We start from the raw sequence: 144,179 nt of genomic DNA, 5'->3' as shown, positions 1-144,179 counted from the left end.
TCACACAAATACTCTCAGATTTAAATAATTAGAATACTATCAGTTGCCTAGCTAACATAATAAAAATCACAATTTTACCTAAATTAATTTACCAAATCCAAAGAAGTCTTATTTCCACTTTTTTTGTTTTAATTTTGTTTGTTTGTTTGGCTCCTCCCCTTCTTTACCTTCCCCTCTCCTCTGCTCTCCTCTCTATCCTGGGAGCTCTACTCATGGCCAAAAGTTACCATTTTTCCTTTGGGTTTACTGGCTAGATTTCTTGCTCAAAGAGCAAGTCTTAAGCTCAATTCACTCTGGATCTCATAAGTTGGAAACAGGTCCCTGTTCACCCAGCACAGAGTGAATGTAAATACTAATAAGTTACTGTTTTTCTTTTACCCAGGAACTCTGAAGGTCTTCCCCTCACAGTTCAATTTTTTTTAAAAGGGGCCATCCCTTCAGCAACTACTTAATGTGGTCTATTTATTGAAATGGTGCATCTTATACAAAGTGAGAATATGATAAGACCTTAGCCTAAAATTGCAAGGGTCTCACATTGTATTCTGGTTCATCCCCAGTCATCCTGATGAATATCAGGTCACTTGACCCATGTGGTTCTGCAGGAGAAAGTGAGGCTGGTGACCTTGCACAGCCTTCCCTCGCTGAAATCAAAGTCAACTGTAAGTCAAGTCATCATAATGATGTCATGGTCCTCTTCAAGAATGGAGGACAGGGGCGGAGCCAAGATGGCGGAGTGAAAGCAACGACTCACCTAATCTCCTGGAAAAACTCCTCTGGATATCTCTGGGGGGAGAATCTGACCAGACTTTGGAGGTGTAGAATCCAGTGGGTGACGGACTTTGACGGATTCGGAGCCCAGGCTGGACCGGAGGGTCCACGGGAGGGATCTGTTCCACGGGGGTAAGACCCCGGCACACAGCGCAGCGCGGTCGGCGCGGCAGGGCGGAGGGGACCAGAGGAGCCCGAGAGTGGCGGGCGAGACCAGCGGAGCAGGAGATAAGCCAGGCCGAGCCGGTGAGAGCCGCTGAGTGCCAGACATCAGCACAGCAGCCCTTGAAATCTTCAGCCTGAAGACGGACTTCAGTGGGTCACTACTTGAACTTCCAGGAACTGGGATGGCAGAGTGATCAGTAAGTGCTCTCTCCTCCCCCCTGATGACCGTGAGGGAACCATAAAATTCTTCCCCAGATTAATCCTGGATCAGCGGGAACAGCAGAAGGGGGCGGGTGGTCTCATAACACCAGAGGCTGGAAAGGTGGCAAAGGGGGATTCTTCCTACAGTAGCGGAGACGGCTGGAGGGACAGACGACCCAGGGCAGAGAAAATTCGCACTGAGACCCAGGCAAGCCTCAGAGCCGGGAGACGAGCCCCAGGAGGGGCGGGAACACGCGTTAGCTTCTAGGCGTGCCCCAGCCCTCCAGGGGAAAAGGGAAGACAATAGGGAAGCTGGGATCACCATCCCCTGACCTTGCCTTTGCCTCAAGTCAGCTGAGGAGATATCCTGAGACCAGACCACACCTCCCACACACCTAACAAGCTAACCCCAGGGTTGATCAGGGAAACAAAAAACAAAAGCCTGCTTTTAGCCTAGACACACATCAGCTCAACTTAAAGATCTGTACCTTCTGACTGAAAGAACCAAAAGCTACAACACTCAGCCAACATCATGAATCAGAAAAAGCAGACGAAAAGTGAAAAAACCATAGAATCTTTCTATGGGGATAAGGACCAAAACACAAACACCAAAGAGGTTAGAGCTGAGACTGTACTTCCATCTGAAACCTCAGATGGGACTATGAATTTCTCGCAAGCACAACTAGATTACCTGGAATGTCTGAAGAAGGATATAAAAGAAAAACTGGCCAATGATTTTAAAACTATAAAAAAAGAATTCACTGATGAGAACATCACCCTGAAAAAGAAAATTGAAGAAATGGAAAAGGAAGTTCAAAAATTAACTAGAGAGAATAATTCCCTAAAAGGAGAGCTAATCAAATGGAAAAGGAAACCCAAAACCTAATTGGGAAAATTGATCAGATGGAAAAGGAAACCCGAAACCTAACTGGGAAAATTGGTCGAATGGAAAAAGAAGTACAAAAATTAAATGGAGAAAATAGCTCCTTAAAGGGAAAAATTGGTCAGATGGAAAAGGAGATGGAAAAGCTAACTGAAGAAAACACTACGATGAAGATTAGAATTGGGCAAGTAGAAACTAATGACTCAATGAGGCAACAAGAATCAGTCAAACAAAATCTAAAGAATGAAAAGATAGAAGAAAATGTAAAATATTTAATTGGAAAAACAACTGACCTGGAAAATAGATCCAGGAGAGAAAATCTAAGAATTATTGGCCTGCCAGAAACCCATGATGAAGAAAAGAGTCTGGACAATATCTTCCAGGAAATCATCAAGGAAAACTGTCCAGAAGTACTAGACTCAGAGGGAAAAATAGTCATCGAAAGAATCCACCGTTCCCCTCCCGAAAGGGATCCCAAACTCAAAACCCCAAGAAATATAGTTGCCAAATTCCAGAGCTATCAAGTGAAGGAGAAAATACTACAAGCAGCCAGAAAGAAACAATTCAAATATCAAGGACACACAGTCAGGATCACACAGGACCTTGCAGCTTCTACATTAAAAGATCGAAAGAATTGGAACCCAATATTCCGTAAGGCAAAGGAGATGGGACTTCAAACAAGGATCAACTACCCAACAAAGTTCAGCATAACATTTCAGGCAAGGAGAAAGTCATTCAACGAAATAAGGGATTTCCAGAGCTTCCTGACCAAAACACCAGAACTCAATAGACAATTTGATCTTCAAATGCAGGTCTCCAGAGAATCATAAAAAGGTAAACAGAGGGGAAAAAACAAAAACAAAAACTTGCTACTCAATTAGGGCAAAGTGTTTACCTCCCTATAAGGGAAGATGATACCTGTTAATCTTGAGAACTGTGCAGCTATTATGAAAAAAGGGTTATATGTAGAGGGAACGGGCATAAAGTAAATGATGTCATGTCAAAAATATGATTTAAGTATGAGAAGGGAATGTAATAGGAGGTGTGGAAAGGGGGAAGCAGAAAATGGCAAATTATATCACAGGAAGAAGTACAAAACTATAGTAGAGGGAAGGAGGGGAGGGAGATGAGCATTGTTTGAGAGGTACTCTCATCTGATTTGTTCAAAGGAGGGAACAATAATCTTAAGTAGATAAGCCTAACTAGCTCTATAGGTAGTAGGAGGGGAAGGGGGAAGAAAGGGGAGGGTGGCTAAAAGGGAGGAAAGAAGCAATAAGAGTAAAGGGGACTAAAAGGGAGGGGGGTCAAAAGAAGGAGGGGAAGGCTGCAGGAGGAGGGGGAGAAAAGTGAATACTATTGAGGAGGGGAAGGGAGACGGGAGAGCTAAAAGCACAAATGGTGGGAAAGAGGTTGGAGGGAAATACACAGATTGTAATCATAACTGTGAATGTGAATGGAATGAACTCTCCCATAAAACGGAGACGGATAGCAGAATGGATTAAAAGCCATAATCCAACAATATGCTGCTTACAAGAAACACATTTGAAATGGGGGGATACACATAGGATAAAGGTCAAAGGATGGAGCAGAATATATTGTGCTTCAGCTCATGTAAGAAAGGCAGGAGTAGCAATCCTAATCTTAGACAAAGCAAAAGCAGAAATAGATCTAATCAAAAGGGATAAGGATGGAAACTATATCCTGCTAAAAGGCACCACAGACAATGAAGCAATATCATTACTAAACATGTATGCTCTAAGTGGTATAGCATCCAGATTCTTAGAGGAGAGGTTGGGGGAGTTGAAGGAAGAAATTGATAGCAAAACTATACTAGTGGGGGACCTCAACCTCCCCCTCTCTGAACTCGATAAATCCAACCTCAAAATAAACAAGAAAGAGGTTAAGGAGGTAAATAAAACTCTGGATAAGGTAGATATGATAGATCTTTGGAGAAAATTAAATGGGAATAGAAAGGAATATACTTTTTTCTCAGCGGTACATGGAACATTTACAAAAATTGACCATGTACTAGGACATAAAAATGTCACAATCCAGTGCAGAAAGGTAGAGATAATCAATGCATCCTTTTCAGATCATAATGCATTAAAAATTACATGTAATAAAAGGCCATGGAAAGAGAAACCAAAAATCAATTGGAAACTAAATAATCTAATTCTAAAGAAGGGTTGGGTTAAAGAAGAAATCATAGAAACAATCAACAATTTCATTCAAGAGAATGACAATAGTGAGACAACATACCAAAACTTATGGGACACTGCAAAAGCAGTTATTAGGGGAAGTTTTATATCTTTGAATGCTTACATAAATAAAATAGAGAAAGAGGAGATCAATGACTTAGGCTTGCAGTTGAAAAAGCTAGAAAAAGAACAAATTGAAAATCCCCAAGTAAATACCAAATTAGAAATACTGAAAACCAAAGGAGAGATCAATAAAATTGAAATTAAGAAAACTATTGAATTAATAAATAAAACCAATAGTTGGTTTTATGAAAATCTAATAAAATTGATAAACCTTTGGTCAATCTGATTAAAAAAAGAAAGAAGAAAACCAAATTACTAATATTAAAAATGAAAGGGGTGAACTCACCTCCAATGAGGAGGAAATTAAAACAATAATTAGAAACTACTTTGCCCAACTTTATGCCCACAAATTCGATAATCTAAATGAGATGGATGAATATTTTAAAAAATACAAATTGCCCAGATTAACAGAAGAGGAAGTTGAATACTTAAACAACCCCATCTCAGAAAAAGAAATTGAACAAGCCATCAATGAACTCCCTAGGAAAAAATCTCCAGGGCCAGATGGATTCACAAGTGAATTCTATCAAACATTTAAAGAACAGTTAATTCCAATACTACATACACTATTCTTGAAAATTGGGGAAGAAGGAGTCCTCCCAAATTCTTTCTATGATACAAATATGGTTTTGATACCCAAACCAGGAAGAGACAAAACAGAGAAAGAAAATTATAGACCAATTTCCCTAATGAATATAGATGCAAAAATTTTAAATAAGATGCTAGGAAAACGAATACAGCATCTTATCACGAGACTAATACATTATGATCAGGTAGGATTCATACCAGGACTACAGGGCTGGTTCAATATTAGGAAAACTATTAGCATTATCGATCACATCAACAACAAAGCTAACAAAAACCACATGATTATCTCAATAGATGCAGAAAAAGCTTTTGACAAAATACAACATCCATTCCTACTAAAAACATTGGAGAATGTAGGAATAAAGGGAACTTTCCATAAAATAATAAGCAGTATCTATCTAAAACCTTCAGCAAGCATTATATGCAATGGGGATAAGCTAGATGCATTCCCAATAAGATCAGGGGTGAAACAAGGTTGTCCATTATCACCACTATTATTTAATATGGTACTAGAAATGTTAGCTGTAGCAATTAGACAAGATAAAGATATACAAGGAATTAAAATAGCCAAAGAAGAAACTAAGTTATCACTCTTTGCAGATGATATGATGATTTACCTAGAGAATCCCAGAGATTCAAGTAAAAAATTACTAGAACTAATAAACAACTTTGGCAAAGTTGCAGGGTACAAAATAAACCCACACAAATCTTCTGCATTCCTATATATTAGCAACAAAGTCCAACAGCAAGAGATAGAAAGAGAAATCCCATTTAAAGTTAGGGTAGACAGTATAAAATACTTAGGAGTCTACCTGCCAAAACAAACCCAGGGATTATATGAACACAATTACAAGATACTTTTTGCACAAATAAAGTCAGATTTAAGTAAGTGGAAAAACAGTAGTTGCTCATGGGTAGGCCGTGCTAATATAATAAAAATGACAATTCTACCCAAATTAATATACTTATTTAGTGCCATACCAATTAAACTATCAGACAATTACTTTCTAGAGCTGGACAAAATAATATCAAAATTCATTTGGAAAAACAAAAGGTCCAGAATATCAAAGGGACTAATGAAAAGAAATGTTTGGGAAGGTGGCCTAGCGCTACCATACCTCAAACTGTACTATAAAGCAGCAATTATCAAAACCACTTGGTATTGGCTAAGAAACAGAGAGGTAGACAAGTGGAATAGACTTGGCACTCAAGATGCAGTAGGCAAGGAATATAGCAACCTTCTGTTTGATAAACCCAAGGACCCCAGCTTCTGGGATAAGAACTCATTGTTTGACAAAAATTGCTGGGAAAACTGGATAACAGTGTGGTGGAAATTAGGCATAGACCCATACCTGACACCGTACACAAGAATAAAGTCCAAATGGTACATGATTTAGGTATAAAGATTGATACCATAAATAAACTGGAGAAGCAAGGAATAGTGTATTTATCAGATCTATGGAGAAGGGAAGAATTCTTTACTAAAGGAGAGATAGAATGCATTATGAAATGCAAAATGGATAACTTTGATTACATTAAACTGAGAAGTTTTTGCACAACCAAACCCAATGCAACCAAAATCCGGAGGGATGTAGTAAATTGGGAAAGAATTTTTACAGCTAAGCTCGGGGATAAAGGCCTCATTTCTAGAATATATAGAGAACTGATCCAAATGTATAATCATACAAGTCATTCCCCAATTGATAAATGGTCAAAGGATATGAACAGGCAATTTTCAGAGGAAGAAATTAAAGCTATCTACAATCATATGAAAAAATGCTCTAAATCACTATTGGTTAGAGAGATGCAAATCAAAACAACTCTGAGGTACCACATCACACCTATAAGATTGGCAAACATGACAGAACAAGAAAATGATAAATGCTGGAGAGGATGTGGGAAAGTTGGAACACTAATTCATTGTTGGTGGAGCTGCGAGCGCATCCAACTATTCTGGAGAGCAATTTGGAACTATGCCCAAAGGGCTACAAAAATGTGCATACCCTTTGACCCAGCAATATTGCTACTAGGACTATATCCCCAAGAGATCATAAAAATGGGAAAGGGTCCCACATGTACAAAAATATTTATAGCAGCATTCTATGTAGTTGCCAAAAACTGGAAGTCAAGGGGATGTCCATCAATTGGGGAATGGCTGAATAAATTATGGTATATGAATGTAATGGAGTACTATTGTGCCATAAGAAATGATGAACAAGAAGACTTCAGAGAGGACTGGAAGGACTTATATGACCTGATGCTGAGTGAAAGGAGCAAAACCAGGAGAACTTTATGCACAGCAACAACCACAGTGTGTGAGAGTTTTTTCTGGTAGACTTAGATTTTTGTAATAACACAAGAACTTCTTACCAAAAAAAACAAATCCCAATGGAGGATCTCAAGGCAAAATGCCTGCCACACTCAGAGAGAGAAATATGGAAGTCACTCACATATTGTAGCAGATCATGTTTGTGTATGTGTATGTGTTTGTGTATCATGTTCTGATTTGTTATACGATTTCTTTCATTTATCTTAGTCTGACTACATAGCAAGACTATAGTGAAAATATACTCAATAGGAAAGTATATGTAGAATCTATACAGAATTGTATGCAGTCGTGGGGAGGGAGGGGGGTAGTGGGGAGTAGGTGGGGAGGGATAAAATCACAATTGTATGGCAGTGATTGTTAAACATTACAAAATAAAAAAAAAAGAATGGAGGACAAACACAACAACAACTATTTTGCTTGGTGATCTCATCAGTTATAGAGATCTAATTGTTATTTCTAGGCTGATGATTCTCAGATCCAACTCTTCAGTTATGCAGTCCTTGCCTCTCTTAACCTACAATGTCACATATTCATTTGCCTATTGGGCATCTCCAATAGGGTGTAGCATAGACATCTTAAACTCAGTATGTACAAAACTGAACTTATTAGTTTTCCCCAAGACCTCTGCTATCTCTAATTTTCCTGGTAGGTAAAGGGCACTGTCATTCTTCCAGTCACCTAAACGGAAAACCTCAGTGGCATCTTCATCTTCTCCTTCTCGTTTACTTTCCCCATATCTAATCAGTTGTCCAAGTTCATTTGTTTCCACCTTCACAATATCTGTCTTACATTTCCTCATCTCATCTTTGACACTGCTGCCATCCTGGTATGGATCTTCATCACCTCATCTCTGAACTATTACTATGATTTTCTTTTTGTTCTACTTTTCTCAAATGTCTCCCCACTTCATTCTGTTTTCTACTCAGTTGTCATGTTGGTCTTTTTGAAGCATAGGTACATAGAAGCATCGCTCTCTTACTCAATAAATACAAGTGACTCCCTATCATTTCCAGGATCAAATATAAAACCATTTGTTTGGCATTCTAAACATTCGAGAAGCTTCCCCCATCCCATTTTCCTGTTTTCTTGCATCTTGCTTCCCTCCACCCCCTGCCCCTGATACTCTGAAATCCAGTAACCTTGGCCTCATTTCTGTCCGTTGTATAAGAGTCTCAATTTTACAACTCCAGGAACTTTCAGTGTTTTTCCTCCATACCTGGAAATCTTTCCCTCTCTGCCTCTTTCTACTAGCTTCCTTCAACTCACAATTAAAATCCAATCATCTACAAAAGGCCTTTTCAGATTACCTTAATGATGATACCCTCCATTTGTTGATTATCTCCACATATTAATTCCATCTATCTATCTATCTATCTATCTATCTATCTATCTATCTATCTATCTATCTATCATCTATCTTTTTTTTTGTACATAGCTGCTTTCATGTTATCTCTTCCACTACACTATGAATTGTTTGATAGCAAGGATTGTTGGGTTTTTTTTTTCCTGTCTTTATACTTCTAGCTCTTAGCACAGGTTTGACACATTGTAGGGGCTTAATAAATGCTTGTTGACACATTGACTTGTTGATTGTATGACTTTACATAGACACGTGTGTACGTATTTATTTGTGTATATATATATGTATATATATATACACAAATATACACGTACATATGTATGTGTACATATCTATATATCCATATATACATATAGGCCATAGTGGATAACATTTTGGATGTGTTAAGAAAATCTGGGTTCAGATCCTTCATCTAAGTAGCTAAGTGACCATGGGTAAGTCATCAGTTTAGCTGAATGAGATAGATAAATTAAACTGCTTTTCTATTATCAGAGCAAGAACTCAAACACAGTGCTGTTATCTCAAAAGATAGCTGCTAGCCCAAAGATGTTCCTACCAAATTTTACTACTTCACTATTCCTTGTTCCTTCCCTCTACTTGATGGAAATACAGAAAAGAATTTTAGAAGAGTATACTTAAAATAAGAACTTGCCAAAAATGGAGTTTACTACTCCAGGACCTCCACTGAATCTCTTCCAGTACTGGATGGATGACTGTTTTTCCAGCTAATGTAATGAGGATTCCATTTAGTGACCTGGAGTAGACTACATATATGGTTGTTGTCCTTTGACTTCAAAGAGGACCAAAATGACATCACCATGATAAAATGAAATCTCAGTGTGTCCAACTGTGGATGATCAGACCAAAATGAGCTCAGAAGGCTCTACCACAGGTTGGACACTGATAGTCTGTATGAATTTTGGGGGTTGATATCCCACATTTTTGCATCCTGTGTTTACTTTGTGCTGTGTCAATTCTGCTTTGCTCAAAGAGCTCAGCACCCTTTCTGTTATGGGCAAGCCCTGCTGAGCAGTCCTGTGCCAGTGTCACCCATGTTTCACAGTCAAATCCAAAGTTCTTGAGAGAGACCTTGATAGTGTCCTTGTATCACTTCTTCTGGTCACCATGTGATTGCCTGCCCCAAGCAAGTTCTCCATACAATAGTCTTTTTTTTTGGCATTAGGACAACATGGCCAGCCCATCAGAGGGGCACTTTCTGAAGCATAGTTTGAATACCTGGCAGTTCAGCTTGACCAAGGACTTCAGTGTCTGATAATTTATTCTGCCAAGTGATCCTCAGAATCTTCCTAAGACAGTTCAAATGAAAGTGATTCAGTTTCCTGGCATGGTGTTGGCAGACTGTCCGTGTTTCACAAGTATATAATAAGAAAGACAGCACAACGGCTCTGTAGACCTTCAATTTGGTAGTCAGTGTAATACCTCTTCTCTCCCAAACATTTCTTTGGAGCCTCCCAAACACTGAGCTTGCTCTGGTAATGCATGCTTCAACCTCATTGTCAAAGTGTACATCCCTGGAAAGTACACTACCAAGGTAAGTGAACTTACCCACAGCTTTCAAAACTTCTCCATTTGTTGTAATTGATGGTTCCACATATGGATGGTGTGGTGGTGGCTGATGGAGCACCTATGTTTTCTTAGTGTTAATTATTAGGCCAAAATTAACACAGACATCAGAGAATTGATCCATACTTTGTTACATCTCAACTTCAGAGGCTGCACTGAGTGCACAATCACCTACAAACAGAAAATCATGCACCAATACTCCCTCCACTTTGGTTGTGAGTTGTAGCCTTTTCAAATTGAAGAACTTACCATCAGTACAGTAGTTGACCCTGATGCCATGTTTATCCTCATTGAAAGCATTTGTCAACATGTCTGAAAACATCATGCTAAAAAGCTTGGGAGCAAGCTTACAGCCCTGTTTCACTCCATTCATGACTGGGAAGACACAAGAACATTATCCATTATCCAGAACCTAGGCAAACATGCCATCATGAAATTGATGTACAATATTGACGGACTTCTCTGGGCAACCAAATTTTGACATAATTTTCCATAAATTCTCACATCAAAGGCCTTGGTAAGATATACAAATGTTGTGTACAGACCTCTGTTCTGCTCCTGGCATTTCTTCTGGAGTTGTTGGGCAGTAAATACCATATCAACTATTCCTTGGCCCTTTCAGAAGCTACACTGGTTCCCAGGTATATGATCATCTTCCACGTGAAGGATCAGCCTATTAAAGAAGACACTAGCAAGAATTTTGACAGCAATGATTGAGAGATCCCCCATTATTCTCTCAAGACAATCTTTTCCCAAAGACTTCCTCTGGCAGACTATACATATACATATATATGTATATGTATGTATGTATGTATAAATATATATACATATATATAGTATGTGTACATGTATGTGTGTGTGTGTATATATATATATATATATATACACACACATATATGCCAGCATATATGTGTGTATATATATATATATATATATATATATATATATATATATATATATATATATATATACACACATATATGCCAGCATGTCTTCAAAATCATAAATGAAAAGGAGGGAAAAGTGTATGTGAGAATAAAGGTAAAACTACAATCTTGAAATATTTTTATTTACACAAATAGACTACGATTCACTGCTTTGATTTTTTCTTGTTTTTCTTGAGTTGTTTTGGTGATGATTGATTCTTAGTGACCTTATTTGGGGTTTCCTTGGCAAATCTGGAACTTCAGGCCCTGTGTTCTCTCCATTCCACCACTTAATTGTTTTAGATGCTACAAAAGGTGACTGAATGACATTCCATTTTCTTTAAAAAATCAGTTCATTTAGATATCCATTGATTGGTTTAGTCACACTAAAATCATGTATTAAAGGCTTTTTATGAACCAAGAACTGTATTAAGTTCTAGGCATACAAATACAAAAGCATAAGAGAAATTGCCTTCAAGAAGTTTACAATCTAGCCTGGATAGTTAATATGTATATTTACAGGTGTTGACAAAAATAGATATAAGATAATTTGGGAGGAAGGTGCTAGTAACTAGGGAGAACAGGAAAGCCTTCATGAAGAAAGACACAACTGATTTTGCCCATAAAGAAAACTAGGGATTTTATCATACAGAGGTTAGGAAAAAAGGCATTGTGGGCATGAAAGGGGACAAGTTCCAAGACATGGAGACTGAATGATCTGTATGAGGGATAGTAAGAATGACAGTATCTTGTTACATTATGTCACATGGAATCTAATACATAATGATTTATAGAATGATTCAATCACCATTACCTCTAGGATGAAATATAATTACTCTTACCTGGCATGTAAAACCTTTCAAAATCTGGCCCCAACCTAATTTTCTGGCATTACACTATACTAATTCCTTCCACACATTCTATAATATTGCCAAATTCACATCTGATCCAAGAAACAATAATGATTAAATCATTCTTTCAATCATTAAAGTATGTATTAAACACCAAATTGCACAAAATTATCTTAGCTTCTAGGAGTGATAATTGGATAAAGAAGACATTCTCCTGCTCTCTAAGAGCTTTAGTTTAGTAGGGGAAAATGATAAGAAAAGCATGTATAAGAAACACATAGGAAGGAACTTCAGTAACCATCTAGTTCAACTCATTACTGAAAAAAGAATCCCTTCTACAATATCTCCAATAATTGTTCAAGAACAGTACAAGAAAAGAATATGTCATAGTGGCAGAGCAAAAGGGATGAAGAAAAAGCCGGGACTCACTTGAGCTCTTCCTAAGTTTCCTCCAAACTTTCAAAATAATATCTCAAAAGAAATTCTGGAACAGCAGACCCAACAAAAGGACAGAGTAAAACATTTTTCCAGCCCAAGACAACTTAGAAGGTCATTAGGAAAGGTCTGCTGTAGCAGGGTAAAAGTGGAACACATTCCAGTGAAGGCCTTAGACAAGGCTCCAGTAAAGCAGGACAGGCCTTGGGGGTGACTGAATCAGAAGATGCAGTGTCTACTTCCAAAACTTTCAGTTCACAGATGGTAAGGGGGTTGGGCAACTGGTCAGAAGGAGAGTACAGGGGTACCTTTGCTGACACTGTTGCATTGGCCACACTCAGATCCATGTCACGGTCCTGGGTAGCAGTCCCTGGGTGAGAAGGTATACTAGCATACCAGAGTTTGCTGCTGCAGGGGAACTGGGATGCTCTTCACAGAACTGAAGCAAATAAAAAAAAAGAAAGAAAGCTTGTGGTTACTCACAGGTAAGAGCACAGGCCAGGAGAGTACTAATCACACATCTTCTTAGATCATACCATCTTTGAGGAATTGAAAACTCATAGAACCTTAGCACTATCTGGGAAAACAGCTGGAAAAAGCCCTGAAGCTTGAGAAACTGCACACTTCACCCCAAAATCAGAACCCCACTTTAGCATGGAATTAAAAGTCTAGAAATAGGTTGGGAAAATGAGCAAACAGAAAATTTCTGACTGTAGGAAGTTATTATGGTACTAAGGAAGGTCAAAACACACACTCAGAAAAAGACAACAAAGTCAAAACTTCTACCTCCAAAGTTTCAAAGAAAAATATGAATCAGTGTCAGGCCACGGAAAACTTAAAAAAGGATTTTAAAAATCTGAAAGAGAGAGGTAGAAGAAAATTGGGGAAGAGAAATAAGAGTGTTGCAAGATAATCATGAAACTGAAGAAAAGATCTTAAAAATAGAATTGGTCAAATGGAAAAGAGGATACAAAACCTCCCTAAAGAAAATAATTCCTTTAAAATTGAAAATGGGCAAGTGGAAGCTATGAGACATCAAAACAATAAAACAAAATCAAAAAAAGTGAAAAACTAGAAGAGAAAGTGAAGTATCTCATTTGAAAAATTCCTGACCTGTAAAACAGACCCAGGAAAGATAATTTAAGAATTATTGGACTACCTTAAAGTCATGATAAAAGAAAAGAGCCTAGACATCATCTTTCAAGAAATTATCCAGGAAAATTGCCATGATATTATAGAGCCAGAGGATAAAACAGAAATTAAAAGATTCCACCAATCACCTCCTGAAAAAGATGCCACAGTGAAAACATCCAGACATATTATGACCACATTCCAGAGCTTCCAGGTAAAGAGAAAATGTTGCAATGAAAGAAGTCAAATATCATTGAGCCACAGTCAGAATAATACAAGATTCAACAGTATCAACATTCAAGGATTGGAAGTCTTGGAATATGACATTCTGGAAAGCAAAAAAGTGAGTATTACAACCAAGAATCACCTACAAAACAAAACTGAATTTAATCTTTCATGGAAAAAAATGGATATTCAATGAAGTACAAAACTTTCAAGCATTCCTCATGAAAAGCCAGAGCTGAATAGAAATTCTGGCTTTCGAATACAAAACTCAGGAGAAGCATAAAAAGAACAGAAAAGGTAAATCATAAGGTACTCAATATGGTCAAAATGTTTACATTCCTGCATAGTTAAATGGTACATGTAATTCCTAAAATCTTTCTCCCTACTACAGCAGTTAGAAGTAGTATATACAGATAGAGGACTTGGGTGTGAGTGGAATGTGGTAGAATAATTATTTAAAAGATTTAACTAAAGAGTGAGAGAGAAATACACTAGGCAGGGGAAGGGGAAAGGATAGGAAAAATTATAGAATGGGATAAGATAAATTATCTCCCATCAAAGAAGCACAAAAGAGCTTTTATACTGAGGGGAAGATGGAGGCAAGTGGGTGAGGGAGTAATCCTCACTCATTAGAATTGGCTCAAAGAGGGAATAACATGCACACCCAGCTTGACATAGAAATCCATATCACTCTACATAAAAGTAGAAAGTGAAGGGGATAAGAGGAGGGTGTAGGTGATAGAAGGAAGGGAGGATTCAGGGAGGTTAAAGACAGAAGGAAAACACTTTAAAGGATGGACAAGATGAAAGAAGAGAGAAAGTAGGATAAATGGGGAAAAATATGGTAGAGGAAAATATGCAATTAGTTATTGTAACTGTGAAAAAACTTTTAGTAAGTTTCTCTGATACAGACTTCATTTCTCAAAAATATAGAGAAGTGAATGAAATTTATGAAAATAGGAGCCATTCCTCTATTACTAAATAGTCAAAAGATATGAACAAGGAGTTTTTAAATAACAAAGTTGTCTATAATCATATGAAAAAAATGCTTTAAATCACTGTTGATTAAAGAATTGTAGATTAAAACAACTCTGAGCTATCACCCCACAACTATCAGACTGGTTAATGTAGCAGAAAAGGAAAATGAGAGAAGTTGGAGCAGATGTGGGAAAACTGAGGCACTAATGCACTGTTGTGCAGTTGTATATCGATCTCATTATTCTGTAGAGCAACCCTTTGACCAGGCAATACCACTACTAAGTCTGTATCACAAAGAGATAAAAAAGAAAAGAACCTATGTGCATATTTTTTTTTAATAGCTGCTCTTTTAATGGTCACAAAGAATTGGAAATTGAGAGGATGACCATTAATTGGGAAATTGCTGAATAAGTTATTGTTTATGATTGTGATGGAATACTGCCATGCTATAAGAAATGACAAGCAAGCAGAACCTGGGGAACATTGTACACAGAAACAGCAATATTGCATAATTGTCAACAGTGAATGAGAGCTATTCTTAACACTATAATGATGTAAGACAGTTCTGAAGAACTAGTGATGAAAAATACTATCCATTTTCATTGAAAGAAATGATGGAGCCTGAAGGCAAATCAACGCATACTTTGTTCTTTATTTCTTTTTGTGTCTGTGTTTTATTTCATAACATGACTATGTGCAAATGTTTTGCATGACTGCCCATGTCTAACCTATTTCAAATTGCCTTCTCAATGAGGAGAGGGTGGGTAAGAGAGAGAGGGAAGGAGAGAATTTGCAATTTAAAATAAAAAAAATGAACGTTAAAAATTGATTTTACATGCAAGTGGGGAAAATTAAAACATTAAATCATTTAAAAATAGTAAAAGAAAAGTAATCATACCAGTTATAACTAATCCCCAAAGGATTCACGGCTTTGTCCATAAATTTTGCAATTCCTGAGAATCTATAATAGTTATGTACTCTAATACTCTTTGTTCATCTCCCTGTCTTGCTCCCACTGCCATTCTTATGAAATATTCCCTAGGTCCCCAAAATTGAGATGAAACACTCCTCCAAGGGTAATGATCCTTTACCTTATAGTACTATGCCAGATTTATTTATAAAAACAGTGGATGTGCACCTAGGGCAGTGACTTTTCATTCAGTATCTATCAGATTTCATGTCTTAGGATTCCAGTTCCCTAATCAGTTGATCTAATCCTATCACTTTATCTCTTTCTGGAATAATATCTCAAAAAAAGAGTATCACCAGATTCTGCTTTTCATTCCCTCTTGAAGGATATTGGCTGAACTCTTGTAGCACCAACACAATATTCAAAGCACCTACAGCAGCCATGAATATGCTGGCACAGTTCTGAATCATGAAATACAATGAACTCTCCACATAGAAGACAGAAATAAAACATTTATTTAGACACCAGAAAGCTAAGTCCCAACACCAGAAAGCCAAATGTATCATAATAACAAAGGAACCTATATACAATAACAATGCAGCAGGCAATACTATCACCAGACCTTCCTTCAATTAGGTTTCCCACAAACCAGCTCCCTTAAACAAATTACAAACAGGCTCCCTTATACAAAATCACAAATAAGTTCTCCCACTCATGATAGTTGTTGCCTTTCCCAGCTCTGATTACTCTCTGAATAACTTCCTCCCAGCTAAGATATAACACCACCTCTTTCTGTTCCACCTGACTTTAATTGTGTGATTCAGGCTTCCAAGTGACTTAACTAGGTTGCATGAGGCTATTAATGGATGGGAAAGATCTTCCCACTAAGAAGCAAAATTACATTAACAATAAGCAAAAAGGCATTATCAGTACAATCCTAAATTCCACCATCTATACCATTTCCTTGCCTTTCTCTGTATCCTTTTCATCTTGAAGCTGATTGATAAAGTTGATATCACAAAGAGGTCATCTGCTAAATTGGTAGACTGTTTCCATGAAGTAAGTACCTCTCATCTTCCAGGAAGTGGCAAAGTCATAAAGTGGCATTATAGGGGATTTGAGAATAATGTAAATATATTTTTCCCAGTCAATGCTCAAGCCATGGCTTCAGTACTGAACTTCCTGAGTGAGAGATAGTCAACTTACCATGAGGCAAACCACACTAGTACTCATGCAGAAAAAGATGAGTTGTGCAAGAATTGGAGTGGGGATAGTGGTGCCAAGTATAGTTCAACCATGGGTATAGTTGTGATAGCTATCGTGCAGAGAGTTTGACATTTAATTGCAAATGGATTTGGGATTGACAACACACTGAAAAAAAGGACTACAGTGCTGTGACTCTGGGCTTGGCAATCCAGAGGTGATGTCATATGTGAGAAAGACCACAAATGGAGAGGAAGTTTAGGCATAGTAATGATTTTGGGAAAGAGGGATACTCTTCTCTTAAATATTGCCCTAGGACAAAAATTCATTTGTCCCATGCATCAAGGCCCTTATTGGTGGATATTGAGTTTAGTAAAGCCATCACTGGTATTAATATGGGTGACTATAAGAGTTACTGACGTACCTGAGAAAGTCTGGAAAGAGCTGATATCAACTTGTCATGATATGGCAGGGGTGATGTCTTGGAGAAGGCTCCTCAGTAGGATGTGAACAGGAGTCAGTAGACCTAACACACTCAGCTTCAACAAGTAGTGGTCTGGACCTCATCTTTTGTCCCTGACCTCCCCTGTCCTTGGACTCATTTCCAATCAAATTAAAGGGGCACTCGTTAGAACTGCTCATTTAGCTTGAGTTTCTTTTTTGTCTCAAACATAACTTTCTAATACAATAACATTTTGAAAAATATCTTTTAAATAATACATAAAATATAAGTAAAACTGCAAAAGAGTGCAATGGCTTTAGAAAGTGAAACTTCCTTATGATGATTTTAGAAATAAATTATAAAGTTTACTTCTGCATCCAAGTTATCTCCTGAACAAAAAATACTAGAGAAGATAGAACCTCTTACATTGTCTGTGTGATTTCCAAATAATATTACTTATGAGAGAGGTGGAGGTTATGAAAAGTAACATTTGAGAATTACTGTGCTTAATGTACATGTATTGACCAACTAGGCTATGATTTCTTTGCGGAGAAGTAGGGTTGAGATTCCCAGTGTTTTCATCCTTCTCCAAGCAGCTGTGCCTATGTTATTTACATAAAATAGAGGAGCATTGTAGAAAATGGTCAAAAACAGTTTCTTTACCAGAATTTCACTCAGATTCTTTTTTTCAATTTGAGGAAGGCAAACTCTAGAAATAATTGTGGTAGTCAATGAATGCAATAAGAAATTAACATCAAAATTGACTTGTCATTATATCAGATGAAAACTGAACTGTGGGAATGAGTGAAGGTAGAAGAGGAGTGTTAAAACAACAACAACAAATTTGATCTCAGACTAGACAGCTGCCTCACTTCTGTGAACAACCTAGTTAAGAACTTCACGGCCATGGTCTAAAATTGATGACTAAAGAGAACTGAAGCCCTTCCCTGAAGTGGAGAGACTTATTCACTTTCACAGATACAGTGGATGGTCAAAGTAGCTGAAAGAGCTCATTGACAGAGCTGTGACCCCTGCAAAGAAGAGATTACTAAACCCAACATCTGCAGTAGATAATAAACTGTCAGTTGACCCCAACGTTATTTGCATAAATGAAGAACATTAGCAATGAGGAAGATTTTCTCCCATGGAGAAGAGGCTCAACAGAGATGTGGGACAATATCACCAGATGCATCAGTGGAGGTGTAGCATTAGAGACATCAGTTCTCCATACCCTGGACACATGTTTTCTCTCTGCATGATCTCTATGAACATTTATTCTTTCCATGGGGAAGATGTGCATCTGTGTGAGAATGACTTCCAGGTTTATGGAAGACGTGATTTTGTTTTTTTCATTATTTCATTAAAAGCCTTTACTTGCAACTAATTATATCTTTTAACTGATGAGTGAAACGTGTGTGTGTGTGTGTGTGTGTGTGTGTGTGTGTGTGTGTGTGTGTGTGTGTGTAAGGATTCATGAACTATGGTATGGTGACTTTTATGACCCACAAAATAACTGTAATTTGGGGATAGCTATCTAAGGCCTTATGATTGAAAGAACCTTTAAGTCCTAGTGGTTCACAAATTAATAGAATATCAGACAACTCTGATTCCTTTGAAAGTAACAAGCATTGGTGACTTGCCGTTTGAAACACTGAATGAGGGCAATGAATCTATTCTTCCTCTAGACAATGTTTGTTTATATGATATACCTTAAATTTTTTTTCCCTTCATATCAAGCCCCCTTCAATAAGGACTTCTTAGACTATTGGTGTACACTTCTGATTTGCCTTTATCCAATTTGCTTGACAGAAAGAGCTTATTGACTATTTAATCTTTTTATACACCAGGTCCCCTGGATTCCTGGGTAGGTCTCTGGCTCAGCAAAAAATGATATGCATTGTTAACTCCCCAATTAGGAGGTATTAACAGTGTTATCTAAGTGCTCACACCCATTTATTTCTGTATAATAAAGGTTACTGTTCTCTTACCTCTCACTGTGTTTCCATGCAGGCACATATTGACCCTTTTATCTTCATGTGGTTTACAACCCATTTTGCATACCAGAAGCAATTATTCTGTCATGATTTTGTGCCCATTATTTGCCCTACTTTCTTTAAAATTCTTTGTAATCTCACTGTCAACTGCACCTTTAAACTGAAATCTCTCTCTCCAAGGTTAATAATTGGCCTTTTCTCAGGCCTACTTGAAGTCTGTACCTTTGAAACTGGTAATCCCCTGCTCAAAATCCCACTGATTTCTTTTGGTTTTTCCCACTGCCATCCCTTTATTACAATTACAAATACCAAAATATCCTTGAGAAGTAATCAAATAAATTACAGAAACAAGTACTATCACAGACAAATCTATCGGCCATGTTAGCTAGGACATAACATTGATCCATAAAAAATCAAGAACAATGATTTAATAGATGTCACTGTATCAAATACTCATAGCTTTCAAACTGCCAAATCTAAACATTCAAAATGGAGAAGAGAAATAAATATAGAATAAATCAAAATCATGTTGGAACACAATGAAGTACATATCATCCCCGTCACCCTCTTTGCTACTGGGAGGGTGTCCTAAAGATGTTTTCAGTGGGCCTATAGATGATGAGCTTATATCCCAACACTTTTATAGTACATAAAGTAGTCCTAATTATCCACCTTTGGGATAATCCTCATAATATTAAATATAGTTGAATGATAGTAGGATAGCAATTTTTCTTAGCACTGTTTATATCTGAATTTCATTGGGAAAAAAGATGAGAATGAGGCAATAAATAATACATTGCATTTAAATCATCCTTCAGAATTTGCAGAGTATGCTGTACACATTATCTTAGCTCATCTAACTGTTTGAACCTTACTTCTTAGTTTCCTTTGCTAGATCATCATTCTGTCCACTAAGGATGGACATTCCCCAAGAATCTGTCCTAGGCCCTTTATTCCTGTTTCTACCTTCAATTCTCATCTCTATTAAGAAGACTTGGATCTCTTTTTCTCCGTCTCTCTCTGTCTCTATCTCTCTGTGTCTCTGTTTCTCTGTGTCTCTGTTTCTCTGTCTCTGTCTCTCTCTCTGTCTCCTCTCTCATTTTAATATTGCTCTCAAAGTACAGTCCAACCATATAATTGTATATTGTACATCTTTACTTAGGTGTTGCAAAAGCACCTATAATTTGGGACCTATAGCCCCAAATAGAGCAGATTACCCCTAGAAAATCTCTCCCTCTACCAAAAATCCCCATTTTTTTGTCAAGAACCCTACCTGTTAGTCACTCATGTACAAAACCTAGGAAACATTCTTGACTCCTTGCTAACCTTATTACTCCATATTTCAAGTCTACTAGGTTTCCAAGTTTTGTCTAATCTATATTTGTGGTATTTCTCATGTCTATCCCCCTTCACTGTACATACAACCCCTTTTCAGGCTCAGGCCCTCATTACCCCTGACCTAGGCTACAGAAAGTTCCTCCTAATTGATCTCCTCCATGTAGCTGCCAAATTGATATGCCTGAAACACAAATCTGAGAGTGAGTGATGCACCCAAAATTCTTTAGTGACTCCCTATTACAACTAGGATAAAATATAAAACTTTCATCCTGTTATGAAAAATCCTAAATAATCTGGATCCCAAATACCTTTCTGTTCTTATGTGATGTCCTTTCTCTTCATTTATTCTGATTAAGGACTTGTTCTGTCTTGGTGTCTTTGCCTTTGTGTAGATTGTTGGCTGCATCTTGAATAGGCACCTTTCTCATACCTGCTTCACAGAATCCCTACATAGGCAGAACATAACTCAGATTCTGCTGCTTAAATAAGGTGTTTCTTCATGTCATCCATTAGCACATCTCTCCTTCCAATAACTTTATAGATAAATTGCATTTATTTACTTATATGTGGGTATGCTGTATTTCAATAGAAAGGCAAGGTCCTGAGGACAAGATATTTCTATTTTTACTTTGTCTTCATATCCTTAGTGTTTAGAATAATACCTTACATACTGTTAATGATTAAGTTTGTCACAGTGAAATAAACTCCCTCTGGAGAAGACATGAGTATGTCCAAACCCCATTTAACCCTTCCTAACATGATTTGGGTCCAATGTCATCCTATTTTCGGGTATCAAGGAGAGTACAGAAATTGGATTCTGGACATTTATGGTGACCACCAAAATACTCCCATTACCAAACTTTCCTCAGATCTTTAAAAAAGGAAGTTAGGGAGGTTACTGTGAATCAAATAATTTCAGGGCATGTAGGAAAGTTCCAGGAGAAAGATATGAGTAATTTAGTTTTATAACTTATAGTACTTGAATTTTTGAACCTGATCTATAACACCCTTTATAGCCACCCTCAGGCTGTCTGTGGAGTTTGCTTCTTCCCCTCAGAACATTCCAAAATAACCTAAGCTCTAATGTGACACAGGAGATAGGTCATCTGTGAAGAAATAAAATCCATGCTTCAGGGAATCTGTTTGGGAAAACAGACTAAAGGCAGTCATGATAATCTTTAACAGAACTGATCATGGCCTCTTATCTATTATATAATTCCACTTCAGTTTAGTTTAACAAAAATATGCTGCCTAGGAGCAGTTTAGCCAGGCTTTAGTATCAATGAAGGTTTCAGCTGGCTACACAGCTAGGTGTTCATGTTTCTTGGCTCCATGTCACATCATGGTCCAATCATCCCAACTTGGAATGCCTAATGCAGCATTTCTAAAGTTCAGAGAAATACTACTACTCATCCTATAGGACTGTGAACAGTGTTTTGGTAACAGATAAGTCTAATAGAAATATTGTTTTCTACTATTGTTTTATCTGCTAAGCATTTTAATGTGCATTTTCTCCTCTGAAATCCAAAACAATTCAGTGTGGTTCTATTATTACCCTAAGGTTATAGGTGAGAAACCTGAGGCCCAGAGAATTGAACTTACTTTCCCAAGATGGACCTGATACTACTGGTAAAGCGAAATAGAGATGCCTTGGGCTCCTGACACCCAGCACAGTGATTCTACTTGGCTCTGTTGCCTCTCCATTGAAATCAAGTTATCCTCTTACATTGTGACACAGGTCAACAGCAGCCTTCATTGAGAGTAGTGGATATTGAAGATGGGAAAGTCCAAGGAAAACAAATGAGACTGCAAGAATTTGACATACTTGTCCGTGTTTTTCTGGGTGTCCCTTTTCCACACCTCCTCTTGGACGCTTGAGATTCACCCCACCACAGCCTCTGGAACTCTGGGAGTATGTGAAGAACACCACTACGTACCCACCCTTGTAAGTTATCAGTTCTCAGATTCTTCTTGGAAAGGGGTTGGGGGTAACGATGGAGAAGAATATGAAGGGGCATGTTCTTGTTCTCAGATTAGTTTCTACTTAAACTCTGAAAATCCTTCATTTTGTCCTTGCCACCCTGGAAAATAATCCTATTTCTTTTTCTTTTCAACTCCCTAGCTTAAACCCTATCAGAGGTTGGAAGGTTTGTTGGAGAACCTCTCAGATTTTCAAAATGGGCTGCTTCTGAATTATGAAGTGAATCAGCTGTTCTGAGAACTTCAGGGAACATTAATGAATAATTGACCTACTGTAGTTGCCAAACCTGGATAGATGTTGTTTGTATCAGTTTCTTTGCTTGCTTGTATTCAAATAAATCCCTAGGCACACATTACCTAGCAAGAGGGCAAGAGCCCTCTGCCTTCATTGCTCAGTCAAGCCAGGACCATCCCTCGTCATAAACCAGGCTCTCTAGTTCCTTTGAAGGTTCTGGTGCATATAAAGCAAGTGGTATGGAAGAAAGAACCATGGAATTAGAATTAGAATTCTAGATCTGGTTCTGCTACTTCAGCATTGTGTAATCCTGAGTCTGAGACTCAACTTCTCTGCTTCCTTATTTCTGTAGTGGGGGTGACATAACTACTCTACTTACCTTGCAGTCTTGGTGTACAAATGAGATGAGGCACTGGCTTCTTGTTGTAGCACAGCTAATAGCTATAACCAGATGTTTGGTACACCAGAAGTATGCATATTGGTAGAATGGGGAGGGCACAGAGAGTGAGGGCAAAGCTTATTTTCTTTAGGGTCTGAAGGAGCAGCTCTAGGGACTCAGTTCTGCATATGAATGACCCTGCAGGTACTCCAATATTTCACAGAGCAGAATTTTATAGACTCTCTGCCTTAATATAAATCTCCCTTTTTCTGCTCCCTTCTTCCCAAGATCAGCAAGAATTTATTCACAGTGAGACAGAACCTAAAGAAGTTCTAAGTATAATTTTTGACAGGTGAGAGAACTGAGGCCTAGGGTGAGTAAGTCCAAAGTCAAACAAAAAGTTAATGGGTCATTTAGGAACTGAAAGAAAATGAAAGAAACTGATCAAACCTCCACTAGTGGTGAGGTGATGACCTAGATGGAGGTGTCAGAGGACCTGAGTTGTAAACTTGTTTCTAATATTGATTTCCTCTGTGATCATTCATAGGATATTTTCCCTCTCTGAGTTTCCTTATTTCTAAAATGCAAGTCTTTGACTAGGTGATTTCTAAGGGCCCTACCAGGCTTAAAATTGCTAGATAATTGTATGGCCCCAAATATGCTTCCCTAGAGGCTGCTGAAAAGAAATGATTTTCACATGTTTTATTGGCCAGGTGCCCCCAGAATATAGGTGTGTCACAGCAACTCTCTAACCTTTTCTCCATTCGAAATGAAAGCTTTTCAATGACATCTTCTGAAGACTGCTTGTACCTAAATATTTATACCCCATCTGACCTGGAAATGAAGACCAAATTACCGGTAAGAAAACTAGGGCTGGAACTGGCTATGACTTCGGAGTTGGTAAGTGATAAATAAGGACATTCCTTCCTCTATCTCCCTCCTTTCAGGATTCCTTTGAGTTCAGTTTTGTTCTTCAGGACCAAGCAGCTGTGGATAACCCAGCAGATATTTGAAGACAGTGACCATGTTCCTCCTGTTTGCTTTAGCTAAACTAACCATCTCATACCTTTAACTAATCCTTAAGTGGAGAATATTGAGTCTTCTAATCATCCAGGTTTCTCTCATTTAATCTACCTATGTTATTACCAAATTGTACAGACCTTAGAAGTTATCTAAGCTAACCCATATCTACATAGGAATCCTTTCTATAGTGTAAAATTACATTATAGAAATTTGTCATTATAGATATAATGACAAATAGTCATCCATCTTCTGCTTGAAGACCTGCAGTGAGTCAGAACCCAGTACAAATCAAGGGCATTTTACAGAGGGACAGCTCTATTTTTTAGAAAACGTTTTCTTCCATAGATCTGGAATATATACAAGTCTGATCCCTCTTCTTCATGACTTTTCTAATACACAAATTCATCTGTAATGCCCCCCCCACCCTTTTCAGATCCTTAATTCCTTCAACTGATTTAAATGTGGGAAATTTAATTACTTACCAGTTTCTTTCACCACTAACATTGCCTTCTCCAAATCAACAAGGTGGATTGAGAGAGCATTTTGATCTGTGGTGTTTTTTTTTTCCTTTTTCATGTTTTAAATCAGTGATCCCAAACTCAAATAAAAATGGGTTACAGCTGCAAATTGATTAGCAAACCACAAATTAATACTATGTTGTATCATAGCATTAGTTATTTTGTTAAACATATCCCACTTCTATTTTAATCTGGCTCAGGCCATACTCAAGAGTTTTGGGAGCCATGTGCAGCCCTCCAGTATTGAATTTAACACCTCTGCTAAATGATTCTAAGTGGTGATATAAAGGAAAAGAATTGGCATAGACATGCAATTAGTCTGCTCTCAAGACTTCCACAACCATCCTGCAGCCTCACTGTGTCCCAGCTTTTCATGTTGAAGCCTCCTTCTTTCCTTGAAATTCATGCATCAGAAATACCCTTTATCCCTGAATTCTAGGTCTATGATTGGATGGCTCCTCCCAGAGCATCATTTAAGGATACCACATTCCTTTCCATGCTGCACTCAGGACTTTCTCTCCCTTTCCCCACCATAAAGGGGTAGTTTTCTTCTTTCTATCCCATCCACTTTTCATCTTCCTTTTACATGTTAAGAGGGAACAGATTTATTTGTCTCTAAAGCCTATATGATCTGTCTCCTGAGAAATCCCTAAAACCTTTCAGTACTGGGCCCACACTCTGGTGACAATAGAATCCAGATCTGGAAGGGAACTTGAGGACTTTTAGTCTAATCCCCTGATTTTACAGATGAGGAAACTGAGGCCAAGAGGTAGAATGTCAGTTGCCCAAGGTCACACAGTGGCCAAACTAACATTTAAACCCAGCTTTTCTCATTTCAAAGATAGCATTTGTTTGTTTACACTGCTGCATATTCTGCCTCTCTAATAGTCAAAAACTGAATGAATGTCCCAAGGACAATAAGGAGGCCATAGTCATATGCAACTTCCCTGACAGTAACATAGTTCCCTGCCCGTACTCTTCACTTATCTCTTTTCTGTTCCTTCATAGCTGCTGGTTAATGGATAATGAAAGGTGTGTCTAAACTAACCCTTGCTTTCAGTGAATGTGCCTCCTAAGTGGTTCTTTGTAAGAGGTTTTTCCAGAAAGAATGAACCTTTTCTCCACTGAAGTGTACTTTGAACAAATCAATGAGGAAAATGTTTTACATATTGCTCTTTCCTTCAGTACTGGTCCTCACATCAGGAGCCAGAGTTTTTATCACAAATAAAATCTTGGCTTGTGAAAGCATTGCTGAAGAATGTTCTGGAAGACTGGAGAAATGGTACATCCCCCAAGTGGAGACACAGGAGCTTTCAGGATGGCCACAGAAATGACCTGGAGCCTGATGGGACTGATTCTTATAAACTTCATCTTCTGGTTATGGCTTCTACAAACATACATGCATTCAATATTAAGTGATGATGGTGTTCAATGAACTGTATATGTATGAACACATTCATAGATACTCATACTAACCACACTCACACATGTGACCATCTATCAGGGATATTGTAGAAGGGATTCCTGCTCAGGTACAGGATTTGCATTAAATTTCTTCTTGGATCCCTCTTGACTCTGATAGTCCAAAAATCTAGCATTTTTATACACATTCCCCCATTAGAATGTAAGGTCTTTCCAGGCAGGGTATGCTTTATTTCTCTTTGTATTTGTATTCCAAGGGCAACTAGGTCACATAGTGAATAGAGTGCTGGGCTTGGAGTCAGGAAGACCTGATTTCAAATCTAGCCTCAAGGACTTATTAAGTGTGTGACTCTGGAGAAGTAACACAACCTTATTTGCCTTGATTTCCTTATCTGTAAAATGAACTGGAGATGGAAATGGAGAACCACTCCAGTGTCTTTGCAGAGAAAACCTCAAACTGGTTCCTGAAGTGTCAGTTATGACTGAAATGACTGAACAACCATAAGAAAATCTGTACTCCTAGTGATTTGCAAATGCTTGGCACATAGTGGTACTTAAATGCTAATTGATTGACTGACTGAATTGCCAATTCTGACCAGTTCTGGAACCTGCACCAGTGGAGAATATGCTGTATATACTATCATGATGAACACAGGTATTTGTGGTGGATAAAGACGGAGGGTAGAACTCGATGACTACTTTTAATTTACCTGAATCATCCTTCCTTCCCCTCTTGCTCATTCTGGGTCTTTCTCTCTCAAACGAAACACAGGGTGAACATAACAGAGGTGAAAGGGACCATAAATATCATTTAAACTGCATTCTTCAATTTACAAATAGATAGAACTTTGGAAAGGAAGTAGTTTACTTCAAGTCAGAGGAGAAGTTAATGGTAGAGCTAAGATCCATAACCCAGGACTCCTAATTCCTCATTTGGTTCCCTTTCCAGTATACCAGATCAACAATTCAAGTGAACAAGCATGTTCACTCTGTACCAAACATCATACTAAGTAAAAGGAATGCAAATACAAGTAGAAAGAAAGGTAGTCACTGCCTCAAGAAACTTACATCCCAAGGGAGGATGACAATACACAAAAGGAGCTGAAAGGGGTGAGGGGTGCCAGTGAGGAGCATGGTATAAAGAGTACTCTGAAGATGAGTCAGTAGCTCAGCAGAGAAGAAGGAAGGCATGGTTAGTGTGGGCCTTCTCCCTAAAGTAGAGATCCTAGGAGAAACAAGCCAATCAGTGAGAGAGGCCTCAGGGAGGGTACTTCCAATGTGAAAAGTAGTCTTAGGGCAGAGTGAGCTTCCAGAATGCAGAATTTTATATGGCTTAGTAGAGTAAATCCCAAGAAGATATTAACAATGTAGCTTGGAAAGGAAGGAAGATCTCATCACTTTCCTAAAAATCACTGACCATATGGCCTGGGGAGTTTAGAAACACTCTTTCTAAGGCTTCTTTCAACTCTGGATTCCTTTGACCAAAATACTTTTTTCCTCTCATTCCTCAGGTGATGGTATGGATCAATGGAGGGGGTTTGATGATGGGTGAGGCTTCAACCTACAATGGTTTGGCCCTCTCAGCCCTTGAAAATGTGGTAGCAGTATCCAGTCAGTACCGCCTGGGAATCCTTGGGTTCTTTAGGTAAGATCTGGAGTCTGGTAATTCAACCAACACACAATTTGAATCTTCTCTTACGACTAGAGCCATTGGTACACCCCATGTCTGAAATTCTGATTCTTAAGCACCTGTTCTTAAGAGGCTCTCAAAGCATGCAGTGATCTTTCCCTAGCAGAGAAATTTTCCATGTCCTGCTTTGCTTTTCTAGAATCAGGTATGTGTGTGAGTCAATCAGGATATTTCTGCAGTGTATTCTCCTTAAGGTCAGAGATTGTGGTAAATCCAGTAGCTAATGCACTATGGATATTTAAGTTAACTTTTATCAATATCAATGCCATCCTACAGTTGGACATATGTAGCCATAAGCATGGATTTAAGACCTTTTATGAATTCACTCATTCCTTCTGTAAATATTGAATACCTTATATGTACAAACTATACAATTCAACTAAACATTTAGTAAAGTGACTAATACGTCCATGATTCACTATGGCATGAGTAGACAAAGATAGACATGTCAATCATCTTGCTTTCAAGCAGTTTACAATTTAATTGGAATGAGGGGACTAATAAACACATAGCTATGATATAAGAGCAGCTGGAGGTGAAGTGGGTAGAGTACCTGGCTTAGAATCAGGAGAACCTTAAGTCAAACCCAGTCTTAGACAGTTGCTAGCAGGCAACTGTCACTTAATCCTGTTTGCTTCAGTTTCCTCATCTGTAAAATGAGGCAGAGAAGGAAATGGCAAATCATTCCAGTATCTTTGCCAAGAAAACCAGAAATGGAATTGTGAGGGTGTGACTGAACAACAGAAACAACAAATATGATGCAAAGGAGAAAAAGGTAAATACATATGGGAGGTGTAGGTAAATATCCTATGAGAAATCTGAGCAAGGAAAGATTCTTCTGAATCTAAGAGGGAAGAGTACTCAGGGAAGATATATGGAGGAATTAGCATCTGCTTTGAGCCTTAAAAAAAAAAGAGACACTTAATTAGATATTTAAGGGATGGGGTAAAATCCTTTCTTGGCATGGGAGATGACGAATAAATTCTACGAGACAGGAGAAAACAGAATGAGAAAGTAGGACATCAAGTTTAACTGAGAGTATATAAATGAGAAAAATTTGAGAATAGCCTGGTCAGGTAGGCTGGAATCAGTTTGTCTTGAGTTTTGAATGCCAGTATTTAATGAAGAGAATATTTTCCTTCCTTCAAATCTCATATTACATCCTACATAGGACACTTCATGATCTTCTGAGCAGCTAATGCCTTCTTATCCCTCCAAAACAAAATTTTATTTGATTTGTATATATTTTGTAATTCTATGTGTACATGTGGTTTTGACAAAAACAAATTAATCTCTTTGGGAATATGAACTATTGGTTTCTGGTATCCAATATATAATAGACAGACACTTATTCTTAGATGATGCATGTATGTTGGGTACTCCATGGTTTCTGCTGGGTATCATGTTTCCACTCTTTACTGGATTTAGTGTTGTCTCTGCCTGGAATCACCACCATGTTTGTGGCTGCTGAGCAGTATATGCTTTGCATTCACATGCTGGGCTTTACTTCTTCAGGGTCATCCATTGGGCTCTCCACTCCTATCTATGAATATGAAGTTCCCTTCCTCATAAGAAGAATTCTCCTCTAGATAAGGTCATATTCATTTTTTTTAAATAATTTTTTCCAGTGACATAAAATGTATTTTAACATTTTTTTAAAAAAAAAATTTGATTTCCAAATTCTCTCCCTCCCTCCTACTCCTCCCCTTCCTTGAGAAGATAAGCAATTTGATATGGGTTACACATGTGCAGTGCAGTCATGCAAAACCTATTTCCGTATAAGCCATGTTGCAAAAGAAAACACAGACCAAAATACTCCCGCCCCCCCAGAAAAGAAAAAAAATAAAGTTAAAAAGTATGCTTCTACATTCAAACTCTATTATTTCTTTCTCTGGAGGTGGATAGAATTTTTCATTACATACCTTTTGGAATTGCCTCAGATCAGGGTATTGCTGAGGATAACTCAACCATTTGCAACTGATCATGTAGTATTGCTGTAACTGTATACAATGTTCTCCTACTTCTGCTCACTTCACTTTGTATCAGTTCATATAAGTCTTTCTGGGTTTTTCTGAAACCCACCTGTTTGTCATTCCTAATAACAAAATAACATTCCATCACAATTGTATGCCTCAGGGAATGTTCAACCATTCCCCAATTGATGGACTTCCTCTCAATTTCCAATTCTTTTCCACCACAAAGCAAGCTGCTGTAAATATTTATGTACATGTAGATCCTTTCCTTTTCTTTGATCTCTTTGGAATATAGATCTAATAGTGTTGCTGGATCATAGGGTGTGGATGATTGGTTTTATAGCCCTTTGAGCATAGTTCTAAATTGCTCTCAGACCAGTTCACAACTCAGCCACCAGTAAGTTATGTCCCCACTCTTCCACATCCACTGCAATAACAGTCATTCCTTTTTTCCTGTCATATTAGTCAATCTGACAGGTATGAGATGGTACTTCAGAGTTGGTTTAATTTGCATTTCTGAATAATCATTTAGAGCATTTTTATAAGACTATAGATCACTTTGATTTCCTCTTATTTTGAAAATTGGCAGTGCATATCCTTTGACCATTTGTCAGTTTGGGAATGACTCATATTTTATTGATTTGAGTTAAATCTCTACATTTTTGAGAAATGAGGCTTTTATCAGAGAAGCTTGCTACAACCCCCCTTCCCCCCCACAGTTTCCTGCTTTTCTTCTAAACTTTGCTGCATTGGATTTCTTTGTACAAAATCTTTTTTTTTTTAATTTAGTATAATTAAAATTGTCCATTTTATTTCCTATTTCAAAGTTCTTTTTGTCTTGCTTTGTCTCTAATTCTTCCTTTACACATGGATCTGATAGATATTCCATGTTTCCCTAACTTGCTTATGGTATCTCCCTTCATGTCTTAATCATATATCCCTTTTGACATTTTCTTTGTGAAAATTTTGTGTGAAATGTTAGTTCATATTTAATTTTTACCAAACTACTGTCCAAATTTCCTATAAATTTTTATCAAATAGTGAGTTCTTTTTTGCAAACACTTGCATCTTTGTGTTTATCAAACACTATATTACTATGGTCATTTACTACTGTGTGTTGTGTACCCTATCTAATCTACTATTTCATTATTCTATTTCTTAGGCATACCACATTGCTTTCAAGATTATCACTTTGTAAAATAGTTTTGTATCTGGTGACAGTAGGCCACCTTCCTTGGTATTTCTTTTTCATTGAATCCCTTGATATTCTTTACTTTTTTTTTTCTCCAGAAGAATTTTAATATTTTTTCTAGTTCCATAAAATAATTTTTGTTAGTTTTATTAGTATGCCACTGAATAAATAATTTAGTTTGGGTAGAATTTTCATTTTGATTATAGTGACTTGGCCTACCCATGAACAATTAATGTTTGTTCAAGTGTTTAAATCTGACTTTAATTGAGTGAAAAGAAATTGCATCTATATAATTCCCAAGTTTATCTTGGGAAGTAGATTCATAAATCTTTCACTATAATTATTTTAAATTCACTTTTTCTTCTCTCTCTTTGTGCTGGGCTTTTTATTTATTTTCTCGTCATTTCTCTCTTTTCCCCATGACAAGGCACCCGTTTCTCAACCACCCGTTTCTCCAATCTGCCCTCCCTTCTTTCATCCCCTGCCCTCTCCCATACACCTCCCCTCTATTTTCCTGTAGGATAAGAGAGATTTCTATACCCCAGGGCCTATATATCTTATTTCCCAGTTGCATGCAGAAACAATCTTTAACATTCATTTTAAGGCTTTGAGTTCCACATTCTTTTCCTTTTCTCCCTCCCCACTCACCTTCATTGAGAAAGCAAGCAATTTGATGTAGGTCATACATACACAACTATGCAAAATACTTCCAGAACAGTCATGTTGAGAAACACTAACCACATTTCCCTCTTTCCTGTCCTGCCCTCCATTTATTCCACTCTTTCTCTTGATCTGTGCCCCCACAATGGTGTTTGTTTCTAATTAGCCCTTCCCTCTCTTATCCCCTTCCCCCCTGAATTCCTGCAGGGTGAGATAGATTTCCATACTCAATTGAATGTGTGCTATTCCCCCTTTAAGCCAAAGTAAGGCTCACTAATTTCTCCCACCACACTCTTCTTTTCCTCTATTGTAAAAGCTCTTTCTTGCCAGAGAAAATACATACAGAGAAATCAAGATCAACAGACACTTATAATACACTTTCAGGGCCTTAACTCCCCAGGGACAGTCAGGAGCTGGGCTAATCTACTCTAGCCCAGGCTCTGGCTATCCCTACTTCCTGAGGTTCCAAGGAACCATAGCCACCACAACTGGGAATCAACAGACAATTATCCACCCCCATACTTTCCCTTTTGTTTGTAGATCCTGCCAACTATGCCATAATGTAAAAGCAAGCACCTTGATATACACAGGAGGACCTTCTATACAGGTTCTTAGGTCTGCTTTTCTAAAAACAAAGGCACCTTCTGAGGCATCAACAATCACTTTAATCAAGCACATATGTCATTCACTCAGCTCAGGGGAAAAAGTCAGCACCTTGAACTCCAAAGAAAATACAAACAGAGAAATCAAGAACAACAGACAGACCTTCCAGCTGCCTGACCATAAGTAATACCTACATCACAGAACAATAAACAAATCTAGCTATTTGACTATTACTTACATATGTAGTTATCAGAGAGAGAAGCACCAACATCTGGATATTCAAAGCTGGGGCACTTCTTAGCGACTTCCCAAAGTCTCGTCTGGCACACAAACCTCCTTCCAAATACTAAGCCCCAAAGTAAAACCCCATCTTAGAGTATTTACACACTTTTTACAGCCAGAGGACAACACAACTCTTGAGAGCCAGTGTATTGGAAAGTAGCCAAAAGTGTAGGTCTCCCCTAATCAAACTTTGCTTAATGAGTAGGACCATTAATGGGTGGGGAAGATCTTTAGCTGCCTGATTAGCATTACATGCCACCACTACCTCTGCCTTGCCAATGTTCTTCTCATCCCAGGGCCATATCCCAGGATTGTGACCCAGATCAGCTGCTCAATTCCCCCACTCATTGCCTGTAGGCCCAAGAGTTCCAGAAGCAACCACCTCTGCACAGTGACTGCCAGTGAACTGGGTCTAGAGCTGAGGCTGGGATTGGATCTGGATAATGTTCCTCTCTTACCTAGATGAGAGAACTTTCCCACTGCCTTTGAAGCTGTCTTTGACATTTGTGGATTGAGAGGTCTGAAAACCACAAAAACTACTAGTGATTGAGCACCGTGAGGCCAGCACCTTGAGGTCTGTATGTGCCTATGAGGCCCTCACTAGGCTGTCCTCAGTTCCAAGCCCAGTGCATAAGTCTTCCAGATTGTCTCGGACTGGAAATCTGTTTCACTCTGTCATTTTGTGACTTCTGCTGTGATAGAATTTGTTTAGAGTCAGTTTTGCAGGTATTGTGAGGTGTTTGAGGGGAGAGCTCAGGCAGATCCCTGCTTCTACTCTGCCATCTTGGCTCTGCCCTCAAAATGTCCCTATTGGGCTTTGTTGGTAATTATTTCAACTAATTTTCAACCTTTTGCCTGAGCACAAGTCTTAAAGAATAAATTCTTTTATTTCAGGGAGTTGTTCCATGAAGTTTGGATTCAGTTCATGGGCTGCACTTGAGGATGAAGAGGGTCACATGTGGTCTGGAGGTCACAGTCTCCCCACTCTTAATTTACGAGAATTCAGAGATGATAATATGCTATACTTAGAGAATCCCAGAAAAATTAAGCAAAAAACTACTTGAAATAATATACATCTTTGGCAAAATTGCAAAATAAACCCACATAAATCATCCACATTTCAATATATTAATATCAAAGCCCAACAGTAAGTGATAGAAAGAGAAATCTCATTTAAAGCTAGGGTAAACTCTATAAAATATTTGAATGTCTACATGGTAAAACAAAACCAGCAATTAAGTAAACACAATTACAAAATACTTTTTCCACAAATAAAGTCAGATCTAAGTAAGTGGAAAAACACCAGTTGCTTGTCAGTAGGTTGAGCCAATATAATAAAAATGACAATTCCACCTAAATTGATTTACTTATTTAGTGCCATACTAATCAAACTATCAGATAATTATTTTCTAGAGCTGGAAAAAATAGTATCAAAATTCATCTGGAAGAACAAATGGTCCAGAATATCAAGGGAACTAATGAAAAGAAATGCTAGGGAAGTTGACCTAGCTCTACTGGATCTCAAATTGTATTATAAAGCAGCAATTATCCAAACCACTTGTTACTGGCTAAGAAACAGAGGGGTAGATCAGTGGAATATGTTAGGTACTCAAGACACAGTAGTCAATGAATAGAGCTATCTACTCTTTGATAAACCCAAGGACCCCAGCTTCCGGAATAAAAGCTCTCTGTTTCAAAAAAATTTCTGGGAAAACTGGATAACAGTGGGGCAGAAACTGGGCATAGACCAATGCCTGACACCATATACAAGAATGAAATCCAAATGTGTACATGATCTAGGTATAAAGATTGATACCATAAACAAATTAGGGTAGCAAGGTATAGCATAGTTTTCAGATTTATGGAGAATGGAAAAATTTATGACCCAACCAGTGAAAAAGAATATTATGAAGTGAAAAATGAATAATTCTGATTACATTTAATTGAAAAGGTTTCCACAAACAAACCCAATGCAATCAAGATTAGGAGGGAAGCAGAAAACTGGTAAAGAATTTTTGCAAATAGTGTCTGTGATAAAGGCCTCATTTCTAAAATATACAGAGAACTGAGTCAAATGTATAAGAATATGTCTTTCCCCAATTAATAAATGGTCAATGTATATGAACAAGAATTTTCAGAGCAAGAAATTAATTCTATATATAGTCATGTGAAAAAATGCTCTAAATCACTATTGATAAGAGAGATGCAAATCAAAACTGTGTTACCACTTCACACCTATCAGATTGGCTAACCAGACAATACAGGAAGATGATAAATGTTGGAGAAGATGTTGGAGAATTGGAATACTAATTCATTGTTGGTAGAGCTGTGAGCTGATCCAACCATTCTGGAGAGTAATTTGGAGCTAGGCCCAAAGGGCTACAAGACTGTATCTGAAAGAGATCATAGAAATGGGAAAGGGTCCCACATGTCCAAAATATTTATCACAGCTGTCTTTGTGGTGGCCAAAAACTGGAAATCAAGGGGATGCCCATCAATTAGGGAATGGCTGAGCGAGATGTGGTATATGAATGTAATGTAATGCTATTGTGCTATGAGAAAAGATGAACAGGAAGACTTCAGAGAAGCCTGAAAAGACTCATATGAACTTATGCTGAGTGAAAGGAGCAGGACCAAGAGATTTTTTTGTACTACGACAACTGCAGTGTCCTAGGAATTTTGCTGGTAGACTTAGTGCTTCATTGATTTGCATGGACTTGAAAAATTTCCAATGGACTCGAGGCAAAACACCTTCCACATTCAGAGAAAGAACTATGGAATTGGATCAGAAACAGAAACAGACCATTTTCTTTTGTATTATGTTTTCTTTTCTTTTCTTTTATGGTTTCTCTCATTCTTTTTAATTCTTCTATGCAACATGTATTTAATAGGAAAGTACATGTAAAACCTATATAAGGTTGCACACCATCTCAGGAAGGGAGTGGCAAGGGGTGGGGGAATGAGGGGGAGGGAGGAGATAGAAATCCAAGATATATGGAATTCATTGTTGAACATCGAAAACAAATAAAATAATTTAATTTAAAAAAATATAAAGAGAGAATATTATACTTCAATTTGTACTCAAAGTACATTAGTTCTCTCTCTCTGGAGGTAAATAGCATTTTTTCATCATGGGCTCTTTGGAAGTGCCTTGGATCATTTCATTGATCAGAGCAGCCAAGTCTTTCAAGTTGATCATCATTGCAACATTGCTGGTAATGTACAGAAAAATGTCCCACTCCTCACTTCACTTTGCATGAGTTCACATAGCACTTCCCTGTCACACAAATAGGAATTGTTCATTGGCATTGGGGATCAACTTTTCCTTTATTTGCCCTCCAGACCCTGCAGGCTCTCATCATGAGTCCCAGTGACAGAGAGAAAATTCAGATTAATTTTCATGCTTATGGTGCACAGTTATGTAACCCTAGCCTGGTGTACTGATATGGGTGTGGAGACTGTAATTTGAGTGTTTTTTGGATGAGAGCCAAAGAAATGAAGAGGGGAAGTTATTTGTGGGTGGAATTTCAACACATCAACACTGGCTCTCACCAAGATCTTCGGGTAAAGGGTAAAACTATTTTTTTTAATTGAATTGTCTTTTGCCCCTTTGGGTTGTAAGTCTGTGAGTCAATCAACTAGAATGTCAGTCAGCTAACCCCTGTGCAGCTCTCATCACAGACAGTCCTGAAGAACAACTCAGATACCTCTACCACACAGTTGGAAACACACTGCTGCAGAAAAGACGTGGCTGCTTTCCCTAGTCCTCTGCTCCTTCACTGCTATCTCTGCACAAGGTAAGGGTTTCTTTATTTTGTTTTTTTCTTTTAATTTCCAACCAAGAACAATTATAAAACTTGGGGAAATGTAATGTTATCTTAGTAGAAAACTATGTGAGGACTGGGTTTTGGTTTTGTTTTATATTATTTTATGATTTTTGGATTTGTTTTGTTTTTTCTGATACAGCTTGGAACTTGCCTTTGGATATCTTTCTACCAGAAGAGATCTGTGGTTTTATTAAGGTAGTAGTTGAGTGAGAAAGCTACCACCATGTGCCATCTCCTTCTAGGCTAATTGGTCTTCTACTTAAGGAGATCAGGGTGCTGTTTCTGGCTTGGGATAAACCAGAATAAGTATCTGGAAAAGTCAGCCACTTAAAATTTGATCTACTTCCTACTTTAAAATAAAACTAATTGAATCTCAATCACAGAAGCAATGGGAAATAGACAGCTTATTAAGGGCTGAGAAAAGAGAAAGAAAAAAGCATAATTTCTGAAAAAGCTAGAAAATTTACACACTACAACTTTGGGCATTTGTCCAAAACGTTTGGATAGTCCAAAAGTTAGAAGGGACCTTAGAGACCGTCTAGGTTAACCTTCTCATCCGATGAATGAAATTGAGGCCTAGAGAGAGGAAATGATGTGTTCAAAATCATCAAGCTAGTTGATTGCAGAATCAACAAAAGACACAGTTAAATATTTGTTCCAGTATATCTTTGCATTGTCATTCTAGAGAATGTGTTGAAAAGTTATACCTTTCTCATAGGTAAAAAATACTCATTTGTGCTAAAGATGAAGGATTAAAAATTCTTGATCAGTAAGGCAAGTAAAGGTAGAATTAGAGGGTGATCAAGTGCCCAAGGTGAGTACTCTGCTCATAGCAAATAATAAGCTTCAATGGGTAGAAAGGATGAGAGGGTGTGAGGGAGGAGAGTGGGCTATAATGGGTGAAGAGATTCCTGCTGCATATTGATAAGCTCTTAACAATGAACAAAAACATTTGCTGGGGGGGGGGGGGATGATCAGTATTGGAAGTGGGAATAGGTTCATAGGCAGGCTTGAATATATGAAAAAGGTAAACGGGCAAAAATGTTCATGCTAGATTAAGAATGTAAATAGAATGACAAGCTGACACCTTATCTAGATTCAAAATAAGTTGCAATTGATTTCTTTGGAACTTGTGATTTTGCCTTACCTAGATATATTAAATATCAACTGGATCATTCACTTCATTTTGTATACTAGCTTAGATGAAGTTAGGGGTTGCAGCTCCCTGCTAGACCCTACTTCAAAAGAACCATTTCTTTTGATCCTCTGAGAAAGAAATATGCATAGTAAGAGGCAATGAAAGGAAGGAGTTGTAATAGAATAGTCCGATTTTCTTCTAGACCCTGATATTAACCTTCAACAATGTTATTGTTCTAAGTGTGTTTCTTGTAAACATAGTATTTTTGAATATATCCAATATTCAGGGATTCTACTTTCTAATCCCCTTCACTATCCTCCTCTATTTTGTGAGTGTGCTCATCTTATTCACACAGAATTATGCTTGTTAATTGTTCATTTCCTTTTCCTTTGTCTTTCTGTACATTTCTTTTATTTCACCTTTCCCTCCACTTCATGAGCCATTTGTCAATGAAGAGAGCATTTTGAGAGAGATACACTCAATACTGCTCATTTCTATTTTACGCATTTTACTTCCATTCCACTACTTCTGATCTCTTCCCCATCTAGGCCTCAGTCACATTTTTTTTTCTTCTTCTAAAATTTTGTTTTACTGCACAGCATGTGAGTTTAACAAGACAATAATTTAAAAAATACAAATGGAATCTACTTTAAATTTTATGTATTTAATTTCTGTTAAATTACTGTTTTTCAACAAATGTTCTTCATATATTTCCAAGAACAGTACTGTCATTAGCAGCCTTACTCCATTAAGGCAATGAGTTGATTTCAAAAAAATAGTGGCATGATAATGCAATGTATTGGTACCATTTCTCTTTAGTAGTGTGGTTCATTGCCAAAGTTTTAGCTACTGTGCAGCAATGCACCAAATTAACTATTTTTTCTTTTTATTCTCTTCCTTTATATTTATCCTTTCAAGTGGGAGTTTATTTTACTGATAATTTATCTGTTCCTGAAACCTCTATCTTAATATTTCTCTCCCTGTCCAATATTTTGTTGCCTTTAAAATATTTCTATACTAAATTCTTCTTCATTATGTGCATATACACAATTCTCTTTTTCTAGTTCAAAAGAAAGTAAAGTTTATACGTAACACACCCCTCCATGTTTGCACAGTCTTCTCAAATACTTCCTTCATATGAAATCATCAATTTTAGCTTCCTCTTCTCTCTTTTTCCTTAGTGTATTCCTTTTTCCTATTAAGGTAGGGTCATCAAAATTTAGAGCACAGATCCTCCCTCCCTCTCTCCTTCTCTCTCTCTCTCTCTCTCTCTCTCTCTCTCTCTCTCTCTCTCTCTCTCTCTCTCTCTCTCTCTCTCTTTTTCTCTCCTTTTAATCTATGGCCCTTGAAGGCAGTAGAATTTGGAAGGGATACTTGGTTTTTTCCCCTCTCCTCATTAGAATATAAAAACTTCAGCCTCACTGAGACTTCTTCAAATGTCTTTACGTTTATTTCTTTTGACTCCTATGTTTCCATTTCAGAGTATCTACTTCATTCTGGTCACTTTGTCAAAAATTCTTAGATGTCCCCAAATTCACTAAAGATCAATTATCAATTTTTCCCCTTAAAAAGATTATATATGCTCAACTTTTCTGAGTGTTACTCTTAGTTTTAAGCTCACATCATTTGCCTTTAGCTTATCTTATTTCAAGTTTTCCTTCATGGTAGCAACTTCCAGGTCTGACACAATCCTTGGTATTTCAACTCTTTCATTCTGACTAATTACAGTACTTTTTTCTTGATTTGAAAATTCAGAGTTTTACCAGGATAATTCTGAGAGTTTTCATTTTATTTCAGTAAATAAATAGTGTATTATTTGCATATTTACTTTGTTCTCTTGTTCTGGTTGGTCTGACCAGTTTTCATTTATAAATTCTTGAAATATGATATTCCTGATAGGGTCTTTCTGGTGGGCTTTGCAGGCAGTCTTATGATTCATAGATTATATTTCTTTCGTATATGTTGTTGATAGAAAATAATTTTCATTTTATAAGGGCTTTTTTACCTTTCATTTTTGTTTTGATATATTTCACTTTCTCATAGTATCATTGACCTCAGTTGAAGTGTCATTTTCTGGAAATCTATTACTTGAATAAGGTTTTATTTCTTCTAACTTAAGCTCTTTATTCCCCTTCCAATGATTTCCCCCTTAGATATCATTTCATTTACCTTTCTTTCCTCTGGAGCTTGCATTTTATTATATGATCATTTTAAAGAGATTATGTTTATTTCATAAATTCCAGTTGGCCATGTGGCAAATCTGTGATTTAAATTCAATATTTGATTATACATAATGTGGAGTTATTCCCTTCTTATGGATTTGTTCCTGGGACATCTCTGGATTATGACATTTCTTTATCAGTAATGGTTTCTTTTTATTAATTAATTTTCAAGCTTTACTTCCTAAATTGAAACAGATTCTGCCCTCTCCTTCCCTTTTGAATGGGGAGCATTACATCTTTTGTCTATTTTGGAGCTCCTTTAGTCAAAGTTATGGGTTCTACCTTAGCACTGTCTCTTCAGTTCTCCTTTAGGAAAGTTTCAGGTCTGCTTACTTATTCTCTTACTGAATTATTTGTCAAGACTTCCCTTCTAGTATCTGTACTTTCTCACTTTTTTGTGTGTAGGCCTAGGTTAGGTGGGCAATGGGAGACTGAAGGGAACTGAAATTTCTCCTCAGATTATTTGTTTGTTATTCAATCTGGTCCTTGTTTTAAACTGTTGCTAAAGGAAGAGCAGGAGAATTGTGTTTGTATGTGGTCTACCATTTATCCATCTTAGCTGAAAGTCCTTATAATTATCCCATACCTAGAGTGCTGTATTCAGTTCTAGGTGATGTACTTTAAAAGCATTGATATGGTAGAAAATGGCCAGAGGAGGGAAACTAGGATCACACGGGCCTTGACTCTATGTCATTTCATGATTGGTTGAAAGAATGTTTAATCTGCAAAAGAATAAGGAATGAGGAAGGAAAAAAATATGACAATTATGTTCGAGTGTGTGAATGGGGTGTCATGAAGAAAAGGCATCAAGTCAGTAGCAATGGACAGAAGCTGCAAAGTAGTGAGTTTGATATCAATGTTTGGAGAAACTTCCTAATAGAATTATCCATTAGTGTAATGGGTTGCCTTGGGAGAAAGTGGCTTACATCTCATTAAAGATCTTCAAATAGAGACTGGATGAGAATTTTTCAATTATGTGACAGTGGTCATTCCTCTTAACTATGGGTTGACCTAGATGGCCTTTGAGATTCTTTTTGACTCTCAAATTCTGTGATTCTGTAAATTCTTTCTGTGAGATCAAGGAAGTTCTCTCTTCTCCTAGATCAGGTAATAAAGAGGGCACCTGTATTCTTCAGGAACAGAATTTCAAGGAGAAGAATAAGAATAGGGAGAAAATGGGTAAAAGTTGTAATTTAAACCAGTAATTTAAGTACTGGTTCTATTTATCAGTCAGCTTTCCATTTTTTTTCTGACTGTTACAATAGTAGACTGATTTTGCCCCCATGGCTCCTGTTGTATGGATATACACAAAGATTATTGTTAAATTATGCTGATAGGGATATCCTAAAGGTTTTCTATGGTTTGGCTTTATCAGGCTAAGGGTTTTTTTTACATAATACATTGAGAGATAACATGACAAATAGGGCTTCTTGAAGTAACTTTTATGACCACTTATTAGTTCCGTTCATAAGCAGGATGAATATTTCTTTGCTTCACTATTTCTATCCAATGGTTCTCATGAAATATAAAACTTGGAATACGTTTATCATGCTGTGTTGTATGTAACATGGTGGCGAAACATGGCAAGAAAGGACTGGAAATTATTGAAGATCCAAACAGACAAGAGCCCAAGTTTCTGGAAATTAGTTAAGAGAGATATGAGTGCGTTGCATATTTCTGAAGTCCAGAAAGTCAGAGAACAAATAAGAGTGACTTGCAAACAGAAAATCCAAAACATGAATTTTAGCCTCAGAATGAGAGAGTTCTTGTCTGGCATTTTTCTCATGCCTCTTTTGGAGGCAGAGATGACTTGAAAGGATTTTACTCCTGTGATAAGGTACTTACTACCTCTCTCAAGGCAACCAATTCCATTTTTGGATGGTGCTGTGTTGTTAGCAAATTCTAGCCTGGGCCTGCTACTATTTCTTTCCTTCCTCTGGATCTGAACCATGCTATCTGGACATCTTGGTTTTCTCATTTAGCAGGGGCATTTCCAATTGCTTGATCAGAAAAAATGAGTTAAATATCACCTAACTGACCATATCCAGCTAGCCACAGATCATATTTTATTCCATTCATACTTAAATTACTTGTACATTTTCAAATATGCCTTGCTACTTGATCTCTCCCCTTATCCCTGCCCAACATGCCTAGACTAGCACCATCCAGACTACACTATGTATCCCATCCTGATTTGAACATGGATGTATCCATCTGGATGTCTTCCAATCTATTCACTTACCCAACTCATATCCTACTCCCAATACCCTTTCCTCTTATACCCTCACCCACTTTGCTTTCCACTTTTTGCTGTGGACAGAAATAAAACCAAAGCTAATGTTGCTTCAAAAGGAGGTACCAGTGGAGCCCTATGGATCTATCCCTTTGACTCTTTATCCTTGTGACTCCCCAGCCCAAACTCAATACTCTAGGAGCTATTCCCCTATATTTGCTTTCTTTTCCTATGAGTTTAGCTTCATGAATACATGGAGCTTCCCATGAAGCATACCAAGAATTGTATGAATTGATATAATGCGATATCTGGAAGATAATATGGCTATAATATGGATATAGCTATCGCTGTGGGCAGTGCTAGTACAGGTGACCAGAGATAGTCATCACTAAATTTTCAACCCTCCCTCCCTTCTTCCCTTTGTTTCTAAAGATCTGATCAGTCATAATCTATTTCAGTGTATACTGGGGGCAGCATAATGGACCTTCATGTTCATGTAATTCTCTTCTCAGCTAGTTAAAGGAATTTATATTAAAGGAAAAACCAGGAGCGCAATGACAATTGGTCAGTCCTCAGTTAGGAAAATTTCTAACATTTAAGATTGGGGTTTGGCTATGTTACGCTCTCTAGCTAACCCGTAGTCTCTTTATCATTGAAGCAAAATTCATGTGGAACATTTGGGTAAAGAACTAAATAAAGCTTATTTTAGACAGGCACCAAGTGGACAAATTTAGGGGAAAGTAGACCTTTTCTTGGAAAGTCTTTCAGTCCTTGAGGAAATGGGTTCAATGGATCCTTTATGATAACAGATCTTCTCCCAAATACCTGTAGGACCAATAGCTCTCTTCAATTTCTCCTTTCTCAGTCAAGACTTATTCCCATGTTTTTCTCCTTTTATTTGTTTTCCCTGTGCTGCTAATTTTTTCTAGCTAATCCCTTGAGGTCTCTTGTTTTTCCCGCACATCACCAGACAATGCAATCCCAATTCCAGTTATCTCAGTGATTTTTTTTTAACAAGCCCCACAAGGTATAATAAAGGTTTTCATGCAAATAGGCTTCTTATGAAACATCACTCCAGTTCATCCAATGACTCTTCACAGGATCTAAACTAATCAAGGATATTTTATACATAATCTAAAGCCTGTGAATAACTTATGGATTCAACAGGGTGGTCCAGACCTTGTCCACATCTAGTGATCAATCAATGTACATTCTCACATAGTTAATGCTTTAGGAGGAGCAAATTGTCACTTTTTTTTTTTTTGAAACTGAGACTTCCTTACAAGTTCATAATGTAAGTGCCATGACCATTTATGTTTTCCACCCCACTGATCCCTGAATGCAAAGAAAATTTAACCTGCTCTATTTTTCCTGAAATTATTTGCCCCTTCTAATGCAAAGAGGAGGCTCCTTGTTCTTTGGGGTTTCCCATATTGATTCCAGAAATAGTATGGACATCCAATCAGCTTTGGCCCTGGTACATCTTAGAATTTCTCATGAGTTTCAGTGATCCACTTGCCTCAACCTTCCCCAGTAGCAGGGTTACAGGAATGCATCACCAAGTCTGACCATCTAGTCATAAACTTTAAGGAAGGTGGGATAATTTCCTAAGCAGGCCTCACTCTTATACAACAATGTTATTAAAATGAAAATTGAAATTACACAAATAAAACAATTGAAACTTAAGGCTATGAAATTATAATAACCGAGTTTAAACCCAGAGAATAGCTATGAGAAGACATCTCCCAGATTTCTTTGAAGAAGTGAGGAAGCCAGGGTATGGAACACTGTATAAAATGTCAGTATTTTTCTATGCATCATTTAATTTTCTCTGAAATAATTTTTGATTTTTTAAATTCTTTACCACAAAGGATATTGATTCCCCTTCTGAAAGGAGAAGAAGAAAAGATTAACAGAAAATGTAAGTTATGTAAAAACAAAAAAGAATAAATGTTTTAAAAGAATATCCACTCCTTAGGGGATTGTCTCACTTTTATATTTTTAATCTTAAGTACCTGGCACACACTAAGTATTTAATAAATATATTTTCATGAAATTATTAATTACCTAGCTTTTTCAAAATTGGTGTGCAATTCTTTCTAACCTGCTAGACCAGACATAGTCAAAAAGCAACTTATGTGCAACTGGAGTAGAGACTATACATTCCATGCTTTTAGAAAAGGTGGGTACCCTCAGATTTAGTGTTCTAGTCTGGGAACACTACCGTTCTACTGTTCTTTTATACCTGGAGTAGGAACTCAGAAGAGGACATTTATAGATTCTGATTTTCCTTTTCCTTTGAAGAAGAAGGAAAATGATATTGGTGAAATCATTATTGCCATCCTCTGTACCCCTGCCTTGTTTGCCTTTTCATCCCATTCATTACTGTACAGCTGGCTGTTATGGCTGATGCCATGGAAGAACAAAGTGTTTAACTCTTCATACTGCCTCAGTGAGGCAGGTTACCTCAGCCTGACAGGAAAGAGGGAGGCAGCAAGTTAAATAAATACTACTTTAAAAACTAATTCTAAATTCCTGAAGTCTGCTCCTTCAAAGGAATTTAAGATGTGACTGTATCTATCTAGGGCTCAGAATATGAACCTAATATTGCACTGCCATCACTGGGAAGCTGGTGCCATCATCATCAGAGGCAATCCTCTGCAGCATCCCATGGGGGAAAAGCAATTTCTAGTGTACACAGTGGCTATAACAAAGAATTCTCTATTTTTCTGTGGTATTAAATGAAAAGCTATCTGAGGTATATGGGAATGAGAGAGAGGAAAAAGAAAAGACAGTTGACTTTCAGAATGTGTTGGGGGTGGAGGCAATGAGAGAGTCCTGGGAGAAGATTTCCATAGTGCTAGGATTCTAAGTGTATTAGATGGTTGTACTTTGTGGATAGAGCCTAGTGTGAATGGGATAGAAGTTACTCTATGGAGGAAGATGAGCCCCACTCCCTTTCCTGCCAACCATTTTGGTACCCTGGGACAAATCCACATTCACTCCATAGTAATTATGACTGTTGAACCATGCATTATGGTATGTACAATGGATGTTAGGCTAGTCAGTGTCATAACTTTCATTAATATTGATTCCCTGAAATGGTAGAATTGATATAGACAAATTGCCATGAAGTAGCAGAGGTGGTTCCCCAGAGGATGGATACCCAATTAAGTACAAGTGAAGGTCAGTGTACCTGGAAAACTTGGCAGTCAGGTTTTCATCCTTGATTAGTAGTATACTTTGGTAATGGCTTTCTTGCCATTCAAAGTCTGAGGCACTTCTTTGCATTTCTCATTCAACTTCAGTTTTCCCTCAAATGTTAAAAGTAAAAATTATGAAAATAGTTAGTTAAACAGAAAAATCTGAGTAAAATTAACAAAGGGCTATGGAAAACAGTAATATTGATGCATTGTTGGTGGAGTTCGGAAAGGGCACAAGCATTCTAGAAAGGAATTTGGAAGAATGTGCAAAAGTTAGTGAGCAGGTCATGCCCTTTAACCCAGCTATTTCACCTCCAAACCTACACAAAAAAGAGATCAAACAAAGATAAAAGGTCCTATATTTACAGAAATATTTAGAACAGCTTTTTGTTGTGGCAAAACCAAACCAAACCAAACAAACAAAAAAAGTAAAATTAGGAACTAAAGGGATGCCCATAAACTGAAGAACTAGTAAATAGAGATGCAGAATATAAATATGATGGAATAGTAAGAAACGAAGAAACAAATTATTTCAAAAATTTATGAAAGGGCTTATATGTGAACTATTGAAAAGTGAAGCAAGCAGAGATAAAAGAATAATTTGTATTGTATCATCAATATTATAAAAATATAAACAGTTATGAGAACTTAGAAACTGATGAAGGAGATGTGTGGAACCAGCAGAAAAAAAAATCATATGATAACAATAATGTGACAACAGACCACTTTGAAAGCTGTGAGAAATATGATCATTCACTATTCCACATGAAATATGCTCTCCTGAAAAAAGTGATGGATTCAGAGAGATAGAGGTGCTACCAATGTGAAATATCACCTGCCCTATCAAATGAAGTCACCATATTAATCAGTTCACTTGTTTGATTTTGTTACCAGAGTTCTCTCATGAGGTAAGAGTAATGTGTAAGTAAATATTTCCAATGTAAAATTAGAACATCAATATAACTTTAAATCATCAAACAAAAACAAACCTCAAACAAATATAATATCTTGAAAAGATCAACTTCCTAAACTAATTGTTGTTGTTGTTGTTGCTCAGATCTTTTTGGTCTTGTCTGACTGTTCATGACCCTATTTTTGGTTTTCTTGGCAAAGGTACTGGAGTGATTTACCATTTTCTTCTTCATTTCATTTTACAGATAAGAAAACTGAGCTAAACAAGGTTAGGAGACTTGCCAAGGGTCACATAGCTAGCAATTGTCTGCAGTCAGATTTAAACTCATTAAGGTGATTCCTCTTGATTCCAAGTTCAGTACTCTATCCCCTGTATGACATAAGGAAACCTTTGAAGTTCAAGTTTGAATCAACATTGTACCAAGGACTTTATTCAGAGAAGAAAACATGACTTTTCCATGGATTATATCTAGGAGATTTATAAATAGAATGACACTTGATGGGGACAATAGCTGCCAATTTCTATTCTTAACTTGAATCATAGAAAATACTCCTGGCATATACTAGAGCTCCATTTTTTTCCCTTTGAAAGCAAAAGTGTCATTTGCTTCTACCACATCATTTTTTTTTTTAAATTTCAAGCCAACCACCCTGAAGAAGAAAATAATTCCTTAAAAATCAGAATTGTACAAAGGGAATCTAATGACTCTATGAGACATTTAAGAATCATTTAAATGAAATTAAATCATTTAAAGATTAATTTAAGTGAAATTAAAAGAATAAAAAGAAAATATAAAAATTCTCATTGAAAAAAAAACAACTGACCTGGAAATACATAAAGGATTGATAATTTCAAAATTATTGGGCTATTTGAAAGCCATGATAAAAACAATGAGCCAAGGCAATATGAGAAATAATTTATTTGGACTCTCACTTTATTTCAATTGGTATCAATAAAGTTGATATGATTCCATAGGAACTGGGATTATAAATTCTATATATAAATTTGGCTCAGTTCTCTAGATGTTTGATAAATAAGACCTTTATCAGAGAAACCTGCTTCAACTTGTTTTCCACAGTTACTATTGCTAGCTATATTTCTCTCCATACCATCCCCCCATTTATTCTATTCTCTCTTTCACTCTGTCCTTCAAAACTGTAAAGCTTTTGACTATCCCCTCACCCAATTTGCCCTACCTTCTATCACTAACCCCTCTCTCTTATACCCTTCCCCTCCTACTTTCCTGCAGGGTAAGATAGATTTCTATACTCAACTGAGTGTGTATGCCATTCTGTCTTTGAGCAAATTCTGATCAAAGTAAGGTTTACTCAGTCTCCTTCCTCTCTCCTTCCATGTAAAAGATTTTCCTTGTCTCTTTTATATGAGATAGTTTACCCCATTCTGCCTCTAGATTTCTCTTTCTCCAAGTATATTCCTCTCAAGCCCCTTAATTTTATTTATTGCACATCATCCCTTTACATTCAACTCACACCTGTGCTCTATGTCTCTCTCTCTCTCTCTCTCTCTCTCTCTCTCTCTCTCTCTCTCTCTGAGAGAGAGAGAGAGAGAGAGAGAGAGAGAGATTTATATCCTCCTTGTAACTACCCTAAAAACAGGTATTATGAATTATAAATATTATCTCATCATTTAGGAATGTAAATATTTTAACTTTATTAAGTCCTTTATGATTGCTCTTTCCTGTTTGCCTTTTTATGCTTCTCTTGAGTCTTGTACTTGAAAGTCAAATTTTTCATTTAACTCTGTTTTTTCATCAAGAATGTATGAAAGTCCTCTGTCGTATTGAATAGCTTTTTCTTTCTGAAGGACTATACTCAGTTTTGATAGGTAGCTCATTCTTGGTTGTAATTTTACCCCCTTTGCCTTCTGAAATATTCTATCTCTGATTCTTAGTGTAGAAGCTTCAGAATCTTGCTTTATCCTCACTGTGACTCCATGATACTTGAATTATTTTTTTCTGGATGCTTGCTCTACATTCTCCTTAGCCTGTGAACCCTGGAATTTGGCTCTAATATTATTTGGAGTTTTAATTTGGGGATCTCTTTTAGGATGTGATTGATGAGTTCTTTCAATTTCTATTTTGCCTTGTAGTTCTAGAATATCAAGAGAGTTTTCCTCCGTAATTTTTGAAAGTGTATGTCCAGGCTCTCGTTTGTTAAAAAAAAAAAAAATCATGGCTTTCAGGTTGTCTAATAATTTTTAAATTATGTCTCCTGGATCTATTTTTTTATTCCCTTGCTTTTGCAATGGGATATTTTACATTGTCTTCCATTTCTTCATTCTTTTGGTTTTATTTTATGGTTTCTTTATTTTTCATGAAGTCACTACCTTCTACTTACTCCATTCCAAAATTTAAGGAACTATTTTCTTCAGTGAGATTTTGGATCTCATTTTCCACTTGGAGAAAATTCTTCTTTTTAAGGCACTATTCTCATCATTGACTCTCTGGAGCTCTTTTACCATTTGGCCTTGTCTGGTTTTTCAGGTTTTATTTTCTTCAGTACTTTTTGGGGTCTCCTTTACAAAGCTGTTGACTCATTTTTCGTGATTTTCTTGCATCACTCTTATTTGTCTTCCCAATTTTTCCTCTACTTACCTTCCTTGGTTTTCAAAATCCTTTCTGAGTTCTTTCATGGACTGAGACCAATTTATATTTTTTCTTGAAGGCTCTGAATATAGGATCTTTGACGTTTTTCCTTCTTCAAAATGCTTATTTCTTTGTCACCATAGTAGTTAGAAGAGCATTTATTTAAATAGTTTTCTCATTTTCCCAGTCTATTAGTTGACCTTTAACTGTTTTCAATGTGATTGGTGCACTGTCCCAATCTTTAGGGGTTTCAGGTGGCTATTTCATAGATTTCCAGGGGACCTATAAGTTCCCTATTCTTCCAAGGTGTTATGATCTAAGGAGAGGTGATATTTCTCTCCTTGACTGTGCTCCAGTGTTTGAGTGATGACTATTACTCTTTTCTAACCTGAAACTGTGAGGAAGGTCTCCCCTCTGCTTCTGCCACAAGCTCTGCTGTGCAGTTGTTTGTCCTCTCCCTGGAACTGCCACAGAGGACTTCAACCTGGATCTAATGATGAGCAAAACAGCAGAATCCTGCCTCAGTGCTAGCAAAAAGATCCTGTAATCTCCTTTTGACCAGTTGTTCTATCCCCTTATTTTCTGTGGGGTGTGAGCTATAGAAGCAGCAGTTGCCACTGATGCTCCTAATTCATTCACCTTCAACCGCTACTCCTGGTTTGTTAGAGTTGGAGCTGGGTGGTGGGGCCTATGTGAGAATATGCTCATCTCTCACCCAGGTGCAACAAACCTTTGCTGTTGATCGTCCAAGTTGTCCTGGTCTTGAAATTTATTTCACTCCGTCTTTTTTAGATTCTGCTCCTCTAGAATTTGTTTAGAGTCATTTTTTAAAGACATTTGGAGAGATTTGGGAGAGAACACTGGCAAATTCCTGCCTTTTCTCTGCCATCTTAGTTCTACCTACCTTGAGTTTTAAAGTGCTTTTTGAGCTCTTCCAAGAGAACTTTTTTCACTTGAAATCAGTTCGTATTCTTCTTTGAGCCTTCACATATAGGCATTGTGACATTGCTCTCCTTCTCTGAATTTGTGCTTTAATCTTTCTTTTTACTATAGTAGCTTTCTATGTTCAAGGTTCTTTTTCTGCTCATTTTTAAACCTGTTTCATGACTTTTAAAATTTAGTTCTGCTCTTGGAGTACAGTGAACACTGTCCCTAGCTTCTTGCAGTGGGGGCCAGCAGCCTGGTCACTGGCTTTCTGTTGTTGGGCCACTGGAGCAAGAGGCTTAGCTCCCTTCTCTAGGGTGGCTGACTAGTTGTGCCTGTTGTGCTGGGGATTCTGAAGCTGACAGTTTGCATGCTACACTGCAGATAGAGGTCTCATAGTTAGCCTGCTGTGCTATTATCCTGCTGAGCAAGGATGGAAGGACCTTGATTCCTGATGTGTGCTGTAGCTAAGAGAATCCTTTTGGCTAGCCAAGACGTTGCCTGCGTTGTGTTGCGTTCCCCCTTATCCAAGCATGATAGACATTTACTTGAGTCCTTCTAAGGTGTCTTGCCCTGGACATCAACAATTCCTGTGAAATCATATAAAACATCTTCAAAATATTAAGCGTATAATAAAAAAGAAGAGAGAGTTATACTTCAATTTGTACTAAAAGTTCATCACTTCTCTCTTGTTGGTGGTAAATAGCAGTTTTTCATCATGAGTTTTTTGGAAGTGTCTTGGACCATTTTATTGATCAGAGTAGCCAAATCTTTTACAACTGATAATTGTTGGAACACTACTGTTACTGGACAGAAATATATCCTTCTCACTTCACTTTGCATGAATTCATATAGGTTTTCCTATGAATTTTTCTGAAACCAACTCCCTTGTCATTTCTTTTAGCACAACTGTATTGTCAAAATTGAATGCCATCTCATGTTTATCCATCTCCAATTGATAATCACACCCTCAAAGAGAGCTGACATAAATCTTTTTGTTTACATATGTCCTTTTCCTTTTCCTTTGATGCCTTTAGGGTACAGACCTAGTAGTAGTATTACTGGATCAAAGAATATACACAATTTTACCACCCTTTGGATATACTTCCAAATTGTTCTCCAGAATCAATAGACCAGTTCACAACTCTACCAGTACCTATTAGTGTAGCTATTTTCCCTTGCCCCCTCCAACATGTTATTTCTGATGGGTGTGAGGAAGTACTTTAGAGTTGTTTTAATGCTCATTTCTCTGATAAATAGTTATTTAGAGCATTTTTTCATATGAATATCGATAATTTTGATTCATGCTCTAAACACTGACTATTCATATCCTTTGACCATTTATCAAAAGGGGAATGGCTCTTTTTTTTTATAAAATTGAATCAATTCCATATATATTCAAGAAATGAGGCATTTATCAGAGAAACCTTCTCTAAAAACTGTTTGATATTATTTGATATTTCTAGCACTTTTGAGCAAAATGTAATTTCCCTGAATTTTTTTTTTTCTGGCTACTTGTAACATTTTCTCCTTGACCTGGGATCTCTGAATACTCCTGACAGTTTTCATTTTTGGGGTGGTTCATAATTTCTTTAATTTTTATTTTTCCCTTTGGATATAATATATTGGAAAATTTTTCCCTCATAAATTCTTGAAATATGAGGTCTAGACTTTCTCTATTTTTAGTATGGCTTTCAGGTAGTACAATAATTCTATTTTGAAATTATATTTTTCTCAATTACAAGTGAAAACAATTTTCAATATTTCCTTTTAAAATCTTTGAGTTCCAAATTCCCCTCCTCTCTCTTTACCCTTCCCCACCTCTCATTAAATTTGATATGTTATATATTTGAAATCTTGCAAAACATTTCCATGTTAGTTATGTTTTTAAAGAAGAAAACAGACAAAAAAGAAAGCAAGAAAGTAAAGAAGAAGCAAGTTTTGATCTGCATTCAGACTGCATCTGTTTTCTCTCTGAGAATGGATAGCATTTTTCATCATAAGTCCTGCAGAACTGTCTTGGATCATTGTATTGCTGAGAATAGATAAGTCATCATTACTGTTACTGTGTACAGTATTCTCCTGCTTCTACTCATTCACTTTGCCTCATTTAATTTGAATGTTTCCAGGTTTGCCTAGAAGCATGCCCTCATCATTTCTTGTAGCATAAGAGCAGTCTATCATAATCATATACAATATCTTATTCAGCCATTCTCCAATTGATGAACATCTCCTCAATTTCCAATTCTTTGCCTCCACAAAAGGGAGTGCTCTAAATATTATTGTACAGGCAGGTATTTTTCCTTTTTTTTGTTGTTTTTTCATTTGGGGGGATACAGACCCAGCAGTGTTATTTCTGAGACAAAGGGTTTTGTGGCCCTCTGTGCCTAGTTCCAAACTGCTCTACCAAATTGTTGAATCAGTGTATAACTCCATCTAAAATACATTAGTGTCTAAATTCTCCCATATCCCCTCTAATATTTATTATGTTCCTATTTGTCATATAAACCAAAGTGATAGATGAAGGATGGTAGCTCAAAATTGTTTTTAATGAATTTACTTTTCATGAAATTATTTTCTTTGGTGAACTTTTGTGACTCTTTAATCACTAGACCAATTCTATGCTTTATGGTGCTATTTTCTCCAGTATTTTTAAAAACAAGTTATTAATTCACTTTTCGTAATTTCCTAGCTACAATATCAATACTTTTCCCAATTTTTCCTGTATTACTTTTACCTCTTCCTGTAATTCCTCCAGGAATACTTGGTGGCTTTGTGTCCAATTAGCATTTTCTTTCCATCTTTGCTTTTAGTTGCTTTCTCCTGAGTTTATGTTTTGATCTCCTCTGCCAACATAGTACACTTTTATAATCAAGTTCACTGTTCTTTGCAACTTTTTCCAGTTCATTTTTTGACTCTGAATTTTATGTTAAAGTTTCACTTTCCTCACTTGGGGATTGGGAGACACTGTGCCAAACTTTGGTTTTTATTTCATGCTGCTGTTTGCATACCTAGTTCTGAAGGGTCTGCAAGTTTTCTTTGCTTCCAAGGTAGTAAGATCTGGCGAGAGATGTGGTCACTGCTCTCACAGTCTGCACTCAGGTCTTTACCCAGCAAGTGCTCCTGATCCTCTGCAGCCCCAAGTGCTAGTGCTCCTCTTGGCTCTGGAAATGTAAGTAGGACCCACACTCTCCTGCAGCCAGAAGCATTAGTACTCCTTTCTATGTCAGAACTGTGACCAGGGCCCCAATCCCTTGTGACTGACAAGAAGTGTTCTTCTCTATCCTGGAAAGATTGTTTACAATTGTTTATGGAACATAGAGTTTTCAGTCAGTGTCATTTGCATCTAGTGTTAGCAGAAGGTCCTAAATAATCTCTTTAAAATTTTCCCTTCCCGGGGTGGAGCCAAGATGGCGAAGTAGAAAGACGCACATACACATAGCTCTGAACCCACAAACCACAGAATGGCAGAGGGGACTAACCCAGGGCGAACTCTGCACCCAGAGACCACGGAATATTGGAGCGAGGGAGATTTCTGTTCCGGAGAGACCTGCAAACCTCTCGCGGGGGGGGTCCTTCGCGCCGGGGACTGGGCGCCGGGCGGGAAGAGGAGAGCAGCCCTGCCACGGCAGCAACACCATGGGAAAGAGATCCGAGAGGGCTGCAGGAGGGAGTCTCCAGTGGCCATGCGGGTCCCCTCACCCACAGAGGGACCTGCAAACCTCTCGCAGAAGGTCCGTCGCGCTGCAGACACGGTGCCCAGCCCGGACCTGCGGAGGCGACAGCGGCCGCGGCTCCGAGAGACACAGTTCTGAGAGGGATCCGGAGGCAGGATCTTCAGCAGCTGCATGGGCCCCCCACCAACAGGTGACTGACGGGGGTAGGTGAGAGAGTCTCTTTGGCGGGTTGAGAGGGGAGTGAGGTGCCCCCATGGCTCGGGCCCCCCCGGGAGGTGGGGGCTGAGAGGTGGCTGCGTACGGGGGGCTCCCCAAATGGGCGGGAGCCTGGATCCATTGTGGAAGGTCTGTGCATAATCCTCCTGAGGGAATTGAGCCAGAGAGGCGGCCCTGCCCCTGACCTCAGCACCTGAACTTAATTCTCACACTGAATAGCAGCCCTGCCCCCGCCAAAAATCCTAAGGCGGGAAGCAGCATTTGAATATCAGTCCCCAAACACTGGCTAGGAGGACCAGGAGGCGAGGTGGGTGTGAGGAGAACATTCAGAAGTCAGACCACTAGGTGGAGACAATGCCAAGAAAAGGGAAAAGAAATAAAACTATTGAAGGGTACTTTATCGGAGAAAAAAAACTTCCTCCCTTCCTTTCTGATGGGGAGGAACAATGCTTGCCCTCAGGCAAAGACACAGAAATCGCGGATCCTGTGTCCCAGCCCACCCAATGGGCTCGGGCCATGGAAGAGCTCAAGAGGAATTTAGAAAAACAAGTTACAGAGATGGAGGAAAGACTGGGAAGGGAAATGAGAGGTATAAGGGAGAAGCATGAAAAACAGATCAGCTCCCTGCTATAGGAGAACCAAAAAAATCTTGAAGAAATTGGCACCTTGAGAACTAGCCTAACTCAGCTGGCAAGGGAGGTGCAAGGGGCCAATGAGGAGAAGAATGCTTTCAAAAGCAGAATTAACCAAATGGAAAAGGAGATTCAAAAGCTTACTGAAGAAAATAGATCTCTCAAATCTGGAATGGTACAGATGGAAGCTTTGGACTTTTCGAGAAAGACAGATATCTCAGAACATACCGCGCAGATTCGAAAAATGGAAGAGAATGTGAAATATCTTATTGGAAAAACAACTGACCTGGAAAATAGAATCAGGAGAGACAATGTAAAAATTCTGGGACTACCTGAAAACCATGATCAAAAGAAGAGCCTAGACATCATCCTCCACGAAATTATCAAGGAAAACTGCCCTGAGATTCTAGAACCAGAAGGCAAAATAAATATTCAAGGAAGCCGCAGAACACCGCATGAAAGAGATCCAAAAAGAGAAACTCCTAGGAGCATTGTGGCCAAATTCCAGAATTCCCAGGTAAAGGAGAAAATATTGCAAGCAGCTAGAAAGAAACAATTCAAGTATTGTGGAAATACAATCAGGATAGTACAAGATCTGGCACCTTCTACATTGAGGGATAGAAGGGAATGGAATAGGATATTTCAGAAGTCAAAGGAACTAGGACTGAAGCCAGGAATCACCTACCCAGCAAAACCAAGTATAATACTTCAGGAGAAAAAATGGTCTTTCAATGAAATAGAAGACTTTCAAATTTTCCTGATGAAAAGACCAGAGCTGGAAAGAAAATTTGACTTTCTAACACAAGAATGAAGAGAACCATGAAAAGGCGAACAACAAAGAGAAATCATAAGGGACTTACTAAAGTTGAACTGTTTACATTCCTACATGGAAAGACAATATTTATAACTCTTGAAACATTTCAGTATCTGAGCACTGGGTGGGAGTACACACACACACATATGCACACACGCACATATACATAGAGACAGAGTGCACAGAGTGAATTGAAGAGGATGGGATCATATACTAAAAAAAAAAAAAATGAAATCAAGCAGTGAGAGAGAAATATTGGGAGGAGAAAGGGAGAAGTCATATGGGGCAAATTATCTCTCATAAAAGAGGCAAGCAAAAGACTTATTAGTGGTGGGATAAAGAGGGGAGGCAAGAGAAAAACATGAGATCTACTCTCATCACATTCCACTAAAGGAAAGAATATAATGCACACTCATTCTGATAGGAAAACCTATCTCATAATACAGGAGAATGGGGGACAGGGGCACAAGCAGGATGGGGGGGGAGGATAGAGGGGAGGGCATGGGGAGGAGAATGCAATACGAGGTCAACACTCATGGGGAGGGAAAGGACCATAAGAAAATAGAAGTAATGGGGGACAGGACAGGATGGAGGGAAATATAGTTAGTCTTATACAACACAACTAGTATGGAAATCATTTGCAAAACTAAACAGATATGGCCTATATTGAACTGCCTGTCTTCCAAGGGGAAGGGGTAGAGAGGGAGGGAGCTAAAGAAGTTGGAACTCAAAGTGTTAGGACCAAATGTAATGTTCTTACCACTGGGTAACAAGAAATACAGGTTAAGGGGTCAAGAAAGCTATCCGGCCCTACAGGACAAAAGAGAAGACGGAGACAAGGGCAGGGAGGGAGGATAGAGGAGAGAGCAGATAGGTCACAGGGGCAATTAGAAAACTTGGGTCTGGGGGGGGAGGGGGAAAAAAGGGGAGAAAATTTGTAACCCAAAATTGTGTGAAAATAAATGTTAAAAGTTTAATAAAAAAAAAAATGAAAAAAAAAGAAAAAGAAAAAAAAAGAAAAAGAAAAAAAAAATTTTCCCTTCCCCTTACTGTCTCTGCTCTGAGTATTCTCAAAGCTGTTACTAATGCTGACACTATTGTAGTTGCCTCAAAGGTGCACCACTGGAGCTGCTGTCATGTGTGTTACAGATTAGCTCCCTACCTGGTGCCACAGACCTCACCTGCCAACCTCCCAAGGTGTCTTAAGCTGGAAAAATGCCTCGATCTGACCATTTCTTGGCTTTGCTGGTACAAAATTTCATTTGAGGTATTAGTTTAAAGTTTTTAAAAGAAATGTTGGGAGAGTTCAGCTGGACTGCTGCCTAAACTTAACCGTCTTCAACACCTGTAACTAAGGCTTGTTACCATGTAAGTTTTTGTTTTCCTATTCTGCAGGTTTTTCTGTTGTGCAGACCATAAATATTGCTTTCACAATTCTCATTTCTCTTGTAAACAAATCAAGAACCCACTGAGGTAGTTCCATGCTTCCTTGTAAAATCCGTAGAGCCACTTATTAATTAGGTGTTTATTCATTTTCCTTTCAGTCGTGATGGCTATTCATAGATGTCCTAGATTAAGGTTACTTTCTGGAAGCAACCTTTCCTTTACTGTTAATTTCTTCCCTGTTGGAGCATCAGCTTATGCTCGAGGTCTTTAACTGAGAAATTTTCTTCCTGAGATCTTTATTCTTTTCAGTATTTTTTCCTATATAATTCTCCTTTTATTTATTCTCTGATGCCTTCTCCTTTCATGGAAGTTACCATAGAGCTAGATTTCATACCTTTCCTAGCCACATCCTGAGCTAAAGAATTGACATTTCATTGCTTCTAATCAATGCTATAAGTGAAATTTTGGAGAATAGAATGGCCCCAACTTCAATGTCAATCCTCTTTGCTTCAGATCTGTTGTACTTCTGCATGTACATAGACAGAAACATATACAGACATATATAGAGAGACACACATAAGTTCCCTGCCTCAGTTCCCTCTCAGTTCTCTAGCTGACTACTTTTATAGCCTAGAATACTGTCATGCTTCACTACCAGCCTGACAAAGCCTTTGTTTTTTCCAGAGAGTAAGGAGGGAGAAGTAGAGGAGCAAAGTTGACTTTCGTGGCAAGCTTGTGTCTAAGCTTGTGTAATCTTTCTGGAGCGATGGCTAATGGAGGAAAACATGCTGAATGAATCAGTAAATTGAAGTTTAGGGATTAGCCTTCTCTGATATAATTTAATTGAATTTTTACCTTTACATACATTCATGATGTTTTAGACTATGGAAACAACTGAAATTATTTTCTCTCTTGAACATATTTCCCATTTTGGAGAGGTTTGATAGGCTGTGAAAAAAGTGTTTAGTCTTCCATCTTGTTGTCCATGTGATCCAAATGTCCTATGCCCATTTTTAACATAAATTATTCTGGAGCTGCTTCTAGTCCTGATGTCCTATGTCTTGAAATCAATTTTCCTTTCCATTTCTCATTTTCCTTCTCTGTCAAATGGGAAAGTTGTATTAAATGATCATTGTATTTCCTTCAGACTCTAGCACTCCATTATCAAATAATATCCATGCCTGGGGAGCTTAATTAGACATTACCCTTCACAGGCCATAATCACTATGTTGGGGAGGAATTTTTTCATCAAGTATCAAGGAGTAGCAGCTAAGGAGGGTCTATCCAGTCTCCTTGTTTAAAGAAATATAAGCCTGAATTCCATTGTAATGTCTTTCAAGTGTGCCGAGGATATGTGGACATTTGAAATGAGTAGTTGCTGATCAGAATGTGTGTCCTCAGTTTTTTACCCTTGACGCCTTAGGAAGTTAATGTTTTCCCCAAATTACTCCAAAACCCAAATCAGTTCCTTTTATTTTCCTAATTTAAACCTGCACATGTACTTTAAGAGAACAGATAAAGGACACATTTCTTGTTACTCAGAGATTTGAGGGTTATAATCCTGGCATTAAACAATCAAATGTTTTTTAAAAGGTACTTAGTATAAATATTTAAATCAGACCAAAAATACCCCAATATTGTCTTCATTAATCACTTACTTCATATGTAGTGGTGAAATTTTCATGTACTACTTCAAAGTCTCTTGTATTCTTATCTTGATTGGGAAAGGGATACATGTAAGTACTTCTCAAAGAGACAATTCTCTGAAAATTCCTCAAATCCTTTTTTTTCAGTGCTTTCTCCTACTTGCTTAATTCCACTGTTCCTTTGACCTAATCATGTCCACGTCCAAGTTTGTCTACAGACTTAATCTTCATTTTATGAATGAAGATTATATGATGAATGGTGAAAATCTTGCATTTTTGTGCAAGTATTAATTACACAAAACCAATTTATTCCCATAGCATTGCATTTTGGGCTTCTCAAAAACTTACAATTGTACTATTTTTTCTAAATGTCTTTGAGGCTTTTTGGTCTAATAAAATTGGTTATACTCACATAAATTTTATAAGTGATATTTAAACTTAAATACAGCTTTCTAAGCACAAACTGTAAAGTTTAAAGACACTCTTACTTTTTCATTCCAGTGTCAGAAATTTCAGGAAGTAAGATGACTGGAGCAGAAGGCAGCTTTCTTCTTCTCAGAGTGACCCTCTTTTGTGTTAGAAAAGCATTCATCCACCCAGTTCACAGAGGAGTTCATTTGTCAATGACCAGAAGGATCAGCCTGTGCCAATTATGGGCTTTTGATTTATAGTCTATTGTATAATAAGCAACTTTCATTTTGGTTCTAGTACTTAGATGTGTAAAGGTATTTGTTAGCACATTTTCCTTTATTTTGAATGTTCTTTCTTCAACATTGTCTCTTCTTTTCACAAAGTTTTTGATATATCCCAGTACTGTAGGTTATGAAATTATTATATCTAATTGAACTGTTAGAAGTTTTAGCTTTGACTCATTAAAAGATGAGTTGTATTGTAACAATTTTAAATGAACAGAAACTCTTATTACACTAATTTAATTTTTAAATCCAACCAAATCAATTACACCTGAAAAATCACTACTATTAGCAATTTAAAATCTCAGTTTTCACAAGGACCATTAACTTCCCGGAGTTCAAGTTTCAGAATCCACTGTTATCAATCACCTAATGTTTAACTTTTCAAAATTAACTCAGGTTGAAAAGTGACGGTGAGATTACAACTGTTGGGATGTAATTTTCAGAGTCACATTTGTTCTATTAAATGTAAATTAAACTACAGCAACTTTTGAAACTTTGACATGTACACAAACCCTTTGACATTTAAAGAGACTAATAAAGCCTTGATGTAGTCCTCCCTCAGGACTTTATACTCCTTTCACTAATTGTTTGATAGCAAAGTAAATTATTATCCTTTATGATATATAATAAAAAATTGCATCATCGTCAGTCAGTCATTGTTATTACAAATTATCATTTAATTTATATTACAATAATTTCTTTATTTCAAGTATTTGCTTTTATTTAAACTTCATATATTCATTAGTTAACAGAAATTGCCCCACAAAGTATGATGGAGACTGTAATTTTATGAAGGGCTCAATGTATAACTTTTTTCTCTATTTCCTTGGAAATTACTCAAAGGCTAAGTCCATTTCTTCTGTTTTCCTACACTAACTTAATATATCCTTCATATAAAAATGCTATATTTTATTTGCTTTTCAGTTGCGTCCTGATTCTAAACATTTTTTTTCTCTCTCTAGGCGAACTTTGGGATTCACTTTCAGTCTGAAAGTTGCAATGTAGGGCTTAGAACAGGACTTGTTTGGCGTCTTCACGTTGGTTGTTTAAAAGAATGTGGTAAACACGGGTAAATGAGTTCGAACTTTACTTACTTTTATTCTTTTGAAGAGTGAAGGTGATCTAAAATTTTTCCTCTTATACCTTCTAAAAAGTGACATTTCTATCCTTCAAGAAATTTTACATTTCCATTAGGTGTAGCTATTAAATGTATCTTTTAAAGAATTTGTAATCTATACTAGTCAAAACCAGTTTCTCAGAGTGGCACCCAAAAACTTCAGATTCAGAGACTAACTAACTAAAATTGCTTTGAAAAGTATTCTACTGACCTTAAAGTGAAAGTTACTGTTCTTATATAAGGGAGACTCAAAGAGTTACAAATTTAATGTCAATCTTTAATTGGAATTGCCCCCAAAACCTGCTGCATCATCACCCCTTAGGCTGGCTATATGTTGAAGAAGAAGAAAGAGAACTTGATTCAAGTCAGAGGACCTGAATTGAACTGTTGGTCCTGATATTTTCTATGTGGATTTGAGTAAATGACAGCCTTTCAATAGGCAGTTTCTTCATCTGCACAATGAGTACAATAATATTTTCCCTGTGCATCTTAAAGAGTGGTATGGAAAGTCGTTTGTTTATAAACCTTGCAGTGCTAGTGACGTATGAATTATTATTTCTCTTACACTGTTATCATTTCTATTTGTTTCCCAAAGTGTGTGTATTTGATCAGTAAACTCTAACTTCCTTTAATTTAGGCACTTTCTCTTTTCTTTTCTTCCCATCTCCCCATATAATATTTACCCAATCTACAATCACCACTTAGGGTTCCTTGAGAAGTCAAAGATTCTTTCTGTAAAAAATTCAGACTTGGAATATCATTTGCACTGATGAGAACATACATGTGACATGAAGTTGGAGAAGTTCTTCAAGAATACCCTCTAATATAAAAGGTGGGAATGTCAGTCAACCCACAGGACCAGAGTTTGTCCATGTTAACAGAATTTTACTGAGTCAGTCTCTAACGTGAAAACACTCAGAGATGTACAAAGCAGGTCTAGAGACCAAAGTGCCATAATCAAGTAGAGGTTTAATTAATCAGTTTCAGGGTTAGCAATATTCTCTAAGCTGGAATAAAAGCACACCTTATATACACAAATCATGATTTAAAGAATGAGAGCGAAAGGTAGATTAGAAACAATCATTTCCTTGGGCCAAAATAGTTTCCATTGACTAACCCACAAGTCCATAATAAAAGTGTCCTGGAGTCCTGGAGTCCTTGTTTCAAGTATTTGGGGGTGATTAATTAGTGAAGTGCAGGATCAGAGTTCTGCGATGGGAATAAGTTCTACATTCTCTGATTTCCTTCCCTTAACATATGCAGGCATAGGAATGTAGTGATTATGAAAGCATTATAAAAAGTTTAATTGAGCATTTCAAGCTGCATTGTAAGATTGACTCCTAAGTCAGAGTCTCCTGAGAAATCTAAACTATTAGTGTATTCATTACACATATCATAACACTTAATATGAAAATCATAATACCCTTCACACCGATCAGATCCGAATGGCTCTCATCATACCACACTGTGATTGACTTTGTGGGCCCTGGAGAAAGTGAAATTTTACTATGCTTTCGGGGTGAAAGTACACATTCAGTAATCTTGGCCTTGTTTACCGATGTAGGTATTCAGTTTTATTATAGGATGTTTAATGATTAGAGTTCTGCAAAAGAAGAAGGCAAGTTAATTGTGGGAAGAGTCTTAACACACTAAATCTAGCTCTCATCAGAAAAGAGTTGAATTCTTTTGTTTCTGACTGACTTTGCTTTCTCTGATTCATTCCAGGGCTGAGTCACTCAACGAGTCTACACCTGTGCAGCTCAAAAGTGAACTTGGGCTTTAATTACTACTCAGATCCCCACATTGGGCATGTGGCAAAGAACTACTTCCAAGAAGATGTGGCTGATTTCCCTGATTATCTGCTCCTTCATTGCATTCACAACTCAGGGTAAGATTTTGTTGTATTATTCACTGTTTCAGAATCAAAACAAAGCAAAACAAACAAACAAAAACTGGTAAAAACTCCTGAGAATGTTTGGTAATATCTCAGCTAAAAAGTTAGCAAGGCCTGGTCAATCTTTTTTGAAAAAAATAGATTTTATTAAGAATTAAATTATCAACAAATAATTCATCTAGCATAAGAAGTGAAGCGGGTAAATAGGGAAAAGTAATCTTTAGATTACAGATATACACATAAAACCAAAAACTATTCCTTTTTGGTGGTCAAAGGAGATGAATAAATATTTCTCAAAAGAACTGAAAAATTTTAACAATAATGTGAAGAAAGATTCCAAATTAAATAAATTCAAAACAAAACATCTCTGAAGTATTATTTCATCCTCTGCAAATTAGCAAAGAAGATAAAATATTGGAACAGTCAGTACTGGTGGGATAGTGAGAAGATAGACACATTATTTTATTTTTAATGGAGCTGTGAATCAGTATAACCATTTTGGAAAGCAAATTTAGAATTTTTCTAATAAAGCGTTGAAAATATCTATAAGCATTGACCAAGCAACTTCACTCCTAGGCTGTTGGCTTTGCAGAGATGAAAGGATTATGAGGTGGCACTATTTTCATACTTTTTGTTGTATTGATTGACTTTGTTGATTGATATTTTCTTTTTTATGTTTTATTTAAAATATTTATTATATGAGATCACTAGGAGGAAATAGAGGAAGGACACTGGGAGAAATTCTGATGGTGTAAAACAAATAAGGTGAATAAAAATTCATTTTTAAAGAGAGACATTTAGAGCTGTGTAACTTTTGAGTAAGCCAATTCTATGTTCCTCAGTTTTCTCATCTATAAAATTCAGATAACATTACCATTTGTCTTGTCCCTTATGAACAAAGGGCTCTTTTTGTTAAAATAGAAATATGATTTACTATTATTATAATATCTGAGGAGTAATTTCATTTCCATTCTCTCATTTGATATTTAAAGCAATCCCATAGAGAACTATTATTCCTTCCTATTTATAGGAGAAGGTCCAGAAAGCTTTCATGGTTTTTCCAAGGTCACTCAGTTAGTATGGAACAGAGATCGCTAGATATTCATACCCAGTAGTCTTGATTCTTAAACCAGTGCTGATTCCTCTCTGACGTGTTGTCTCTTCAAATAAAATCACCTTTCCCTCTTTTAATGTTGCACAGGGCCACAGTCCTCAGCACCTGTAGTGGACACTGAATATGGGAAAGTCCAAGGCAAACAAGTAACACTGCAAGAATTTGACAAATCTGTCAATGTTTTTCTGGGAGTCCCCTTTGCCAAAGCTCCTCTTGGACATCTTCGGTTTGCTCCACCCCAGCCCCCTGTGCCCTGGGACTACGTGAAGAACACTACTACATACCCACCCATGTAAGTCATCAGTCTTCAGGTTTTTCTGGAGAGGGGAGAGCTTCAAGTAAAGAAAGTCATTATCTCTTAATTAAGAGAGTCATCTCCTAATTCTTTTATTGGTTTTCTGCTATTCCAGAACTCTCAAATCATTTCATAATTCATTGCTTTGCCTGTCTTCTCCTCCCCACTGGAAATATTCCTATTTCTCCTCTTTCTGACATCTTAGGTGTGCGGCGTGAAATGACCCTGAACTATAAAGTGATCCACCTTTGTTGGAAATCTGAGAGGGGAGGGAACCTGCGGCCTCCCCTTAATAAAAGGATTAGTTCTATGAAGTTTGGATTCAGTCAAAGAGCCACGCTCGAGGATCAGAGAGGCAAATGTGGTCTCAAGGCCATAGATTCCTTATCCCTTGGCTACAATGAACAAAGCAAGGACCTGCTGTACTCCCCATTATAAAAAGATGGAACTGTTTTATTTACTTGATTGCAATCAAACAAATCTCTGCAAACACATTCCCTAGTAAGATTGCAATTGCCCTTTACCCCTATTCTTCACCCATGCCAGGACCACATCTAGTTATAAAGCAGACTCTCTATTGACATGCATAGGTTCAGTGACTTTAAAACTGACAGTTTAGGAGAAAGAGCCTTGGAATAAGAATCATGATTTCAGCCAAGACTCCTATTTCATAACTCTGACCTAGGCTTACTCACTTAACTTTTCTCTTTTTTTCATATGTTCAGTGGGGACGATGCTGGCTGTTCTACCTAACCCACAAGCAGAATGTCCAGAGAGTGAGAGCTCAAAAGACTCCTAGTGCAGTGAGGAACAACTGTCAGGTCACAGTTTTGAATTTGGCTGTCCCTGAAAGAACACCAATATTTCAAAGAAAGAGTAATTTCTATAGGCCATTTGCCTTATAACTCTCACCCTTTTCATTCTAATTTTTTTTTCCAAGCATAGCATGTAGTTTGTTCCTAGAATGTGACTTTCAGCAAGTCACTTTGTCTTTCTGGGTCTCAGTTTCCTCACATGTAAAATGAATGTATTTGACTAGTTGATCTCTAAGAACCCTACCAGCTCTCAAATCCCTGATCCCCTAGTGGTTCTGTGACTACAAATATCCTTCCTTGAGATGCTGTTAAAAAGAAGTGATTTCTCATATTTCATTGCACAGGTGTGCCCAGAATCCACTTGGAGGAGAGTTTCTGGCAAACATTTTTGGCAATCTGAATATAACTTCCTTGAAAATTTCTGAAGACTGCTTGTACCTGAACATTTATACCACAGCTGACCTGACAACAAAGACTAAGTTACCTGTAAGCAGTTTATGTTTTGAATTTTTTTTAACTTTGGATTTAATGGGTTGTTGTTCCTTCTTGGGTCTGTAGAAGATGAGGAAAGGCAGAAATAATTTTATCTCCCTTAATCATTTCTCCCTCTTATTTGTCCTTCCCTTTTCTTAGCCTTTTCCTCTCCTACTTCCCTGTTGGGCCATATATGTGTCCATAATTTTATCTATCTGTCTATCTATCTATCTATCTATCTATCTATCTATCTATCTATCTATCTATCTATCTATCTATCTATACATCTCTGTGTCTATCTTCAAACATTACTTGCCCTTCTCCATTGTAATACCTCTTTTTATATGCCTCTTTCTTCCTTTTACTCCCTCCTTCTCCTGTTCCTCTTTCTTACTACTACATTGTGTGTGTGTGTGTGATTATCACAGCATAATTAATTTTCTCAAAACTCTGAATCCTGTGTAGTAAGGGTTCTAATAGTGACGTAGTTCTTAGGAGTTAGATTATCATCTTCCCATTAGAAATATAAATTATTTAATTTTATTAATTCCCCTATGATTGCTCTTTCATGTTTTCCTTTTTAGACTTTTTCTTGATTCTTGTGTTTGAATATCAAAGTTTCTATACTGTTCTGATTTTTTTCATTAGGATGCTTGAAAATCCATGAATTAATTAACTGTTCATTGTTTTTCACCCTGAAGAGTTAAATTCCATTTGGCTGTAAAGATTATTTTCCGTTTTAATACTATCTCACTTGCCTTCTGGAATATTGCGTTCTAACTCCTCCTCTTCTTTGTTGTGGTAGTAGATAAATTTTGTATGATCCTCACTGTGGTTCCATGGTATTTGAATGGTCATTCTCTGTGCTTTTATTATTTTCTCCTTGATCTGGGAGCTCTACAGTTTGGTTAAAACACTCCTGGGAGCTATAATTTTGGGACCTCTTTCAAGAAGTGATTAGTGGATTCTTCAATTTCTATTTTATCCTTGAAGATATTGGGACAGTTTTTCATTGTGATTTCTTGAAATAGGATGTCTAGGCTCTTTTTCTCTTTTTTAAATCATTGCCTTCAGATATTCCAATAATTTTGCCCTCCTCATTCTACTTTACCGGTCACTTGTTTTTTCAAAGGGATATTTCACATTTTCTTCATTTTTTTTACTCTTCCGATTTGGTTTTATTGTTTCTTATGCCTCTGGGAGTTATGAGGTTCCACTCACATAATTGCCATTTTTAAGGAACTTCTTTCTTTATTCATACTTCATACCTCTTTTTTCTATTTTGACAAGTTTGCTTTTTAAGGAATTATTTTCATCAATGAAGTTTTGTATATCTTTTCCAAGCAGTTCATTATTTTTTCATAACTTTCTTGCGCCGTTCATTTCCCCAGATTTTCCTCTACCACTTTTTTTTTTACCCTTTTTATTGCTTTCTTTAGCTTGTACAGAGATTTCTGTTGGGCTTTTGTTCAATATGTATTTTTATTTGATGTTTTGTTTGTAGATGTTTTCATATTGTCTCTTTTTGAATTTGTGTCTTGAGCTTCCCTGCCACCATAGTAACTTTTTATTATCAGATTCCTTTTTTGTTGTATACCCATTTTCCTAGCCTATTTGTTGATGTTGAAATTCATGTTTGAGTTGGGCTCTGCTCACCTGGATGAGTGAGTAGGCAATTATTGTCTGAAGCATCTGACTTTTTTTTTCTCCGCTATTTTCACCACTACTCCTGTGGAGGGGTCTATATGAGTTTTGGTTCCTCCAACTTGGTAAGATCTAGGAGATCTGCGAATAGGTGTGGTAACTGTTCTACTGGTCTGCATTCTGATCCTTCCCTAGGTAGAGGCCCAACTCCCTTGCAAACAGAAACATTCTTTTCAGCCCTGAAACATTGACTCAAAACGGGTAATGAGCAATGGAATTACCAAACAATGTTCAGTTCTGTGCCCAATGTCAATATAGGGCTCCGTGTATTTTCTTTTTTACTGGATGCCCAATCCCATCATCTTTTTTTGGTAGCGAGAGCTCCGCAAAATATTTTTGTGATCATTGCTACAGCCTTAAGGACCACAGCTACCATTGCTGTTGTACTGTATTCCAGGTAAGCCCCACCCCGGTATCATAGACCTCTCCTTTTGACCTCCTATACTATCTTGAACTTGAAAAAATGCCTTAGTCTAACTTTTTGTTGACCAAAGCACTCCAGAATTTAAACTGATCAGTGACTTTAAAGTTGTTTATAGGGGAATGTTGGAAGACTTTGGCTAGAATGCTTTATCAACACCATTATCTTGCCTGTTTCATGAAATTTCTAAGAAATTTATCATTATTAGAGCAGTTAGAAGGAGTCTAGATATGTAGAGGACACAGGTGTAAGTTTAGTATGTGACTAAATCTGGTGGTGCCTGCAGGTTTTTGGAGCTTCCAAGGTGGTATGATCCAGGGAGAGTTCTAGTCACTATCTGCCTGGTGTATGCTCCTGTTCTTGCCTAGGGAGGGCCTCAATTCTTTGTGACCAGATATTAATCACTCTTCTCCCCTCTGAAACTGCAGCTTAGACCTGGTAATGGGAGAAGGAGTTGCCAAATGGTGCCTGGCCCTTCTCCTATCACTAGCACAAGGATCTTGTTTAATACCTTTCTGAGCAGGTCTATAGTCCCTTTACTGCACTTAGTGTTAATTACTGCTGCCACCACAATCTCCAGGTCTCACAGCTCAAGTTCCTGGCCAATCTCCCTTCCAGTGTGTGTAGGCAGCCCTCTTTTTCTGTCCTACTGAGCTGTTCTGCGCTAGAAAAATGAGATACTGTGACATTTTTTAATTATCCTTCTCAGAAAATGATTTAAGACATTTTTTAAAGTTAACTAAAGAATTAGTTTGGGAAATCTCCAGAGAAATGTACAATTCCCTGTACCACTTTGGCCCAGCCCTTGAGTCCTCCTTCTATAATTTAGGTACTCTTCTTTCAATCAGTCCTTATAGGACAGTTTTGAGTCATCTTGGCTACTTTCCTCTAGTGTAGGATGTCTTCTCTTTCTCCCTTTTAAGGCATCTGTGGAGAAATTGTTAAGAGATCTGTGACCTTTAATGAATGAAAATGCATTTTTATTTCAATATCATTGCTTTGGGGGGGGGTAATTTTATGTGTTTTATATTATAATTTTAAAAATATCATTCTGAGGATTCCATGGGCTTCCCAAACTGCCAATGTCATCAGTGATACACAAAAAAATGTTAAGAACTCCCCAGTAATGTGTAAGTACAATTCCTCAGGGATAGGAAGATGTCACAAGTTATCTAATACAACTCATATTTGCACAGGAATCCTCTCTATAACACACCAGATAAGTAGTTACTCTCCATCTTCTTGAAAACCTCCAGTCTTGGTGTGTCTGTGTATTTGTGTGTGTACAAGTAGGGGGCAGGGGAAGGAACAACTACCTATCAAGGAATTCTATTTGAGGAATTCTTTTAGCAAGGTTTTCTCACATAGAAATAAACCCCACTCTCCAGCTAATTTCATTACTGCTCCTTTTTAGCCCAATGGGTCAAATAAAATGAGTCCAAAATTTCCTTTGCATGACTGCCCTTAAAGTACTTTAGGTTAAGCTTTCATGCTCCCCCAAAGTCATTCTTTTTCCTGACTTAAACAAAATACTTTATTCATCTCACTAAAATCTGAGAAGTTTAGGATACTTCATCTCTCTTAACAATAGATTTTTTGATTCAGTCAGATGGTTAGAATATTAAGATCTGCATTATTTGTCTGGTTTGCTGCTTGTATGACAATAACAATGGAGTAGAGTGGTCACAGAGGAGTTTAATCCAAAGGATAGAGGTTCAGAGAGAATGTGATGAGTCACTTAAGCAGCTTAATGCATCCTGATTTTACCCCTTCCCTAGCTGTGGGACTCTATCAGAGGTAATACAAAGTCATAAAATCAGAACTAGAAGAGACCTTAAAGATTATCTAGTCTGAATCCTTCCTTTTAGATAATTTGGCAACTAGAGATTTGGAAAATAGAAGTGAATTTCTTCATTTCATGCAGAAAGTTAGTGGTAGAACCCAAATTAGAATTCAGTTCTTTTGGCCTCTAGTCCAGTTCACTTTTCATTATAACCCTATCATCTCCAAAGAGATCTCTAGAACAGAGATTACTGGGGGTGGGTGGTTTAAGCATGTACGTTCTGAGGTTCCTTTCAATTGGGGCATGCTGTGATCAATAAGATTCTTGTCTCACTCTCCAGGTGATGGTGTGGATCCATGGGGGAGCTTTTTTAATGGGTGATGCTTCAACTTGGGAACCACTGCTCCTCTCAGCTCTTGAGAATGTTGTTGTGGTGGCCATTCAGTATCGTCTAGGAATCTTTGGATTCTATAGGTAAGACCTGGAGGATGGGAAATTAGTTGACACAAAGCAGCCCGTGGTGCTTCCAACCCTGACATTTTGTGATTTTTATGACACTTTTCTTAAGAGACTCAAAAAGTATACAATTAATTACCTGACCTTGGAATTCAGTCAATTCAGTCAATTCAGTGAAGCCTTTATTAGGTGTATAATATGTGCTGAATTCAGGATTTAGAGGTAGATTATAAAGATACAATTCATGCACATCTTGCTTTCCAAGAACTTATAGTCTAATGGGGCAAGGTCAAATACACAAATGAAGGCTTCAAAGAAGAGGGAGATTAGTGACAAGCGAAGGGGCAGGTAGTGGTGTTATGAGAAAATGGAGGAAGGAGAGATCACTCTCACCTGAGAGGGAAGAAAGAGTAGGGAATGATTTATGGAAGAGGTACAATATGTTTTGGACCTTGAAGAAAAAAAATATTTTAATAGAGTACCTGGAGGGAATTGTCCACTCCAGACTTGGAGATGTGTCAGCAGTCTTGGAAACAGAAGAAGTCAGTTTGAGAAAATAGTACAACTAATTCTGGTTACAACACAGAGTATGTGAAAGGGATTGTTTTGAGGAAAGGCTAACCACAAGCAAGCTGAGTCAGATTCTAGAGGGCCTCCAGTGCTAGTGTCAAGAATTTATTTTTCTGATAAAAGGGAGACAATGAAGTTTTGGGGATCTGTGTGTGTGTGTTTACTAGTAGAATGACATGACCCTAAGGGTGCATTAGGAAGCTTACTCAGGCAGAATTGTGGATGATGAACTAGAAAAGTGACAGGAGGCAAGTAAACTACATAGACATATAATAATTTTTAAATAATTCAAATGCTGGTAAAACAAAAGCTCTAGAAGCTTCTACAATAATAGAAAAATAGAAAAACTTAAAGTACAGATCTAATATTGAATAAGTCTATCATTTATGGATAAGTCTAGCTGTATGGAGAGGTTTGTCACCATGCAAGATTATCCCATATATTGTGTGTGTGTGTGTGCATGCAAGTGTGTGTAAGGAAGCGAGAGGAGCTCTGATCCATGTTGGCAGCAGAAGTATCTATACCTTTGGAAATTATACTTTTTTGAAATATATTATATTGGCATATCACCTATCTTGTACTCCAGATTCAGCGTAGGAACATGTGGACAACGTTCTGGATTTGGGTTTAGACGACATGGGGTAATATTAGAATGACGTTATTATTATGTGTAATTATTACTTGTTTTCTGAGTAATCTTGGAGAACTCAATCCATCTTTTTGGTTCTTACTTTCCTCAACTTAAAAGAGAGGGCGTTGGACTGTACGATCTCTGAAGTTGCCTCTAGTTCTAAATGAATAATCTGATTATTCTATTCTGTGAATCTGTATCTGCTTAAGATTATAGTTCATGCACCCCCACTAAAATGTTATTATTTAATAATTAGCCACATTATAGAATGCATTGAAAGCAAAGGCACTTAATGAACTATAGTAATAGAATAATATTAATATAGTCATAGAGTAGAGTAATGTAGTAATATGGAACAGAGTAAGAAAATTAGTAATAAGACACAACCACTTCCCATAAACACTTTCTCAGAATACACATAAAGAGGAAGAATTGATGTTTGTCATACATAGCCTTCCATTTTTCATCAATGTGTCTTTGTATAGGCCCGAGGTTCCCAAATTTATTTGGCCTACCACTCCTTTTAAAAAAAAATCATTCAGTGGTCCCCTGGAAATCTACTTTCTTTAACCCTTTAATTGTTTTTCAAATTTGTGTCATTTCAAAAGAAGTATGTAAAATATGCATATTTTCAAAATTGTATCTGAAATTTAATAATTTATTGTAAATTCATGGGTTTTTCTGCATTTATTTTATTTTTGGTAAGGAAATTGGGGTTAAAGGACTTGTCCAGGGTCACACAGATATTAAGTGTCAAGTGTTTGGTCTGAGACCAGAAATGAACTCAGGTCCTCCTGAGTTCAGGGCTGGTGCTCTATCCACTGTGCCACTTAACTGTCCCCCCCCCACATTGAAATTCTGATGATGTGATATTGCATCACATAATCTGTAGTATGGCATTGTAAACAAGTCATTAAATACACATATTCCTGCCCATGCATGTTGCACTTCCCAACAATGCTTAACAGACTGGCCTACCAACATACGCTTGTAAAGACCTGTCAGAAGGCCTGAATGCTTATAGATTATAAAATGTATTAGTGTTTATATAAAAAATAATGCAGTCACTAGGACTTTAACTCTGCTATATAACAATTGAAACATGTACAAATGGCTTTTTCAAAATTTTCTTATCTTCTCTTATTTCCTTATGCTTCTTCCTCCCCCTTAGTTTTATCCAATGCCCTCAATTACACCCTACTACCACTTCCCCCAAGCATCTTTCCAACACCTGCCAAGAGTCAGTATTGCCCACTTTGGGTATCTCTATTCTTTATGTCTAGAGTGCCCTTTCTCCTCATTAGCATCTTTTAGAACCTCTAATTTCCATAAAAAGGAAAGTACCACCTCTGGTATGAAAGCTTTTCTAAGCCCTCACATACTACTGCCTCCTCACTCCTTTAAAATCATAGTTATTTACTTTTATATGTTTTATAATTAGTTTTTCTTCACATACAATTTCTTATAACAAAATATAATCCCTTTGAGGACAAGGATTATTTGGATCTTGCCCTTATATTTGAAAGATTAATATATAGTAAGCAACTTAAAATATTTGTTGATTGACTGAATATCAAATCACTAGCAAATGTTACATTGTCTCTTCTGGATGCCACTTGTTTTCTGGTTGCTCAGCTATACTCTGATACCATATGATGGACTTTGATTTTTCATTGTCTTCTGCTAGATTCTTTGGTCTTATCTACCATCCTGCAATACCTAGCAAGTCCCTCTCTTGCAAGTGTAGGCTTAACCTCATTAACTACATAGATGCTGAGTATATGAGGCAACACACCAAGCCAGGCAACCAACAATATCCAGCAGAAAGTGCCCAGGCTAACATTGATTTGAGCTTTCTGGATCACAGAGTCTACTGACCTTTTTTGGGGGGGAGAAGGAGGGGCAGATTTATAGTCTATAATCCCAGACAATATGTGGGTAAATTAACAACTTCCTTTTAATTCCTCTTATGGCAGAGATTAGGGACATTTCAGGAACTCTACCCAAAACAGTGCCACAGAAAGTATATAAAGTTAGGGCAAATAAAGTCCCAATGTCTCCTAAAGTCCTGATTGATTGGAAAAGAGACATACAAATGAGGTTAGATCAAAATACAAGGCTAAGTGAAGATATTGAGCCACACCCTCCTTTTACTATACACATACACATCTTCTTGGGGTGGGGATAGAGATGGAAATTGATCCTCTTTTATTAACTTATTTCCCATACAAACATGCTATCTCCTTAAAGTTTAGTGTCGATAAGGCTCCTTCCCCCTCTCCCCCAATACCAAATGAAGGTAACAGGTACTAAGGACTCCTAGCTGTTGTAGTTCAGAAGAGGAAGCAATTACAGTTGGATAGGTCAAATTCAAAGTTTCTATAGGAGACAGGTGTGAAACTGAGCCATTTGAATGGTCAGATAGGATGTAAAAACATGCTAGTGAGGAAAAGAACATGAAAAAACAAAGGGACTAGGATGGTATCAGTGAGGACAGCAAGAAGATGGGTACCAAAGAAATATAGATTTCATCCAAAGCCTACTGGGGATGGAGATCAATAATACTGATCAAGTTGCCTGAAGGCTTAGTAGGTTCATGAAGGTAACAGAAGAAAATTGGAAGACTTGATCCCTATCCTCATCAAAATATATCTAAAGGAGGAAAAATGACCCACACATAAACTTAACAGTATTTAGGTGGTAAGTTGATCAGTATCTAGGTGGCAGTGTTTTTAGAATTCTTGGTCTGAAATCAGGAAGACTTATCTTCCTGAGGTCAAATCTGTTTTCAGACATGTAATATTTGTGTGAACATTGACTAGTCACTTAACCCTGTTTGCTCAGTTTCCTCATCTGTAAAAATGAGCTAGAGAAGGAAATGCGAAAACATTCCAATATCTTTACCAAGAAAATTAGAAATAGGGTCATAGCAAGTCAGAGATGACTGAAAAATGACTGAACAATAACAAAAGTTGACCACACACTAGAAGTGGGAAGCTTGGGATTATTCAAAATTTCCCATAACACTACTTGTTCCTAAAGTAATTGCTATGTTTTATATCTCTTATAAGGTTCAAGTCTAACAACAACCACATTTCCATTTGGTAAATTAGGAAACTAGACAAGAAAAATTAAATGACTTTCAGTCATACATTGTATCCTCCAGGCCACATTTAATCTGAGTATCTCCTATTAGTTATTCTCCTCACTACATCATACTTTCTCCCTTTCCTTCCTTGCTACCGTTATACCAACAGTTACTTCTTTTCTAACCACCCATCTTCCTCCTCTTTTCTTCCTTGCAGCACTGGAGATGAACATGCCCGAGGGAACTGGGGTTACTTAGACCAAGTGGCTTCTCTCCGTTGGGTCCAGAAGAACATTGTCAACTTTGGAGGAGACCCTAACTCGGTGACCATCTTTGGGGAGTCAGCAGGAAGTATCAGTGTTTCAGCATTGGTAAGTTTTCACGATTCCCTGCTTGAATTCAGGACTCTTCTAACGTCTGTTAGCACAGAGTGGGAGTCCCAGTCACATGCAGTTGTTGTTGGTATTGACTGCTTGTTGCTTTGATACTTCCACAGGACCACATGTGATTCTAGGCAGGAAATTTCTTGCCCAATCAGGTAATAATGTAGAGAGCATAAGAAAGTAGAGTTTACCATGCCCCAGGATTAATTGCAGAAATTTGATGGTAAAGGTCTGTGGGACTCAAGAGTTGATTCAGTTTTGTAATGTATTGTTTCTTCTTTAATAACCATAGCAATTCAAATTTTAAAAGTACTTAAATGACTTTCCTCATAGCTACTCTATGAGTTAGGTAATCAAAGCATTTTCATTCATATTTAAACAGATGAGTAAACTAAATTTCTGTGTGATAAAGTGACTTGTTTAAAATCACATATTTATGAAGAATCTGAGCTGGGATTCATACTTCTATTTTCATATTGTAAACCCAATGCTCTTTCTTCTCCCAGAAACTTCTTATTGCTCTGTTGTTTTTAATTCTATCAGTCTCTTTATGACTCCATTTGGTGTTTTATTTGTCAAAGATAATGGAATAGTTTGCCATTTCCTTCACCAGCTCATTTTACTGATGAGGCAATCAGGGTTAAGTGACTTGCCCTGGGTCTCACAACTCATAAGTGTCTGTGACCAGATTTGAATTGAGAAAGATGAGTCTCCATGACCCCAAATCCAGCTCTCTGTTCACTGCACCAACTTGCCCTCTCACTGCAACTCTATAAAGTGACTTAGAGCATCATCACAATGAACACTTAGCAAGTCTTTTACTGAACTATTGCATTGCATCTACTGAGTAGATGAAAAGTTTTGTGACCCCTGACACCCAAAACTTCCTACTTTTCTCTTGACACAAGGTCAACTCTGGGCAAACTTGGAAAGAGAGCAAAATGTTCCCTACCTCACACATGAGGAAGAAGTGATGTTTCATCATCTTAAGAAAGGTTAAGAATGGGAGCTGCCAATTTGAAATAGAGGGTAGTTTCCCTACCAATGAATCTTGAGAAATTTCTGCTCATGAGAAGGGCAGCGTTGCCATTTAGATAGTTTCATGTATCTGCAGTATTTAATTACTAGCTGGATAACCACTTATGAGAAGTCTTACAATAGTGAGCAGAATTCATGATTTATGTGGAGAATGCATGACTAGATGACCTTTATGGCCCTTACTAATGCTGTGATTCTATGACAAAAGCAACTGGGTTATTTTTGTGTGTTTATTTAAGACATTTCCTCTTACATCAAAAGAACTTGTTCAGCAGCCAGCAATCTGTGCTGTCATAAATGGACTTGTCTGTGCCTTAGTTCCCCTGTCCCCCAGAGTTCTTGTTCATTTTTCTGCCTGCCAAGCTCTGTTTTTCATAAAGAATGTATTGTGGCCAGCTTGACCCAGAGTTCTACTTCTCTTGCAAATGATAAGTAGATAATTCAATTACTATTTCACACAGGCAGAGAACTAACTTAGGCTAAATCTTAAAAACAGCTGATTGTGGTACGGCACCTGATTATGATTTCTACTTATTTCTAGTCTACTGGCCTTCACATTGGCCATCTTGCTCCCTAGAAGCCTGTATCTCTGACAATTTTGTCTTGGGCCTGATTAATAATTATTTCCACATATGCTACTGTGAGATGGTTACTTCTGTGTTGTCGTTATATGCCATGTTAAGAGATGCTCAGATTTCCCTTGTTTGACCAGCAGCTGCCCATGATTATTAGAATTTTGCTTAAACTATCAGTAGGGATGAGCAATTCTGAGAAGCCACTGCTGGGGATGCTCCGTGTCACAAATTGAGTAACCCACGGTGGTTTGTGAGTGTATGTATGTGTGTGTGTGTCTCCCTGTATGTGTGTATCACTTACAGAACATTATTGTGGAGGAGGACAAGTCTTGTCTATGGGTAAAGAAAGTATGGTCTCAAGACCTAAAAACCAAACCAAACCAAAAAAGAAATCAGTTTTGTTTTTGTTATCTCATTTACATTGTTAGAGTCATTGTTGATGTTGCTCTCTTGGTTCTGCTAATTGAATAGTATGTTAACTCAAACAAATATTTCCATATTTCTTTGAATTCATCATTTACTCCTCATTTCTCATTAAAAAAACAACATTCTCTGACATTCCTGTGGCATAGTTTTTCAGCCAATTTCCTATCTTTTTAACTGTACCTTTTAACTGTATCTTTAACATACACCACTATGAATATTTCCCTTAAAGTGTTATAAAAAAGAAGGAAAAAAATCAGTTCGTTCAAAGTTTTCCATAGCAACATGAAAGTTCCTAAATATCCGACTATAAAGGAAAGGTCAAATGCAGTGGGTAAATTTATAAAATCTGTTAGTAAAACAACCAGATTTTACGGAGGGCTTACTATTTATCAAATACTGTGGTAAGTGCCAGCAATACAAAGACAAAAATAAAATCAAACCTCCCTTCAAAGTACTTGGGTTCATTCCAGGAAGCAAACATGCTCCTTTATAAATACAAATTGACAGAATCTATAAAAACATCAATACAAATATGAGGAATACAAAAAAATCTTGAAAGCCAGTTATGAAATAATGCAAAATGGAAAGCAGAAACTAAAGTTGAAGGGAATAGGCATTTTTTAGAAGCAGAGGAGTGACAGTATTTTTTTTGAGCATAGGTGCATCTACCTTGACCCACCGAACTAATCCTGAACAATGTTATAAATAGCCATTTTATCATCAAGGGCAAACAACTAGAAATATGCCCCAAAATCAAAATTTAAGATTAATGAAGGAGAGAGACACAGAGACAGAGACAGACAAAGAGATTGTGTGTGTGTATGCGTGTGTGTGTGTGTGTGTGTGTGTGTGTGTGTGTGTGTGTACGTATGTGTTCTAGTGCTAGATCCTAGGAATATAAAGACAAATAAAACATTTCTGCCTTTAAGGTGATTGTATACCACTGGCAAGAAATAACAGCTACAGATGTAATTAGTCTACTCCTAGGAACGCCTCCATTGGTTGGGGCAGGAAAGCCCTAGAGACCTGAAATAGAGAGCAACTCACTTGAGGAAGGTTGGCCAAGAGGAAAAATTTTGCTCTTTGGTGCCCTCCAGTTCTAACTCTTTGGAAAAATGTCCATGTGATTTCAATAGTTCAGGAAATTCCTGATGAGAAAACTCACTCTTTAAAGCAAATCAACAATAGAGATGCTCATAAGTTGTCAGTTCTCCAAGGTTACATAGCCAGTATGTGTCAGTGATAAGACTTAAAACTCAACTTTCCTAATCCATACCACAACTGGTCCCAGTGTCTCAATTTTAACTAATGATTTTTTTGTAGCAGGGTGCTAAGCCTTGATTTTTATATTGGTGAAAGAGTATTGTCAACATCCTCCCAATATCTCAAGACAAAGCTACAATTTTCTTACCCAAGTTATAGTTCTGATCCTAAATCATAGTCTCATTTCCTCTTTCCTTTTTTCCCCCTCAGGTTCTTTCTCCTTTGACAACAAATCTCTTCCACCGTGCCATTTCACAGAGTGGGGTTGCCATGATGGAAAGCCTAATCATTTCTAACATCAAATCAACAGCTGAGGTTAGTTTTTGACATTATATGACTCTCCAAAAATTTGACTCCTCTTATAGACTCATACAAGTTAGAGCTGTAAGGAATACTAGAAATGATTTAGGCCTGCCCTCTCATTTTACGGAGGTAAAAATGGAATCTCTGCAAAAGAATTATCCAAGTCATACAAGGAAGATCTTTGTTAATTAACTATTTTTTTAAAATTAGCAAAATAGTATGTTTTTTCTTCCAGTTCCCTTCCCTACTAGAAAAGAAAAAACACACCAAAAGTTTTATAATAAATACAGATAATCAAGCAAACATTCCCAGAATAGCTAAATTAAAGAATGCTTTTCTTCCTTCTTCATATTAGTCCATCATGTCTCTCTCAGGAGTAGGCTACATTCTTAAATAACAGTCCTTTAGAATCATGATTAATCATTTTGTTGATCTGAATTATTAAATTCTTCAAAATTGTTTGTCTTTAAGATTCTGTTGTACTATACAAATTGTTCTCTTCATCTCAATTTGTGTTCAATTCACCTAGGTCTTCCCAGATTTCTTTGAAATCAACCTCTTCATCATTTCCTTGAGAACAATAATGTTCCATTATATTTGTATACCATAAGTTGCCTACTATTCCCTACTTGTTTGACTTCAACAAAAGCTCTTCTAAGTATTTTTTGTACATATATCACATTTTCCTTTTTATTTAGATCACTTTGGGAACATAGGCCCCAAAGTGTTACCTCTAGGTCAAAGGGTATGTCTAGTTTAGTAATATTTTAGCAATAGTTTCAAATTCATTTCTAAATATCTAGACCACTTTACAGCTCCATCACTTGCATTAATATCCTTTTCCTGAAACTCTTAATTTTCCTGTATTTGTCAGTTTCTCCCATCTGATGGATAACCTTGGAGATGTTTTCATTTTTTTCTAATTATTGATCTCAAACCTTTTTAAATGACTTTTAAATAGCTTAGATTTTTTCACTTAAGAACCAACTTTTCATATATTTAATAATTTATCTTTTGTAGAATGATATGCATTCTTACAAATTTGAACCAGTTCCTGCTATATCTTAGAAACGTAACCTTTACAGCTTTACTTTATTGTTTCTCTTTTAATCTTAACTGAACTGGATTTGTATTTCTTTCAATTTTTTAAAAAAATATGTAATCAAAATTCTTTATTTATCTTCTAGGATTCTCTCTATTCATTGTTTGATCATGAACTCTTCCCCTATTCATTGATCTGAAAAGGCAATTTCTTCCTTGTCCTCTAACTTGTTTACTATATGGCCTTTTATATCTTGGCAAGGAATCCATTTAGAACCTATCTTGGTACATCATATGAGGGACTGATCTAAGCCAAGTATCTGCCATACTGCTGTCTACTTTTTACAGTAATTTGGTCAAATAGTAAATTCTTACCCCAATAGTTGAGATCTTCAGGTATATTGCTTCAGCATGTAGTGAACCTAATCTATATCTGTGATCACAAATCACAAAGGGAGGTGTAAGGCTTTTTGAATTTCCCTCCTCTGGCTTGCATTTTGGAATTTTTCCAAATGTACCATGTCACATTTCCAGGAATATAAGGTTGCCCATGTTAAATTTTGTTACAGAAAATTGCAACCTTTGCTGGGTGTAAACCAACCACTTCAGCCAGCATGGTTCACTGTATGCGGCAGAAGACAGAAGAAGAGATCCTGAACACAGCTCAAAAGATGGTAGGTGACCTTAGAGTTTTTATCAATTTTCTCTTTAATAACAGTTATTTTACATGGTCTCTTGAGGCACTTTTTTCCTAGGCAGCTTGGATGAGTTCCATGGGTGAGAAATATTAACCTGCAGAACTACTGATCAGTGAGTTGGGAAAGGACATTTATTTTCACCAGAAAACAACAGGCAATTTTTGTACCTGGTTTCAGGTGTGACAAAATGCTCCATTCAATAGCCCTGGAGGGTGCCTTGATTTTGGCTGGGGAGGCATGAAGAAAAAAGGCTGATGCTTGTGGGAAAACCAGGGGAAAATTCACCCTTGTACAAGGGAATAAAGCCAGGGGTGGGGAATCAAACTTGTTACATAAAATTAGGATTAAATCAAAAGGTCAGACATAAGGGTTTAGAAGGTCACATGTGGCCTGAAGGCTGCAGGTTCCCTACTCCTGATACTATAACCCAATGCTACTCAGTTGTTCTTCTGGTCCTAACAGATATACATATTTATATCAATCTCTTTGGTATCTTGTAGAAAAGGCCTGTTTTCCTGTTTTACTTAGATGTCCGACTTTCATAAAGGTCTCCCCAACCCACCTTGTTTAATTAGAAAATCACCCATGTAATGATATAGTAATGAATTTTTCAGATTTCTTTTCTGATATTCACCTCCCAGCACACAAGGGGCTTGACCAGAAGAGTTCTTGATGTCCTTCCTCATATCAGGATACCATACAATCAGTATTTCTGGAAAGCTATTCTTATAGAGAACAAGGTGTGTGTATGCAAGTGTTGGCATGGTGAGGAGGTGTTCCCTGGACTGCAGACAACTTGATATATGTGTTGTTGCTTTGCCAGAAAGGGAGCTTGATAGCATATGCTATCCTAGAGAGTAAGCTACCTGTCACAATGAGGCCAATCTGATCAAAGGCTAAGTTAGTGTCAAAATGTACAAAACAAAATATAGCCTTGGGATAATTATTGAGATCTCCTAAAGCCCCAAACAAATTGACAATTAGACACACCCAGATAAGTGAAGTCAAAGTAGCTTGTTGGATCAATAATTATTTGTATAACTCCTAGATTTATTGCTTTGTACTCATGCATTCACTTTAGTAGGAACTAGTAGTTAAGTTTTGGGGAAACTATAAATTCAGAACAAGGGCCTAGCTTTTTCAGAATTGTTCAAAATGCTAAGTGGCTATTTCTAAATTAATTTCAAAGTTAGATTAGACATTCAAAAATCTGGGGCAAAGTGCCCCTCTTCCTAGTTGTATGCATGTATGCCTCTTCTGGCTTTTTCTCCAGAGGTTTAGCTTGGAGAAAGTGTGACATGACGTGATATGACATGACGTGACATGACATGATATGACTTGCACTTGACTTTGTTTAGAGTGAGGGAGGGTCATGCAATGTCACCAGCCTCACCACTCCTCCAGACCAGATACTCATCAGGATGACTGGACATGACCCAGGATACACTGGGAGACTTTGGCCCCTTTAAGTTAAGGTCTATGCAGGTACTCACTTAGGGTGAGGTAACACCCATTCAATGAATTGGCCTATTAAAGAAGTAGCCAGCACATTGCCTTTTTAATGAGGCAAAGAAAAAGAAAGACATGAGGCTGGGAGGGAAACAGCAACAGTTACTACTGATAATCACTCTTAAGTCAGGAGGGTCCAGAAGAGGGCCCTTAGGCAGGGGCGCAATGGTGTCCAAGCTTCAGAGTGCAGTGAGCAAAGAGCTCTAAATTCTCAGGCAATTGCTCCAAGCTGGAATTCTAAGAGACCTTGTGATTCTCCTCATGGATCCCATAGCCTGACTTTACTACTGCAGTGAAACATAGGGACAAGAAATCCTCTGTATTTCATACCTGAATCTAATCTTGACAAAGTACGAAACAGTTGGATAAAGTAGCAAAATAAACATTTTCTGGAAATTGTTTCTCACTCATCTTTGGTCTGTCTTCACAGGAATTTTTCAGCATGGATTTCGTGGGAGACCCCACACAGGTTAGACATCCTTGTTTGTTTGTTTTTAAATTATTTGAGTCTTGATTTCTTTAAGCTCCAGTTAAAGACAAGGAAGGTAATCCTATTTGAATGGAGTCATTTCAGTCCCATAGACTTGAGGAACAGTCTGTCTCATTCTCAAGCTAATACTCCACATTAATCATTAATGACAGTACCCTCTTCAAGAGACCAAAGTTGTTCTTTTTCACTTTCAGAGCAGCCCCCTAGAGAAACACTTGGCTTACAAATTATTTCAGAAGTTGTAAGAGATATTGCTGAGGTTCCAGGCAAGGAAGGCTATGAGTTTTAATGCCAACCACCTCTTATATACCCTGTGAGGATAAGGTCTGTCAGTCTTTGCTTTGGGTTAATTATTAAGTAAATGTTGAGGGGATTGACTGGTCTACTTCAGATTCCGATATTTTTGTACTCGATTCTGTAAAAATAAAATTTCTCCCTAGGTGCATAGTTCCCATCATTACAAAGGTGTTAGTCCCCATTACAATATTTGTAGATGACTCTAGAGGCCTTTTAAATTGAAATTATCCCTTAAATCACACCTGCTCCAATAAGTCATCTTGTACTAATCAAAAGAAAAAAAATAATTTCCCTTAAACCCCACTATTTCTAAGTTTGGACGTTTGAGTCTTCCCAGATTCTTACCACATTTAAACAACGATGGTTTACACATACACACACACACACACACACACACACACACACACATACACATACACACATATGTATGTGTATACATATATATATTCCCTCTCTTCTTAGCCTGCTTGCCATACTGTAATGGTGTGCACCTGTCTTGCAGCAGTAGAAGCATGGTATGGTGGAAAGACACCTAGATTAAGAGTCTGGTGATGAGAAATTAAGCTAGAAATTCTGACTCGAGTAACTCATTTCCTCCTAAGTTTCAATTTCTTCCTCTCCAAGGAAAGGTGATACATAAATGTTGAGTTTACAGGTAAAAATGAGAGCTTCGAGAACAGAGACTGCTTAGGTTTCATCTTCATATTACCCATGGCTAGCCCACAATAAATATTTGATCAGTATTTGTTAAATAAGAGAGGTAGACCAAACTATTTTTGTGGTCTTTTTCATCTCTAGGAATTAAAGAGTCTATAATGCTTTTCAGTCATATTTTCCTCATCTGTAAAATGAAGTTATTACATGGCTATGACTAAATACAATAATGGGTATTAGTGTAATTTTTAGGTGAGCAATTTTTGTACATATGTATAGTTTTATTCACAGAATCACAAAATTTAATAATTAGAAAGACCAAAAGTAGAAAGTGATAAAATGAGTTCCTCCTTGTCAGAGGGGAGATCCTGATACTATGACTTTTGGTACATTATCGTGGGGATTCCTTTCACACATGGGTTGTAATATATGACTGTTGAGAGAAATTTCCGGATCCTAAAATCTGTATTTTCTTCTTTGTAATTTCTACACATGGCTTCTGCCATGTATAGCCAAAGAAAACAAATCCAAACTCTACTCTCCATGACAGCCTTCCATACTTGAGCACAGTTGTCATAATCCCCTGAGTCTTTAGTTTTCAGGATAATGATTCCAAACTCCTTCAACAAATTTTATATGACATGAAATCAGGAACCTTAACCATCCTGGTTGTCCCCCTTTGGAGGCTTTGTATGCATTGCTTGTACATACCTTTTGGGGCAAAAAAATCTCAGCTGATTGAAGAGTATCCTGTGTCACTTAAGACAGCTCCCATTTTTCTTACTCTTTGGAATTGTTTTTCTTTCTTTCTTCACAATTTCATTCCTGAGAGGTTCTCATCCTTCCTGGACTGACTTTGCCTGTAGAATTTTAGTCCATGGGATCATAGAAGAAGATAGGTGGTACCATGGGTAAGTTGGCTAAAACTGGAGTCAGGAAGATTTGAGTTCAAATTTCACATCAAACATTTACTATCTGTGTAATGATGGAGAAATCACTAAACTTTTCTTTCTCAGTTTCCTCATCCAGAAAATGGGAATTATAACAGCATTTTTCTCAAAGGGTTCTGATGCTCAAAAGAGCCAACACGTATAGAGCTATGCAAACCTTGAGGTGTTGTATGAATGTAGGCTGTTATTATTACTTTTATTATTGTCCTACCCATCCTTCCACTGAATTTTTGAAATCTGCTTCTTACCAACCTTTCTCCAAAAGAAACCAAATACAAAATTGGACTTCTAACAACAAGGAGGCTACTGAATAGTGAGGTTCTGTATTCCACCCCAGTGAAAGTATGCTAGTAAATTTCTCAGTGCAACAGTTTATTAAGAACATTAGTAAGCAGAAAATTGGCTAGACAACAGTAATTAGAATGCTGACAAACCTCTAATTAATGTCAAATAAAGATCATGTAAAGAATCAAAAGATTTACAAACCAAAGAAGACTTAAGAAGGGCATGGCAGTTTACTTCAAGTGGATGAAAGACTGTCGTGTGGTAGAGCAAATTAGATTTGTTCATTTTGGCCCCAAAGTCTACACCTAGGAGCAGCGAATGAACATTATAGAAAGCCTGATTTAAGCTTTTAACCATTCTTAACAACTAGAGCTACCCAAAAGTAGAATTTGCTGTCTAAAATGTTTAAGCATTCCACCTCACTGAAAGTCTTTGGGTGAAGGATACCCACTTCTTTGGGTATGTCATAGAAGGGATTTCCTTTTGGTTATGAGTTGCATTAGATGGCATCTAAGTACTCTTGCAATTTTGAGATTCTTAGTTTTGTGACAAAACTATCATACTTAAAATAAATTAGAAGGCACAGTTGATACAGCACTGGGCCTAGATTGAAGAAGACCTGTGTTCAAAACTGGACTCAGACACTAGCTGTGTGAATCTGGGCAAATCATTTAATCTTATTTTCCTCAGTTTCCTAATCTGTAAAATGGGTTGGAGAAAGAAATGGCAAGCCTCTCCAGTATCTTGCCAAGAAACCTGCAAATAGGGTCTTGAAGAGTTACACAAGACTGAAAAGTAACTGACAAAGATTTTAATTAATTTAATGTAAGTTGGTATACAAATACAACCAGTATTTGTTTTTTTTGCTTTCCACATAATCCTACAACATATACAGTACAGGTATCATTATCCTCATTTTATAGATAAATTAACTGAGATATAGAAAATGAATTGTTCATAGTCTCCTAACTATGGAATGTTGGCTGAAACTTTACATTTTTAGATCTGAAATTTGTGGGGTCTTTTAATGTTTAAATATACACTCACACACATGTAAGTATGTATGTATATGTGTGTTTATAGAAAGAAGAGGTCTGTATAACTAGTGAAAGAGTTCCTCAACTTACATCTATAAAATGGATTAAAAAAACATTTTGGCAGTTCATATACTTCTATATAGCAAATTGATATATTTTAATAACATTGCTTTCTTTTGTAACCTTATTTATTTAATGCATTTAGAAACATTCTGAGGAGTCTGTGCCACAAAAATGTATGAACCCCTAAATTAAAATAATCAGGGAAATTCCTTAGAGAATGTAGCACTTAAACATAGTCTCAAAAAGATGGAGAAACCATTTGCTCCTTTTCATCTATTCATCCAGGACAAACTTTTATCAGGGATTATTTTTTGTAGACTCATATTGTAATACACATTTAGCCATATTGGATGAATTAACTGTACTTAACTGGTTATCTAGTGCATTATTTCAAAATCAGTTAGAAGAGAGGAAAAAGTAATTTATTCAGAAATAATCCATTGGTGAGATAAAGACAGTACCTATAAAAGTCTTTGTGTTTAGAATAGAACTTCAGGTTCTTGTTTCTGTTGACGTCATCAGTAGATGGAAAGGATGTGTCACCCTATAGTCCATAGAAGAAGGTCATTAAAAATATCACAAAGTTTAATTCTCTTAGGGTTAGTATAAGAAAGTGTTTGTAATTTTGTTTTTCCTTTCAGAAAATTGTACTGCCTCCTACAGTTGTGGATGGAATATTTTTCCCCAAAAGTCCCAAAGAACTGCTTGCTGAAAACCAGTTCAACCATATCCCCTATATTGTGGGATTCAACAGTGATGAATTCGGCTGGATTCTTCCAACTGTGAGAACATTGTGGTTTTTTTCTTTATTCTTACTTTTTTTCTTTCTCCAGGACCAGTAATTCCCTATTGGTTGATAAAGAAAAAAAGTCTTCATTTTGATGGGACCATTCTGTTGAGTTAGCACTGTACTTCTTGCCCTCAGTGTAGGAGTATATATCCAGTGGTTCTAGACAGTGATTATGTTATTGGAGGTTTAAAGCTGGTAGTTAGTACTCCATAACTCAAAGATCGGTGACCTTAGAGACAATCTAATTTAAAAATTTCATTTTGTAAATAAGAAAGCTAAGGTGCAAAGAAAGAAGGGATCATTAGGGAATCGCATATGAGTTAGTGACAGACTTAGAAATAAAACTTAGACCTTGTTTGCTTTTGGGGTTCCAGTCCCACAACCCGATATCTAAGATCATCATGCTCCCTCCAACTTCCTCATTGACCTTATTGGTGCAAGGGAGTCACTGGAGTTTACTGAGTGAAGGTGAAGGGCGGGGAGGGGGCGGGGCATACATGGTCAGATCTTTGCTTTTGGGGGAAAAATAATTTAGGCAGATGATTGGAGGATGATTTGGGAGAGACTTGAGGCAGGTAGACCCACCAGCAGGCTGTTAGAATACTCTAGGCAATAGTTGATGAAGGCATACACCATAGTGGTGGCGAAAGTGAAGGGAGCATATTCGAGTGGTGTTACAAAGATGAAATGGCTAGACCCTTGGCAACAGCTTGAATAGGGGAAAGAGACAGTACAGAGTCAATGATATATGACTTAATGGTCAAGAAGCGACCCACTGGTCAGCTTTTTAAACAAAATAACAACCATAGGCTGTTCTTATCAGTTCAATAAATGTGAGGCAACTATTATTTTAATAATTTTTAAAAAGATATCTTTTCTTAGTTTTGTGGTTTCTTAAGATATTTTATAGACTAAATGAATTCATTGATCTAACCCAGCTTAGAAAATCTTACTTCAATGACAAAGATAAAAGTGTTTTCTTCACTTGTTTCTCAAAGAATATTTAACTTCATTTATTCACTGCCACTGAAGTTTGTACATTTTTTAACATAAATTTGTAAGAGCGAAAGAATGTAAATTTGAAAAAATGTAAATTTTTATGAATGGAAAGGGCTTCTAGGAGCCCAGATGGTGGAGTAAGCAGCAAATCACTTTTGTATTTAAAAGTGAAATTTTTTATTTGATTTTGGTCTTCTCATTAAGATTCTTCAAAGTCTTCTGTCTCAGGGGGCAGAGACAAGATGGCAGGAAGAAGTAGGGACCTGGTATGTTTCTGCCCCCAAACAATTCAAAAAACCTATAAAAATGACTCTTAACAAATTCTAGAGAAGAAGAAAGCACAAAATGATAGACTGAAACAAATGTCCAGCACAAGACAATCTGAAAGTTCAACAAGAAAGGTCTATTGCACTGGGCTAGAGTAAAGTGCAGTTTGACAGGAGTCATCCCAGCACAGAAGGAGCTGGAACAGGCCTGAGAGGACTGAATTGCTAGTGGCTATGACAGTTTCCAGATATCTGAAACCACAAACACCAAAAACAGCTTCATAGGTCAGCGGGAAGGCTCTCTTAGCTGACTGAAAGGGGAGCATGGTCCTACCCTATCCCAAGCCCAAGCCCCAGGGAAGGAGCAGTTGCTGCCAAAGCAGTGGCTGGAAAACAGGTGGGAAACAGACTATAGATTATTTCCTTGGTGAAAAGGTGTTTTCTCATGTCAGATGTGACAAGGAAGATCCAAACATGCAACCAAATGAAGACAACAAAGTCAAAGCTCCTTGCATCCAAAGCCTCCAAGATAAATATGAATTGGTCATAAACTGTGGAAGAACTCAAAAAGGGTCTTGAAAATCAAGTAAGATAAGGAGAGGAAAAATTGGGAAGAGAAATGAGAGTTATGTAAGAAAATCATAAAAATGACTCAACAGCTTGTTACAAGAGACCTCAAAATGTTGAAGAAAATGCACTTTTAAAATTAGACCAAGTCAAATGGCAAAAGAGGTCCAAAAAGCCAATGATGAGAAAAAACAAAATGGGTCAAATGGAAAAAGAGATCCAAAAGCTTACGGAAGAAAATAATTCCTTCAAAATTAAAATGGAACAAATGGAAGCTAATGACATTAGGAGAAATCAAGAAATTGTAAAACAGAATCAAAAGTATGAAAAAAATACAAAGCAGTGTGAAATATCTCACTGGAAAAATAACTCCCCTGGAAAATGGATCCAGCAAAGATAATTCAAAAATTATTAGACTACCTGAAAGCCATGATTTAAAAAAACAAAACAAAAAACAAAACAAAAAAAACAGCCTCAACATATTCTTTCAAGAAATTGTCAAGGAAAATTACATTGGTATTCTGGAATCAGAGGATAAAATAGAAATTGAAAGAATCCACTGATCGCCTCCTGAAAGAGATACCAAAATGAAAACCCCTAGGAATTTTGTAACCAAATTTCAGAGTTCCCAGGTCAAGACGAAAATAATGCAAGCAGCTAGAAAGAAACAATTCGAGTATTGTGGAAATACAACCAGGATAACACAAGTCACTGACTAAGCAGTTTCTACTTTTGGAGCCCTCAGCATAAAGATCCTGGGGCAGTCAAGCAGCTGATCTTGCTCTCAGTCCTGAGTGGAGGTAGGAGCACTGGCTTGGGCAGAAAGGATAACAGTTGTGGAGAGGGGAACCCTACTCTGAATTCCAGGGAAGAAAAGAGTGCTTGTGATTGCTCACAGATCAGACAGCAGGTCAGGAGAAGAGTAAACTCCTTTCCTTTGATTGTGCTGTGTTGTAGGAACTGAGAACTTACAGGTCCCTAGAGGTATCTCAGAGAACAGATGCACAAAACTTCTGAAACCTAGGGTAGTGAACTTTCCGCTTGACAAAGTACTCAAAAGTTAGGTAACTGGCTGTGAAAATGCCCAAAACAGGGAAAAAGTAAGATTATAGAAGGTTACTTTCTTGGTAAAAATGTATTTTCTTCCATCCTTTTGGATAGGGAAGAGCAAAACATGCCATCACAGGAAGACATCAAAGTCAAGCCTTCTATATTCAAAACCTCCAAGAAAGGTATGCATTAATCTCAGGTCATGGAAGAGATCAAAAAGGATTTTGAAAATCAAATAAGAGAGGTGGAGGAAAAATTGGGAAGAGAAATGTGAGCAATACAATAAAGTCATGAAAAACAAGTCAACAGTTTGCTAAAGGAGACCCAAAGAAATGCTAAGGAAAATAACACCTTTAAAAATAGACTAATCCATGGAGGGAGCCAAGATGGCTGAGTACAGCAGAGACTTTCAAAAGCACTCTCAGCAAGTCCAGATAAATACCTGTAAAAAATGGCTCTAAAGATATTCTGGGTAACACATCACACCTATCAGATTGGCTAACATGACAAAACAGGAAAATGATAAATGTTGGAGAAGATGTGGGAGTGGTGGAACACTAATTCATTGTTGGTAGAGCTGTAAGCTGATCCAACCATTCTGGAAAGCAATTTGGAACTATGCTCAAAGGCCCACAAAAATGTGCATACTTTTGATCTAGCAATATCTCTTCTGGGACTCTATTCCAAAAAGATCATAGAAATGGAAAAGGGTGCCATATGTACAAAAATGTTTATAGCATCTCTCTTTGTGGGGCCAAAAACTGGAAATCAAGGGGATACCCATCAATTGGGGAATGGCTGAACAAGTTGTGGTACGTGAATGTAATGGAATATGTGTGCTATGAGAAATGATGAACAGGAAGACTTCAGAGAAGCCTGGAAAGACTTACATGAACTAATACTGAGTGAAAGGAGCAGAACCAGGAAAACTTTGTACACAGCAACAACCACAGTGTAAAGGAATTTTTATTGTAGATCTAATACTTCATTGAAATGCATTGACTTAAAAAATTTGCAATGGAATCTTGAGGAAAAATGCCTTCAACATCCAGAGAAAGAACTATGGAATTGGATCACAGATAGAAACAGACCATTTTCTTTCATATTGTGTTTTGTTCTGTTTTATGTTTTCTCCAATTCATTTTAACTCTTCTATGAAACATGCATTTAATAGGAATATACCTATAGAATCTATACAAAATTGCACACCATCTCAGGGAGAGATTGGGGAGGGAGTGGGAAAAGAAATATGAATAGGATATATGGAAGATATATGGAAGTGATTGTCGAGCACTGAAAACAAATAAAATAATTCAATAAAAAAAAAATTCTGGAGCTGCAGAACTTAACGAATGATGGAGTGAAACAAATCTCCAGTCCAAGACAGCCTGAAAGGTTGCTGGGAAGTGTCTATCATGCCATACTGGGAGCAGAGTGCAGGGCTGGTACAGACAGGACCTGAGCAAGTCTTGGGTGTCTGAATCTCTCATATCTGTGATGGTTTCCAGATCTCAGGACCCCAAAACGCTGAGGATAAGTTTGAAAGTCAGTGAGAAAAACCTGTGGAAACAGTGTAGGAGAGAGAAGTGATGTGGCTCCAGCCCCAGGGTGGGGGGGGGGGAGGTAGGGGGTAGAGGAACCTGTGGCAGCCACTGCAGCAGCAGGAGCATAGACAGCGACTGTTTCTGGAGCTCTCAGCCAACAGATTGTGGGGGGATTGAGTAGCTGACAGTATACCTCCCACCTCCACTGGAAGCAGAGAAAGAATTACCTTGACAGAGAGCTCAAAAGTCAAATAAATGGCTGGGGAAATGAGCAAAAACCAGAAAAAGAATCAGACTATAGAGACTTTGGTGAAAAGGAAGACCAAATCATGCAAAGAGAAGAAAACAAAGTCAAAGCTCCTCCATCCAAAGCCTCCAAGAAAAATATGAATTCGTTTCAGGCCGTCGAAGGGTTCACAAAGGATTTTGAAAATTGAGTAATAGAAGTAGAGTATAAATTGGAAAGAGAAATGAGAGTGATGTAAGAAAATCATGAAAAATGGGTCAGCTGTTTGCTAAAGGAAACCCCCCAAAATGTGAAGAAAATAACGCTTTAAAAAACAGACTAATCCAAAATGTCAAAAGAGATCCAAAAAGCCAAATAGAAAAAGAATGTCTTAAAAGCTAGAACTGACCAAATGCAAAAGGAGATCCAAAAGGTCACCAAATAATAATCATTCTTTAAAGATTAGAATTGAGCAGATGGAAGTTAGTAACTTTTTGAAAAATCAAGAAATTATAAGACATAACCAAAGGAATGAAAAATAGCAGACAATGTGAAATATCTCATCGGAAAAACAACTGAGATGGAAAATAGATCTAGGAGAAAAAAATTTAAAAAAAGTTATGGGACTATCTGAAAGCCATGATCAAAAAAAGAGCCTAGACATTGTCTTTCATGAAATTATCAAGGAAAACTGCCCTGCTATTCTAGAACCACAGGGTAAATAAATATTGAAAGAATTTACCAATCACCTCCTTAAAAAGGTCTGAAAACAAAAACTCCTAGTAATATTGTAGCCAAATTCCAGAGTTCTCAGGTCAAGGAAAAAATATTGCAAGCAACCAGAAAGAAACAATTCAGGCATTGTGGAAATATAATCAGGATAACACAAGATCTAGAAGCTTCTACATTAAGGAATCAAAGGGCTTGGAATATGATATTTCAGAAGTCAAAGGAGCTAGGATTAAAACCAAGAATCACCTACCCAGCAAAACTGAGTATAATACTTCAGCAGAAAAAAGGTAATTCAATGAAGTAGAGGACTTTTAAGCACACTTGATGAAAAGATCAGAGGTGAATGGAAAATTAGACTTTCAAATACAAGTATCAAGAGAAGCATGAAAAGATAAGCAGAAAAGGAAAATCATAAGGAACTTTACTAAGTTTGAATTGTTTACATTCCTATATGGAAAGATAATATTTGTAACTCTTGAGACTTTTCTCAGCATTTGGATAGTTGGAGGGATTATATACATATAAACAGAGAGCACAGGGTGAGTTGAATCGGAAGGGATCATATGTAAAAAATAAAATTTACAGGTGAGAGAGGAATATATTCAGAGGAGAAGGAGAAATACAATGAGGCAAATTATGTCTCATATAAGAGGCAAGAAAAAGCTTTTTCAATGAAATAGAAAAGGGGGGAAATGAGAGGGGAAAATGTGAAGCTTACTCTCATTACATTTGGCTTAAGGAGGAAATAACATGCACACTCAATTTGGTATAAACATCTGTCTTACACTACAAAAAAGTAAGGGAGGAGGGGATAAGTGGGATGTGGGTGACATAATACAAGGGAGGTCAAAAGGGAGGAGGGAGTAATTAGAAGTAAACACTTTTGAGGAAGGTCTGGTCAAAAGAGAGAAAAGAATAAATGGGATAGAATGGAGGGAAATATAGTTAGTCTTTCACAACATGACTTTTGTGGGAGTGTTTGCATAACTACACATGGATAACCTATATTGAATTGCTTACCTGTTCAGTGGAGATGGGTGGGGAGGAAGAAAGGGAAAGAAGTTGAACTCAAAATTTTAAGACAAATGTTCAAAATTGTTTTTACATGAAACTGGGAAATAAAAAATGTAGGTGATGGGGTATAGAAATCTATATTGCCCTACGAGAAAATAGAGGAGATGGGGGATAAGGGAAGGGAGGGGTGTGATAGAATGGAGGGTCAACTGGGGGAAGGAGTGATCAGAATACAAGGTTTCTTGGGGTGGGAGGAAAGGAGATTTAGGGAGAAAATTTAGAACTTGAAGTCTTGTGGAAATAAATGTTGAAAATCAAAAATAAATAAATTTAAATACATACATACATACATACATACATACATACATACATACATATATATATATATATATATATATATATATATATATATATATATATATATATATATATATATATATATAAGACTTAAAAAATAGACTAACCCAAATGGCAAAAAGAGGTCCAAAAAGCCAATGAGAAGAAGAATGCTTTGAAAAGCAGAATTAGCCAAATGGAAAAGGAGGATCAAAATCTCACTGAAGAAAATAGTTCTTTAAAAATTAGAATGGACCAGATGGAAGTTAATGACTTTATGAGAATCCAAGAAATTATAAAACAAAACCAAAAGAATGAAAAAATAGAAGAAAATGTGAAGTATCTCGTTAAAAAACAGGGCTCTGCTTCCAGTGTGGAAGGTGTACTGTGCCAAGCTTCAGGGATTTTGTGCAGCTGTTTTCAGAGATACTTCCAGGGACCTATAGGTTTTCAGTTCTTCCCATGGTGCTATGATCTAATGAGAGGTTCCAACTTTCCTGGACTATGCCTGGTCTATGAGCTACTACAAGCATTCTTTTCTGTCTTGGAACTGTGAGACAAATCTGCTCTCCACTGTGGCAATAAGCTTTCCTATGCTAGTGCTCCTCCTTACCCTGGAACTGACAATCAGGACTGTGACCCTCATCCACAAATGGGCAAAGTGAAAAAGGCTTGCCTCAGTGCTAGCAAAAACACCCTTCTAATCTTCAGAATAGTTGTTTGACACTCTCCTCCTTACTCTCTCTGTGGGCTGAAAACATCAGAAGTAGCCACTGCTGCTACTGATTCAGTCATTCCCAAAGTCTGCTCCTAGTTTGCTGACCCCAAGGCTGTGTTGGAATTATATGTGATGGACTGTGCTTCACTCTCATCGAGGATCAGCAGACCTTTCCTGTCCCCCTCTTAGCTGTCATTGACTTCTGTGGGATGAGAGATCTGGAAACTACCACTGCTGCAAATGATTCAGTCACCCTGAGGTCAGCTCCAGGTTTTCTGGTGCTCAGTCTATGCTGGCATGACCTGAGCTAGACTGTGCTATACTCTCACCCTGGTACAACAGACTTTTCCTACCTACCTTCCAACTTGTCTTGGGCAGGAAATTTATTTCACTTCATCTTTTTGTGGGTTCTATTACTTTAGATTTTGGTTGAAATCATTTTTAAAGGTAATTGGAGGGAGTTATAGAAGAGCTCAGGCAAGTCTCTGCCTTTATTTTGCCATCTTGACTCCACCTGCAATCACTAGTATTTATTGACCAACAAAACCCAGCAGCAAGAGATGGAAAGAGAAATTTCATTAAAAATCCCTCTAAACAAAATAAAATGCTCGGGAGTAAACCTGACAAAAGTAACCCAGGAACAATATGAATGCAATTAAAAGAATTTTCCACACAAATAAAGTCAGATGTAAACAACTGAAAAATGATCAATTGCTAATGGGTAGGTTGAGCCAATATAAGATAAATGACAATTCTTTTTAAACTAATTTACTTATTCAGTGCTATGCTAATCAAACTACCAGAAATTATTTCACAGAGCTAGAAAAAATTAGCAACAAAATTTTTTTAGAAGAACAAAATGTCAAGAATATCAAGAGAATTAATGAAAAATAAAATAAAGTGAAAAGTAGCCTAGCAGTACCAGATCTCAAATTATATAGCAGTAATCATCAAAACCTTCTGGTACTGGCTAAGAAACAGAGTGCTTTATGAATGCAATCAGTCAGATACACAAGACAGAGTAGTCAATGACCATAGTAAACTGGTTTTTGATAAACACCAAGACCCCAGATTTGGGGATAAAAACTCACTATCTGAAAAAAAAAAATCTGCTGCAAAAACTAGAAAACAACAGGGCACAACATTTCTCACCATTTACCAAGATAAGATTAAAACAGGTCTATGAGTTAGAAGTAAAAGTTGACCCATACGCAAGTTAGAAGAAGGAACAGCTTTCTTGTCAGAACCATGGGGAAGGGGAGAATCCATGACCAAGCAAAAGACAGAAAGCATTATGAAATAAAATAGATAATTTAGATTGTATTTAATTAAAAACATTTGCACAAACAAAAACAAAACCACCAAGATTTGAAGGAAAGAAGAAAGTTGAGAAACAATCTTTGGAGCAAGTGTCTCTGATAAAGACGTCATCTTTCAAACATATAGAGACCGGAGGGAAATTTGTAACGATGCAGATTTTTCCCCAATTGATAAATGCTCAAAAGATATGAAAAGACAGTTTTCAGATGAAGAAATCAAAGATATTTTTAGGCATATGAAAAAGGCTCTAAATAATTTTTTTATTAGAGAAGTGCAAATTAAAACAACTCTAAAGTACCTATCACATCTATCAGATTAGACAATATGACAAAAAATAAAATAATAAATATTGGAGCATATGTAGGAAAATTGGGACACTGATGCATTGTTGGTAGAGATGTGAACTGTTCCAGCAGTTCTGGAAAACAGTTTGGCGCTATATCCAAAAGACAACTAAACTGTGCATACAGTTTGATCCCACAATACCACCACTAGGTCTGTATCCCAAAGAGATCACAAGAAAGAGGAAAGGGTCTACATTGCAAATATGTTTTTAGTGGCTCCTTTTGTGGTGACAAAATATTGGAAATTGAGGGGATGCCCATCAATTGGAGAAAGGCTGAACAAGCTGTGGCATGAGAATGCAATGGGTTATTATTGTGTGATTAGAAATGATGAATAGCCAGATGTCAGAAAAAAGGTGGAAAAATTTGTACAAGCAGATGCAAAGTGAAACGAGAAAAACCAGTAAAACATTGTACACAGTATCAACAATACTGTGTGATGACCAACCATGCATGACTCAGTTCTTCTCAGTAACAACGATCCAAAGGACTCGGGTAGGAAATGCAATCCACCTCCAGATTAAAAAAAAAAACAAAAAAAACCTGACCTCAGGTTTTAAAAATCTAAATGCAGATTGAAGCATATTTTTTTCATTTACTTCATGATTTTTCATGGTTTTTTATTTCCTTTTAATCTGTTATTTTTTCAAGACGGTAGCTATTATGGAAGTATATTTTACACAGTATCACGTGTATAACCTATATAAAATAGCCTACCAACTTAGGCAGAGGGGAGGAAGGGAGGGATAGGGGAAAAATGAGAACTCAAAATTTGTAAAAATGAATACTAAAAATTGTCTTGACATGAAATTTAGAAAAACAACTAAAATAATATTAAATTTTTAATTTTATTTTATTAAATATTTGATTTTTTGTTTATTTATTTTGCAGATGTTGAGATATCCTCTATCAGGTGACAAACTGGACCAAGAGACAGCAACAGCTTTATTGTGGAGTTCCTACCCACTTTTTGTAAGAGAGCAAGAGCTGAGGAGAAATTTACTATATAAATTGGTAGATGAGTGGGTGTGAAGGGGATTTTAGATTGCAGAATGTTAGAAATCAGTGGTCCTAGAAGCAAAGTACATCAATAGCTTCATTGCAAAAAAAGGGGAACTTGAGCCCCGGAGAAGCAAAATTATTTCCCTCTGAGCAGTTGTTCAATTTTAGAACAAGGATATGAACACAGATTTTCTACTGAACTCTAATGGTTCCAGGGTTAACCCAGGGGCACATTGCATAGAGTACAGGGCCTGGCATCTACAAAACATGAGTTCAAATCTGCCCTAAGATACTAATTGTGTGACCCTGGGCAAGGCACTTAAGTATGAATGCTTCATTTTCCTTCTTTGTGAAATGAGCTGGAGAAGGATAGGGTAAACCACTTCAGTATCTTTGCCAAGAGGATACCAAATGAGGTCATGAAAAAATTGGACATGATTGAACAACTGAGAAAGATCATAATGATTCCATAAATACATTATATTAAATGAAACAATATTTTAGTGGGCAGTTAACCTTAACAAGTAATGTTATAAATGGATGATTGGCAAACAATTTACAGCAAGTTTTCAAATATTTATGCTGAGGATTGGCTAGAATGAATTTACAATGTCATCAAGAAAAGATGTTGCTTGGGCCAATCTTTTATAGGGTATAAAGACAATGAAATAGTATATGTATGAATGACAAAATGGAAACTTTGAGTGAATGACCAATCACTTTTCATTCATGATCCATTCAGAAAATCCCCAAAGACCTTACTCCTCTGGTAACTGAGGAGTATCTTGGAGTTACAGAAGATCCTGTCAAAAAGAAAAGCCTCTTTCTGGACATGATGGGAGACTTGATGTTTGGCATTCCATCTATAATAGTGGCTCAATTTCATAGAGGTGAGTTCCAAAGGACACCAAATAGGAGGATAGTGATACAGTTAGACCTGGTCCTTCCTTTTATTAACCAATGATGCTAACTCATTCTACCCAAAGGCAGAATAGATAACTATATATATATATATATATAAAATTATTTATAACTATATATAATTATATATAAGCATATATAATTATATATAACTATATGTAAAACTATATATAACTATATAAGTATATAAATATATAACTATATATATACATACATATAGCAATAGTTTGAGAGCAGGTGACACTGGGGACAGCACCATGATTATACTTGGTACCTGGAGATCTAGAATGATCTGCCTTTATCAAGCAGAGATTTGATGACCTATATTGAGGAGACCCATATGACACTGTACAAGATGACCTTGAATATCCTAGCTATCACTAAGATTCTGTAATGAAGGAAGAAGAGCATAACTTACTGAATTACCTTACATATGAATAACAACTTTAGAGAAAGCAAATACTGTGAAATATCCTTCTACATGCATCTGTTAGTAAATCTAGGTATTGTGCCCAAGACGTACAGTCTCTCATTATTTAAAATATCTGAATGTCCCAGAGCAGAAGTTTTTTTTATTATTTTTTAAGAGTTCTATAAGGAGTTCCATCAATGGTAAGAGACTTAAAATTCCAAATTTTCCACCATTTTCTTAACTTTCAGCTTCAGGTGCACCTACCTACATGTACCAATTTCAGCATCGACCAAGCTTTTGGGGAAACCTGAAACCAATGACAGTGAAGGCAGACCATGGGGATGACATTTTCTTTATCTTTGGAGCTCCATTTCTAATGGGTAATGAATCTTTGCTTATTACAAAAGCTTCATAAACAATATCACCAACTATTCATTTCTGCAAGTTAATTATTAACCCTTGGATGGCCCTTTTAACTTAACAAAGAATCTTCCTCTCCATTATCTCTTTTGATAATCGTAACAGCCTGTGGTGTAGAAAGGATGTTATTTTAGTATACTCAATTTACACATGAGGAAACAGGCCCACACAGGCGAAGTGATTTGGTTAAGATTGGTGACAGAGCTAGAACTAGATCAGTCTTCATTTGATTTCCATCCCATAACATAAAAACAAGTTTTCAAAACTGAGTAAGGATTCCTTTTTTACCATAGGAAGTGATGGTAGGGTGCATTAACAGCAGTTTAATATTTAGGAAGGTCACAGAAGGTATACTAAGTTCTGGTTAGATCATATCTGGAGGACTTGTGATAGTGACTAAAGGAAGAGTACCTAAATTGGAGAGGAACTTGGAGACCATGCTGAATAAACATAGATGAAGAAGCTGGGGAGATTTAGCATGAAGCCAAGAATGCATGGTCATGATAGGTAGCTATCTTCAAGTATATGAAAAATTGCCATTTGGGATTAGATTTGGTCTTATTAGGTAAAACTAAGGCTCAGAAAAAGTTACATAAAGGTGGATTTTGATTTGATGTAAAGAAATATTTCAACTGTTCAAAATCATTCTTGTTCTTTCAATTAAGATCAGACTTCCCCACTACTCAACTATTCAAGTCAAAGCTATATGACCATTGGTTAGGGGACTTGGAAAGGTTATTCTTGTTCAGCATAAATTGGGCTAGTGGCTATCTGAGGCCCCTTCCAGTTCAGAGAATCTAGAATTCTGTGTGCATTTTTTAAAAATAAATTTTTCATGTCATTTTTTCAACATCATAATATTTTTCCCCAATGTTCCTGATTGTTCCCCTCTTGGAAAACTATTCTATATAACAAATAGCATTTAAAAAATAAAAAAGCAGAATGCTTAGCACAATACATTGAAAAAGTCCAGAAGTGTGTACAAAATACAGAACCTGTGAGCCTCCCTCTTCTATAAAGGAGATTAGGAATTCCTTCTCATAGTTCTTCTTTTGAATTTTTCTTGAATTTTGTCTTCTTCAATTTTGATATTTTTAGAGTGGCTGTTCTTTCTGTTTACTTTGTTTTATTTATTTTTTTGAGATTTTTTTGTTTATTTAACTTTTAACATTCATTTTCACAAAATTTTGGGTTCCAAATTTTCTTCCCATTTGTCCGCTCCACCCACGCCAAAACACCAAGCATTCTAATTGCCCCTATCACCAATCTGCCCTCTCTTCTATCATCCCTCCCTTCCCTTGTCGCCATCTTCTCTTTTGTCCTGTAAGGCCAGATAACTTTCTATACCCTGTATTTCTTATTTCCTAGTGGCAAGAACAGTACTTGACAGTTGTTCCTAATACTTTGAGTTCCAACTTCTCTTCATCCCTCCCTCCCCACCCATTCCCTTTGGAAGGCAAGCAATTCAACATAGGCCATATCTGTGTAGTTTTGCAAATGACTTCCATAGTAGTTGTGTTATGTAAGACTAACTATATTTCCCTCCATCCTATCTTGCCCCCCATTACTTCTATTCTCTCTTTGGATCCTGTCCCTCCCCATGAGTGTCGACCTCAAATTGCTCCCTCCTCCCCATACCCTCCCTTCCATCATCCCCCCCACCCTGCTTATCCCTTTCTCCCACAGTTTCCTGTATTGTAAGATATGTTTTCATACCAAAATGAGTGTGCATTTTATTCCTTCCTTTAGTAGAATGTGATGAGAGTAAACTTCATGTATTTGTCTCACCTCCTTTCTTTTTCCCTCCACTATAAAGTCTTTTGCTTGCCTCTTTTATGAGAGATAATTTTCCCCATTCCATTTCTCCCTTTCTCCTCCCAATATATTTCTTTCTCACCCCTTAATTTCATTTCTTTAAGATATGATCCCATCCTATTCAATTCACTCTGTGCTCTCTGTCTCTCTGTGTGTATGTGTGTGTGTGTGTGTGTGTGTGTGTGTGTACTCCTATCCACTACCCAGATAATGAAAAGTTTCAAGAGTTACAAATATTTTCTTTCCATATAAGAATGTAAACAGTTCAACTTTAGTGAGTCCCTTATGACTTCTCTTTGCTGTTTACCTTTTCATGCTTCTCTTCATTCTTGTGTTTGAAAGTGAAATTTTCTTTTCAGCTCTGATCTTTTCATCAAGAATGCTTGAAAGTCCCCAATTTTGTTGAAAGACCATTTTTTTCCCCTGAAGTATTATACTCAGTTTTGCTGGGTAGGTTATTCTTGGTTTAAGTCCTAGTTCCTTTGACTTCTGGAGTATCATATTCCACGCCCTTCGATCCCTTAATGTAGAAGCTGCTAGATCTTGTGTTATCCTGATTGTATTTCCACAATACTTGAATTGTTTCTTTCTAGCTGCTTGCAATATTTTCTCCTTGACCAGGGAATTCTGGAATTTGGCCACAATGTTCCTAGGAGTTTCTCTTTTTGGATCTCTTTCAGGAGGTGATTGGTGGATTCCTTGAATACTTATTTTGCCCTCTGGTTCTAGAATCTCAGGGCAGTTTTCCTTGATAATTTCATGAAAGATGATGTCGAGGCTCTTTTTTTGATCATGGCTTTCAGATAGTCCCATAATTTTTAAATTGTCTCTCCTGTATCTATTTTCCAGGTCAGTTGTTTTTCCAATGAGATATTTCACATTATCTTCCATTTTTTTTATTCTTTTGGCTTTGTTTTGTGATTTCTTAGTTTCTCATAATGTCATTAGCCTCCATCTGTTCCATTCTAATTTTGAAAGAACTATTTTCTTCAGTGAGCTTTTGAACCTCCTTTTCCATTTGGCTAATTCTGCTTTTGAAAGCATTCTTCTGCTCATTGGCTTTTTGAACCTCTTTTGCCAATTGAATTAACCTATTTTTCAAGGTGTTATTTTCTTCCGCATTTTTGGGGGTCTTTTTTAGTAAGGTGCTGACCTGCTTTTCATGCTTTTCTTTCATCTCTCTCATTTCTCTTCCCAGTTTTTCCTCCACCTCTCTAACTTGATTTTCAAAATCTTTTTTGAGCTCTTCCATGGGCTGAGCCCATGGTATATTTATTCTGGACGTTTGGGATACAGAAGCCTTGACTTCTGTGTCTTTCCCTGATGGTAAGCATTGTTCTTCCTCATCAGAAAAGAAGGGAGGAAATATCTGTTCACCAAGAAAGTAACCTTCTATGGTCATTTTTTTCCCTTTTCTGGGCGTTTTCCCAGACAGTGACTTGACTTATGAATTTTCTTTCCACCCCCACCTCGCCTCCCGATCTGCCCAGCCAGAGCTTGGGGTCTGACATTCAAATGCTGCTTCCCAGCCTCAGGGCTTTGGGTGGGGGCAGGGCTGCTATTTAGTGTGAGATTAAGTTCAGGTGCTCAAGTGGGGGCAGGGCTACCACACGGGGCTCAGTTCCCTCAGGGGGTTTATGGGGAGACCTTCAACAATGAATCCAAGCTCCTGCCTGCTTGGGGAGCCCCTGTCCTCTGCCACCCCTGCCACTGCCTCCCGAGGCTCATGGCCTGAGCCACAGGGACACCCCACTCCCCTGTCAGCCACTCAAAAAGACTCTCTCACCGACCCTTGTCACCTGTGGGTGGAGGGACCTGAGTGGCCACTGGAGATTTTGTCCCTGAAGCCTGCTGGGATCTGTTCCTCTCTGTGCTGCACAGCCAAGGCAGGGCTTGGTTCCACTCTGGGTCTGATGCACGATGGATCTTTCGAGTAAGGTTTTCAGGTCTCTCTGGAACAGAAATCTCATCTGCTCCGTTGTTCTGTGTCTTCTGCTTCTCTAGAATTTGTTGGGAGTTCTTCTTTACATGTATTTTATGGGCTGTGGGTTCGGAGCTAGCATATGTGTGTCTTTCCACTCCGCCATCTTGGCTCCTCCCCCCGTTTACTTTGTTTTAGCCATGTTGCATATTGGGTTTTGTGGAACACCTAAATTAATGTAGATCCTAACTCATGTAGGTCTTTTCATGCTTCTATGTATTAATCAGATTCATCAATTCTTATAGCAGTGTAGTATCCCATTACATTAATGTACCACATTTTTTTAGCTGTTTTCTAGTTGATGGTCATTTTTATTATTTCCATTTCTTTAGTATCACTCAAATATGCTTCTATGAATGTTTTGGTATTTATGGTGATTTTATTCTTGTTCATGGTTTCCTTGGTGTATATTCCCTATAATGGAGTCTCTGGGTCAAAGGGAATGGACACTTTAGTAATTTTATTTGCATAATGCCAAATTGCATTCTAGTTTTGTTTTTTTTAACCAATTGACAGCTCCTTTAACAATGTACAGTATGCCTATCATCCTCTAACATTGATAATTGCATTCTTTGTTACCTTTACCAATTGCAGGGTATGAGATCTCAGGGTTGTTTTGATTTATGTCTCTCTGAATAGTTGTGATTTGAAGCATTCGCATACGTAGCTATAAAAATTTTACAATTCTTCATCTGAAAAATGGTTGTTCATATTCTTTGACCACTTATGTGTTGAGGAATGTACACACACATAGGTAAGCATGTATGTATGCATATATGCATGTATATATACATGTATTCATACATATACATACACAACATATACATATATTTAATTTGTTAGTTATATATCTTTAATAATAAGTACTTAAAAGAAAAATTAAATAAAAATATTTTTTCTCCATTTAATCATTTCCATTGTTTTTTTAGACACCTTAATTCTTTCAGTGCAGGAGCATTTCAGTTTCATATAATCAAAATGATCAATTTTATTTTTGGTAATTACTTCTATTCACTATTTGGTTAAGGATACATCTTGTATCTATAGGTATGAAAGGTATATGAATTGCTTATCTTCTAATTTTTATTATATGAACTTTTTAATATTTACATTGTATATCCATGTAGAATGTATTGTGAAATATGGAATAATCTGAGTGATTTCTATAGGCAGAAAGCCATGAGTATTCCAGACAACTCTGCTCCAGGTCCTTGATTCCTTTTGATGATTGCCTTTCTTTAAAATACATTACTAATGAGATTCAGTTCAGTTGTTTCAGTCATGTCCAACTCTTTGTGATCCCATTTGGGATTTTCGTGGCAAAGATACTAGAGTGGTTTGCCACTTCCTTCTTCAGGCCATTTTATAGATGAGGAATTAGAGATGAAGAACTCTTGTTCCTCTCTACATCATTAATGAGTTATATTCTTATCGTATCGTTACTAAGTATCTGAGGCCAGATTTTAACTTAAGAAGACAAGTCTTCCTAACCAGAGACCCGGTGCTCTATCCAATGAACCATATAGCTCCCCTTGGTAATAATGTTAGGAGATCACATGTTGCCACACTTTGGAAGAGTCTTTGAGCTTCAAAATCAGATAATTCATTGGTGTTTTGGAGGTTCATGCTATAGCCCTATGATTATGCCTCTTTCTATCACAGAATTCAGGCCTCTCCATTTTTCCCATTTTTCTATTCAACTTTTGCAGTTTCTAGTTCCCTTCATTGGACTTCTTGAAAATTCAGAAAGAAATTTGAGCCCATTTTTCCTTTTTCTTTGCTTTTTCCATTGCTAATAGCAGCAAGGATCTTCAGGTAGAATGTTAGTACTAAAGACACTCAGATTTTAGATGCAAACTTGGATTTTGGCATAATGAGAACCATGGACTTGGGGTTTGAGAACCTGCAGCCAAATCCCACCTTTGCTACTTATACTTGTATGATCTTGTACAGGTCACTTAAGTCTGGCCCTCAGCTTGCCAATCTGCAAACCAAAGGGATTTAACTAGATGGATCTTCCCACAACCTGTAAAATCTCACGATATTTATCAGATATTGTCATCATCCTTCCAAAAAATTTGCTAGTATTTGCAATACTGTGACTGGGTATTAAATTCCTTTATCATCTTTTGATAATCGGTAAATGGAAATAAATGGAAATCAAAACCTCTTTTAAGTTTCATGGATAAAATCAGAGCATTTCTTATGGTGGGCACTGGGTGAAGTAGAAAAAGTTAATGAAGAGAAGAACTTCCTGAAGGAAGCATGGTGTGATGGTAAAGTGATGGGGGAAAATGAAGAATAATGGGTATTGATCCCTAACACCTAATTGCATTCTATCTTCTGCTCTTATTTTCAGAGAGTTCCTCAGAAGAGGAGAAGCAACTTAGCAAGACAATGATGAAATATTGGGCCAACTTTGCTCGGAATGGGTAAGACTAGTAACAGAGAAGAAGGGAAAATTTCTTCCCAAAATCTTACCAATATATTTTCTTTCTCCCTTCACCTACATTTCTGTTATATATTCCTCCACTCTTCCTGTCCTAGAAATTCTCCTAGCTTAATGAAAAAAATTTTTTAAAAGTGTGTGCATGTGTATATTTCCAAGTTTGCATGTGTATTGGAGTAGAAAATTCATGAGATCTAATTTACACATCAAATAAGTTTGACATACACAAACTTCTATATACATCATCCCATACTTCAGAAGGAGGCAACTTTTCATATTTCTTGTTTGGGGTCAAGTTTGTTCATTACAATTTTGAGGCATTCTTGTTGTCATCATTGTATATATGGTTTTCCTGGTTCTGTTAAGTTTATATCAATTCATATTAGTCTTCCCATGTTTCTATGTATTCATATTTCTTATATCTTCTAATGCAATGATCTTCCATCTTATATAACACATGTAGCCAGTCCCATTTCATGATTGTCTACTTTATTTCTACTTCTTTACTTCTACAAAAAAGTTTGCTCTAAATATTTTGTTGTATACGGGTGCGTTTATAATTTATCATTGACTTCTTTGGAGTATATACTTGGCAATGAGCTATCTGGGTCAAAGGGTATGGACATTTTCTCTGCTTTTCTAACTATAAATTAGCTTCCATATTGGATAACCAATTTCTAGTTCTTCAATTTGGGCATCATAACTGTGCCTGTCTTTTCATAACCAATTTATTGTTTACTCTGTTGTCCTTTGTCACCTCTGCAAATACATTCAGTAATATGTGAAACCTTAAGGTGTTTTTTTATAACATATGTTTCTCCTTTGAGTAATTTGGAGCACTCTTTCCTAGTGGTTAATAGTTTCTTTTGAGAACTGCATTATTTGATGACTTCTCTATTGCATAATAGCAAAACTTTATATGTTTACATTATTTCCCAATATAACTTGACTATCAAGAGGTGGAGCCAAGATGGCATAGGGACTTATCTGAGCTCTCCCCCAACACAATCCAAACACCTTTGTATAATGATTCTAAACAAATTCTATAGCAGTAGAACCCACAAAAAGATGGAGCGAAGACATTTTCCAGCCAAAGACAACTGGGAAGGCGCATATGACAGGTCTGTTGCACCAGATTGAGAGAAGAATACATTCCAGCTCAGGTTATGCCAGTGGAAACAGGGCCTCAATAAACTGAAAGCAGGCCCCAGTGTGACTGAATCAGTGTCAGCAATGGTGGTTTCCATACTTCATAGCTCAAAGAAGCCAAAAACTTAGAATTTCAGCAGGAAATCTCTGTTGGACCTGGATGAGAGAGGAGCACAGTCCACCACAGACCTCACCAACACAGAGGCCTGGCCCCAACAAAATAAGTTCAGGCCTTGGGAGTCACAGAATAAGCAGTTGCAGGAACTCCTTCCAGAGTTTTCAGATAGATGGTAAAGAGGTAGAACAACTAGTCACAAGGGTCTTTTTGCTAGCAATGAGGCAGGACTCAGTTGTTTTACCCATGCTCAGATGCAGGTTGTAGTCTTGGGCGGCAATCCCAGAGCAGAAAGAGCACTAGCATAGCCTGATCTTGTGGGTAATGTGGAACAGGGACAGTTGTTGTAGTTCCAGGGTAGAAAAGAGTGCTTATGGTTATTCAAAGGCCGCAATAACTCTCCTTAGATCATACCACCTTGGAAGAACTGAGAACTTACAGGTCCTTAGAAGTATTTCTGAAAACAGCTGTACAAAATCACTGAACTTGGGACAAGGCATCCTCCACCCTGGAAGCAGAGCCCTACTTTCGCAGGGCTAAAGAACTCTACCTTAACAAGAGTTAAAAGTCAACTAATAGGCAGGGTAAATAAGAAACAACAGAAAAAACTGTGACCATAGAAAGTTTCTATGGAGACAAGGAAGGTGAAAGCATTCACTCAGAAGATAACAAAGTCAAAGATACTTTATCCAAAGCCTCCAAGAAATATATAAATTGATCTCAGGTCATGGAAGAGTTCAAAAAATATTTTGAAAATCAAGAAAGAGAGGTAGAGAAAAAATTGGGAAAAGAAATGAGAAGGATGCAAGGAAATCATGAATAATGAGTCAACAGCTTAGTAAAGTAGACAGAAAAAAGTGCTCAAGAATATAACACTTTAAGTGTAGACTAGAACAAATGGAAATAGTTCCAAAAAGTCCACACCTGAAAAAGCAGAACTGGGAGCCAAGATGGCGGAGTAGAAAGACGCACATACACATAGCTCTGAACCCACAACCCATAGAATGGCTACAGGGAAGTAACTCACGGCGAATTCCGCACCCAGAGGTCACAGAACATTGGAGCGAGGGAGATTTCTGTTCCAGAGAGACCTGCAAACCTCTCGCCGGGGGGTCCTTCGCGCTGCGGACTGGGCGCCGGGACTGGGAGCTGAGTGCAGCCCTGCCGCGGCCGCGGCACCGAGAGGAAAAGATCCGAGCAGGCTTCACAGACAGGATCTCCAGCGGCCACACGGGTCCCTCCACCCACAGAGGGATCTGCAAACCTCTCGCAAAAGGTCCGTCGCGCTGCAGACACAAAGCCCAGCCCAGACCTGCTGTGGCCACGGCTGCGGCACCGAGAGAAACAGATCCGAGCAGGCTTCAGGGACGGGATCTCCAGCGGCCGCACAAGTCCCTCCACCCACAGGTGACAGGGGTGGGTGGAGAGTCTCTTTGGCGGGTCGAGAGGGGAGTGGGGTGCCCCCATAATTCAGGCCCCCCCCCCCGGGAGGTAGAAGCTGAGAGGCGGCTGCAGACAGGGGCTCCCCAAGCGGGCGGGAGCCTGAATCTGAATCTATTGCGAAAGGTCTGCGCATAAACCCCCTGAGGGAACTGAGCCTGAGAGGTGGCCCTGCCCCGATCTCAGCACCAGATCATAATCTCATACTGAATAGCAGCCCTGCCCCCGCCAAAAGCCCTGAGGCTGGAAGCAGCATTTGAATCTCAGACCACAAACACGGGCTGGGAGGATCAGGAGGTGAGGTGGGTGTGAGGAAAATATTCAGAGGTCAAGTCACTGGCTGGGAAAATGCCCAGAAAAGGGAAAAGAAATAAGACTATAGAAGGTTACTTTCTTGGCGAACAGGCATTTCCTCCCTTCCTTTCTGATGAGGAAGAACAATGCTTACCATCAGGCAAAGACACAGAAATCAAGGCTTCTGTGTCCCAGCCCACCCAATGGGCTCAGGCCATGGAAGAGCTCAAAAAGAATTTTGAAAATCAAGTTAGAGAGGTGGAGGAAAAGCTGGGAAGAGAAATGAGAGACATGAAGTCAAAGCATGAACAGCAGATCAGCTCCCTGCTAAGGGAGACCCAAAAAAATGTTGAAGAAATTAACACCTTAAAAACTAGCCTAACTCAATTGGCAAAAGAGGTTCAAAAAGCCAATGAGGAGAAGAATGCTTTCAAAAGCAGAATTAGCCAAATGGAAAAGGAGATTCAAAAGCTCACTGAAGAAAATAGTTCTTTCAAAATTAGAATGGCACAGATGGAGGCTAATGACTTTATGCAAAACCAAGAAATCACAGAACAAAGAGAGAAGAATGGAAAAATGGAAGATAATGTGAAATATCTCATTGGAAAAACAACAGACCTGGAAAATAGATCCAGGAGAGACAATTTAAAAATTATGGGACTACCTGAAAGCCATGATCAAAAGAAGAGCCTAGACATCATCCTTCATGAAATTATCAAGGAAAACTGCCCTGAGATTCTAGAACCAGAGGGCAAAATAAATATTCAAGGAATCCACAGAACACCGCCTGAAAGAGATCCAAAAAGAGAAACTCCTAGGAACATTGTGGCCAAATTCCAGAGTTCCCAGGTCAAGGAGAAAATACTGCAGGCAGCTAGAAAGAAACAATTCAAGTATTGTGGAAATACAATCAGGATAACACAAGATCTAGCAGCCTCTACATTAAGGGATCGAAGGGCATGGAACAGTATATTCCAGAAGTCAAAGGAACTAGGACTAAAACCAAGAATCACCTACCCAGCAAAACTGACTATAATACTTCAGGGGAAAAAATGGTCTTTCAATGAAATAGAGGATTTTCAAGTATTCTTGATGAAAAGACCAGAGCTGAAAAGAAAATTTGACTTTCAAACACAAGAATGAAGAGAACCATGAAAAGGTGAACAGCAAAGTGAAGTCATAAGGGACTTACTAAAGCTGAACTGTTTACATTCCTACATGGAAAGACAATATTTGTAACTCTTGAAACATTTCAGTATCTGGGTACTGGGTGGGATTACACATGCACACACGCTCACATACATAGAGACAGAGTGCACAGAGTGAATTGAATAGGTTGGGATCATATCTTTAAAACAAAATGAAATCAAGCAGTGAGAGAGAAATATATTGGGAAGAGAAAGGGAGAAATTGAATGGGGCAAATTATCTCTCATAAAAGAGGCAATCAAAAGACTCATTAGTGGAGGGATAAAGAGGGGAGGTGAGAGAAAAACATGAAGTCTACTCTCATCACATTCCACTAAAGAAAAGAATAAAGGGCACACTCATTTTGGTAGGAAAACCTATCTCACAATACAGGAAAGTGGGGGATAAGGGGACAAGCAGGGTGGGGGGGATGATAGAAGGCAGGGCATGAGGAGGAGAGTGCAATTCGAGGTCGACACTCATGGGGAGGGATAGGATCAAAAGAGAATAGAAGTAATGGGGGACAGGATAGGATGGAGGGAAATATAGTAAGTCCTATACAACACAACTATTATGGAAGTCATTTGCAAAACTACACAGATATGGCCTATATTGAATTGCTTGCCTTCCAAAGGGAAGGGGTGGGGAGGGAGGGAGGAAGAGAAGTTGGAACTCAGAGTGTTAGGATCAACTGTCGAGTAATGTTCTTGCCACTAGGAAATAAGAAAAACAGGTAAAGGGGTATAGAAAGCTATCTGCCCCTACAGGACAAAAGAGAAGATGGAGACAAGGGCAGAGAGGGATGATAGAAGAGAGAGCAGATTGGTCATAGGGGCAATTAGAATGCTTGGTGTTTGGGGGGGGAGGGGTTAAAAGGGGAGAAAATTTGTAACCCAAAATTTTGTGAAAATGAATGTTAAAAGTTAAATAAATAAATTTAATAATAAAAAAAAAAAAAAAAAAAAAAGAAAAAGCAGAACTGGCCAAATGAAAAGGAAGTCTAGAAGCTTGATGAAGAAAATAATTCCTTAAAAATTGGAATTGAGCAAATGGATGCTAGTGAGTTTATGAGAAGTTAGGAAATGATAAATCCAAACCAAAAGAATGAAAAAATAGAAAACAATGCAAAATGGCTCATTGGAAAAACAACTTTCCTTGAAAATAGATCCAGGAAAGATAATTTAAACATGATCTGAAAAGCCATGATCAAAGTAAAAAGCTTTAACATCATCTTTCAAGAAATTATCAAGAAAAACTCTCCTGGTATTCCAAAATCAGAGAGTAAAGTGGAAATTGAAATTATCTAACCATCTCCTCCTGAAAGAGATGCCAAAATGAAAACTGCCAGGACTATTATAGTCAAATTGCAGAGTTCCCAGGTGAAGGAGGAAATATTGCAAGCAACCAAAAAGAAACAATTCAAATACCATAGACTCACAGTCAGGATAACACAAGATGTAACAGCTTCTACATCAAAGGACTGGTGAATTTGGAACATGATGTTCTGGAAGATAAAAGAACTAGGATTACAACCAAGAATCACTTACTCAGTAAAGCTGAGTATAATCCTTCAGAGGAAAAAAATGAATATTCAATGAAATAGAGGATTGTCAAGCATTCTTGTCAAAAAGACTAGAACTGAATAGAAAAGTTGGCTTTCAAATACAAGATTCAAGAGAAGAGTAAAAATCAAAATCACAAAGGACTTAGTAAAATTAAGCTGATCACATTCCTACATGGGAAGAGGATACTTGCAACTCATAGGAACTTTCTGACTATTAGATCAGATAGGAGTATGTATAGACAGAGGACACATATGTGAGCTAAAAAACATGTGCGTCTCTCTCTGTCTCTCTCTTGCCAGAGATTCTGCTGTTTCATGTTGTTTCCAGCCTTGAGTGAATGTTTACATCTCAATCTCCCTCAAACTGTCCTCAAAATTTTGTAAAGTGATTTTTACAACTACTAGATGAAGTCTGTTTTTCTAAACAAGCAGTTTTATTAGTCAGAGGTGGCAAAGGAGAAAAAAAATACTGTCTCTGCCTCCATTGCCTTCTAAGTGTTAGATTCCTTTTTGTGGGACTGAAGAGCTAAGAACTCAGACTTTTAAGGTACCTAAGAAGCCCTACTAATTTCTGCACAGTCAATGGGTGCCTCTTACAATTCAATTAGAGAGAGTATTCAACTTTTTGAAACAGATTACAAGGTATTAGCACACTTTTCACACATTAACATTTCATTAACTCTGCTCAGATTTTTATTCGTATTAATTGAGCTTGAAGTTGAGAGAGGAATCAATTTTCTCTCACATACCTTTTCCACTGTCAAACATGGAATATGCCCCCAAGTAATTTATGGATTTATGTTCTTGAGTTTATCAAATGCTCAGGTATTGTGTGTTGTTTAGAATTCTATTCAACTAATTTGAATCTATTCTACTAATGAATTTTTTGTTTTATGACCAGAACAAATATTTCATAATATGAAAATTTGAAGTTCAATTGAGAAAGTAAAAACAATAATGCCCCAATCCTAGGGAATCTGGCTTTCTGTAACTAATGAGTGAGTTCTTCACCTCATACCTCTTTTTTGAAACCATGACCATCATCTTTTAAATGATTAATAGATTTAAAAACAATTTTGTTACCTTTTCAGAGACCCCAATGGTGAAGGCTTGCTAAAGTGGCCTGTATACAATCAGAATGAAGAGTATCTTCAAATCAACATCACCATGAAGACAGGCAAGAAGCTAAAGGAGAAGGAATTGAAATTTTGGACTAAGCTCTTGGCAGAGAAGCCAGTTGGAGTGAAAAGAGACATTACAGAGTTATAATTTGAAAATTATATTTCTTTTGAAAGAAGACTCCATGAAACTTGATGTGAATAACTTTCAGACTTGAAATGGGTGTCTGGTTGTTTGGTGGTGGGAGAACTTTTCAACATGGAAGTGGAGGGGAAAAAAAGAACCAGCTAAATCTTAACACATTGTGCAATTATTGGGAGTTAAGGACTCCATAGCTCTTACAAAAGGGGACATTATATTGTTTTGAAGAGTGCTTGACAGAATCAGTTTTCCTTGGAAATGGTTGACCTAGGGTTGTATTAAATGAAATCAACTTTATTTTTGATTCTTGCTGCTGTTCCAGGATTTTAGTTTCATCCAAAGAAATAAATAAATCCACATTTAAAATAAGATGTAGTTCTTATATGCATTCTAATTAGGACCTCTCTCTACTACTTTCTTTTCAAGGATAAAGTTGAGTTTGAGACTTTCAAAGATACAACAAACAGTATTTTTATCATACCATGTAATGCAGTTTAGTCAAGAGATGCAGATTCTCATGTGTTTACAATCCAATTTATGTTCCTTGAGGGTATATGAATAACTCCTTGTCTATGATGCATTATCTTATTCTTTCTTTCCTGGTATTATCTTTCTATCCTATCCCCCAAACCCTCTACCCATAGAGACAGACCTCTCATACTGCACACCACTAAGTCTTGAAATCAATATATCACACTGATGCTTAGCTTTCTGCCTTTCATCTTCTTTCTTTCTTCTCTTTCATATTACTCTTCCTCTTATTCATCCTATTACTCTACTTGATTTTTTCTTTCCATAATTTTTTTATATTTATTTCCTTTCTTTAATCATTCAATAAAGATTTATTAAACACCTGTCAAGATGTATTTTGGATGCTACACAGCTGGGGATATTTATGGAGATCTAGGTTCACAGATTGGGGGGATGGAATAGCTGAAGCAGAGAAAGACCTTAAATATGAGATCTAAAGTCAAGTAAGTGACAGGGGAAATGAACAAATGGGGTAAAAATCAGACTACAGATTCTTACTTTGGAGACAGGGAAGAAAAAAATATGCAAAGAGAAGAAGATATCAAAGTCAAACTGCTACATCCAAATAAATCTTCCAAGAAAAAATATAAATTGGTCTGAGGGCATAGAAGAGATGAAAGAGGATAGTTAAAATCAAATAAGAGACATAGGGCAAAGATATGGAAGAGAAATGACAGTGATGTAAAAAAAATCATGAAATGAGAGTGAACTGCTTGCTAAAGGGGACCCAAAAATGCTGAAGAGAAAAAACCTTAAAAAATAGACAAATCCAAATTACAAAAGAGATCCAAAAAGCCACTGAAGAGAATAGCTTAGAAGCAGAATTGGCCGTATTGGAAAAGGAGGTCCAAAAGTTCAGTGAAGGAAATAATTCCTCAAAGAATAAAATGGAGCAGATGGAAGTTAATGACTTTATGAAAACTTAAGAAATTATAAAACAATACCAAAGGAGTGAAAAAATAGCAGACAATGTGAAATATTTCATTGGAAAAAACAACTGACCTGATAAATAGATACAGGAGAAAAATTTAATAATTATTGGACTACCTGAAAGCCATGATAAAAAAAAGAACCTAGACATCATCTTTCAAGAAATTATCAAGGAAAACTGCCCTGATATTTTAGAAACAGAGGGTAAAACAGACATTGAAAGAATCTACCAATCACCTCCTGAAAGAGATTCTAAAAGGAAAACTCCTAGTAATATAATAGCCAAATTCTAGAGCTCCCAGGTCAAGGAGAAAATATAGCGAGCAGCCAGAAGGAAAAGATTCCAGTACTGTGGAAACAGAATCAGGATAACACAAGATCTCGCAGCTTCTATATTGAGGGATCAAAGTGCTTGGAATATGGTATTCCAGAAATGAAAGAAGCTAGGATTAAAACCAAGAATTGAAGGGCAGAGCCAAGATGGTGGAGTAGAAGGACAGACCTGTAGGAGCTCTCCCTAATTGCCCATAAAATACCTGTAAAAATGACTCCACACAAATTCTAGAGCCCCAGAAGCAACAAAACGACAGAGTGAAAGAGATTTCCAGCCCAAGACAACCTGGAAGGCTGGAAGGAAAGGTCTATCACACCAGGTTCCTGGCAGAGTGCAGTCTGCAGAGCCCAGATCAACCTTGGGGGCACAGCACCAGCAGGAACAGAACTGGAGAAGGGCTCAGGGGGAGAAATCCCCAGCAGCGCCTGTGGCTCCCAGATTGCTCAACCCACAAACGCCAAAGAAAACTGCAAAGGCCAGTAAGAAAGCTCTCTAACCTGGATGAGAAGGGAATGTGATCTGGTCTTGCCAGGACCAGTAGTCCAGGCTTCCATTATTGGAGGTCTCTGCCTAAAGACCCTGGGGGAATTGAGCAGCTCCTCTGAATCTCAGTCTTAAATGGTGGCCCTAGGGTGAGGAGGTGCACTGGCGAAGGAGCTGGCAGAGGCTGTAATGAGGGAACCCTACTGGCAGATATTGGGCACAATAAAGTGCTACTGGTTGCTCACAGATAAGAGCACAAGCCAGGAGAGGAGTAAACTTCTCTCCCTTGACTTTGTCATCTTGGAGGAACTGAGAACTTACAGGCCCCCAGAGTAAACCCTCCTCTTCACAAAGGACTCAGAAGTCAAGTAACTGGCTGGGGAAATGCCCCAGAGAAGGAAAAAATAAGACTGTAGAAGGTTACTTTCTTAGTGAAGAGGTATTTTCTTCCATCCTTTTGGATGAGGGAGAACAATGCATACCATTAGAGGAAGAACTAAAAGTCAAGGCTTCTTCATCCAAAACCTCCAAAAAAATGCAATGGTCTCAGGCCATGGAGGAGCTCAAAAAGAATTCTGAAAATCAAGTAAGAGAAATGGAGGAAAAATTGGGGAGAGAAATGAGAATGTTGTAGGAAAATTATGAAAAGTGAGTCACCAGCTTGCTAAAGGATATCCAAAAATAAATGCTGAAGAAAATAGCACCTTTAAAAAGACTAAATCAACTGGCAAAAAGACACCCAAAAAAGCCAATGTGGAGAAGAATGCTTTAAAAAAGAAGATTATCCAAACAGGAAAGGGGGTTCAAAAGCTAACTAAAGAAAATAGTTCTTTAAAAATTAGAGTGGAGCACATGGAAGCTAATGACTTTATGAGAAACCTAGAAATTACAGAACAAAATCAAAAAAATGAAAACATAGAAGACAATGTGAAATATCTCATTGGAAAAACAACAGACTTGGAAAATAGTTGCAGGAGAGACAATTCAGAAATTATGAGTTCATCTGAAAGACATGATCAATAAAAGATACTAGACATCATCTTTCATGAAATTATCAAAGAAAACTTCCCTGATATTCTAGAACCAGGAGGTAAAATAAATATTGAAAGAATTCACTGATCACCTCCTGAAAGAGATCCCAAAAAGAAAACTCTTAGGGATACTGCAGCCAAATTCCAGAGTTCCTAGGTCAAGGGGAAAATATTGCAAGCAGCCAGAAAAAAGCAATTCGAATATTGTAGAAATATGTTCAGGATAACACAAAATGTAGCCACTTGTAAATTAAGGGATCAAAGGGTTTGGAATATGATAACCCAGAAGTCAAAGGAACTAGGGTTAAAACCAAGAGTAATCTACTAAGCAAAACTGAGTATAGTACTTCAGGGGAAAAAATGGTCATTCCTGAAAAGAGAGGACTTTCAAGCATTCTTGATGAAGAGACCAGAGCTGAATAAAAAAATTTGACTTCCAAATACAAGAATGAAGAGAAGCATGGAAAGGTAAAGAGGAAAGGTAAATCACAAGGGACTTACTAAAATTTAACTGTTTACATTCCTACATGGAAAAATATTTGTAACTCTCGAAACTTTTCTCAGCATTTGAGTAATTGGAGGGATTATACACACACTAACAGAGAGAGAGAGAGAGAGAGAGAGAGAGAGAGAGAGAGAGAGCACACAGGGTGAGCTGAAAAGGAAGCGTTGGTATCTAAAAAATTAAAATTAAGGGTTGAGAGAGGAATATATTGAGAGGAGAAAGGGAGAAATGAAATGAGGCAAATTATCTCTCATAAAAGAGGCAAGAGAAAGCTTTTTCAATGGATGGGAAAAGGGGGATAGGGGGATGTGAGAAGGGAAAATATGGGGCTTACTCTCATCACATTGGGCTTAAGGAGGGAATAACATACACCTTCAATTTGATATGAAAATCTATCTTACCCTATAGGAAAGTAGGGGAGAAGACGATAAGCAGAGTCAGAGATAATAGAAGGGAGGGCAAATGGAAGGACTGAGCAACTATAAGTAAACACATTTGAGGAGGGACAAGATCAAAAGATAATAGAATAAATGGGGGGCAGGATAGACATTATGGAAACCTTTCACATAGCTACACATATATAGCCTATATTTAATTTCCTGCCTTCTTAGTGGGGGTGGGTGAAGAGAGAAGAAGGGAAAGAAGTTTGAACTCAAATTTTAGGAATAAATGTTGAGAACTGTTTTTGCATGCAACTGGATAATAAATACAGCTAATGGAGTACAGAAATCTATCTTGCCCTACAAGAAAAATGAGAAGATGGGGATAAGGAAAGGGAGGGGTGTGATAGAAAGGAGGACAGATTGGAGTAAGGACTAATCAGAATGCACTGTGTTTTGGGGTGGGGGATGGGAAGAGATGGGGAGAAAATTTGGAACTCAAAATTTTGTGGAAATGAATGTTGAAAAATAAAAATAAATAAATAAACATTAAAAAACCAAGAATCACATAGCCAGTAAAGATGAGTATAGTACTTCATGGGGGGGAAATGGTCATTCAACAAAATAGAAAGCTTTCAGGAAGTCTTGGTGAAAAGATCAGAGCTGAATAGAGAACTTGATTTTCAGATACAGGAATCAAGAGAAGCATGAAAAGGTAAACAAGAAAGAGAAATCATAAGGGACTTATTAAAGTTGAACTATTTACATTACTACATGAGAAGATAATATTTGTGACTCCTAAGACTTTTCTCAGTGTTAGGGTATTGGAAGGAATTATATAGACGTAGACAAAGGACACAGGGTGAGTTGAATATAAAGGGATAATATCTGAAAAAAAAACAATATTAATAGGTGAAAGATTAATATATTGGGAAAAATAGAATGGGATAAATTACCTCTCATATAAAAGAGGCACTAAAAACTACTTGAGTGAAAGGAAAGAGAGGGAAGGTGAGAGAGAAAGAGTGAATTTTATTCTCATCATATTTGGCTTCCAAGGGAATAACATGCACACTTAATTTGGTATGAAAAATCTGTCTTCCACTACAGAAAAGTAGGGGAAAGGGCATAAGAGGGCTTGGGAGGATGATAGAAGAGAGAACAAATGGGAGGAGAGGGTAATGTGAAGTAAACACATTTGAGGAGGGACAGGGTCAAAAAAAAGCTCTTAACATTTATTTCATTCTATTCATTCCCATGGCCATCAGCCTAGTTCATCTATTCATCACCTCTCTTTCAATTGCTTCACCATAATGAACAAATAGCTTTTACCAATGGTAGTGACATTAAAGAACTCACCATCTACTGTCTTATTATTTAACTCACAAAGCCTTTCTGTCTTACTTTCAACTGAAGCCTCCTGTATTTATTTTGCCCCCATTAAAATGTGAACTCCTTAAAGTAGGGACTATCTTTCTCATCTACAAGAATCCCCAGTATTTGGCATAGTGCTTTGTAGAGAGTAAGCTTTTACTTTCTTTCATTCATTCATTGCTACACTTCTAGATTCAGTTCTCTCTACTATACTAGGTATCTTTCTTAATTATCAAAAATAATCCTAAAAAAGAGGCAAGTTTTATTACTCAATAACCTTTCATTGACTCAATATAGTTTGTAGGATAAAGTACAAACTCTTCGTCTTGATGTTTAAAGTTTTTGCATTCTGACCCTAAGCTTGCTTTTATATGATTATTTCATATCACTACACTTTAAAGAGTTTACCTTCCAGACAAATCAATCTTATTGCAATGCCCTTAACTTATCATTCCAGCTCCCACTTCTGTGCATTTGCACAGTTAATCTTTCATGCCACAAAGGAATTAGTTCTTCACTTTTGCTTTTTAATATCCATACCTTCCTTCAGAGTTCAGGTCAAATACTGCCTCCTCCTAGTGTAGTGTCCCTGCTCAAATTGTTAGGTTTATAATTAGGTCTACATGATGTATTCCAGAGATAGACTTTTTAAAAATCTATTTCTTATTAATTTCACTAAATTCCCAGTTGCATGTAAAATTTTTTAACTTTTTTTTAATTTTTGAGTTCCAAATTCTCTTCTTCCCTCCTACCATTTTCTCTTCCTTGAGAAGACAAGCAATCGTATGTCAATTGTACATGTGAAGTAATTCAAAACATATTTCCATATTAGTCAAGTTGCAAAAACAAGAACTTACATACAAAAAATCTCCAAGAAAATTGAAGTTAAAAATATGCTTTGATCTGCATTCAGTTTGTTTCCTCATTGCCTATTTCATTGCTTCAATTTCTTTGTCTTCTCTTATTATTATACCTATTATTTCTAATACAGTATCAAAAAACTCTGTTGATAATAGACATCCTTTCTTCACCTATCATCTTTCTGGGAAGGCTTCAAGTTTGTCCATGTTACAATGATAGCACCTACATCCCATGGCTGTTGTAAGAATTAAATGAGATAGTATTTGCAAAGGGCTTAGCATAATACCTGGTACGCAGTTGGTGCTATGTAAATGATAGACATTGATATTATTATTGTGATGGTGATGATGATGATGACATCTCTCTGGTCCTTTAGATGGGCCAGAGTGCCCACTGCTTGACTCATTTGGAATAGAATGGAAAACCTTGAAAAGGATATAGAGTGCTATCCATTTCCTGGAGTCAAGATGGTGGAGTGATTATTTGGAGAGCAAGTAATTGCTCTCCCCTTGTTGATCTTGACCAACCCAGAGAATATCTCCCTAGGATAAAACATGGAACAGTGGGAGCAGCAGAAGGGATAAACAGTCTCTTAGCCTATGAGGTTAGAAAGATTACTAAGGAGGGTCCCTCTTGTTGTGGCTGAAGGGGAAGAGTGCAGGATCAGAGCTGTCCCAGATAGCCCCACGTCGCAACCAGGCAGAAGATCCTGAGTCCCCAGGAGGTGAAGCCAGCAACCACCAATACCAGGACCCCACACATGTCCCAGCACAACAGGGGAATTAGGAAGACACTAGCACAGATGGGACAACCCACAACTGAGCTTGTCTATGCTCTAGCTCAGCAGAGGAGACCTCCTGTGGCCAGATTGCCCCTCCCACACACTTGAAATGCTAGCTCCAGGGTAACTGTGGGGAAACACAAAAAGACCTCACCTGGTCTCTGCTTTCCAACACCAGGTCAGCACCAGGTAAGCTACAGCATTTTAGCTTCTGCCTGAAAGAACCAGAGACTACAACACACAAAGCTTCAAGGGCAAGGCACAAGAACTGTGCCCCCTGTGCCCCAGATGCAAAGAAGGCCAGGAAAAAGGTTATCATTATCAGCATGAGTAAGAAGCAAAGCAGAAAAGACCATAGAATCTCTATGGGGACAAGGGCCAAAACACAAATACTAAAGAAGTCAGCATTGAGACTGTACACCCATTTGAAACTTCAGAAAGGAATACGAACTGGTCTGAAGCACAAAAAGCCTTCTTGGAAGAGTTCAGGAAGAATTTTAAAACCCAAATTAGAGAAATAGAAGAAAAACTGATAAATGACTTTAAAAATATGAAAAATAAATGGCAGAAGGATGAAAAGGACACTTGGATAAATGGAAAAGGAAGTACAAAACCTAACTGTAGAAAATAACTCCTTCAAATGAACAATTGGACAGATGGAAAAGGAGATGTAAAAGTCAAGGGAACTAGGATGAAAACCAAGAATCACCTACCCAGCAAAATAGAGTATATTGCTTTGGGGGAAAAAACGGTCATTCAATGAAATAGAAGACTTTCCAGCATTCTTGATGAAAAGAACAAAGCTAAGTAGATTTCACTTTCCAACACAGAAATCAAGATAATCATAAAAAGGTAAACAGGAAAGAGAAATCATAAGGGACTTACTAAAGTGGACCTATTTACATTCCTATATTGAAAGATAATATTTGTAATTCTTGCTACTTTTCTCAGTATTTGGGTAGCTGGAAGGGCACAGAGTGAGTTGAGTAGGAAGAGATGATATCTTGAAAAAAAATTAAGGGTGAGAGAGGTATATATTAGAAGGAGAAAGGGAGAAATGGAGTGAGGCAAATTATTTCTCATAAAAGAGGCAAGAAAAAGCTTTTTCAATGGCAGGAAAAAGCGGGGAGGTGAGAGGGAAAAAGTGAAACTTACTCCCCTCACATTTGCCTTAAGGAGGGAATAACATGCACACTCAATTTGGTATGAAAATCTGTCTTATACTATAGGAAAGTAGGAGAGAAGGGAATAAGTGGGGTGTGGGATGGGATGATAGAAGGGAGGGCAAATGGGAGGTGGGAGTAATTAGAAGTAAACACTTTTGGGGAGAGACAAGGTCAAAAATGAGAATAGAATTAATGGGGCGCAGGACAGGATGGAAGGAAATACAGTTAGTCTTTCACAACATGACTATTATGGAAATCTTTTGGATAAGTACACATGTATAGCCTATATTGAATTGTTTGCCTTCTCAGTGAGGATGGGTGGGGAGGGAGGAAGGGAAAGAAGTTGGAACTCAAAGTTTTAGGAACAAATGTTGAGAATTGTTTTTGCATGCAACTGGGAAATAAGAAATAAAGGCAACTGGGTAGAGAAGAAATAAGAAATAAAGGCAACTTGTCCTACAAGAAAAGAAAGAAGATGGGGATAAGGTAAGTAAAGGGTGTGATAGAAGGGCGGGCAGATTGGGGAAGGGGTAATCAGTATGCATGGTGTCTCACGGTGGGAGAGGGGATAGATGGGGAGAAAATTTGGAACTCAAATCAGTCTATATTCAGACACCATCAGTTCTTTCTCTGGGTATGGATAGTATTTTTTATCATAAGGTCTTCAGACTTGTCATGGATTATTGTATTGCTAAGAATGGCTAAGTTACTCAAAGTTGATCAACTTACAATATTACTGTTGCTTTGCACACAGTACATTTCATTTTGCATCAGTCTATGCAATCTTTCCAGGTTTTTCTGAGAGAATTCAGCTCATCATTTCTTATAATACAATAGTATTCCATCATAATCAAATATGATAATTTTTTTCAGCCATTTCTCAACTGATGTGGCATCCCCTCAACCTCTAATTCTTTACCCTCAAAAAATATCTACTTTCAATGTTTTTTATGTGTAGTTCCTTTTACTTTTTGTTTTTATCTCTTTGGGATACAAATCTAATAGTGATATTGTTAGGTTCAAAGGGTATGCATAGTTATAAACACCTTTAGGCATGATCCAAATTACTCTACAGAATTTTTAAATCAATTCAAAACTCTAAACCTACTGCATTAATGTCTCATTTTTTCCACATCCTCTCCAACATTTGTCACTTACCTCATTGTCTGATTAGCCAATCTGATAGAAATGAAATAGTCAGAATTGTCTTAATTTGCATTTCTCTCATCAATAGTCAGTCAGAGTATTTTTTCATATGACTATAGAAAGCTTTGATTAATTTATTTGAAAATTGGTCATATTTTTTGATCATTTATCAATTGGGGAATGTTTCTTATTTTTACAAATTTGATTCAGTTCTCTCTATTTTTGAGGAATGAGACCTTTATCAGCAAAGCTATTTTATTTTTTTGTATTTTTACAGGTCTTTTTATATTAATGTTTTTTATTTTTAGTATTCTACAATCACTAACATAAAACTTAGACTTTTTCCCCTTCCTTACCCCTCACCACCCCATTCACTCCCTGAGACGGCATACAATTCTATATAGGATCTACACATACATTCCTATTGAATACATTTTCACTATAATCATGCTGTGTATAAGAACTAAAATAAATGGGAGAAATCATATAACAAACCAAAACATTAAACACACACATTACCTTCTGTGATTGAATTCCGTAGTTCTTTCTTTGGATGTGGAAGGCATTTTGCTTTAGAAGGGCATTGGCAATTTTTTTGAGTCCTTGCATTGCTATGAAGATCCAAGTCTACCAGAAAAAAACTGTCACTCACTGTGGTCATTGCTGTGCACAAAGTTCTCCTAGTTCTGCTCCTTTCACTCAGCATTAGATCATATGAGTCTTTCCAGGCCGCTCTGAAGTGTTCTTGTTCATCATTTCTTATAGCACAATAGTATTCCATTACATTCATATATTATAATTTATTCAGCCATTCCCCAATTGATGGGTATCCCCTTGATTTCCAGTTCTTGGTCACTACAAAGAGTTCTGCCATAATTATTTTTGTACATGTCAGACCCTTTCCCATTTTTTTGATCTCTTGGGAATATAGTCCCAGAAACGATATTGCTGGGTCAAAGGGTATGCACATTTTGGTAGCCCTTTGGGCATAGTTCCAAATTGCTCTCCAGAATGGTTGGATGAGCTCACAGCTCCACCAACAATGAACTCTCCCACATCCTCTCCAACATTGATCACTTTTCATATTCTGTCATGATTGCCAATCTGATAGGTGTGATATGGTACCTCAGAGTTGTTTTAATTTGCATCTCTCTGATCAAAAGTGATTTAGAGCATTTTTTCACATGGTTGGATATATTTTTAATTTCTTCCTCTGAAAATTGCCTGTTCATATCCTTTGACCATTTATAAATAGGGGAATGACATATTGTACATTTGACTCAGTTCCATATATTTTCTAGAAATGAGTCCTTTATCCTGGGAATTAGTTGTAAAAATTCTTTCCCAATATACTATATCCCTCCAAATTTTGTTTTCATTGGGTTTGGTTGTGCAAAAAGTTTTCAGCTTAATTTAATCAAAATTATGCATCTTGCACTTCATAATGCTTTCTATATCTTGTTTACTAAAAAATGTTTCCCTTCTCCACAAATCTGATAAATACACTATTACTTGCTCCTCCAGTTTGTCCATGGTATCAATCTTTATAGCTAGATTGTGTACCCATTTGGACTTTATTCTTGTGTACAGGGTCAGGTATGGGTCTATGCCTAGTTTCCACCACACTGTTATCCAGTTTTCCCAGCAATTTTTGTCGAACAATGAGTTCTTATCCCAGAAGCTGGAGTCCTTGGGTTTATCAAACAGGAGATTGCTATATTCATTGCCTACTGCGTCTTGAGTACCTAGCATATTCCACTTGTTTACCCTTCTGTTTCTTAGACAGTACCAAGTGGTTTTGATAATTACTGCTTTATAACACAATTTGAGATCTGGTAGTGATAGGCTGCGTTTCCTAGCATTTCTTTTCATTAGTCCCTTTGATATTCTGGGCCTTTTGTTCTTTCAGATGAATTTTGATATTATTCTTCTTTACCTTCTTCAACTGTGGAAAATAATTTTCGATAGTTTAATTGATATGGGACTAAATAAGTAAATTAATTTAGATAGAATTGTCATTTTTATTATAAAAGTGTTTTCACTTGGCCTACCCATGAGCAACTGATGTTTTCCCACTTACTTAGATCTGATTTTATTTGTGCAAAAAAGTGTCTTATAATTGTGTTCGTATATTCCTTGGTTTTGTTTTGGCAGGTAAACTCCCAAATATTTTAAAATTTGTACCCTAACTTTAAATGGGATTACTCTTTCTATCTCTGGCTGTTGGAATTTTTTACTAATATATAGGAATGCAGAAGATTTGTGTGGGTTCATTTTGTAACCTACAGCTTTGCCCAAGTTGTTTATTATTTCAAGTAGTTTTTTACTTGAATCTCTGGGATTCTCTAAGTATATCATCATATCATCTGCAAAGAGTGATAACTTAGTTTCTTCTTTTCCTGTTCTTATTCTTTCAATTTCTGTATCTTGTCTAATTGCTATAACTAACATTTCTAGTACCATATTGAATAATAGTGGTAATAATGGACATACTTGTTTCACCTCTGATCTTATTGGAAATGCATCTAGCTTATCTCCATTGCATATAATGACTGAAGAAGGTTTTAGGTAGATGGTGCTTATTATTTTATGGAATGTTCCCTTTATTCCTATGTTCTCCAGCATTCTATATAGAAATGGGTGTAGTATTTTGTCGAAAGCTTTTTCTGCATCTATTGATATAGTCATGTGGTTTCTGTTAGTATTGTTATTGATATGATCGATAATGCTAATTGTTTTCCTAATATTGAACCAGCCCTGCATTCCTGGTATGAATCCTACCTGATCATATTGCATTATTCTTGTGATAAGATGCTGTATTCATTTTCCTAAAATCTTATTGAAAATTTTTGCATCCATATTCATTAGAGAAATTGGTCTATAATTTTCTTTGTCTGTTTTATCTCTTCCTGGTTTAGGTATCAAAATCATATTTGTATCATAAAAAGGACTTGGGAGGACTACTTCCCCAATTTTCCAAAATAGTCTATATGGTATTGGAATTAACTGTTCTTCAAATGTTTGACAGAATTCACTTGTAAATCCATCAGGCCCTGGAGATTTTTTCCCTAGGAAGTTTATTGATGGCTTATTCAATTTCTTTTTCTGAGATGGGGTTGTTTACGTATTCAATTCCCTCTTCTATCATTCTGGGTAATTTGTATTCTTTAAAATACTCATCCAGGAGGAGAACATTCAGAGGTCAGGTCACTGATTAGGGAGAATGCCCAGAAAAGGCAAAAGAAATAAAACTATTGAAGGGTATCTTCTCGGAGAAAAGACACTTCCTCTCTTCCTTTCTGATGGGGAGGAACAATGCTTGCCATCAGGCAAAGATACAGAAATCGAGGATTCTGTGTCCCAGCCCACTCAATGGGCTCGGGCCATGGAAGAGCTCAAGAGGAATTTTGAAAATCAAGTTAGAGAGGTGGAGGAAAGACTGGAAAGGGAAATGAGAGGGATGAGGGAGAAGCATGAAAAGCAGATCAGCTCCCTGCTAAAGGAGAACCAAAAAAATCTTGAAGAAATTGGCACCTTAAGAACTAGCCTAACTCAGTTGGCAAGGGAGGTGCAAGGGGCCAATGAGGAGAAGAATGCTTTCAAAAGCAGAATTAACCAAATGGAAAAGGAGATTCAAAAGCTCACTGAAGAAAATAGATCTTTCAAAACTGGAATGGTACAGATGGACACTAAGGACTTTATGAGAAAGACAGATATCACAGAACATAGCGAGAAGATTGGAAAAATGGAAGATAATGTGAAATATCTTATTGGAAAAACAACTGACCTGGAAAATAGAATCAGGGGAGACAATGTAAAAATTCTGGGACTACCTGAAAACCATGATCAAAAGAAGAGCCTAGACATCATCTTCCATGAAATTATCAAGGAAAACTGCCCTGAGATTCTAGAACCAGAAGGCAAAGTAAATATTCAAGGAATCCGCAGAACACCGCATGAAAGAGATCCAAAAAAAGAAACTCCTAGGAGCATTGTGGCCAAATTCCAGAATTCCCAGGTGAAAGAGAAAATATTGCAAGCAGCTAGAAAGAAACAATTCAAGTACTGTGGAAATACAATTAGGATAGCACAAGATCCGGCACCCTCTACATTGAGGGATAGAAGGGAATGGAATAGGACATTCCAGAAGTCAAAGGAACTAGGACTGAAGCCAAGAATCACCTACCCAGCAAAACTGAGTATAATACTTCAGGAGAAAAAATGGTCTTTCAATGAAATAGAAGACTTTCAAATTTTCCTGATGAAAAGACCAGAGCTGGAAAGAAAATTTGACTTTCTAACACAAGAATGAAGAGAACCATGAAAAGGTGAACAGCAAAGAGAAGTCATAAGGGACTTACTAAAGTTGAACTGTTTACATTCCTACATGGAAAGACAATATTTGTAACTCTTGAAACATTTCAGTATCTGGGTACTGGGTGGGAGTACACACACACACACACATGCACACACACACACACACACACATAGAGACAGAGTGCACAGAGTGAATTGAAGAGGATGGGGTCATATCTTAAAAAAAAAAATGAAATCAAGCAGTGAGAGAAAAATTGGGAGGAGAAAGGGAGAAGTCATATGGGGCAAATTATCTCTCATAAAAGAGGCAAGCAAAAGACTTATTAGTGGTGGGATAAAGAGGGGAGGCAAGAGAAAAACATGAGGTCTACTCTCATCACATTCCACTAAAGGAAAGAATATAATGCACACTCATTTTGATAGGAAAACCTATCTCATAATACAGGAGAGTGGGGGACAGGGGCACAAGCAGGGTGGGGGGGAGGATAGAGCGGAGGGTAGGGGAGGAGAATGTAATACGAGGTCGACACTCATGGGGAGGGAAAGGACCATAAGAAAATAGAAGTAATGGGGGACAGGATAGGATGGAGAGAAATATAATTAGTCCTATACAACACAACTAGTATGGAAATCATTTGCAAAACTAAACAGATATGGCCTATATTGAATTGCCTGTCTTCCAAGGGGAAGGGGTGGAGAGGGAGGGAGCTAAAGAAGTTGGAACTCAAAGTGTTAGGACCAAATGTAATGTTCTTACCACTGGGTAACAAGAAATACAGGTTAAGGGGTCAAGAAAGCTATCCGGCCCTACAGGACAAAAGAGAAGACGGAGACAAGGGCAGGGAGGGAGGATAGAGGAGAGAGCAGATAGGTCACAGGGGCAATTAGAAAGCTTGGGTCTGGGGGGGGGGGGGAGGGGATAAAAGGGGAGAAAATTTGTAACCCAAAATTGTGTGAAAATAAATGTTAAAAGTTAAATAAAAATAAATAAATAAAATACTCATCCATCTCAGTTAGATTGTCGAATTTATGGGCATAAAGTTGGGCAAAGTAATTTCTAATTATTGTTTTAATTTCCTCCTCATTGGAGGTGAGTTCACCCCTTTCTTTCATTTTTGATATTAGTAATTTGATTTTCTTCTTTCTTTTTTGTAATCAAATTGACCAAAGATTTATCAATTTTATAGTTTTTTTTTCATAAAACCAACTATTGGTTTCATTTATTAGTTCAATAGTTTTCTTAATTTTAATTTTGTTTGTCTCTTATTTGGTTTTCACAATTTCTAATTTGGTATTTACTTGAGAATTTTCAATTTGTTCTTTCTCTACCTTTTTCAGCTGCATGTCCAAGTCATTGATCTCCTCTTTCTCTATGTTATTTATGTAGGCATTGAAAGATATAAAACTTCCCTGAAGAACTGCTTTGCAGTATCTCATAAGATTTCCTAGGTTGTGTCATTATTGTCATTCTCCTGAATGCAGTTGTTGGTTGTTTCTATGATTTGTTGTTTAACCCACTCCATCTTTGTAAGCAGCATATTGTTGGATTATGGCTTTTAATCCATTCTGCTATCCATCACTGTTTTATGGGAGAATTCATTCCATTCACATTCACAGTTATGATTACAGTCTGTGTATTTCCCTCTATCCTCTTTCCCACTGTTTGTGCTTGTAGTTCTCCCATCCCCTCAATAGTTTTCACTTTTCATGACCACCTCCTTCAGTCTTCCATTCCTTATTTTAACCCCGCTCCCTTTACTCCCCTTTACCCTTACTGCTTCTTCCCTCCCTTTTAGCTTCTCCTCCCTTTTCTTCCCCTTTCCCCTCCTACTGTCTATAAAGCTAGTTAGAATTATGTACTTAATTAAGTTTATCGTTCCCTCCTTGAACCAAATCAGATGAGAGTACCTCTCAAACAATGCTCATCTCCCTCCCCTCTTTCCCTCTACTGTAATTTTGTACTTCTTCGTGCAATGTAATTTACTATTTTCTTCTTCCTTCTTTTCAAACCTCCTGATACAATCTCTTCCCATGCTTAAATCATATTTTTATCATCACATCATTTACTTTGTACCCATTCCCTCTATGTACATCTCTTTTATATTTCATAATATATGTACAATTCTCAAGATTAACAGGTATTATCTTCCCTTATAGGGAAGCAAAAAGTTTGCCCAACTTTGCCCAACAATTAACAATTTTTTTTTATTTTTTTCCTCCTGTTTACATTTTTATGCCTCTCTTGAGACCTGCATTTGAAGATCAAATTTTCTATAAAACTCTGGCATTATTATCAGGAAGGTCTGGAAATCCCTTACTTCATTGAATGACCATCTCCTTGCCTGAAATGTTATGCTGAACTTTGCTGTGTAGTTGATCCTTGGTTGCAGTCCCAGCTCCTATGCCTTATGGAATATCATATTTCAATTCTTTCAATTTTTTAATGTAGAAGCTTCATGGTCCTGTGTGATCCTGACTGTTGCTCCTCAGTATTTGAATGGTTGTTTTTTTTCTAGCTGCCTGTAGTGTTTTCTCCTTCACTGATAGTTCTGGAATTTGGCAACAATATTTATTGGGGTTTCGAGCTAGGGATCCCTTTCATGATGTGAATCATGGATTCTTTCTATGACTACTTTGCCATCTTTATCTAGTACTTCTGGGAAGTTTTCTTTGATGATTTCTTGGAAAATATTATCCAGACGTTTTTCATTGTGACTTTCTGGCAGGCCAATAATTCTTAAATTTTCTCCTGCATCTATTTTCCAGGTCATTTGTTTTTCCAACTAGATATTTTTTATTTTCTTCTATCTTTTCACTCTTTAGGTTTTGTTTGACTGATTCTTGAGGTCTCATAGAGTCATTAGTTTCTACTTGCCCAATTCTAATTTTTATCAAATTGTTTTCTTCAGTTAACTTTTGCATCTCCTTTTCCATCTGTCCAATTTTTCCTTTTAAGGAATTATATTCTCCAGTTAGTTTTTGAACTTCCTTTTCCATTTGTTCAAGTTTCCTTGATAAAGACATGTTCTCTTCCTAGAATCCATTTTTCATACTTTTAAAAATCATTGGCCAGTTTCTCTTCTCTTTCCTTCTTCAGCTGTTCCAGGAGAGCTTTTTGTGCATGCAAACAGTTCATAGTCTCTTCTGAAGTTTCAGATGGAAGTGCAGTCTCACTACTGACCTCTATAGTATTTCTGTTTTGGTCTTTGTCCCCATAGAAAGATTCTTTGGATTTTTTGCCCTTGTTTTTCTTTTTCTTGCTTCTGATAGTGATTATGTGTTGTGTCTTCTGGTTATTTCAGTTAGAAGCAGAACTTGGTGTTGAGCTGACTGGTGTGAAAAACTAAGGGCAAGTGTCTTTTTATCTTTTTGTTTTCTGTTTCCCCCATCAGCCCTGTGGCTAGATTGTTAAGCATGGGGGAGGAGTGGTCTGGTCAAGGGAGATTTCCTCAGCTGAGCTGAGGCAAAGGCAAGCTCAGAAGCTGATGATCCCAGCTGCCCTATTGTCCTCCCCTTTCCCCTGGAGTTCTGAGGCATGCTTGGATCCTTGTGTGAGTTACCAACCCTCATGGGTCTCCTCTCGTAGCACTTCTGTTCACCTGGGTCCTAGTGTGAGTTTCCACCTCCCTTAGAGCTCCTTTCCTACAGCTGAGGCATGCCTGGGTCCTAGTGCAAGTTTCTACCATCCTGGGACTCCTCTCCTTCCTGTTTGCCTCTGCCACAGTAGGAGAAATCCCCCTTAGCTATTTTCCTAGCCTCACATGTTATGAGAGTATTTGCCCCCTCTGCTGTTCCCACTGATTCAGGATTTTTCTGGAGAAATATTTTATGGTTCTTTCAAGGCCATCAAGCGAGGAGTAGAGAGCATTTACTGATCACTCTGCCATCCTGACTCCTGGAAGTTGAAGTAGGTGACTTATAAATGTTTAATCTGTGGACTGAAAGTATCAGGCTGCTGCAGCTGATAATCTGGGGCTCTGTGGTTGTCACTAGCTCAGCTTTGTTGGTCTCTTACTCTGGGCTGCTGCTCTGCAATTCCACCTGCTGCTGTCTCAGGCTTCCCCCAGGCCCTCCCACTTGGCTTCGCTGGACACACTGCACTGTGCACTGTGGATTCAATCCCAAGGAACAGACCCTTCCCATTGACCTTCCAGTCTGTAATGGGCTATGAATCTGCCACAGTCAGTCTCCTATTGAATTTTGCACCTTCAAAGTTTGGTCAGATTCTCTTCTTAGGGGTATCTGTAGGAGTTTGTTTAAGAGCTTAGGTGAGTCATTGCTCTCACTCTGCCATCTTGGCTCTGCCCCCCAGTATCTTCTGAGTCTAATCTCTTGACAAAGGATTCAGAAGTCAAGTAACTCGCTGAAGAAATGCCCACAAAAGGGGGGGAAAAGACCATAGAAGGTTATTTTCTTGGTGAATATGTGTCTCCTCCCATTCTTTCAGATGAGGAAGAACAAGGCTTACTGTGACAGGAAGTTAAGACCCCTACCTCCAGAGCCTCCAAAGTGAATGTAAATTGGGCTAAGGAAATAGAAGAGCTTGAAAAGTTCAAGTTAGCAGCTTGCTGAAGGAGAACCAAAAAATTGTTGAGGAAAATAACACTGTTAAAAAGATGCTAACTCAATTGGCAAGTAAAAGCCAACTAGGAGAGGAACATACACACACACACACACACACACACACACACACACACACACAGAATACAGGCTGTATTGAATCAGAAGAGCTGATATCTGCAAAAAAAAGATATAAAATAAAAGTAACAGGTGAGGGAGGAAAATACTGGGAGGAGAAAGGGAGAAATGGAACGGGACAGGATATAACTCATAAAAGAGATAAAGAAAAATCTTGTTCAATGGAGGAGAAAAAGGAGAAGGGAAGAGGGGAAAAGTAAAGTTATTATCTCCTCATATGGCTTAAGGAGGGAATAACATGGTCACTAAATTTTCTGTGAAAATCTATCTTGTACTACAGGAAAGTAGGGGAGGAGGTGACAAGTGGGTTGAGGGAAATGATAAAAGGGAGGGCAAATGAGAGAAAAAAGTAACTAGAAATAAATACTTTTGGGAAGGGATAAGGCCAAATCAGGGAATAAAAAATAAGGAGGGATAGAGTAGGATAGAGGACAATATAGTTAGTATTACACAACATGATTATTAAGGAATTCTTTTGCAAAATGACACATATACAGCTTGTATTGAATTGTTTCCCTTGTCAGTGAGGTTGGGGATGGAGGGAGGGAAAGAAGTTGGAATTCAAAGGATTATAAATGAATGTTGACAAATTATTATTGCATATAACTGGGAAATAAGAAACACAGGTAATGGGGTATAGAAATTTATCATGCCCTACAAGAAAAGAGAGAAGATGGGGAGAAGGGAAGGGTGGAGTGTGATAGAAGGGAGGGCTCATTGAGGGAAAGAGTAGTCAGAATGCATGGTATTAGGGAGTGGGGGAGGGGAGAGATGGGGAGAAAAATTGGACATTTTACAAAGTGATGTAAAAGCAGTTAGTATTAAAACAACTGATTGAATTAATTACTGAGAATAAATCAGAGATATTTTTAATTTGGGGAAATGAATTTTAGTCTAAGTCTCCTAGAGGCAAGTAACTTTGGGTAGAATTTGGCATTGACTGAAAAAATTAAAGTTTTAATGATAAATTTGATTTTATGATTGTTATTTAATCAAGAACTAGAACAAATATGGAAAGGCATGTAAGCCTCTAAAGATCTTCCTTATTCAGTGTGAAATTATAGTCATATCTGAAACCTGGTTTTTGGAGCTTGCTATTTTAAGATGCTATGGGACTATTAGCTGACTGTTCTTCTGAGTCTAACTCCAGGTAGGGATAACAACAAAGGTGATCTGAGCCTCCAATCCATCATGCCATTAAGCCTGTGAGATGCTGGTATGAACTGAAAAAGGTGATCCCATGGGAAGGGTGGGAGAGGGGCAGTTCAGCCTGGGCGGAAGTAAGATTCTCCTGACTCAATTTCCTCACTGACACCTGGTAGACTTTAAGCCTGACTGAAAGCAAGTTGACAATCTACTCCTGCCTGGAACTGACTTGAAGTTGGGGAGACATTGTTTCCCTGCAATGTCCCTACTCTTAGAGGCGATTTCCTATAGTCAAAAGATTTGTAAGTTTAATACCAAACCTATTAAATTATAGATTGTTGGTAGGGGAACATCTGAGGTCAAGTCTAAAATTAAGCTATTAAGCTTAGGACTTTAGACCAACAACAACAAGTTAGGGTCCTTTAATTCTTAGTAATAGTGTGGAGCCAATTAGGTCAAGGGCTTGGGAAGTTAGCATACATAGTTACTATTTGTGTCTTGGTTAATGTTAAAAAAAAATCTGTTTGTTGTCTATGTTGTAAATGCTTTAAAAATAATATCATCTGACCAAAAGTTGGAATTGTGTTATGTGATATGAACTGTGTAAAAAATGAAAAATAAAAAAAAAGAATGTTTGAAAATCCTCTATCTCATTGAATGTCTATTTTCCCCCTGAAGGATTATACTCAATTTTGCTAGGTAGGTCATTCTTGTTAGTAATCCTACCTCCCTTGCCCTCCAGAATGTCATATTTCAAACTCTCCAGTCCTTTAATGGAGAAGCTGTTGGTCCTAGTGTTATCCTTACTGGGAATCCAACATATTTGAATTATTTCTTTCTGGTTGCTAACAATCTTTTCTCCTTGACCTGGAAACTCTAGAATTTGGCTACAATATTCCTTGGAGGCAGAGACAATATTGCAGAGTAGAAAGACAGAACTGCTGTAGCTCTCCACCCATTGCCCATAAAATACCTGGAAAAAATGACTCTAAACATATTCAAAAGCAACAGAAGCCAGAAAACAATAGAGTGAAACAGATTTCCAGCCCAAGGCAGTCTGGAAGGCCAGCAGGAAAGGTCTATCACACCTGGCTCAGAACAGAGAGCAACCAAGTCATATCTGGTATTTTCATACCAAATTGAGTGTGCATGTTATTTCTTCCTTAAGCCAAATGTGAAGAGAGTAAACTTCACTTTTTCTCTCTCACTTACCCACATTTCCCCTCCATTGAAAAAGCTTGTTCTTGCATCTTTTAAGAGAGATAATTTGACCTATTTCATTTCTCCCATGCTCCTCCCAATATATTCCTCTCTCACCCTTAATTTTATTTTTTAGATATAATGTCTTCATAGTCAACTCACCCTGTGCTCTCTGTCCATATGTGTTTGAAAGTCAAATTTTCCCTTCAGTTCTGATCTTTTCAGCAAGATCCTTGAAAGTCCTCTATTTCATAGAAAGACTATTTTTTCCCATGAAGTATTATACTCAGGATTTCTGGGTAGGTGATTCTTGGTTTTAATCCTAGTTCCACTGGCTTCTGGAATATCATATTCCAACCCCTTTGATCCCTTAATGTAGAATCTGCTAGATCTTGTGTTATCCTGATTGTATTGCCACAATACTCAATTTGTTTCTTTCCACTTGCTTGAAATATTTTCTCCTTCACCTGGGAACTCTGGAATTTGGCTACAATATCCCAATGAGTTTCTCTTTTTGGATAACTTTCAGGAGGTGATCAGTGGATTCTTTCAATATTTATTTTGCCCTCCAGTTATAGAATACGAGGTCAGTTTTCCTTGATAATTTCATGAAAGAGGATGTCTAGGCTCTTTTTTTAATCATGACTTTCAGGTAGTCTCATAATTTTTAAATTGTCTCTCCTGGATCTATTTTCCAAGTCAGTTGACCAATGAGATATTTCACGTTATCTTTCATTTTTTCATTCTTTTGGTTTTGTTTTGTAATTTCTTGGTTTCTCATTAACTTCCATCTTTTCCACCCTAATTTTTAAAGAACTAGTTTCTTCAGTGAGCTTTTGACCCTCCTTTTTCATTTGGCTAATTCCACTTTTTAAAGCCTTCTCCTCATTGGCTTTTTGGACCTCTTTTTTCAATAGTTAGCCTATTTTTAAAGGTGTCATTTTCTTCACCATTTTCTTGGGTCTACTTCAGCAAGCTGTTGACTTGCTTTTCATGATTTTCTTTCATCACTTTCATTTCTTCTCCCAATTTTTCCTGCACCACTCTTATGTGACTTTCCAGGTCCTTTTCGGACTATTCCATGGCCATGGACAATTACATATTTATTTTGGAGGTTTTGGATGCAGAATCTTTGACTTTTATGACATCCCTTGATGGTAAAGATTGTTCTTCCTCATCTGAAAGGATGGGAGAAAATACCTGTTCACCAAGAAAGTAACATTCTATAGTCTTCTTTCCCTCTTTTGTAGACATTTTCCAGTTACTTGATTTTTGGTCCCCTATCAAGAGTAGGGCATACTCTGGGAGCCTGGAAGTTCTCAGTTCCTCCAAGGTGGTACAATCAAAGGAGAGGAGTTTATTCCCTGGCCTGGCTTGTGGTTGAGATTCACAGTAGCTGCTTAATTCCTCCCACAAGTTTTAGGTGTGACTGGAGTTGTCACTCAGTGTGAGATTAAGATCAGCTGCTCAATTCCTCCCAGGGGTTTTATTCAGCAATGGAAGCCACCACTCCCTGCCTGACCACCATAGTTGCATCCTGCTGATTCTACTGGCACTGCTGCAGCTGCTGTCTGGAGTCAGGGTAGGGGAGAGGCTTGCTCGCTTATCACTGGAGTTAAAGAAGGGCTCTCACCCTACCGTTGAAGCTGCATTTGGTGCCTGTGGGTTGAGAGATCTGTGAACCACCACTGCTCCAGGGGATGCCACCTCCTAGGCCTGCTCCAGTCCTCCTTCAGAGCTGTGCTGCCAAGACTAGGCTGGGCTCTGCTCCATGTCCTGGTGCAACAGACCTTTCCCAGCAGCCTTCCAGATCACCCTGGGCTGGAAATCTCCTCCACCCCATCGTCCTGGGGCTTCTGCTGCTCTAGGATTTGTTGAGAGTCTTTCTTTGCAAGTATTTTATGGGTATGGGGGAAGAGCTCTTGTATGTGAATTCTGCTTTCTACTCAGCTATCTTGACTCCAATCCCCTTTGATCTCTGTCACTTATTTTTAATCATGAGCTCTTCACCTTATCATAATTATCTAACAATTTATTTTTTGCTCCTGTAATTTACTGAAAATGTGATTTGTTTTAAATTTCTGACATGTATATGAAGAGTTTGGTATCATTATGAATTTCTTCTGTGATTATCTTCTAACTCCTCTATACATATTATATATGTTCATAGTTATTTAGATGTTCTCTCCCTAACAGGAATGTGAGTTTGATTAGATTGTTTAGAATATGAGTCCCTTGAGAGCAAGAAAAGATTGCATTTTCTTTTTTTTAATTGTATTCATTTATTTATTTTTAGATTTCCACATTCATTTCCACAAAATTTTGAGTTCCAATTTTTCTTCCCATCTCTCCTCTCCCCCACCCCTAATGCCTTGCATTCAGATTACCCCTTCTCTCAATGTACCCTCCCTTCTATCACACCCCTCCCTTCCTTTATTGCCATCTTCTCTCTTTTTTTGTAGGGCAAGATAAATTTCCGTACCCCATTACCTGTGCTTCTTATTTCTCAGTTATATGCAATAATAATTCTCAACATTCATTTCTAATATTTTGAATTCCACCTTCTCTCCCTCTCTCTTTCCCTACCCATCTGCACTGTGAAGGCAAGCAATTCAATACAGGCTACATAACATATTATTTTGCAAAAGACTTCCATAATAATCATGTTGTGTAATACTAACTATATTGTCCTCTGTTCTACCCTATCCCCCCTTATTATTTTATTCCCTCATTTGACCTTGTCTCTTCCTAAAAGTGTTTATTTCTAGGTACTCCCTTCTCCCATTTGCCCTCTCTTCTTTCATTCTCCTCACCCCACTTGTCACCTCCTCCTCCACTTTCCTGTAGTGTAAGTTAAATTTTCATACCAAATTTGGTGAATATGTTATTCCCTCCTTATGTCATATGTGAAGAGGGCAAGCTTCACTTTTCCCCTCTCCCCTTCTCCCTTTTCTCCTGCATTGAACAAGATTTTTTCTTACTTCTTTTATGAGTTACAGCCTGCCCCATTCCATTTCTCCCTTTCTGCAACCAGTATTTTCTTCCTTCATCCCTTAATTTTATTTTATTTTTTTTATGGATATCATCTCATCTGATTCAACTCAACCTGTACTCTCTATCTATATATGTGAATGTATGTATTTCTGTGTGCGGGTGTGTATGTATAATCCCTCCACCTACCCAACTACTGAGAAAATCTCAAGAGTTACAAATGTTTTCTTTCCATGTAGGAATGTTAACAGTTCAGCTTTAGAAAGTCTTTTATGATTTCTCTTTCCTGTTTACCTTTTCATGCTTCTATTGATTCTTGTGTTTGAAAGTCAAGTTTTCTATTCACTACTGGTCTTTTCATCGTGAATGCTTGATAGTCCTCTATATCATTGAATGGCGATGTTTTCCCCTGAAGTATTATAGTTAGTTTTGCTGGGTAAGTGATTCTTGGTTTTTTTTTTTTTTTTGTAATGTTTAACAATCACTGCCATACAATTGTGATTTTATCCCCCCCACCTACCCCCCACTACCCCCCTCCCTCCCCATGACTGCATACAATTCTGTATATATTCTACATATACTTTCCTATTGAGTATATTTTCACTATAGTCATGCTATGTAGTCAGACTAAGATAAATGAAAGAAATCGTATAACAAATCAGAACATGATACACAAACACATACACATACACAAACATGATCTGCTACAATATGTGAGTGACTTCCATTTTTCCTTGAGATCCTCCATTGGGATTTTTTTTTTTTTTTTTGGTAAGAAGTTCTTGTGTTATTACAAAAATCTAAGTCTACCAGAAAAAACTCTCACACACTGTGGTTGTGTGATTCTTGGTTTTTATCCTAGTTTGTTTGGTTTCTGGAATATCCTATTCCAAGCCTTTTCATCCCTTAATGTCGAAGCTGCCAGATCTTGTGTTATCCTGATTGTATTTCCACAATACTCAAATTGCTTATTTCCTGCTGCTTGCAATATTTTCTCCTTGACCTTGGAACTCTGAAATTTGGCCACAATATTCCTAGGCATTTCTCTTTTCAGGTCTCTTTCAGTAAGTGATCAGGGGATTCTTTCAATATTTATTTTGCCCTCTGGTTCTAGAATATCAGGACATTTTTTCTCGATAATTTCATGGAACATAATGTATAAAAGAAAATATATGTATGTTCATATACATATATACTATGAAGATAATCTTTTGATCATGGCTTTCAGATAATCTCATAATTTTTAAATTGTCTCTCTTGGATCTATTTTCCAGGTCAGTTGTTTTTCCAATAAGATGTTTCACGTTATCTTCTATTTTTTCAAACTTTTGGTTTTGTTTTCTAACTTCTTGGTTTATCTCATAGTCATTAGCTTTCCTGAACTTGATTCTCTCTTTTAAAGAACTATTTTGGTCAGTGAGCTTTTGAACCTCCTTTTCCATTTAGCTAAGTCTTCTTTTTAAAGCCTCCTTCTCCTTATTGGCTTTTTGGACCTCTTTTTCCTGAAATGTCAATGGGTCTGGATGAGGTGTTACTTTCCTCAGCATTCTTTTGGTTCTCCTTTAGCAGGCTTCTGACATGCTTTTCAAGCTCTTCTATGGCCTGAGCTCATTTTATATTCATTTTGGGGGTACTGGAGGCAGAAGCCTTGACTTCCTCTGACAGTATCCCTTGTTTTGCCTCACCTGTTCAGCAAGAAAGTAACCTTCTATGGTCTTATTTTTTTCCCTCATTTTTGGACATTTTCCCAGTCAGTTATTTGACTTCTGAATCCTTTGTCAAGAAGAGGGTCCTAGTGCTCCTCCTCTCCCCAGTACTGTACTGAAGGCTGAGGTTCAGATCAGCTGCTCAATTCAGCCAGCAGCTTTGAGCTGAGCTCCCTGGACAATGGACCCAAGCTGCTTCCATGTAGCTGCCTGCCACCTGTTGCTGCAGCTGCCTGGGGCCAGTGCTGGGGGAACCTCATTCCCCTCTCTCCTAGCTGGGAAAGCCCTCCCTCACTGACCTTTGGAGTTTTCTTTGTTGCTTGTGGGTTGAGGGAATCTGGGACCCTCTTTGCTGGGAATTCTGCCCTGTAGGTCTGCTCAGGTCCTGTTCCTCTCAGTGTCTCAAGGCCAGGTCTGGACTCTGCTCTGCCCAGAGTCCCCAGAGATAAACCTTTCTTGTCAGCTTTCCAGGTTGCCTTTCGCTGCAAACCTCTTTCACTCTGTTTTTCTGTGGGTTCTGCTGCTCTAGAGTTTGATGAGAGTCATTTTTTTACAGGTATTTTGTGGGGTGTGGGAAAAGCACTACAGTATATCCGTCTTTCTACTCCACCATCTTCACTCTGCTGAAAGAGTGCATTTTCTTTCCTTTCTAATCCCTCAAAGTCGCACAATGCCTGGAGCACAATAAATTCTTAATAAATGATTGCTGAGTGTCTTATATTAAAACTATTTGTATCCATATCTTACAATCCATGATTGTATTAGAAATAGTTGTATTCATGTGCTATTAGCATTTCTAGCACTTTAATTTTACCAAAAGTCTTTGAAAATATTATCTCATTTTATCTTCACAACAAATTTGTGAGGGAGGTGCTATTATTACTCCAATTTTACAGGGGAAAACAATTGAGTCACTGAGTTTAGGAAACTTGTCCAGAGTCATGTAACTACTAAGTTATCTCAGTCTGAATTTGAACTCTTGATTCCCTAATTCCAAGTCCACAATTTGCCCTTAGCCTCTACAAAATAATAACTAATATTCATTGCTTTAAAGGTTTAGAAAATACTTTACATTTTTTCCATTTAGTTTTATCCACTATATGACAGTGTATACTCCATGCAGAGGGATTATTTTCTTATCTTTCTGGGCTTCAGATGCATCTACCCCACCCCATGACAAAGACTTTGCAGCTGAACAACATTTTGCTATTTAGGTGCATTTGTTCTATGTTTTATGACTTTCTAAGCACTTTTACCTCTGTTTTCTTTAAATTCAAGTACTAGTGCACCAGGATTGATCAGAGATTGTCATCCATTCTTGTAGAACTATACAATACAACAGTGTATTCCTAAATGACCAAGTGAAAAAAAAACCTCTGGGAGACAGACCTATACTACATTTGGTAGGGCTGGGGAACAGAGGAAAGTGGGAAAACAGTACCTAGGCCACTGGTCCCTGTAGGTGGAATATTGTAAGTTTGGGAAGTTTGCTCTGGAAAAGGGTGTTGGAAAGGAGCCTGAAATGTCAATGGGTCTAGGGAGGAGCTCACTTTGGATATCAGATTGGAAAAATCCTTTGGTAGCTTCCTAATTTAATTATTCTTGCTAATTGGATGTTAAACTTTTATTTCTGAAGGAATGCTGGAAGTCCTAAGGCAAAGCCACAATCCTTTTAGGCTATTTATCCCTCTCATTTGATGGGTAAAGAAACTTTGACTCAGGGCAGGGATGAGAAATTGCATGAATATATCCAAAGAGTAGCTTAGGCAGAGTAAGTTCAAATATGGATCCAAAGCAGCCCTTAATGACAATATTAGTCAACTTATAGAAAAATCTTTAGGGGACTCCTTCAGGGATAATTTCCAGAGTACAAAATCAGCAACCACTGGTAGTTCAGGTGTCTTCAACACCTTTCAACTATCCCTTCTGGCTCTGACAGAGGAAGCAACCCTATTTCTAGAAGCTCAGACAGCTAGACTACCCCAATGCTTTGTGTCCCAATCTCTTGACTAGAATCACACAATGCCTCTTTATATGTATCACTGACTCACTTGAATTTCTATCAGTGACTCTCCAGACCCAAAATTCTGTCCTCTACTCATACTGTGAGAAGTCTACAAATACCTACGATTTTCAGGCGCCATGCAAGGAACTAGTGTTACAAATATTATTGAATGAAATATGCTCTACTTGTGAGGAAACTACATTCTAATTTGGAAGTCAAGTACATATTCACAATTTTGTTGTTGCTGTTAAGTTGCTTTTCAGTTGTGTCTCTCTGAGACCCCATTTGGGATTTTCTTGGCAGAGATAATGGAATGATTTGCTATTTCCTTCTGCTAGCTCATTTTACAGATGAGGAACTGAACCAGGGTTAAGTGACTTGCTGAAAATCACACAACTAATAAGTGTTTCAGGACAGATTTAAATTTACAATGGATACTGTCCTTGGACAAGAAATTTTGTTTCAACTTGTGCTTTCTTTTAATTCACTTCAGAAGTATTTATGGTGTTTGGCCTCTAGATGGTGGCTACATCTTATTAATTGAATGGGTAGGCTTAGAGCTTGTTGTCCTTTACTAGAATCTATCTGAGGAATGTTTTCAAGAGAAACCCAAACTATTTTAATTAGTGTGACGTTTGGTGCAGTATTATATTTAGTGGCCAGGAATTAAGTTTACAAAAATGTACCATTGTAAGAAGCAGTGTATTGCAGTAAATAGAATATGTTTTGGTTTTTTTGTTGCTGTTATTTTTGATGTTGGTGTTTAGTGTAGGTGCCAGGCAGACCTAGGTTTAAATTCTGCCTCAAATACTTACTAATTGTATTACCTTAGACAAATCACTTAACCAATTTGAGTCTAATTCTATATTTGTAAAATCAGTTCAATAAAAGTATGTACCTCTCAGAGCTATCTTAAGGATCAAATGAGCCAATCCTTATTTACTAAGTTTGCCTTTTATGTCTTTGCCCAAAGTCATGACTTTAGTAACAGACAACTAGAAAGAACTCTGCGTAATTCTCTTAAGATCCTACTACATTAGAGTGATAGAGTGTTCAGTTTGACCTTCTACTCAGCACAGAAATCTCATCTACAAGTCACTCATATCACCCCATTTCTACCTGATCACTTCCAGTGGTGGGAAGCTCACAAGTAGGCTCATTACATTTTTGGCCTGTTCTCATAACTCCACGTTCTTTCATTTTGGACTGAAATCTACTGTGTTATTCATCTCTTCTACTTGGGTCAGTATTGCCTTCTGAAGTGTTAAACTCATAATTGTCAGAGAATGTTGTTTGGAAGGGTCCTTAGAGGCCCTCTAGTCTAATTTTTACCTGAACAAAACAAACAAACAAACAAAACCTGCTTTCTACAGTATTTTCCCATATGGATTTCCAAATATGAAGACAAAGAGCTAAATGTGGTATCTTACACCTGCAATCCCTGTTCCTGTGGAGTCAGGTCTTGACCAATCTCATAAGCTCTAACATTCTTCAATAGGATAAACCAATGGTGAAACTACAAGAACAGGATCAGTTACAGAAATAAAACAGGTCAAAAGTCCAGGAATTGGGCCTGTGCATGCCTCCTGTACTTGAACATAGGTGAGATAAGAATCCCAGTGTTGTTCTTGTTGTTTTAAAGGGGAACGAGTGAGGAAAATGTCACTAAAGCACTAGTGTTTGTTCTTAAAATAAAATTCTCCTTTTTTAAACAAGCAGATGAAAGGCACCTTACTTCTGTCTATCCTCACAAGATCCCTGTCACAGAAAACCTAAGTAGAGCTGTCCACACCCTTTCTGACCTAATTCTTCCTTTCCTTTTCAAGACAACCTTTAAACTTGACTATTCTTAATTAACTCATTCATTCTCAGTCAATGCAACAACCGTAGTGAGTTCTATGCAGTAAATCACATAGGAAATCTTGTCTTTACTAAACAGATATATAGGTTTACATGGTCAGTGTGGACAAACATCAATTTGATGAAATATTAGCTATTATTTTTTCTAACCACTGATGAAGAGAAAAAGAGCTACAAATAGACAGTTAAAGACACAGAGAAAGAGAAAGAGATAGAGACAGGAGAGAGAGAGAGACAGAAACAGAGATTTGAGCTCTAACCTCTGTTACAATAGAATTCGCCCATTTTCAGAGCCTCACTTTGGCCTCACCCAGGGATTCTCTTGTTGTCTTGCTGACTCAAATCTCTCTCCTAATGAACGTTTCCCTGTAAGCAGCCAGTGTAATATGGCATTGTTTCCAGAACAAATTTTGTTAACTCAACAAAACAACAACAACAAAAAAAAACAAAAAATAAAAATAGCAAATAACTCTTCTGTGCTGCCCTCAAGTTCCTTGACAGTCAGGAAATCTCTGCTTCCCTTTCTGGAAGGCATTGTTAATTCTCTCCTCTGATGGCACCCACTTTTCCTTGAACCTATACAGTCTCTATCAGTGATGTCAAATCCAAATAGAATTAGGGCCACTAAGCTTTACATAAAGATCCCTATGGGCCACATATTAATTTAGAAAACCACATATGAACATTATCTTAGCTATATTTTACTTATTTTGTTAAATATTTCAATATTATTAATATTATTTATTTAATATTATTTAAATATCCAAAATTTAAAGTATTATGGACTAAAATATTGACCCTTGTTTTTCTCTGTTTGTGGATACATAACAAACTCCACAGGATGTCAAAATTGAATCTATACTATAAAAATTCTGAGGCAGAAAATGAAATTACTTGCTAATATTTTTGTAGGAACAAATCTGTTTGATAAGCTATTTTGTGTAATCTCACAGGTAAAACAATTAAAACTGCGACCAGTAACACCAAAGATGTTGGAGAACAGTTCCAATGCATACTTTTTCATCATTTAAAGTACTCACATACATTATTCAAAGTGTACTTGAGTCATACCCAGTAGTTATTAAAGGGACACAACATAGTCTGCAACACATGGATTGAAAGGCATGTGAAGAGACCTCAAAAGCTGAGGAGCAGAAATGGGATCCACTGTCCTTAGACCATCCCAGGCCAAGAACTTAACTGAAAAGGATCTGGAACAGGAATAACAGGCAAAATCCAGAAGAAACTGAATCAAGAATGAAAGACTGAATTTTCACAGAGAAGAAAGAGATGTGTATATGTGTATATATATATATATGGATATGTGTATACATATATATATATATATATGGATATGGATATAGATACAGATATATATGCATATATACATCTCTGTATACATGTGTAGGTATATATATATATATATATATATATATATATATATATATATATATATATATACACATATATTTATAGTAGCTACTTACATGATAAATATTTTACAAGTATTATCTAGTTTGCTCCTCACAGAGAGAGAGGGAGGTGCTGTTATTATTATCCTCATTTTCTAGTTTAGGAAACAGAGGCAGATAGAAATTAAATTACTTGCCTAGTGTTAAATGGCTAGTACGTATATCGCTCAAATTTGAACTCAAGTCTTCCTGGTTCCAAGACCAATCCTCTACCCACTGTGCCACTTAGCTGCCCCAGAGTGAAGACTGTTTGTGGGCAACTCTTAAACAATAAGGAAAGAGATCAAGTTTGTTCCCCAACTTCCTCTTCTCATGACTCTCTAGTAACAGACATCGTAATATATTCTGCTTGCTTCTTTTAGGTATGAATTTTATATATACTGATTTTTGGATTACAAGAAAAAAGTCAGGATCAGCTGGATATAAGCAAATATTTAAATTAGGAGAACCAAACTTCTCTCTAAATATTAAGAATTTTCAGAATTATGAATTATTCTTAGCTATTGTGATTGAACACAAAAATAACTTTATATAAACATAATAACAGCTCTCATTATTAAAAAGCTGTTTTTTTCTGACATGATTCCTAAATGATTTCTTTGTAACTTCCACATTTTGTTTCAGATTTTAGCCTCCTCTTCTACCAATTATTCATATACTCAGACATAGCTGTCATCAAATTCCTTCAGAATCCTCTCTTGCAAGCTCAACATCACCAGTGTCTTCAACCTATTTTTATGTGACATGGACTAAAGGTTTTTTACAATTATTTTTTGCATACCTTTAGCCATCTTTAAATTCATCAATTCTATTTGTAAACTATGACATGCAAAACTGAACAAAATACTCTAGAAGAGCTCTGATGAGTGTACAGCTCCCTATTCCTGCAAGCTGTGCCTCTTTAAATGCAGTCCAAGATCACACTAGCTTTTGTTTTCTGCATTCTTCAGCCAACTTCTTTTGATCTTGTAAAAATTCCTTGGCCTTTTTCAAAAAAACTGCTATCTGATCTTACCTTCTCCATGCTGTAGTCTGAAATTTATTTTTGGAAGCAAATGTGAGGCTTTACATTTATCCCTACGAAATTTGATTTTGCTAAATTCATGACAGTTTCCTAGCCTAGCCTCTCAGCATTTATTTTGAATCCTCAATGTTATCTTGTGTGTTGGTTTCCCTATTATCTTAGTGTCATCTTCAAATTTAACATCCTTGTAGTATATCCCATTAAGTAATCACTGACAAAGAAAATAAATAAATAGGGAGGCAGAGCCAAGAAGGTGGAGTAAAAGCAGGAACTTCTCTGAGCTCTCCCTCCAAACTTCTCCAAATAAAGATAAAAATGACTCTAAAGAAATTCTATAGCTACAGAATCCACAAAACGATGGATTGAAACAAATTTCTAGCCCAAGACAACCTAGAAGGTAAACAGGAAGCATATATTGCACTGGGCTAGAAGTAGAACACAATCCAGCATGGGCTACACCAGAACAGACAGGACTGGAGCAGGCCTCAGGGGACTGAATTTCTGGCTGCTGTGACAGTTTCCAGACTTCTCAACCCACAAATACCAAAGGAAGCATACAAGGGAAAGAAGCAGGGAGGAGCCAAGATGGAGAAGTAGAAAGATGCACATATGCTAGCTCTTACCCCACAGCCCATAAAATACCTGTAAAGAAGAACTCTCAACAAATTCTAGAGCAGCAGAAGCCACAGAATAACAAAGTGGAGATTTCTATCCCAGAGAGACCTGAAAGACCAACGGGAAAGGTCTGTCGAACACCAGACGTGGAGCAGAGCCCAGCCCTGCCTTGGCCACGTGGCACCAAAAGGAACAGATCTAAGTAGACTTCAGGGACAGAATCTCCAGGAACAGTGCAGATCCCACAACCTACAGGCACCAAAAGTCAATGAGAGGGATTTTTTGGCTGGCCAAGAGGGGAGTGGGGTGTCCCCATAACTCAGGTCTCCTCAGGAGGCAGCAGTAGAGGCAGCAGTAGAGGCAGCAGCAAATAGGGCTCCCAAAGCAGGCAGTAGCCCCCATCCATTGTTGAAGGTCTCATCATAAACCCCCTGAGGGAACTGAACCCTGGATGATGGCCCTGTCCCCATCTGAGCAGCTGATCTTAATCTCACACTGAATAGTGGCCCTGCCCCCGCCTAAAACCCCTGAGGCTTTGAAGCAGCTCATCTGAATCTCAGGCCCCAGTGCTAGCTTCGTGGAACTGGAGGCAAGGTGGAGGTGGAGAGGAAACTTAGAAGTCAAGTAACTGGCTGAGAAAATGCCCAAAACAGGGAAAAAAATAAGACCATAGAAGGTTACTTTCTTGGGGAACAGGTGTCTCCCCCCATCCCTTCAGATGAGGAAGAACAAGGCATACTGTCAGAGGAAGTCAAGGCCTCTGCCTCCAAAGGAAATTAAACTGGGTTCAGGCAATAGAAGATCTTAAAAAAGAAGATAACAACTTACTAAAGGAGAACCAAAAAAATGCTGAGGAAAAAATAGCTTTAAAAAGAGGCTTACTCAATTGGAAAAAGAGGTCCAAAAAGCCAATGTGGAGAAGGAGGTTTTAGAAAGCAGAATTAAGCAAATGGAGGAGAAGGTTTAAAACCCACTGAACAAAATAATTCACTGAAAGAGTGAATTGAGTTCAGGGAAATGAATGGCTTTGAGCTAAACCAAGCAGTTAGTAAACAAAACCAAAAATCTGAAAAAAATAGAAGATAATGTGAAATATCTCATTTGAAAAACAACTGACCTGGAAAATATATGAATCATCAGCTTGCTAAAGGAAACTCAAAAAATACTGAAGAAAATACCTTGAAAATAGATTAACCCAAATGGCAAAAGAGGTGGAATAATCTAATGAGAAGAATGCCTTAAAAAGCAGGATTGGCCAAGTAGAAAAGGAAGTCCTAAAGCTCACTGAAGAAAATAATTCCTTCCAAATTAGAATGGAGCAAATGGAAGCTAATGACATCATGAGAAATCATCAAATTATAAAACAGAACCAAACGAACGAAAAAAAAAATAGCAGACAATGTGAAATATCTCATTGTAAAAAACCACTGCTCTGGAAAATGGATCCAAGAAAGGTAATTAAAATTATTGGACTAACTGAAAGCCACAATAAAAAAAAAAAGAACGTAGACATCAGCTTTCAAGAAATTATCAAGGAAAGCTGCCTCGGTGCTGTAGAACCAGAGGGCAAAATAGAAATGTAAAGAATGTTCTGATTGCCTCTTGAAAGAGATC

At 37.4% G+C, this 144,179-nt stretch overlaps 2 protein-coding genes across 9 annotated transcripts; both read left to right on the top strand.

Annotated features, from left to right (window-relative positions):
• The first annotated feature begins 23,732 nt into the window (after nt 1-23,732).
• Nucleotides 23,733-35,461, top strand: LOC140519355 (putative inactive carboxylesterase 4). Its single transcript, XM_072632267.1, has 3 exons — nt 23,733-24,084; nt 27,701-27,834; nt 33,484-35,461. The coding sequence occupies exons 1-3, from the start codon at nt 24,010-24,012 to the stop codon at nt 33,527-33,529; spliced, it is 255 nt and encodes an 84-aa protein (XP_072488368.1). The 5' UTR covers nt 23,733-24,009; the 3' UTR covers nt 33,530-35,461.
• Nucleotides 35,462-36,083: 622 nt separating this feature from the next.
• Nucleotides 36,084-110,378, top strand: LOC140519351 (liver carboxylesterase 1-like). 8 transcript variants are annotated; one of them, XM_072632261.1, is made up of 18 exons: nt 36,097-36,386; nt 43,881-43,930; nt 59,683-59,789; nt 60,543-60,669; nt 61,563-61,725; nt 62,933-63,137; nt 64,300-64,441; nt 68,678-68,811; nt 73,300-73,453; nt 76,978-77,082; nt 78,681-78,785; nt 80,749-80,787; nt 84,736-84,876; nt 94,892-94,972; nt 95,745-95,892; nt 96,584-96,715; nt 102,911-102,983; nt 109,841-110,378. In XM_072632261.1, exons 5-18 carry the CDS (start codon nt 61,647-61,649, stop codon nt 110,016-110,018), a joined length of 1,716 nt encoding a protein of 571 aa, XP_072488362.1. In that variant the 5' UTR covers nt 36,097-36,386; nt 43,881-43,930; nt 59,683-59,789; nt 60,543-60,669; nt 61,563-61,646; the 3' UTR covers nt 110,019-110,378. The 8 variants fall into 8 exon arrangements, with proteins under 8 accessions (XP_072488366.1, XP_072488365.1, XP_072488362.1 ...); XM_072632260.1 differs by lacking the exon at nt 43,881-43,930 and adding an exon at nt 36,556-36,611; XM_072632258.1 differs by lacking the exon at nt 43,881-43,930.
• Nucleotides 110,379-144,179: the final 33,801 nt, after the last annotated feature.

This window comes from Notamacropus eugenii, chromosome 1, assembly GCF_028372415.1.
Source record: "Notamacropus eugenii isolate mMacEug1 chromosome 1, mMacEug1.pri_v2, whole genome shotgun sequence".
Taxonomy (NCBI): Eukaryota; Metazoa; Chordata; class Mammalia; order Diprotodontia; family Macropodidae; genus Notamacropus; species Notamacropus eugenii.
Note: the sequence above shows the minus strand (reverse complement) of the source record. Positions and strands in the feature narration are given on the sequence as shown.

What these genes read in the sequence shown, in the direction of transcription:
- LOC140519355 (XM_072632267.1), top strand. Translation starts at nt 24,010, where the DNA reads ATGACATCTTCTGAAGACTGCTTGTACCTAAATATTTATACCCCATCT. An exon ending in AAATGAAGACCAAATTACCG is followed by an intron (nt 24,085 to 27,700) that starts GTAAGAAAACTA and finishes CTCATTCCTCAG; the next exon opens with GTGATGGTATGGATCAATGG. An exon ending in GGAATCCTTGGGTTCTTTAG is followed by an intron (nt 27,835 to 33,483) that starts GTAAGATCTGGA and finishes CTTTTATTTCAG; the next exon opens with GGAGTTGTTCCATGAAGTTT.
- LOC140519351 (XM_072632265.1), top strand. Translation starts at nt 61,647, where the DNA reads ATGTGGCAAAGAACTACTTCCAAGAAGATGTGGCTGATTTCCCTGATT. An exon ending in GGAATCTTTGGATTCTATAG is followed by an intron (nt 68,812 to 73,299) that starts GTAAGACCTGGA and finishes TCTTCCTTGCAG; the next exon opens with CACTGGAGATGAACATGCCC. An exon ending in TGAACACAGCTCAAAAGATG is followed by an intron (nt 78,786 to 80,748) that starts GTAGGTGACCTT and finishes CTGTCTTCACAG; the next exon opens with GAATTTTTCAGCATGGATTT.